Below are 109,968 nucleotides of genomic sequence, written 5' to 3'. Positions count from 1 at the left end.
TGCAGCGTTCTCAGATAAGTGAATGGCACCACCATCCACCTGACCGCTGCAGGAGCCATACCCCAGGGCACTGAGTCCTGCTACTTTGACCTGAAATCTCTGAGTCCCTCCACTCTGCTCCCTCTCACCACCATCTATCTATCTTTCATCCCTACCACTGACTTCTGCCTGAAGTCACCCATCCACCTCACTTTTCTCTCCATCCTGCAGATCTTTTACAAACACACACCTGAAATGAAAATCTTCCACTGTCTTCAATGGTGTCCCTCTGCATTTAGGACCAAGACCCAAATCCTCCCCTGGCCTACCAGGCCCCATAGTGGCTAGCCCTCCAGGAGCCCTCCCTAAATGCACCAAGCTGCCTCCTGGCCCAGGAACATAAGTAACAATCAGACTGGAACAAAGATGTTCCTCACAGCATTAGTTAGAGTAGCAAAAACTGATAACCTATATGTCCAACACCAGGAGGCTGTTTGAGTTTGGGGTATTATACAGTGAATTAAAATGAAGTGGAATGCTTAAAATTTTCTGAAAATTCTGGAGAAATGTTCATGCTGTGTTAAAAAGTTGTTCAAAAGCAATAGCTACGTAACTTCATTTTTAAGGAAACATAATATTTGTGGGTATTTCTCAAAGTTGGGATAATGGGTATTTCTCATTTTGGGTGCTTTTCTATATTTTCCACAGAGAACATTTTTGAAATGAGGGAAAATGTTATTAAAAAAACAAAGAAAAAGGCAGATACTAGATAATTAACAAAACTACAAGATAAACCAAAACTAAATAACCCAGCCTCTATTCCTTAAGGAGGTATTTCCTACCCTCTGGCAGGAAAAAATTAAGGACCCATTTCCAAATATGGGTGTGGAAGCTTTCTGGTCAGGACACAGTCCTACAGTAGTTTCTGGGCCCCCTCCCCATGACCTCAGTCTCTGAACAACTTGGATGGGTATTACGCCGAGTGAAAAAGCCAGTCTCAAAAGGTCACATGCTATATGGTTCCACATATATAACATTTTTGAAAGGAGACAATGAGGGAGAACAGATTCATGGTTGCCAGGAGATGGGTATGACTCAAGGGGCAGCAGGAGGGAGGTGTCTGGTGATGCAGCAGGTCTGTTTCTTCATGTGGTGACAGGAACCTACTTGCGTGGTAAAATGGCAAGAACTACACACACACAAATGTGTCTAAAATCTATGACATCTGAATGAGGTCTGTGATTGCACCAAAAGCAGTGTCCTGATTTTGATATTGTACTATAGTTATGTAAGATGTCACCACTGGGGGAAGCTGAGTGAAGGGCACGGGGGACAGTTTTTGCAATTATTTTGTGGGTCTACGATTATATCAAAGTAAAACGTAATAGTAATCTAGTGTAGGGGAGGTTTCTTAAGACCCAAGGAACACTAACCATAAGGAAAGGATTGATAAATCTGACTACATTAAAAAAGCTTCAAAAGACACCTGAGAGGGAGGCATGCCCACAGAATGGGCAAGGATGTTTGCAACACAGATAGCAACAAAATGGTCAGAACATTAAAAAAAAAAAAAAAAAAAAAAACCCTCCTATGAATAATTAAAAAAGAAAAAAAACAGCACCTAATGAAAAATAGGTAAACACTCAAACAGGCACTTCACCAAACAGGAAATCTAAATGGCTATGATAAACATGGAAAAGCACTCAGCTGAATTATAGATCAGGAAATGCGAATTAAAACTACTAGATACAAGCCCACTGGATTGGCAACATTAAAACTGCTTATTACACCACTGCTGATGAAGATGTAGAACAAGGGGAAATCTCATCTTCTGCTGGTACAACCCTTTGGAAGACAGCATGGAAACAGTGTTACAGTTCGGAGATGCACATCTTTATGACCCAGGAGTCCCACACCTAGGTATACATATACCCTACAGAAACATACAACACATGACCAGAAGATATATTTTTCAAAGCAGTTTTTTTCATAAGAGCCAAAAACTAAACTCAAACGTCCATCCATAAAATACTAGATAGATAAATCATGGTGTATACGTTCAGTGAAGACTGCACAACATGGGGAATGTACTAAATAGAGCTACACAAGCACGTTGAATCTCAATGTGAAGGAAGAAAAGCATACATCAGTGGCTCCGGTTACAAGTTTGAAAACAGGCAAAAGAAAGCTCTTACTTAAAAAGGGGTACACACAGGTGTTCAACCAAAAGCAAGGAAGCAATTAGCACTAAAGTCTGGGGAAGGAAGGACCCATGGTGCCTTCTAATGCAAAGGCAATGCTCTGTTTCTTGACCTGGTGGCAGAGACACAGGGGGCCACTTTATAATTCTGCATGGATGCGTTAGACACGTTTCTGTACGTAAGAGTCCAAGTTGGGGGAGGTGGGGTGAACAGAATGGAGGGGGAAGGGCAGAGGCTGTGGCCCAGGCTGGCCTGGGTTCCTGTCCTGATGCCCCACCACTTAGGGGCCAGGTGACCCCTCTTTGGGCCAGTTCTTCATCCATGAAAAGTGGAGAATGGGGATGTGAGGATGGGTAAGATAGATACCGAAACCACCAAGCTCAAATGGACCTATTTTTCCTGTCAAGAGGATCCCCGCCTCCTCCCCTGCCCAGTAAACAACCTGCCAGTGGTGGAAGCACCCTCATCTCTGCTGCTGGACTCCGGCAGGATTTCCACCTTGCTTGAATAGGAAGCAGCAGGCCGATAGGCTGCGCTCCTCCACTGAGCCAGCTTCCTCCCTCCCTCCCTGAGTGCGGGGAGTCCCATCCAGTCCCCTGGAGGGAGCCCCCCTGGCTTCCAGCAGCAGGCACAGGGCTGCTCCTTCCAGAATGGCCGACCTGGGTGCCTCTACGTGCCCTGTGGGATCTGTGAGGCCCTGAACTGTTGAAACAGCTGAATTGGGCAATATCCTCCACTCATAGATCCGAGTCTGACTTTGAGTAGCGGTTACCAAATGTCTCAATTTGAAACAGACAGAAAAGACAAGAAATACTGTGGCAAACACGGAATTGGAAGACAAAACAAAAACTCAGTGTTCAACATTCCTTTAAACTCCCCCGGCACCCAGGGTGGGCAGAAGACCACACAGAGACCAGCATCCCGGCCTTCCTCTCTGATGCTCCCAGGCACGAGGATTGCCTCTGAGTCTGCCCCACACCTCCCTCCCACCTTACCTCTATGCAGGTCATGGCCATTCCTCACCCTCTTCTGCTTCCAGAAGGTCTGCTGTCTGCCACATTCCTGCAGCCCTCATCCTGGAGGGTCCACTGTGCCAGGAAGTGCCCCATGGTTGAGCACAGGTCCCATGCTCTGACTTGCTCCACCACCACTAACTGGGCCTCAGTTTCCTCATCTGCAAAATGGGGGGGGGGTTGTTTCAGTTGCTACCGTAGAAAATTGCACTTAGCCCAGTGACTGCACACAATGAGTGCCAGTATGAACTCAGCCCCTCTGGTCTGAAAGGAATGGGGTGGGGTAGGGTGGGGAAGTATTGAAAGAGGGAGAGGTCCTGAGAGGGGAGGGCTGGGAGAGGGAAGCAGATAGCAAGGTGTGGGGCGAGGGGGGCTAAGAGCCACTCTTAGGCCATCGTGTGGGCGGGGATGTGTGTGCAAATTGTAAGACCAGACTTCCTGTCTGTAATGTGTCCTGGGCTCCTGAGGAAAGTAGGACCTGGGAGAAAGACGGAGCTTACAGGACTAAGGCAAGAGAAGAGGCCAAGGCTGGGTGAGAGGTAATTACCTGGGGATCTGAAAGGGAAAGGAGGTGAAGAGAAGGCTGAGGGCAGGGGCAGGACACAGAGGGTGGTGCTACAAGGGCTGGAGAGGAAGGGAGAGGAGTGAGGGGCCTGAGGGGGAAGAGAGGGGAAGGTGTTGGGAAGGGGTGAGGGGTGAAAAGGGATTTGGGGGAGAAGAGGCACTGGGGCGAGAAATGGGCTGGGAAGTTTGGGGAGCGTGGCCAGGGAAGCTGTGCTTGTGAACAAGGACCTGGGTGTGGGGGAGGGAGGATGGTATGTTTGGGGGGGCAGGATGAAGCAGGGCTTCACTGTGCCTTTCCTTGTCCCCAGAGGCCCCTCCCCGGGGACCTACTCTGTGGTGAGCTGCCACATGCCCCCGTAAAGCTATGAAGGAATCCGTCCCACCTTGTGTGGCTCTGGCTTCTGGTTTGGTGGTCACCTCTGCCCGGTGTCCGTGGGCCACGGGGACCGGCTCCTGGACAGCCTCGCAGAGTGTCAACCTCAGATGGCCCCCGAGCTGTCCCTGTGGTGAGGCCGCCTCTGCGCAGCCCCACGGTTGGGAAAGCAATGCCCATGCTTGGGAGCCAGTGGACAGTCCTGCCAGTCGGTCACTCAACAAACGCTGGAGGGGTCCTGGTGCCTGGGGCTCAAGGGTGAGACACGTCTTATGGGCACAAGAAGACTGTGCCCCGGTTACTTACTAATGCCCTTTATTCACATCATCTCACATCACCTCTTACGCAGACCTTCAGGGATGCAGCCTCCCCAGGCTTCACCTCTGCACAGAGGCCACGTTCTCTGAGCTCCTTAGTCACAGACCCCTCTAGGGTCATGAAAACCCACCTTGGCTGATTACGAGGAAGACACACCGGACTGACAATAACTCACACGCTCTCCCTCATCCCTGGATGCGGGACGTAACCTCCTCAAGTGTAACTTCCACATCTGTAAAATGGGAACAACTCCTCCTGCTTCACAGGGCTGCAGATAGGATTCAACAAGTTAATATACATAAGGAACCCACCACGGTGCCTGGCACAGAGTAAATAGTTGATAAATGTGAGCTTTAATTATAATTATTATAAAAACACGGCTAAAAGTGATACCGACCAGGGTTCTTGGCCTTCCCCAATCAAGAGAAATTGACTAGAGGCCAGACATGAAATTCAGGCAAGGCTTTATTGGGGCCCCTGCTGCAGCAGCGGGGAGCAAGAACAAACAACAGTTTCCCTGGCTTGCTCGCTAGCTGACGGGTGGGGCAAGCCTGTTCCTTATATGGGGTGAGGGTAGGGTTGTGTCCAGAGGTCTGGCTGGAGGGGTGGCTTAGGTATTCTACCTCCCCCTTAAGTGGTGTTGAGTGCAGGGGGCATGCTCAGTACCCTACTTTTGCTCCCAACACGCTGTTTTTGCTCCTGGCTCTTCAGAAATGGCAGTTGGTTTTCTTTTTTTTTTTTTTTTTTTTTGTCTTTCTTTTTGTATCTTTTGGGTCCAGAATTTGCCCCAACTGCCCATGCACACAGTTATTTTTAGTCGAATACAGTTTCTCTGTATTTTGTAGCTTGAGGTGAGGTGGGTCCAGGTGCAAGCTTTGCAACACTGCAGTAAAGGGTCCCGGGTCCCAGGCGTGTCTCGAAAGCAGAAGGCAAGGAGCTGTGCGGTGTTGGTGGCGGGGCCTGAAAATGGTCTACAGTGGTGCTTCTCAGAGTGCGGTCCCTGGACCAGCAGCAGCAGCAGCCCTGGGACCCCGTGAGAAGCGCAGATCCTTGGGCCCCTGCCCCAGAGCTGCTGAAGCAGAGGTGAACAGGAGACTCTTTCCCAAGCCCTCCAGGGGCTCTGATGCTGGCTCACTGGAGAACCCCTGCCCTAGGAGCTGTCTCTGGGAGTGAGCTGATGATGGGTCTGAACTGCGAGGTCCTCGGACGAGCTGGATCACACAGAGAGGATGCCCCGTCTTCCCCGGGCTTCTCGCTTAGAAAGGCACCCGTGCTGCCCCACCCCTTCTTCCGTTGGGAGAAGTGCCCCAAGTCACCCGTCGGGAGGACAGTTGTCGGGGTCTGTGGGTATCCTTGTCGAACCCGGTGTAAATCTATCCCACAGCTCCCCCATGTGAACCCGCACAACAGCCTGGCTCTGAAAGTAGAAGACTGGGGGCCTCGAGAGACCGAACTGACTTCGCCACCCGATCACCTGCCCAGGAGAAGTGAGGGCGCCTGCGCTCGGCTGGCTTTCGCTGAATTTACAAAATTTAACGTGAAGAGTAAATGCATCATGATAAGATACATGGAACTGATTCCCTGATGCAGGACTTCTTGTAAGAAAGCTATCTGCTGAGCACAGAGGAGGAAAAGGTCATCCTTTCTGAAAACAGACAGAGCCCCCCCCAGGGTGGAGGCACATTTGATACCGTCTCTCATCAAAGATGGGGTTCTGTGGGAAGAACTTTCTAGGAACTTTGACCTAGTATCTGGAAACATCAACTTATTGATGGGAAGCATAGAATTACCACAAGGACACTTACAGAGCCTGTTTATTGCATAAGTAGCAGGCACAAATTCCAAAATGATTTTACAACGCTTAAAGGGTTGAACAATAATTACAGGAATAGAATGTACAACAAACAGGAAAAATAAGTACAGAATAATGGGTGACATGGATAAAACACATTGGAATAAAAGGCATTTCATTTTTCCTATGCAGCATTTTCTTTTGTAAAATCAAGGTGACCTTCAACCGGGACAAGGAAAGAAGGAAAACTCCCTGCTTGGGGAGCTCAGGGTGGCTGCGGAGGACACTCATGCCGGTCTCACTCTGGTTCTGCAGCTTAAACTGCTGGAGGGATCGGAGGACAGCTCCTGAGTTGTGCGTTTGTAGTTCCAATTGATGAGATGCTGTATTTGGTCTTTGGGCCCGATTCATTGTTCTTTGGCAAGTACGAACTATTTGCATTCCGAGGCAGAAGATGACTTCAGCTGAAGGAGCCCAGGGGTGGAGCTGTCTCCCCCCAGCAAGTGGCAAATGCCGGTTTCCTACCTCCGACCTCTCAGCTCCGAGGGGCATTTGAGGGGGCAGGGATTTGAGAATCAAGGGTAAGAGAATGACATTACAGAACTCAGACACTAGTGCAAGGCTGTGGAACCCATGTGCAAAAGACGGTGAACGACCGTTCAGACAAGGTGCGAGTTGTCTGCAGGCCCCGGGGACCTCTAACCCCGGCCTCTCAGGGCCGAGGAAACGGGCAGGGCACTTTGATGAGAAGGACGAGCTGTGGCCCTCCTGTCACTCCACCTGGGAACTTCCTTCCCGGGTTTTGGCACTGTGGGTTAACAGAGCAACCTCCTGCGGTGTTCTCACAACTGGAAATGCTTTGGTGGTCCCCATGTTCCTTGACTTTCTCCAGCGGCATGAAACAGCATCCATCACTGCAGGTCCTGAGTGTTGGAGTGAAGACACCACTTCACCCACCGCAGGCGACTCATTATCCAGAAGCCCGTCCTCCCCGGGAGGCCAAGGGCACTGACTCTGGACTGCCGCTGGGTCTTTCCCGAGGAGCCCATGTAGGCCTGGCAGGAGGGCACGTGTTTGCAAGGAAGAGGAGGGACAGCCCGGTACATGCAGCATGCAGAAAAGGTTCTCAGACACTGCTTGAACTTAAGGTAGAAGACATCCTTTGAGAAGGCGTCCCCTCAGCATCCAATAAGAGCATGGCACTTAGGTTTGTGCAGACAAGTCTTGGAGATGTGGACCCTTTCCCCACACTACTCAGTGCAGCAAAAGCCGGCGAAAGCACCCACTCACAGTGACTTAGTAAACCAAACACCATTGCGGTGCTCCTCTCCGACAGCATTCGGTCACACTACAAAGGTGTTTGTGAATCAAACAGTTCTGCGAAAATACAGGCTTATTGACGATGTTTTTAGGCAACTTTGATTAGTTTGACTTTTTCACGTGTGTGAACGAGCGCTATGGGACAGAAAAGATGGGTGAAACAAGGACTAACAGCAACTGATCACAGGGCACGGTGGCCACGCTCCAGGTAAGGCCCAGAGGCTAAACCGGGGGAGACCAGGGAAGCCAGGCCCTCACACTACACAGCAGAGCTGTGAGCTGGCAGCCTACAGGCCGAAGCTCACCCACACGTGAGCCGTGAACACTTTTAGATGAGTCGCGAACATTTACAAATGGGGAGACGGCACAAAATATATCTGGTGTCTCCTGACAAATCAAAGCTCCAGCAACCCCAGGCCCACTTTTCCACGTGGCAGCCTGAGTGGAGCCAGGGAGCTGCTGTGCCCACTGATGTGCCACGGGCTCCCCCACTGTCCCCTGCCCTGGGCACCTGGCTCGCTTCACTCACCAATGTCAGTACCCCCTGGTCCCCCTGGTCTAGGTCAGGGTCTGAGCCACACCCACACAAAACTGCGGCAACAAGCAGGAAGAAATATGCTTTAGCTTTTAGAACAACAAAGCTCTTCTTAGTAACTTAAAAGGCTCAGTTGAGATTAACTTAATCTCAGTACGTTCCAGAATTTACACCTGCATGCTTTCGTAGTTTTGGAATAGTGGGTAGTCAGCGAGAGCACTCCAGGGAATTCTTGAAAGGTGATGTCTAAAGAATTTTTTTTTTTTTGATGTGGACCATTTTTTTTCAAGTCTTTACTGAATTTGTTACAATATCACTTCTGTTTTATGTTTTGTTTTTTTTGGCCATGAGGCATATAGAATCTCAGCTCCCCAACCAGGGATCGAACCCACACCCCCTGCATTGGAAGTCCCTTGAAAGGTGATGTCTAACTGTGAAGTACCAGTGAGATAATGGAAGAGAAGCGAACTCAGGTGATTGTACACATCTTACCTCATAAGAAGTCCTTAAAGGTGGCGAGATACGCGAAGCAGGTCGTGTGGGAAGGCTTTAGGCGGCTAGAGGAGTAAGGGGAGCAGATCATTGCTCTTGTCACCGTTTATGGCAGTGCTATCTGAATGGGGAGGGACGAAATTAGTTACGGCTTGTGGGACTGAGGCTCCTCAGAGTGTGCGTGATAACACGGCCAAGGGACACACTACAGGGAGCATGAGTGCTTATCGGATGCCATGGAGACTTCAGGATGATAGTAAAATAGAAATAGACAGAGATAGGATTGAAGAATTAGATGAGAGAACATCTAATATGATAGAACAGTTAAAAGAAACTGAACACTTCCTTGTTGCCTTCCAAGAGAGATCGTTACACTATTTTTAGAAAGTGGCAAAGTCCTTTCTCTAACATGCCTGCTTGGAGATACCCCAAACTTAGAGATTCTGCAGTAGAGGCTGGAAAATCTGCTTATTGCACAATGCTTGATAGGGAACAGACAATGTTGATTTTTTTTTTTTTTTAACCCAACTCTCTCCGGAGAATGTTTCAGTAAAACTCTCACTTATAGTTTTAGCCATACGCAAGGAGTCTGAAGGGATGGAAAAGTTCTAAAATACTTTAAACAATGAAGATCTGCTTTTGGATATCTATGATCATTAACTCGACGGTCACGGACAGCACAACAGCACGTCAGAAGGTAAACTGGCAAACAGGCACAAATAAGGCAAGTGGGTTAAATTAACAGTTGAAAATTTGTTAGAAAACATGCAAAAATAATACTGAGTTTTCTTTTAAAAAGTTTTAAATTTTCATTAAACGTTTGTTTCTGTAAAAATCGGAAGAGTTCCATGTCTAAATTGGAAACCAGACTTAGAAAAGCCTCGAAAACAGAAGGGCCGGGCCAGCCCTGCCATTCAGTTGTTGTTCTCTTTGGTGGTGATGGTGACCAGCTGTTTGGCGGCCTTGGCGATGTCGTACGCACACTGGATGACCTGCTGCGTGACCAGCTGGATGTCCGTGGGCGGGCCCGGGTCGCCTGGGAGGGTCTTCTTGCACTCCGACTGGAGTCGGTAGGCACTGGATGTCAGTAAGCGGAGGGAAGTCCTCACCATGTCGGACCTGGGTTTCTAAACAGAAAAACACAGGCATTCGCCATGAATTGCAGGGTGGATGTATCCAAGAGCAGGGACAAGCATTCCTCAGAAAACAACTCAAGCTATTCCACAGTGAACAGCAGTTCTGTCCAGCACTTTTTCACTGAGGGTGCTCAGAACATTGCAAGCTTGGCAACCCACAGCGTGGCGGATGCTGAAGGGCTCTGTCTCAAAGGTCAAAGTGCATGCAGTGTATTTAGTAGTATGCATTTAGTAGTGCTATACTGAAGTGGTTTTTGAAAAACATTAATCCACTTGGGTGAAATATTCCAGGTAAAATTTCATTCTATTAATGCTTTACCTTTCAGCATTTGGCTTGTACATTCTTGTCTTATTAAACCCAAATCAATACTCATGTAGCACAAAAAATATTTCAAAGCCCTATATGGCTATTTGCATATTTAAAACTTTCTGTGCTACAAAAAGATTAATATAATGTAAAGGTCATAAAGAAATTTCTTACGGTTCATTAAAGGGATCTGAACCAAGTTAGTAGGGAGTGACTTACTTTGGGGAATAATGCTGCCATTTCTGTAACAGCTACGTGTATCCTCTCTGAGCAGGGAATATAACTGCAAGAATATTGAAGACGTTATTCAAAGACAGTGAAAATAATTCAGAGACAGAGAATACTCAGCTAAGAATAGGTCCCATTTACATTCCCGTAACAAAGGGGTTGAGGCCATGGCCAACCTGCTGTGGATCCCACATCAACAGGAGGTGCTCTGTGATAAAGCAGGGGCCCCATCCTTTCTTGAAAGTTCATTCAGTCAGACAAAAACAGTCTCCAGGTATGAATGTAGGCAACGTCCACTACCAGCCAGGTGGAGCCACAGAACAGTTAGTCTGTAAAGATATCTATACCTCCTCAAGGTGGTCATTCAAATTAAGACTGCCTACATTTTAATTAAATCATTGCATCTCAAGAAACTGGTTTGAATTATACCAAAATGCCTTCCAATTGGGAATTCCCAACTTTTACCTTTATGAGCAGTTAGAACCATACACCATGAAATAACAAAAACACCAATGCATAGGAGTTATTTAACTTGCAAATGTGAAGGGGCAACAACCCATCTGGTGACAAAGACCCTCAAAAAAAGGCAATGTCCACAGCAACCACTGTATCAGCCATAAATGTTTCTTGAGCATTAACTGAGAGCCACACCTAAGAGTTTTATGTTTTGCTGGTTATGGTTTTCATTTTGACCCAGAAATATAATTCACCCTTTCCTCCTGCTACACAGAGGAGACATTTTTCCTAAGGACATCTCTCAAAAACTCACTCATTACGACATATTTTAGGAAGTCCTCAATAAGCCACGAAAGAAAGCACATGCAGATTAATGACAAAGTCCTCCTCCTTCTCTACCAGAGGGGGTCCACGTTCACAACTTGTTATCTTGAAAAGGCTTTTGCGCATAATATGTAGTAATCCCTGGACTATGTAATTGTGTGTAAGAGAGAGAGACAGAAACAGAGACAGGCAGGGAGTGAGGCTGGAGGCTGAGGGGATGGGACCAGGCTGAGGGAAAGTCAGGGGCTGTGGGGAGCTTGCTCAGCCCAGGGGACCAGGACTAAGCCTGACCGTGCCTGCATGGGCTACTGGTCCACTTAGGACGAGCACAAGCAATGGATCATCGAGAGGAGAAAACAAGAGAAAAAGGCATGGGTTTAATTCGTATAACATAAGGTTATAAATGAAAGTGTCGGGACTTCCCTCGTGGCACAGTGGTTAAGAATCCGTCTGCCAATGCAGGGGACACAGGTTCGAGCCCTGGTCCGGGAAGATCCCACATGCCGTAGACCAACTAAGCCCGTGTGCCACAACTACTGAGCCTGTGCTCTAGAGCCCGTGCGCCACAACTACTGAAGCCCGTGTACTCTAGGACCTGCGTGCTGCAACTACTGAGCCCACGTGCTACAACTACAGAAGCCCACGCACCTAGAGCCCGTGCTCTGCAACAGGAGAAACCACTACAATGAGAGGCCCGCGCACCTCAACGAAGAGTAGCCCCCGCTCACCGCAACTAGAGAAAGCCCACGCGCAGCAACAAAGACCCAATGCAGCCAAAAAAAAGAGAAAGTGTCTCAGATATGCAAGGAACCAGAAATTTTAAGAGAACACTGAACAATTTATAAAATATAAATTCTCTAGGCCAATTCTAGTTTAAACCAAAAGAGTGAGTTGATGATTAAAAATCTCTGCATCATTCTCTCATGGTTCTTACAGAAAACAGATCATGACATATATTGAATGGATTTGTACATCTTAAAAAAAAAAAGAAACTTCCCAAATTGTACCACATCACATATTGTGATCTTTGAAGCCAGAAACAGCTCCAGGGCAGATATTTATATTTTTGACAACCATCAAAGAGAGAAACTTAATGTAAGCATAGTTCTTGGTTGCTGTTTGAAATACGAGCAAGGCACTTCTGAGCCAGGGGAAATGAGAAGTGAAGCATGTTGTTCAATGGTGGGAGAGCCCCAGGGAAGGAGTTCACCCTGTTATCACGGTGCCTTGATACGTTTGAGGTGTGAAACGTTTTGCTTTATGTAATGTGGTAATGAAGTTGTCTGTTGCCAAGGCTGTGGTGCTGAGCAGAGGAACTCCACACCTGTAGCGTGTGAGGCAGGAAGGGCGTGTGATAAAGAGGAAGTCCGGGGCAGGGGGGGAGATAAACAGCTATATAATTTTCGTGGAAGGAGGCTGAGAAATTATGCAGGTTCCTCCTTTTCTCTGAGGAGCCTCCAGCAGTCCAGCCATGAAGACTAGCTCTGCTCCTTCAATAAACACTGACCATTCCTCTCCTACTGAGTGGGAAATAATGACACCGGGAGAAGTCTGAGCTGTACAGCAAAACGGAAAAGGGTAGAAAATGGGGAGGTGAGCATGGCAGTGCGAGGGACACGGAGAATGCAAAAGACACTGGTGCATCTTTTCATGGAAGAGAACAGGAAAAAGAAGAAGCAGTACTGTGTTCCTTGAACAACTTTTGTTCGTGCAAAGGCATGGAGAGAAGTTCTTCACTGAAGCCCTAAACTTTGCTGACCTAATGAAAAAAATGAGATTGTTCTTGGGTTTTGATCAAATTCAGCCGCTTTCATAAACTCAGTGGGATGATGTTAAACGTGTCATGATTGTGTCTGGAGCAGGCCGGCCGCGTGTGACTAGGATACCACCTGCAACAGCTAACAACTTACCAGAGAACAGAGGGGTGAGTTAGAACGAGAGCCGGGCCCTTCTCTGCAGTAAGAAATAACTCTGCAAGATATGGTTCTGCCCAGAGCGAGCAGACTCTTCATTCAGGAGCACAGAATGATTTGGGTGACAATTAGATAAACTTTTCTAAAAACCACTTGCTTCTTAGACGTGCACATGCATGAGGGAAAAAAGTAAGAAATCAAGTTCATTTCAGGATACCTTCTATGGCAGCAGATTTCTCCCCAGCTAAGGAGACCACAGACAGCAGTGTGGCCGGGAGAATGTGTTGCCAGTTTTGAGGTAGCTTCTTTCACCTCGAGAACTAGGAATGTCACTACCCCAAATACGCTGCAATTCTATCTCTAGAGGCAGCTATATTCAGAGCACTTCATAAGAAGATGAAAGATTAAAAATACTACATTAAAAAAAAAAGACAAATTTACAAATTTGTTTTTAAGCCTGTTACATAAACCTGAAATTTTCAACAACTTTTGAAGTGAGCGTATTAAAAAAAAAATCCCCGCCTGTAAGGGAGCAGCAGCATCTCTTCCAGAGCACGTGCACACGTCCTGCCAGGCCGGACAGTCAAGCCCCCTTACCTGTCGTGTTTATTTTCTTGGGCTGCTCTTAAGAGCTCCTGTATGTTTTTAGTGATCTGTTCAGTCTTCCGGATGACGTCTTCGGTGCTGGGGAAGACGGGGCTCGGGGCCGCGTGGGGCTCTGCTGCATCTGGGCCTGAGCCATCACCTTGCCACACTGTACTTCTTTGCCTTCCCTTCCTGCTTGGCCTGTGAGCATTGAAGAAGTGGTTAAATGTGACAGGTACCGATCAGCTGCCTCTCTGCTTCTAGGAGCCACAGCATGTGCATGTGCCGAAGGCTGCTTTTGTGGTTTCCTTTATCCTGTCTGGCAGGAGACTCAGGGTAAGGCTGGTTCATTAGCAGGCAGCCACAGCTCATAGGGAGGCTGCTTCGTTCTACCACGGGGGTGGACGTGATGACCCTCGTAGGAAGGCTGAAGACGGGGAAAGGGAGGGAACAACCGGAACAGGGAGGGTGTGTGGTTATGAAGCCACCCTAATCGAGCCAATTCCTTGGGATGCAAATGCAGGATGTAACCTAACGTTGACTCGAAAATGAAATGGAGAACTGACTTTAAGCGCATTACACAGACTCAGAGATGAGTCTAATCTGCTGGTAAAAGGAAAAAAGGCCCCTGTGGCAATAATGTGAGATGGGAAGAGGTGTGAACTATGAACTTATGCCTTAATATCTGAGGACCTTATGGGTCTGAAAACAGAGAAGCGGGTGCAGGTGGTGAAGTGTGCCTCCTGACCACGCTGCTCGGTCTCTGGTTGAAGAGCCCAGCCCCAGGGCATTCTTCCTGCACATGTACCCCAAGTCATCCGGGTCCCTGTCATTGGGAGTGTTGTCATAGTCACTTTCAGGTGTGCTGTTCTGCTTCTCCAGCCTGGATGCCTACAAGAGAAAAGGCGACCCCATTAGTTGAGAGCACCAGACACTTCCTGGGTGCCTTCTCGGGAATTGTTACCTGTCAGGCTACGTGGCCTTCATGCCCCAGATCTCATCTGGGACGGGGGCCGATGCTTTATTAAAAATTTAGGAACAGGGAATTCCCTGGTGGTCCAGTGGTTAGGACACGGTGCTTTCACTGTCCCGGGGCCCGGGTTTGATCTCTGGTCAGGGAACTATGATCCTGCAAGCCGCGTGGCGCGGCCAGAAAATAAAACAAAAATTTTTTTTTAAATTTAGTAACAGATGAATAGTGGATCCAGAAACGGTTTCTTTCCTTCTCTGCCCCATTTTCTTCTTTGCTTCTTAGCTGCTCCATACACAGATCCCCGGTACAAACTAACAAACATGCAAGGCAACGCTCACGTTTAGCTGAGGAGTATGAAGTTTAACTATAATATAATGGGGCCCATTTAAGAAGCAAATGGGTCCGCACATATATCCACAGATCGTCAGCACTGGGAGTCGCCTGCAGGTTAGCTAGTCTAATACCAGATGGGAAAAGGAAGGGCCAAAAGAGCTGGGGGTCACCCCCAAGGTCAAAGAGTCAGCAGAAAACCTGGACTAAGAACCTGGGCTTCCTGTCTCCTGCCACCTCCAACACCCCACACCTGGGGCCCTGAGGACCTCCACTGCTCACAACACAGCTCTCCAAGAACTATCCTCAGAGACGGCTTGTGTGAGCCACACAAGGAAACCAGAAACCATTCATTCATTGCCACACGTTGTTTGTGAACCAAAATGGATTAACCCGGTGTGACACTTGGTTTCCAACCCCTTTCATCTGTCTCCCAAAACATCTATCCCTTAAAACATAAAGATATGGTGCAACAAAAATGGGACACAGGAACCCTACAACTGTTTTGAGCAAATGGCAGCACTGCTAAGTACAGGGCATTCTGGGGTGACAACATTTGAAGGGGACCACATTCCTTTGAAAGGGACTATGTTAGTTCTGGAGTATTTAATACAAAGGATTTCCCCTCAGTATTTATTTTACCCATAGTGCTTGGGAATTTCTTCATTTGAACAGAAATCAGTGGAAGCTGATTTAAAACCTAAATTGATTACCAATTGCAAAAGACAAATATGAGCTATTTCTAGCTCTGTAACTTGAATTTAATCCAAGTTAATCAAAACATGTGCCTAAGGAATTTTATTGTTGCTGCAATAAAATGTGGCTAAAGATATAGAGCCTGTAAATTCAGAGCCCTGTTTAAACATACGGAGACCCTGTAGCTTCACTCAAATGAATGGCTCCCTTAGAGTGAGTCAGTTAAGTAAGTCTCCATAAAGTTTAATTGCTTGCTCCTTACTGATAATGCTGCTCGGCCCTCTGAAGGCCCTATGCGGGCGGGCGGGCAGGCGGGCAGACAGGCAGACAGGCAGCCCTGAGATGGGGAAAGGCTCCTTGGTCACACCACGTGCTGCTTACTATCCCCGTGACCCCTCTCTGTCCTCTCCCAGGGAGAACACTCTTTCTCTGTCTGCTGAGGTCTTTCATGTTTCCCCCAAATGCTCTATTTGGTCCCAGTCACTTAACGTAAGACACTTGCACTGGGCTCCTAAAGTTCAATACGAGTTTGTACTGAAACCACTCAAATACATCTGGCAAATGACTGAAAATGTTGGCCTGCAGCTATAAAGAGTCTGTAAAGCTCAGTTCTGTAAAAACTACTACAACATTTAAGATCCCTTTGTTTATATCTCCTACCAGCAAGCAGTTCTGCTTCACTTGCTGCTTTTGGTTTGGCTTCATGGATCAATCAGTGAGTTACTGGCTACTGGCTATCTACATGGAAGACCAAAGGCAGGCACGGAACAGTGAAACCAGGCTCTTGCAGAGATGATCTCAAAAAACAAAACAAAAAACAAAAAACAAAACAAAACAAAAAAATCTCTTCTTACCTTTCACAGTGAATGTCTAATAAATTTCTTTTCCTTTAGTTTTTATATATACGTACACACACACAGATGAGTGTATGTTTGTGTGTGTACATGCACATACACAGCATAAAATGGAATATTAAAAACCTGCATTTAAATAATTATCCTGGGACATTTGTCCAGAGCTGCTCCGGTGGAAAAAGCTAGAAAACGGAATTAAACCCAGAAAAATCCCACCTTTTTATAATGGATCTTTTTGCCTTCCTTGATGTAAATTTGATAATTACAAATCAAATGCATTACCTCCACAATGATCAAAAGTACCAAGTTTCATTGAAACATTTTAGAAGAGTAATGACTCATATATCTAATAAAAGTACTCAGGAAATGTTTCTCAAATACAGAAAACAATGTACAACAATAACCACCCAGGAAATCCATTACTTACATTAAATCCTTCATCGTTATCAACAAAAGCATATTTCAGGATTTCAAATTAGTCAGCATTAATTTTATGAAAATTATTGTAAACATGCAGAACTAAGGTCTACTAGTTAAAAGTGCTGCTCTCTCAAAGCTGTTAATAGAAAAGTTACCTTATAGCTGGTGCTGGTTCAGTTTATTTAATAGATTTGTAGTTTTCTCTGCATACAGACATGCCATAAAAACCTAAACTCACGATGAAGCTGTCAGGAGCAATCAGGATCATCAGTTTAAATGACCGGCACAAAACACTGTCTCAGTAAGCAGTCTCTGCAATAATTCTCAAAACTACCAACAAATTTTTAAAAACTTTCACAGTGGACAAAAAGAGGTTTACTGGACTCTTAGCAACAACATTTCAAATAAGATATTCATTTCTATTTAACTGCCCCTTACTTTAACTGAAATACTGTAATATAAACAGTGCAGTTCAATTTCAGAACTGCTCAGAAGATAGTAGCATATGTCAAGAGGTTTTTTTTAATAGATTACCTCAAAAGTGCAGAAAGGAACCCCCAAAGGGCCTCCACGAGCCATAAGGCACTGGCAGTGGGCAAGACTCTCCATCGTTCCTGCCAACGTGGAGGGAACGGACAAAGGGCAGTGCAAATCCCCCTGGTCTGTAAAGGTGGTCCCTCACCCACACCCACCCTCCCTCCTCTCACTTTAGCCACACTGCCCTTCCAGTAAAAAACAAAAGAGCCAGGACCTGAACGCAGGCCTGAAAAGCTTGTGCTCTGTCACGACTTTCCCAGCTTGCTGCCATGTACTCTTCATGCATGAAACCGTTTTTTAAACTGACAGTGCCTTTGGGAGCAGGGAGGTCACCTAAGTCCCCAGGACCCTTTAACTGACTTTCCAAAAGGCTGGGTGTGGACAAGGTGCTTGATAAATACTTGCTGCCTGGCTACTCTAAAAGGAGCTTACCTGTATCAAGTGCTGTTACTGGGAATGTAAATTATACGTCGGCAAGCTGGACTTGACCAAAGAACAAAGTGAACAGCTTCGTACTAACAGGTGCCTACACCTCCAGTGCTGCCATGTGTTGCAATCCGGATGCAGAACGCAGGGACTGCAAAACCTTGGTTTGTCAAGTAAGGTGCTGAGGTAAAATATGTCAAGAGGTAAAAAAAAATAAAAAATAAAGAGCACGATGTCTTAGTGTTTCCGTTAGTCCAAATACACTAGTTCCCTGAACAAATTTGGACAGATTTGCCCTATTATAATATTTAACCAGCAGCCAGCTAATTTTCTGATTGTTTAAAAAGACAGAATGCTCAGAATCAGTGTTACAGGGTGAACTGCAGACTTTGTTAAATGTCACGTGAGACTGAGCAATGTGGAGTTCGAGGAGACGGAGGCCGCCTCCTGCAGACATGCATGCGTGTGTGAGTGCTGAGAGCTGAGACACCAGGAGGGAAGCGCTGCCTCATGCAGGACAGAGAGCACTTAGCGGAGGGAGGGAGGGCTGGGAGAAGCACAGAGCGCCAGGAGCGCTGCCCCTCCTCCAGAGAGCAGAGCATTCAGAGTGTACTTAACCCTTCGGGCGCTCTCGTCCCTCGACCAGGAAAGTGTGGAGGGGAAGGAAGGCAGAGACGAAGAGGAGGTCACAAGCGCACTCCTCCCAATCTGGAAGGGGAAAAAGAAACACACTCGGGAAAACACAAAACAAACAAAAAACCCCACCACCTACCCTGGCTTCGGCCCAGGTTTCCCAGTAAAAGAATCCTAAAAAGCAACTCACTACACACGTGAGATCAGTGCTGAAACTTCCACGCTAGCCAATGACAGATCCCCAGAGATGTTTAATCCCTTAGTGAAATGCCTCTCGGAAATTACTCGGAATTTATAAGGTTACTTTTCTATGAGGGAAAGACAATACCTAGCATAATTTGTCAAATTTGCCAATGTTTTTTTTTTTTTTTAATAGACAGCCTTAAACAAATATTTGTTTTTTAACCAGGACAGATGATATGAAATGAAAAACTATACAAATGATTTAAAGTTGGTATATGCTATCAATCTGCTCCTTAGTACAGATATAGAACTTTTACAATAATAAGACGTTCTTACATTTTAAATGTTTCTAAAATAAAAAAGTACACTGTGAAAACTAACAAAGTGGCTTTTCCTAAATTTTGCTTTCAGTTATACAAAAATAAGATTCTTAACTTAGTTCAATGGCATTCCCATTACACCAAATGTATCAAATCAATTGCTTTAGAATGTTCAGCCCAAACAACTTAAAAAGTTGAAGTAGTAGACTCCCAATTACAATATAACAACACTGTAATTTTATCACATTAAAGCTTGACAAAATTAAACTAGGGCTTAATTTCCTAGACCATATCCTTTACTTTCTATTTACTCTGAGAATTTTTTTGGAAACTCCTATAAGAGTGGACTGAAGAATAACTCTGACATTCAAAAAGATAAATATTACTCTTTGAGAAAACATCACATAGGTTCAAAATGCCTGCAACATTTTGTCAAAACATAGGTTTTTTAAAACAAATTAATCCCCAAGAAATATAATATTTGAAACCCTCACAACACAATAGTTATTCCACTGTAAAATAGAAGCATTAGTAGCCTGTTACACAATACGATCTTTGGAATGTAACGCTTGTAAGGTCGATATAGAATTCTTACATCTCATTCTTATGAAGTGAAAAAGCAACACTTTCTCCACGCAGGGAAGAGGATGCAGCTAAGCAGGCACACTGACCACAGGTGCAGGGGCTGCGGAGGCCCAGAGGCTTCCAGACCTGGCCTGCATGCCCAGGCCACAGACGCCACTCGCTCCACTGGGAGGAGCAGAGGGGGCGCCTGGAATTCTCAGGGCTCCTGTGTGTAAGGGGGCACATGCCCGTCTACCTCGAAGAAGACGGTACTTACTTCCGCCGGTAAACTTTATAATTTGCTTTTGTTTTTGGAAATAGGGAAGGAAGTGTGTTACCAAAAAAGTTCCAATAGTGGCTGGCCGGGAAAGATATTATGGATACGGGGGAGAAAAAGGGGAGAGGGGCTGAGCAAGAGCCAGAATCCCCAGGGTAGGTGGAAAACTTTCGGCCAGTGGCCCTGAGTGCTTGTGCGAACACCGCAAGCACCTGTCGACATGTTAATACAGCAAACACAAGGACGACTCTTGTAGCCCAATTTGGCAAAGCAGAGACTGGGGACCTGCAGGTTCAGAAGAGGGAAGGCAGGAGTCAGGCTGGACACAGAGTGAAAAGCAGAAGCGCCAGTGGTGTTACTTACGTGCGCAGGGAAAGGCTGGAGTCTTGTCCTGCTCTCTTCGGGGTGGTTCACTTCTCCCATTGGGAGATAGGGTTTCTGACCTGATCCCGTCTCGTACATGGACATGGGCCTACTGCCCCGGGCAGATGGACGTCTCTTTAAGGAAGAGTGGTTGGAAGTGTCTGTGTACTCAGAATCAGTTTGCACCTGATATATATTGGTTGTGGCCTGTTTCCTGAGGTTCGAATTTTCACTCTGGAGTGTTTGAAGCTGAAAGACATGTTTGGCAGTGGGACTGTGTTTTTCTACAGCAAGCAGAAAAAGCAAACACCAAGTAAACGCATACAACTACCAGCTCTAACAATAAGAACAGTAACAGCGCGCTGGGTTGAAAGTCAAAGGCAACTACAAACCAAAACTCTTTCTTCTAGAATGAGTGAAACGCAATCAACTCACTTTGTCACTTAAGCAAATTAAATAGCTAATTTCTGAATGTGAAACCGTTGCAGTTTGGACTTTTTAAAAGCGAACTGTCTAACCACGTAAAAATTGGTCATGGTGGGCCTGGGAAATGTTTGCAGGCAAGCTGCACTCTGGATTATTCTAAGGCTGTTTCAAGCAAGAGCTTGAGATCATTAAGACATCACTTAGGTAACTTGCTTTTCAAATGAGCCCTGAGCAATTTGCAAATGCCAAAAATGTCAGCAGACACCATGGAAGCAGCACAAAGATAACTAGAGTTGCTTTGCAAAGCAAGAAAGACAGTGAAATTCAGCTTACGAAAAATCAGATGAGCTACTGCTTCCCAAAAAGCCAACAAGAAAAAATAAGATCAACAAGTTTTTATTACATAATACTCTTTAAAATTCCAAACAATTTAGCACTTTTTTAAAAAGAGAGGGAACCAGATCTTGGTTAAGTTTGCTATATTAACATATCACGAAGAAAACCGGAGACCTATTGAACTATCAACATCTTCATCTGAACGCTCCACGTAGCACGCGCTGCCCTCTGGTGATCCGCCATCTTTCAGCCAGGGCCGGAATACCTGGCCTCTCTCTCCTTTGGCTCTGCCGCCCAAAAATGCGACCGTGGTGGTGTCAGCTTTAAACACTCTAATCTGCCTGGCACCACCCCGTTTTAGTTAGAGGCTGTCACTTGGAGACCCTGAACGCTCTTTCCATTCCTTACATGCAGGCTGCTTCATGGTGCTGGATGAATTAGAGTTAAGGGATCAGCAAGGAACCGAGTTACTCTTTAGCATCTGGCATTTTAAACACAATTAACCGAGTCCAGGCTGCACAACGTCCTTCCCCTGTGGTGCTCCTCCATCTTCCAGGACATTTTATAAGCTGGGTGTGGTGTGAGTTCAGCTGTCTACTCTTTGACACAGATTGTAAAATGTGACCAAATTCCCCACCAGGGCCAAGGCTTAAGTCCACAAGCAACTGTGTCTGCACCAGGAGATCATTACTTTTTCAATAGCAAGCCCATTCAGTGTTAGGAGTTACTTTCAATTTCTATTTTAGAAAGCACCGATCTGTGAAAAATACACCAATAGTGGCTGCTCCTCTTCATTAATTAGCATCTTTTCCAAGCAACTGTTAAATGTGAAAGATCAGACACAAATCATGCTACTTTGTCAACTATATATATTAAAAAACTTTACCTAACTTTGAAATAAAATCAATGCATCTTCGCTAAATAAACAAATTCCACATACTTTATATTAGTAGTGCCAAACTTTTGTGAAAGTCTGATTTACTGTCTTTGCAACAGAAATACTCTCATTCTCAGTTTTCTCAAAGCGTGATCCCTAAGAAAGGGTAGATTGCTTCTACACCAGAAAGGCTTTCAGGGCATAACTTATATCTGCAACTCCCTTTCCAAAGAAAGAACAGCTGCAAAGTGACAAGCAGCTACTGAAAATTCCTACATTCCAGGAAACAGACAGGCATAAAGTGCCTGTCAAAACTACTTATTAGGGAACTCACATTCTACGATGAAATGGTCAAGGTCCAACCAGTGAGGAGCATAACTGACACACGGTCCTCAGTGTAGGGCTGGGGGACCTGGTCACATGCTTGTGTGTCTATGTGAAAACCTCTTAGAGTATTTTAGACAAGGTCTTGAAATCTTAAACTTTATCTTCACACTTTTCACGCTAAAACATCCAGCCTGGATTTTGCTTGAATGTGCTTTGATGACCACTAGTTCCTGGTCTCAATTTTTTTAAATTTTAGTACTCTGTACTTAGCGAGATGTCCTCAGATAAATCTGGATGGTGCTTATCTTAATAAGAACCAGACTACACTTTTTTTGTCCGGAAGGAGTATAACAGGACATGAAAAGTTACAGATAATAGGTTCAGAAATCAAAAAGCATTTCTAAGAATTCAGGAGATAATCCATGAACAATGGCAAATAATTCCACTCTGCATTTCTTAAAGAAGCTCGAGACATTTGCTTTCAGAGATTCGAGGTTATCTCTGGTGATTTCTACAAATACTAACAGGAGAATAATAAGAACAAAAATGGTGATGCTTAGCAGACTGATTTGCAGTGGCAAAGTCAGCATGTTTCAGAAAAAGTCGCCTCAAAAAAATGCATTAGTTCAATTAATGAGACAAACTGTAATTCATTAAACAAAAGACATTTCAGAAAAGACAGAAGAAGTGCAAGCCCTGTATGCTATGGCAAAAGGGCACTTTGTCTGTCTTGTTCATGGCTGCACACCAGCCGGTGATAGGGCCAGGGCGGCACAGAACCAGTGTTTGATTAAAATCTGATTGATCTTCAGGCATTCCTGTCCCCTTCTATTACAGGTATTGAGGCCATCTATCTCAAAACGTCTCCAAAAATGATCTAGAACTCAAAAGAATTCTGGACCAAGCCGCAGGCGCGGGTGCACTGCGGTGTTCTTCCCTGACAAGCAGAGGGGCACGGACCTCTTCTTAGATCTTCAGCCTTCCTTTAGGAAGCACCACTGAAAAGGGCCCAGCCACAAATGAGGTGCACCATGTCCTCTGTTCTTGATAAAGATTCTGAAGCATCACTGTTCAAATGATAGTAGGAAGACACAGATATATACTTTGTTTTGTTTCTGTTTAAGGAAGTGTACAGAATCTCATTTTGTAGAGCACTGAATGATGGGAGCAGTACCCACAAAGTCTTGGGCAGAATTTAGAATCTTTCCACTTCTTTTTCTTAGCATTCTTATAAAAAGTTATATACGTAATCCCCTCTGAAGCATATTCCTTGCTACTATTAGCCATACTTTTTTTAGAGATAGAGATTAATATGTATATTTCTAACTCTCTCAAAAGGAGGCAAACAAGGAAATGCCGATCAAATGGGATTGTTTCTTACCAGCGTACAGTTCTCACTGGTGCAAACGCAATGTTTTCTTACATTTATTAAGTACCTATTCTGTGGCTCTGAGGACATCATAAATTAGTGGTAATTACTGGTGAAAAAAAAGCGGGGCTGTGGGACTGGGCTGCCAGGGCAGGGGTGGGTAATATCTTAGACTAGAGTGAACAGGGACAGTACCCCTTGTGTGGTGTGGGGTTTGGAATGTGGATAAACACATACACCTGTCCTGGGCTTCCGTCTGCCCTGTCTTCATGGTGTGATTATTCTTTAGAACAAGCAATAAATAGGAAGAATCACATCCATGGAGTGGTGTCTAGCTTCCCAGGAAGCACAGGATAGTGCAAGGGTTTCTACAACTGACACAAACATTTAATAGGCTGTAATGTTTTCCTACCTGGGAAACTTACACTGGATTTATTTCTAATCTAAGTTACTTCATTTAAAATATCCAAAATACATACTGCTTCCAAAAAGACAGCTTGGCCCAAAGATTTTTAGATCTGTGTTTCTTCCCTCTGACCACAAGCTGATATCATGCCTGGGATTCTTCCTTATACTATGGGGTTAAAGAGCAACCATCCTGGCATTTATTGACATGTTACCTTTTTCTGCATAATTCTCAGCTCGTCACTCAAGTTGTTATTCACCTTCATTAGCTGTTGTATCTTGGCCTCAGAAGCCACTAGAGCGTTTTTGACCTCCATAAATTCCTGCACAGTGACTGGTCCATCTGATAAATCTGAATCTAGGCTCTAAAAATAAATTGGGGAAAATGTTCACAATCTGAGACGATGATAACATTCAAAACTAACTGCTAAAGAATTTCAAATTCTGACCACGCCAGCTGGATCGCAAAGTTAATCAAACCAAATCAAGGCTTCTAAACGTAATGCAAAAATAAAACATAAAGGTAGGGCTACTGAAGTATTTGAAAAATTTTTAAGTCAGTATTTTCTAATAGATCAGACAGTGGGGCTACAAATCTATTCTGACAATGACTATGCACATCTGTCTTGTCTGCCTTTCTCTTGCTCATTCATTTTTCTTTTTTCATTCATTATTTCATTAATTCACTCATTCCAACTTTTCTGATGCTTTTTTACTAAGCATCAGGCAGTGTTCTAGGGGCTTGGGATACATAAGAAAAGAAAATAGACAAAGATTCCTGCTTCCATGGTGTTTACAGCCCAACAGAGTGAGAGAAGGAAAAAATAAAAATAAATAACTATATAGTACAGTGAAAGGTGATAAGTGCTATGGAAAATAAATAGAATGGATCAGAGTGAGGGGCTGGGGAGCTGAAGTTGGGGTGAAGGTGGGTGCATTTTAACCTGACAGGTGGGTAGGTGGGACATGAGCAACAGCCTGCAGGAGGGGAGGTCATTAGTCAGATGGCTGTCTGGAGGAAGGGTGTTACAGCCAGCGGCAGGGCTCAGCTGGAGGGAATGGGTGTGCAAGGCGGAGAGGAGGAGGAGGCCGGCCAGTCTAGGGACCCCGTCGTGTAGGGTCCTGTCATGACCCGGCTTTCACTCGAGTGAACCCAGCGCTTCTGTGGAGACCGGGCAGAGATGTTTCAGATGCAAGAGGTGACTCCTGCCATCCCCTCCACATTCCCTGCACCTGCCAGTGGCACCACTGATTCTCACAGCTGTGTAAGCTGGAAAACTCTGGACACAACTCCAGTAAGTCTACCTTCCCACTTCAAACATCCAACTTATTGCCAAGCCCTGCCTTTTTTATCTTCCTCCTGTTCATCCGTTCTCAAATGTTTGCTGGGCTCCTCTGTGGGCCAGGTCTGGGAGACTCAGCAGTGGGTGGACCAGCCAGGCCCCTGCTGCCCTGTCCTCGGGCTCACACTTTGCTACAGTAACTGTTCTTCCATCCAGACCCTCCCAGCCGAGGCCCTGAGGTGAACCTGTGTCACCTCTTGTTTGGACCTCGTCAGCACCTCCTACTTGGGGTCCCTTCCTCCACTCCCTGGTCCACCGGAACAGTCCTCCCAAAACAGAGGACCCAACATGGCTGACATCGCCCTCCTGCCCTGCCTAAAAGCTGCCTGGGCTCTGCACTGTTGGCCAAGGTCCAGGCTCTTTGGTCTGGTGTCATGCTCCTGCATATGGTGTGACCCCTGCCCTCTGCTGCAGCTCTGACTCCCACTCCTTTCAGGCTGACTCTACACGTGACCAGATTTCCCCCCCGACGCCGCTGTCTCACTTCTTCTCTGTCTAGCCCACCCTCCCCAGCCTCTCCACACGCCCACATCCCAGGCATTCTTCAAGACACACATTAAAGCCTCCCCTGATACTCCTCCTCAGTGACAAATTGTGTCTCCGTTGACCACCCCACCCCCCGCTTGTGTCCGTGTTTATGACCCTTGTACTGCAGTCCTCTCTCCTCCTGGGTGGTGACGGCCTCGTAGAGGAAAGGGACTAGGCCTCACTCAGGAGAATATTATCCAGGGAAGTCTGGATAACTATCCAACAAAAGTAAACATTTGTTGAAAGAATAAAACCCACCAGTCCTTCCTCACAGGTTTTATAAAGTCAAAACTGCAGAAGGGCTGTGAGTCAACAACTGACTCAGGGACCACAGACCCCCTATTTTAAAACTATTTACCTCATTGACCTTTGCTTGGCCCAAGCTAGCAGAAAACCCGACTCTACTTCCAGAGCACTTTTCACAAGCCTAGCCCTCAAGTGATTTACAAAGCAGGCAAATTTTCAGGGGGAAAGATCTGAAAAGAAAACACAGTCTCTTTCTGTGTGCAGTGTGCCACCTCACCTTCTGCCTGTGCGCCTTGCTCACAGTGGCTTCCAGATCCGTGTCTTCATCTGACGCCACACTGTCATAGTCCGGCTGGTCATTGTCCTGACTCTCACCACTGTGCTGGTTATTGATTGTTTTCAGTATGAGCTCCACATTGTCTATCAATAGAAGCAAAAAACTTTACTTCAGGCTTGCAAAAACTTTTTTTCCTAAAAAACTAGCCACTTAAAAGACTGGAAGAAAATGACAGAAATAGCAAGGTTATATTCACACCAAAAAGCAACAGAGCAAGTTATCAACTGGACAGAGAGTCTACTAAAAACTGCAGAGACAGATGTAAGCATCCCTCTGAGCGACCTGCCAAATGTGGGCAAATTAATTAGACGGTTTAGGAAAAAGCTGCTCAGATAAGGGGACAGGTTCCCAAATTTGTAATCATTCAAGGAAACAGGGTGTAGCTCGAAATCATGAAAATAAAGCTGTAACTAATGTAAGATTAACTGCAATTCAGTTATAACTGTACCTTGTTTACAAGGTAATGTCAAGTCAAAACAGAAAGGAAATTGTTAAAGTGGAGCCTAGAAACTAGGTGATCAAAGAGTAGGCACATCGGCCTTTCATTAGCTGAATGCCAGTGAGAGAGAGAGAAAGAGGAGAATGACCCATTGGACACACACGTGCACACCAGGAAGGTATGGTCTATCGGGAAGCAGGGATGACTCCATGGGCTCCAACACATTTTGAATGAAAGATTTCACAAATTATCCAAGTCTCTCCACTTTCTTTCAGGCAACTCAAGCAAACCTCTAATTTCCAATATTGTTTCTGGATATTTTGATGGATAATATCTTGGTGATAAATTATGTTTACTTAAAAGGAATTTTAATTTTTTAAATTAATATTTAAAATATACATGCCGGGGCTTCCCTGGTGGCACAGTGGTTAAGAAACCGCCTGCCAATGCAGGGGACACGGGTTTGAGCCCTGGTCCAGGAAGATCCCCCAAGCCTCGGAGCAACTAAGCCCGTGCACCACGACTACTGAGCCTGTGCTCTAGATCCCGTGAGCCACAACTACTGAAGCCCACGTGCCACAACTACTGAGCCCGCGCGCCTAGAGCCCGTGCTCCACAACAAGAGAAGCCACCGCAATGAGAAGACGCGCACTGCAACGAAGAGCGGCCCCCGCTTGCTGCAACCAGAGAAAGACTGTGCGCAGCAACGAAGACCCAGCACAGCCAAAAATAAATAAATAAAATAAATAAATTTTAAAAAATATATACATATACATGCCATCAGATTATAGAAGTGATAAAGATTCAATATAGAAAAATTGAAACTAATGATAGAGTAATCATTCATAGCTATTGATACGTGTTGTTCTATTTCCTTCCAGTCTTTTTCCTAAGCATATACACATATATACAGTCAATTTCATTATTTGTAGCAGTTACAGTCTATAAAGTTGCTGTGAAGACAAATTAGCAAATATTAAACCATTGTTCTGACTGGAAACAGGGTTAGGTTCCTGCAAACCTCTGATCACATTTTTGTCAACTGATAAATATATAACCTCGTTTTACATGCGATTCTGTTTAAAGACATCGTTAATATATGTTGTTGATCCATTAACACTGAACTCATGGTCAACAGCACTATAACTCACGCCTGAACGAAGCTAGTCTAACACATGTATTTTCTCCACACGGCACAACACGACCTTCTTGCGTTTAGGAATCCTACACAGCTCTTCAGCACTCTACTTGGGGACCACTTCAAATAGTGAAATCACCAACAAAAAGCATAAAAATGTGAAAACTGTGGCACTAAATAAATCTCAAAAAGGACACCTGTTTCGAGTACAAGAGTTGAAATAAGGCAGAGCATGGCCTTGTTCAATCTCAGCTGGGAACGTGCATTTTGGGTGACTCAAATTTTTCAGCATGTTGCATACATCCACAAATTACCATCAATGTGCTGTCAGTATGATTTTGAGGTAACAAATTTTAATGAATAGGTGAATTGGCAAATATGAGATCCGTGATTAACGGGGATTAATGGTATGTTTATATTTACATGTGATATATTCACTTGTACATATGTATATATATAAATGTTTTCCTTACAAAATTTGGATTACACTAAAGCTTTAAAAAAAATTAATTTATTACTTTATGTCATTACATAGTCTCTGAAAAAAAGTGTGCACTATTCAAATATGTAAGTAATAATTGCTCTATTATTGCTTGTTTCTAATGTTTCCAGTGCTATATATAACATACATGTAACATCTCTATTTCCTCTCAATTAACACCTAGAAATGGAACCACCAAATCAAAGAATTTGTACATTTTGAGACTTTAAAGGACCCTTATCACTGCACCTTCACCAAAATTTAATAACGTTTCTTAGAACTTGTTTATGTCTGGTTGAATAAGTAAAATCAAGAAGACCAAATCGCTGTCAGTTAACGATTACTATCTCTGGGGAAGGCGATGGTGACTGAAAACTGGATCTTTATGGTATGTATTTTTCCTGTTTACATGTTTTGCAATTTAAAAATGTATTATTTCTACAATTAGAAAAAAAACAACAAAAATACAGCATCAGGGCTGGGGAGGAAGTATGTTCCCAAGCATGGAGACAGGACCCTGAGCTACTGAACAAGACTCAAAGGGCACCTCGGAAATAGGTGCTTGGTGCTCTCTTCACAATTTTAAACCACAATAATTCTTGCTGTAGACATCTAAAGTTTATAGCGACAAATTCTAATTATGGAGAACTCGGTCTTGTAGGTAAACCACAGCAGTTGAGCTGGAATTTCAATCAAGAGGGTTTAGTTTCTCATGTCCTTTAACAAGATCTAAGTCAGACTTTTGAGTTAATTTCAGAATGCAATTTTTTAGGGAAGACAGGTCCCAAGAGGTAAAAAATCATATATAAGATAAATCTGAATCACAGTTAATAACGCTGAAATATTTATAATTCACCAGGACTCAAAGAGAGAAACTTGTCGTCACAACATAGTACCAATAAAACTTACAGGGCTTTAACTAAGCTGTGGTGTCAATGATTGCTTTAATTATTTTTATAACTTTAACACTTGTGTGAAGTTTTAAGGCCAAAGAAGCAAACATTTAGAGGTCTGAAACACTTACCTTTTGAACTAGAGAGAGGACTGCCCTGCTGTCTCCTCTTGGCGTCACTGAGAATGTCGATAACCAGAGTGGCAAACTCATGGGCGTTAAACCGAGCTAGTTTCTGTCTGCCCTGAGGGTGAGAAAATAATTTGAAATATTCCCAGATGTAAAAATACACACATATTCACACAAAACTAGTCAGACTACTGTTAGACTTCGGCAAAGACCTTCCAGCATGCTCAAAGTATCATCAATCACAGCCATAACTGAATCAAATTTAACATTTTCCTTGTGAACAGTTTAAAACCATTTACATAATAGAACAATATAACATTTAAGTTCTCACAATGCATATCTATTTTTGTGAACCGAAACAAAATGGTTCTCTTAATGCTTTCTTTCTAATATCAATTCAGTTTTGAAGTAGGCCTACTAATCAAAAATTAATTTGAAGGGACAAATTTTAAAATTTCAACATAAAGTTATAGTCTAGAGGCTGGGACTCTATCATTATATATAACCAATAATCAATAAAAATGAAAAGAGCTTCATAATTTACTCAGCTTCACTGCTCTTGATGGATGGTTAGGCTTTTTTCAGTGCTCTATTATTACATACAGTGCTTCGATGAAAATGTGCATAAAGCTTTGTATTTTTATTTTATTAGAACATATTCCCAAATGAGGAATTCCTGTGTGGAAGGATGCAATTAATTTTGAGGCCTCTGAAAGCGGTTAACAGATTGCTTTTCTGAGGTCTGCAGCAATTTAAACTCTTATCTGTAGCATGAGAAAGCCCATCTTACCACATCCTTACCAGTCTGGAGTATCCTTTATTATGTATTGATACTTTATTAATTTGATTGATAAAACTTTCATTAATGCCTTCAGGTTGCTTTCTTTGATTACTAATGAGATTAAACATTTCTTCACATTTGAAAGCCATTTATTCTTTCTTTTTTTTTTTTGCCCTTGCACTTGTGGGATCTTAGTTCCCCAACCAGGGATTGAACCCGTGCCATCAGCAGTGAAAGTGCGGAGTCCTAACCACTGGACTGCGAGGGAATTCCAGCCATTTGTATTTCTTTTGTGAATTGTTTTATATTCTTTCCCAGTCATCTATTAACTTCTATTGCTTTTCTTATCAACTTGTGAGGGTATGTGTGTGTAAAGGATATTAACATTTTAATCAATCAAAAAATCTTACATACCTGTCCTGGGAAAATAAAATACCATGATATCAGCCATTCCCCAAATATCACTACTAGTGAGTTTTTGGACTCGGCCACTTGCCTGGTTCCGTGTCGATGAGTACTCGGGATTGACCGGAAGGAAGGGGACGACGGTTGTCTCGGTCACCAGGGTGCTGTGATTTTGCGTGGCAAGCCAGACTAGCCAGAGGAAAGAGCCAGAGATAGAATCTCATCACCACGGGCGCCACTGCTCCTCTAAGAGCCGCGGCTCTCGCGTTACTAGGTAGACTAGGGGCAGCACACTCTGAAGCCAGCATACACAAGAGTCAATGTTGACACACGTGTTATCAGGACAGTAGAAATTGGGCAAGTAAAAACACTGAGGCTGGCAGCTTGTTGCTGCCTACTGATAACAGAAGCTTAGCAGATAAAGCCACATGTTAAGTCACCTGCATCAGTCTCTCGCCTGTCAACTTCATCGTACACATCCATGGCAAGTTCTTCAAACAAATGATTACTTAGCTGAAAGTAAAAAAATATCAGGAACACAAGGGACAAGGATTAACACTAGCAGAATGAGTGGGGACTGCGACTTATTCACCCTTCAACCTCCAACGTCTTATCCAAAGCCAGTGCTTACTTAGTAAATGCCCACCATTATTAAACAGACAGTAACATTTCCAAAATAGTACAGATCCTCTAGAAACACCTGCCACCCACAGCAGCCTCCCTCCTGATATGCAGATAGGGCTGTGCCATAAGGGAAGCAAGAGGCATCTAAAGCGCGTATCTCAAAGGCAGGGTCCAGTTCTCCGCTCTTCGTGTGACATCACCTTTTTAAAGTCTCTTCTGCTCTTTTGAGAATGTTTGCCAGTACCCGCTCTGCCCCCAGTATAGGGAATCTGAAACCCTTGGTAGGATAAAGAAGCCAAAACACACCATTTCGAGAGGATAAAACGTGCCACTGAAGGAAAATACCACCCAGACCTCGGTTAAGTCTCTCTGCTGTCTTCCTCAGTAGGGGTCCCCCAAACCCCCAAAAAACTACCTGAGCATCCCCTACCAAGGACAGCCCGTCTAATCAGTACACTGTGCAGTGTCCCAACAAAACAGTCCCCACAGACTGGGGTGCCCTCCCGGCAACAACCGGCTCTTCCTCAACCCAGAGGAGGCTAAGCCCCTAGCAGGCTGGCTCCAGCTCTTTCTGCACTTTTTGCCTCATGAAACCCTGCTGCTCGGTGGCTGTTACTTCTGAGTTGACTGCTTCCCCACTCTGTGAGGGAAGATGCTGACTTTGTTCCATTCTCTCCTGTTCCCTACATCCCCACACAATACCTGGCACCAAGATCGGACCCAGTAAATATCCATTCACACACTGACCAGAAGGTACTTCATGCAGAATTTAAAGCTGGCTGCACACACCTCATTCAACTCGTTAAAATGGGTACAATACATTGTTAGGTGACAAAAGCAGGATATAAACTTCTATAATTACGCCTCAGTTAAAAAAAAAAAAAGGTAGGCATCTGAAACAAGAATTAGAAAAAATATACCAAAATATGGAGCGTGAACCCATTAAGAATATAGTAAACGAGGATGATTCCCCTTCTCTATTTTCCAAATTTTATCTAGTGTGGTTACACTACATTTATATTTAAAAATAAACTCTGAGAGCCTTTTGCTGGATAAGGTGATGAAGGACTGGGAAACTGAAATTGTACCATAAACACCCAATCTGTTTCCTCTAAGGGGCTACAAGCTAATGTCATTATTACTAACAATAACTACAGTAGCAACACTGTTGCGGGCTTACATCCCAGGCACCTTGCTAATACCATCATCATTGTAAATACAACACCTCTCTGAAGACAGGAACTACTATTATACCACTTTACAGAGAAGGATACCAAGGCACAGAAGTAGCTTACCTAAAGTCACAAAGCCAAGAAGTGATGGACCTGGGATGCAAGTTTCTCTTAAAACGTTAATATTTACTAATTCAAGGAATACATTAGTGGTCTTATATTTCTCCTAGCTTTTCACTAGGGAGGGGGGAAGGAAAGAGGGAGGGAGGGAGAGAGGGAGATATTGTAGGATAAACACTGAATTGGCACTGATAGGAGGCGGAGACCACAGGGTGGGGGCAGCTCACACTCACTGGGCAGCTCTGACTTGCTGCCTCTGCTGGATCACGACCTCCCTTTCTAGGAGAGGACACCGAGGTACAGAGAGGTGAGGGAGCTCGTCAGAGCCGAGATCCACACCTGACCAGTCTGACCCAGAGCCCAAGTTCTTGAGAGCTATACTCAACTTTGTCCCAGATGTTTATCTAGCGCCTGCCACACGCTAGAGATATTACAGACATAACCCCAGCTTTCAGCCTAGCAAACGTAGAATAGGATAGTCAACGGGAGCTTGGATTTTATCCATGTTTGAATTATTTACAATAAAAATTGGCTTACATACTGTTAAGTAATTAAAAGGAAATCACAGAATATTCAATGCTGACTCCAAAGCTTATCATCCTAATCATCTTACTATATGACCTCCTTAATTTAAGAAAGTCAATAAAAACACATACACACAAAACTGCAGATAGAGAACACAGAGACACCAAATTGCATAAAATACATTTATTTCATATTACAGTTAAATGCTAGTAATGAGAAATTCATTTTATGTAATATTTAGTACTTAATATTATATTAAATTCTAGTAAAGAGTCTTCTATGAAAAGGGGAATGAAGAGTAAGACATAAATTAGGGGAGTTGCAAGTTCAGAGTTAGGCTTTGGGAAAACTCCTACCTACACTGTGAAGGGGGTCAGATTTCAGCTACTCGAATGATGAAAGGGAGGGGTAGCTGGGAAAGCACAGCAGGCAAAAGAGGATTCCTGACAGAGGACTTGAAGGTGGCCTCCGACGGTGCTAACCCTTAAAGAAATATTTAAACGCACGCACCTACCCACACCCACACCCACACCCACACAGTGGGAACCAGATGGGAAGCAGGGCAAGAACTGACGGGTGAGAGTGGGATGACTCCCATAAAGGCTACGAAAAGAAGTTAAGAACCTTGGTTCTGATCTTGAGAGCAATGAGAACAGCTGAGGCGGGTAATCTGGTGGTTAGAATGGCTGGGGAAGCACCGGGCGAGGCTTCATTTGTGGGGACTAAACAGAGAGAAATTGTTCCCAGAGGAGTAGATTTCTCGGGGTCCTGACTAAGGCTGAAATGGCCAGGCTGAAGAGAAACACAGATACTAAAGTGAGCTTGTGACCTGCAGAACCGGGCAAACTCTGAGCACACAGCTGAGGCAGAACCAGCAGTTAAAAGCCTACATTTACAAAACTCTGATGAATGGCGTGGGACACGCATGACAGTTAGGGGTGGCTGGATCCCAAATAGCAGCGAGTCAATCTGCAGTACTCACCATTCCAGCTTCAGCTCTTATCATTCTCCAGCATCCTATGAGGCTACAGGAAGTAATCCCAAGAAGGGTGTCCCACTTATTCACGTACATTGAGAGAAACTAGGGAACTCTTACGGGGAGAAACAACTTCCTAATGTCAAAGGCACAGTCTTCGCTTTTAAAATGACAGAGAAAAATGCCATTATTTGAAGCCAAGCCAATAAACTGGATATACTAAACTTACTAGTACTTTCATTCTTCCTTGCTACATACTCGATGGTGCTTCTGATTTAACATCTGAGAGCACGAAACAAAGTCATTTGATGTACTAGGTAATGGGCTAAGAACAGGTATTAGCAGGACACATGGTTTTCCATACTGGAGTTCACTAGGAAAGAGAGATACTCACAGACTGAAGTTTCTTCTTAGCAGCTTTTGCCAATTCAGACAAATCCAGGCTGCTAAGAAAGTGTACAAAACTAATAAGCAAATAAATAAAACCATTTTCATGAGCTCTGTAGAAGATTAAGATAGCCAAGGGATTAAGATATTAATTACAGTTCATGGACAAGGTCAGAGGCCAAAATTCTACAGCCCAATCGTCAGTGAGGAAACTGAACAGAACTTAGTGAAAGTATCTCCTAGAAATACCATAATCATGCAAAGTGGTAAACAGAAAAATAATCACCTACTAACCAAAAGGCAAAATTATTGCCAGGTTAGTCCCCAGGCCCTTTATGTGAGAAGTCATAATTTTTAAAGTATTAAAAAAAGCATGCAGAGGAAAATACAAAAAGGGCAGAATGTTAAAAAACAGAATGGCAAGATTACATATGGAATAGCAATTAACCATTTCATAAACTCTTGACAGTATTTATGCAAAGTTTATTGGCTAAATAAGGGTTTAAAGTTCATTTCTGCAGCCATGAACTCATCTGACCTTATAGACCAGGGGCAACAGATTATAACCCACTTTTTGTTCGGCCTATGAGCTAAGCATAGTTTTTACATTTTTAAGTGGATGGAAAAAAACCCCCAACAAATGATACTTCATAATATGTGAAAATTATATGAAATTCTAATTTTAGTATCCAGAAATAAAATTTTATTGGAACAGACATGCCCTTCATTTACATACTGTCCATGGATGCTTTCATTTACAACTGGTAGAGTTGAGTAGTTGTGGCAAAGGCTGTATGGCCCAAAAAGCCTAAAATATTTACTATCTAGCCCTTAACAACAACAAAATTTGCTGATCCCTGTCACAGACAAAGGCTACACTCTCTTATAACACAGAAATATTCTGTGATATATCCAGAGACACAATATACTGTCACAACTAGCTAAAACTGTGACAGTATCTCTAACTCCAATTTTATTAGCAAATTTCTTACTTGTGCTTTTTCAAACTTAAGTTTTATATGGTGGTTTACTTACAGCCATCTTATTTCCAAATTGCATAGCCATAAAAGAGAAAAATGTATGGGCTTTGTTAAACACAAAATATAATACACTTAAACACTATAAAACCAAGGAAATACTAGTAACAGATAATATTGATTGTTATTTCAATGGCCTTACCTGTCTGCCATTTGAGGTATTATAAAGTGCTGTCCATTTTTGTGATCTGAAACAGAAACCAAGTCAAAGTTTTGTTCATATAAATATTGATAAGATCTGTAAAGGAATACCATCATTATTTTCTCAATTTATGTTTTGCAATTAGTATCTTCCCATAATTACGAACTATGTGGGAGAAACAGAAGTTGCCAGATTGACTACAACTTCCCAAAATCTGGCCAGTAGCAAGGATCATTTCCTCATTTTCTTCTGGTACAAAGGGCCCAACGTCATTAAGCAGAAAGCCTATGCTCACCCTAATCCTTACGCTGTTTGTCCCCAGTATAACCAATGATCTTCAGCCATGGAAAGGACATTTAGGGAGCTGAGGCAGCTTGGAGCAGGCTTCCATCTGCTCTCCCATGTGGGATGGTGGGGCTTCCTTGAGCTTCAGTGGCTTACCTTCAAATTAATCAATTAGCATAAAACAGTCAGGGCTGGCCCAGGTGGTCTGGGCAGGTCCAGGCACGGGCTCTGTCTCCTACAATGCTGACTGAGTCCTAATCAAGCTTGTGGAGGGCACTGATCATGTGCCAGTGAGTAAAGCCACTATGAGCATTCACATACAGGTTTTTGTATAAACGTAAGTCTTTACTTCTCTTGCGTAAATACCTAGGACTTCTGGGTTATAGGTAAATGCATGTTTAACTTGGTAAGAAACTGCTAGACTTTTTTCCAGGGTAGCTCTATCATTTTGTTTTCTAACTGCAACATATGAGAGTTACCATTGTTCCACACCTTCCCCAGCACTTGTGTTGGTTTTTTGTGTTTTGTTTTATTTCAGTCATTCTAATAGGTACTTAGTGGTATCTCACTGGGTTTTAATTTGTATTTCCCTAATGGCTAGAGAACTTCTCTCTTCATGTGCCTGCCATTTGTATATTATATTTGCCCAGATTTTATTGGGTTGTTTCTTTTCTTACTGTAAAGTTTTAAGTATTTAAGTATAAATATTCTGGATCCAAGTCCTTTGTTGGATATGTGATTTCCAAATATTTTCTCCCAGTCTGTGGCTTGTCTTTTCATTTTCTTAACTATAGTTTTTGCAGAGCAAAAGCTTGAAATTTTGACAAAGGCCAGCTTATCAATATTTTCTTCTACGGATTGTGCTTTTGGTGTTACATTTAAGTACTTTATATAATCCAAGATCACTAAGATTTTCTCCTATATTTTCTTCTAGAAGTTTTAAGTTTTACATTTAGATCTATGATCCATTTTCAGTTAGTTTTTTAAAAAATATTTTATTTATTTATTTATTTATTTATTTATTGGCTGCATCGAGTCTTAGTTGCGGCACGCAGGATCTTTGTTAAGGCATGCAGGATCTTTTGTTGCAGCACGCGGGCTTCTCTCTAGTTGTGGCGTGCGGGTTTTCTCTTCTCTAGTTGTGGCGCACAGGCTCCAGGGCACGTGGGCTCTGTAGTTCTGGCGTGCGGGTTCCAGAGCATGTGGGCTCTGTAGTTTGAGGCACGCGAGCTCTCTAGTTGAGGCGTGCGAGCTCAGTAGTTGTGGCATGCGGGCTTAGCTGCCCGTGGCATGTAGGCACCTAGTTCCCTGACCAGGGATTGAACCCACGTCCCCTGCATTGGAAGGCGGATTCTTTACCACTGGACCATCAAGGAAGTCCCCTCAGTTAGTTTTAGTTTTTGTTTTTTGTTTTTTTTTAAATTTATTTATTTATTTATGGCTGCGTTGGGTCTTCGTTTCTGTGCCAGGGCTTTCTTTAGTTGTGGCAAGCGGGGGCCACTCTTCATCGCGGTGCGCGGGCCTCTCACCATCGCGGCCTCTCTTGTTGCGAAGCACAAGCTCCAGATGCGCAGGCTCAGTAATCGTGGCTCACGGGCCCAGTTGCTGCGCGGCATGTGGGATCCTCCCAGACCAGGGCTTGAACCCGTGTCCCCTGCATTGGCAGGCAGACTCTCAACCACTGCGCCAACAGGGAAGCCCTCAGTTAGTTTTTATACAAGGTGTGAGGTTTAGGTTGAAGTTCATTTTTCTGCACATGGATATTCAGTTGTTCCAACACCATATATTGTACTGTCCTTCCTCCACTGAATTGCCTTTGCAATTTTTGTCAAAAGTCAATTGAATGTATTTGTGTGGGTCTATTTCTGGATTCTCTATACAGTTTCAATGATCTGTATGTCCACCTCTTCACCATAACCACTGTCTTGAGTACGGAAGAGCTTTACAGCAAGTCTTAAAATTGGGTGGTGTGATTCCTCCCATGTTACTACTGTTCTTTTGCAAAACTGTCTTGGCTATTCTAGTTCTTTTGTTTTTCCATGTAAAATTTAGAACCAGGATGTCCATGTCAATAAGCAAATCCTTTAATTGCATTAAATTTACAAATTAATTTGTGGAGAATTGACATGTTAACTATATTGAGTATTTCAATCCATAAACATAGTAGAAACCCTTTTTCAGGCTTTCCTTGATTTCCTTCATCACCATTTTGTAATTTTTAGCATATAGAGTCCACATATATTTTGTTAGATTTATACCTAAGTATTTACTTTGGAGCTATTATAAATGTTATTATTTTTCTAGTTTCAGGTTCTAATTGTCCACTGTTAGTCTACAGAAATATGATTGATTTTTGGTTGTTCATCTTGCATTCTGCAACCTTGCTAAACTCATTCATTAGTTCTAGAAACTTTATTATAGATTCCTTGGGATTTTCTATATGGAAATCATTTCATTATGAATACAGGCAGTTGTATTTCTTCCTTTTTAATCAGTGTGCCTTTTGTTTGTTTTTCTTGCCTTATGGCACTGGTTAGGATTTCCAGTGCAATGTTGAATAGAAGTGGTGACGGTGGACATCCTAGCCTTGTTTCTGATTTTCAGGCAAAAGCATTCAATCTCTCATCATTATGGATGATGTTAGCTGTGGCTTTTCAATAGATACTCTTTATCAGATTAAGGAAGTCCCTTCTATTCCTAGTTTGCTAAGGTTTTTCTTTTTCTTTAATCGTGAAGGGATGCTGAATTTTATTAAATGCTTTTTCTGCATCAACAGGTAAGATTATAGTTTTCTTTTTTTAGTCTGTTAATGTGATGAATCACATTAACGGATTTTCAAATATTTTCAAATATCAGTCATATATCTGGAAACCCCCCTTGGTATGTTACGTTCTCCTTTTTACATATTGTTGGATTCAATCTGCTTATACTTTGTTGAGAATTTTGGTGTCCCTGTTAGTGAGGGCTATTTTTTTGTGCCATCTTTGCTGGGTTTGGTATCGGGGTAATGCTGGCCTCATAAAATGACTTAAGAAGCATTTCCGCCCCCCCCTTTTTTTTTACTGTTTTTTTTTTTTAACATCTTTATTGGAGTATAATTGCTTTACAATAGTGTGTTAGTTTCTGCTTTATAACAAAGTGAATCAGTTATACATATACATATATCCCCATATCTCCCTCTTGCGTCTCCCTCCCACCCTCCCTATCCCACCCCTCTAGGTGGTCACAAAGCACCAAGCTGATCTCCCTGTGCTATGTGGCTGCTTCTCAGTAGCTATCTATTTTACATTTGGTAGTGTATATATGTCCATGCCTCTCTCTCTCTCACTTCGTCCCAGCTTACCCTTCCCCCTCCCCATGTCCTCAAGTTCCCCGTACCTATTTTCTAAAAAATATCACGTAAAACGGATGTTATTTCTTCTTTGAATGTTTGGTAGGATAGTCTCATTTTATGTGCAAAACTTGAAATGTGAATTCCAAACGCTTAAAAATATCTGTTAAGAATTATAACTGCAAAGCTAGCAAGCCATGTGAGTCATAAGCCACACTGATTGTATTGCTGTATGGCAATACCACTTCAGCTGGTTCACAGTATTTACCAGTGCCTGGTAAATTTTAAGTACAAATTCAAGTTCTTTAAAATGTAGGATTATATATTTACATTATCTCTTTCTTCTTGGATAGGTGTTGGTAGTTTGTGGCTTTCAAAGAATTGGTTCATTTTATCTAAGTTGTCCAATTTATATGTACATTTATTTACAATATTTTGCATTACCCTTTAATGTCTGTGGGGTTTTTAGTGATATCTTCCTATGTGTATTCTTTCCTTTTTTCTTTGTCAGTATGTCTAGACATTTACCAATTTCATTAATCTCTACAAAGAATAAGCTTTTGGTTTCATTGATTTCTCTCTACTGTTTTCCTTTCTCAATTTCATTGATTTCTACTCTTTATTATTTCTTAACTTCTGCTTGCTTTGGGTTTATTTTGCTCATCTTTTTCTAGTTTCTTGAGGGTTGGGAAGCTTAGATTAGGATTTGAGACCCTTCTTCTTTTCTAACATAATAATTTAATGCTATAAAATTTCCTGTAAGCCTTGCTTTAGCTGCATCCCACACATTTTGATTTGCTGTATTTTCATTTTTGTTCATCTGAAAATATTTTCTAATTTCCCTTAAGACTTCTTCTTAGACCCATGGATTATTTAGAAGTATGCTGTTTAATTTCCAAGCATTTGGGTATTTTCCAGTTATATTTTGATTATTTATTTCTAGCTTAATTCCATTATGGTCAGAGAATATACTCTGTAGGATTTTAATTCTTTTAGATTTGCTAAGGTTTGTTTTATGACCCAGAATATGGTCTATCTTGGAATGTCTGACTGCGTACTTGAAAGGAACATACGTTCTGATGTTGTTAGGTAGAGGATGCTATAAATGTCAACCAGATGCAGCTGGTTGATGGTTTCAGTTCAATATCCTTGCTGATTTTCTACCTCTAGTTCTATCTATTAACTAAATGAAGACTGTTGAGTCTCCAACAATAATTGTGGATTTGACCTTTTCTCCTTTCAGTTCTATCAAAGTTTGCTTCCTATATTTTGCAGCTCTGTTGCTGGGTGTGTACCCATTTAGAATTGTTATGTTTTTTTAGTGAGTTGACCCTTTTATCATGTTGTGTCCCTCTCTATCCCTGCTAATTTTCTTTGCTCTGAAGTCTACTTTGTTTGATATTAATATAGCCACTCTAGCTTTCTTTTACTTAGTGTTGGCATGGTATATCTTTTTACCCCTTTTTGCTTTTTAACTTACCTATACCATTATATTTAAAGTGGGTTTCTTGGACACAGCATACAGTTAGGGCTTGTTTTGTTTTTTTTTTAATCCATTCTGACAATCTCTGCTTTTAATTGGTGTGTTTAGATCATTAACATTTAATGTAATTATTGTTACATTTGGATTTAAGTCTATGATTTATTATTTAGTTTCTATTTGGACCTCAGTTTTTTGTTCCTCTCTCTCCCCTTTCCTCTCTTTTTTTGAATATTTTGAATCAAAACACCTTTTGATTATTTGGGTAATTTTTAACATTCCATTTTAATTTATCTCTAGAGTTTCTGACCATGTATCACTGTATAGTCTTTTTTCAGTGCTAGGGATTAAAATATACATAACTTTTTACAATCTACTTAGAAACAGTATTTTACCATTTTAAGAAGAATGCAAATATTTACCTCCATATTTCTTTTACCCTCTTCCTTTTATAATTGTCAAATGCATTACACTGACATATGCTGAAAACCCCACCATACAATACTATAACTTTTGCATTAAACTGTCATACATATTTTAGAAAACTTAAGAAGAAAACACAGCCTATTGTATTTATCCAGATACTTATCATTTCTGTTGTTCTTCTTTCATTTCTGAAGTTCCAAGATTCCCTCTGGTATCAATTCCCTTCCACCCAAAGAACTTTCTTTAGTATTTCTGTTAGAGCAACTAATTCTCATATTTTCTTTCATCTTAAAATGACTTTATTTTTTCGGGACTTTCCTGGTGGCACAGTGGTTAAGAATCTGCCTGCCAATGCAGGGGACACAGGTTCGAGCTCTGGTCTGGGAAGATCCCACATGCCGTGGAGCAACTAAGCCCGTGTGCCACAACTACTGAGCCTATGCTCTAGAGCCCACAAGCCACAACAACTGACCCACGTGCCACAACTACTGAAGCCCGTGCACCCAGAGCCTGTGCTCTGCAACAAGAGGAGCCACTGCAACGAGAAGTCCGCACACCACAACAAAGAGTAGCCCCTGCTCGCCGCAACTACAGAAAAGCCCGCGTGCAGCAACAAAGACCCAATGCAGCCAAAAATAAAAAATATAAATAAAATAAATTTATAAAATAAAAGTCTTTATTTTTCCTTCATTCTTGAAGGTTATTTTCACTGGAAATGGAGCTCTAGGTTGACAGTTCTTTTCTTTCAGCACTTAAAAAATATTGTTCTACTGGGGCTTCCCTGGTGGTCCAGTGCTTAAGACACCCGCTTCCACTGCAGGGGGTGCAGGTTTGATCCCTGGTCAGGGAAGTTCCGCATGCCCCTTGGTGCGGCCAAAAAAAAAAAAAAATTGTTCTACTTCCTTTTCATCTCCATGGTTTCTGATGAGAAATCCACAATCATAGAAATAATTGTTCCTTTGTATGGTATGTCATTTTTTTCCTCGGCTGCTTTCAAGACATTTTCTTTCTTCGGTTTTTTAGCAGTTTGATTTTGATGTGCCTGAGTGATGATTTCTTTTGAGTTTATCCTGTTTGGAGTTCTCTGAGACTCTTGAATTGTAAGCTTACGTCTTTTGCCAAATTTAGAGTTTTTAGCCAATATTTCTTCAAGTATTTTTTTCTGCGTCACATTCTTTATGATCTCTTTCTGGGAGTGTGATGATACAAATGTTTTGATTTTGTCCCATAGGTCCCTAAGGCTCTGCTCAGTTTCTTTTCCTCCCACTCTTTTTTCTCTCTGTTGCTCGAACTGGATTATTTCTAGTGATCTATTTTCAATGCACTCTTTTCTTTGCCATCTCCATCTGCTATTAAGCCCAACCAGTGAGTTTTAAAATTTTAGTTATTGGATTTTTTAATTCTAACATTTCTGTTCTGTTTTTTTCTATATCTTCTACTTCTCTGCGGAGACTTTCTATATTAGATTTGTTTCGAGAATGTTCACACTTACTTCTCAGAGCATGATGTTACTATCTGTTTTAAAATCTTTATCTGATAATTCCAACATCTGAGTCATCTAGGGTTGGCATCTGTTAACTACCTTTTCCCATGCAAGTCTTTGGGATTTTCCTGGTTCTTCATATGTGGAGTAATTATGGGTGGTATCCCTGACATTTTGCATATTACGTTGTGGAGACTCTGAATCTTCCTTAAACTCTATGGAGAATGTTAATATTTTGTTCTAGCAGGCACCTGACCAGGTGAGGTTCTGTCTCTGGGGCCAAGTGGTGAGAGAATAAAGAGAAAAACAAAAGCAATCAGGATTCCCTTCAGGCTCTTGGTCAGAGATTTAGGCACCTGTGCTGTCACTGCTGTTGCCACTACTGAAGCCATAGGATTGCCTAGGGACTAGGGTGGGGAAAAAAGGAAGAGAAAAAATACCCAGGGGAATTCCCCTATTCTCTGTCCCGTAGGAATCCCATTTCCTGCTCCTCAGACCATACAGAGAAGGCTTCTTTGCACCTGCTATGCAGTTCCAGGTTTTAGGCTGTCCTGGATGTCATATCAGAAGCAAAATAAAGGGGACACTCACCACCAGCTTGATGGTACTCTGAGTTCCCTAATCCACCTGCTACAGTCCTCAGATAGCTACTCCATGCACTTGGTCCAGAGTTTATAATTGTGTTCAGCAGGAGAGACGGGGTGGGGTGTGCTTATTCCATCTCACTGTGAACTGGAACCACACCAAGGGCTCTTAACTCTGTTGTACAACCAGGGTGGAGAACCACTGTATACATGTATGTGGATATTCTATATCAAGGGTTGGCAAACTTTTTCTGCAAAGGGCCAGACTGTAAATATTTTGGGCTTTGTGGCCGTATGGTCTCTGTTGCAACTACTCAACCTACTCAACTCTGCTGCTGTAGTGTGAAAGCAGCTGTAGATAATATGTAAATGAATGGGCATGGCTATCTTGCAATAAAACTTTATTTAAAAAAAAACAGTTGATAGGCTTATCTGGCCCATGGACCATGGTTTGCTGACCCCAGTTCTAGCTCATGAGCAAAGCTGGTTAATGGTAAAGTTCACTTTTTTACTTTTTCCCATTCCTTAGATAGCAGAATTCTGCAAATAACTACAAAAGTTAATCCTTTGCTCTTCCATTCCTACTCCCATTAATCACAAGAACTGTGGTGCACGTTCAGTTTGGGTTCAGTTATGCTCTTTGATTCCTGAAACAGTCACTACTGTAGAGCTAAAATTTTAAAAACTAAAATTCAAGATTTGACCGATGTTACATATTGCACATATAACAAAAAATGCTGTAGCTATCATTGCAAATACAAATCCTTATTTGCAATTTTCTCAAGGATACGTTAAAGCAGAGATCGTAAATAATAGTGTCCCAATTTGTTTTTCCAGAGACTGACTGGCTGGAGGTGTGGAGAGGCTGCTGTCCTTTCAACTCACCTGGTTTCCTGCCACACAGATAGAAGGCTAGTCTGTCAGTCAGCTCATACTGTATTTCTACGAGGCGTTCTGCCAGCTCATGGTGCCCTCCTTGCCTACCAAGAGAAAACAAAGTACCATTTATATTGCTTGCTGGCCACTGGAGCTAGAATAGAAAAGTACAGAGACGTCCCCTGAGATACCTGAGTGATTTATCAAACGTGACTTTTTAGAATAATCAACCTTTTTGTGTGAGGTAAACTGTCAAGGTCTACTTCGATTCCCACCTTTATAAAAACTGTTTTCACAATCTCAACTATCGCCTTTCCTTTATTAATTTATAAGACAGAGTACTTAATAAGGAATTCAAGGACTTATGAGAGGGACAAAGAATAACTTCATCTAATGAGGTAGAAAATAAAATTAATAAATGGTCAAGGGTAGAGGTTCTCAAAAATTAACTAGCATGCTTAAAAAAATATACAGATGTCCAGGACCCACCCTTGGAAATTCTGAATCAATAAAAACGGGAGCAGTGTGGACATTAATATTTTGAAAAAGGTCCTTCCCCTAGATGCTTCTCATGCAGCCAGCCTGACTTCTGGATTAGAGTTCAGTAACTACTTCAAGGTCTTTGATTCAGGGAGAGACAGACCAACCTAATGCATAGCTCACACCTCCTTGTCTTTAATTTCCATCACAGAAAATATTAATTTTGCCTTTGAAACAAATATTTAAGCTACCTGAAATCCTTTTAGTAACAAGGCATATAAATAAATCATTACCCTGAGAGACTATTATGTGCAAGGTACATGAGGAAATTCCAAGGTAAGTGATAAGTATCATTTATTGAGGGCTCTGTTCCCCTTAAAAGATGAAGTCTAGTTTCTGCCAGTTTCTCTTCCCACATACAAGGCACTACAAAAATATTCTCCAACCTACCCACACATCTTTGATTTCTGTGATGCGCATCTTTTTTTCTCATTTTTTAACATCTGTGAAATCAGGAAGTATCCTACAGTTGATAGTACATCATCATTTAATTGGTTGAGTCTTTTCCTTTTTAATGGTATATGAAATAATGATGACCCATATAAACAGTGGAGTGTTAGACCTGATGAAATACTGTATTCCTCAGTACCTTAGCTCTTATTCCCAGACACACTCTGCTCTAGCCAATTAGGTCTCCTGCTGTGCCGAACATGCCCCATCCATCCCTCCCTCCTGAACTTGACCCACGCCCTTCTTCTCACCTGGAACACCTTAGCTCCTCTTCACACGCCCAAATCCAATCCACTCTTCAAAGACCAACTAAAGACATTTCTTAATGATTTGGGCCACAGTGAGGAAATCCTATATACGTATCCATTTTGGTAATGAGTTCTACATTATTGTGCCTCATTTAACTCTTACCTGCATTTAGGAACCCTCTCCTCCCTGAGAGAGTAAATTCTAGGAGGGCAGAGTTCTGTCATTTCACTTGCCATTTTCAAGTTGTCATTTGTCATTTTATCCTCCGCAGAGTATAATTCTTTGCAGTTAATAAAGTTAATTTGGAAAAAGAAGGAAAGATGATCCATCTTCTATCATTTAAATGATATTCAAGACTAATCTATGGATGTATTTATTTATTTTCCAGCACTTCACAGCCAAAATTTTGAAACAAAGAAAAAGTTAAAGAATTTTATAGCAAGCACCCAGATGTCCACTACCTAAATCCTGCAATTAACATTTTACTATACTTGTTTAACCACATATCTATCCATATAGATTTGTTTCTAAGTTCAAGCAATGACTAAAACTATTAAAAAACTGAGGAGTGGGTTCTGCAATTCTTCATACTTGATTTGTACTCCAACTATGGCTCAAATACCACTGCGTTTAAAGGATAAAAAGAAATGAAAGACTGGAAGCTAAGCACAACGGTTAATGGTTCTACCCTCCCTGACTTTAGCTGGCTCTAAGATCATATGCGTTTTAAACACCTTCATCTGCAAAATAATAGCATGCAAACCTCTGAAGGGGTTAAATGTTAATCATACACAATTTAGCCACTTAACAATGAATCATACACAACAGAAATAATCCCAAACAGAGAGAGGTGACAAGAATCTAGTCTCTTACCTTGCATAATCAACAGGAGTTTTCCCACTCGCATCTTGTGTGCCTGGGTCTGCTCCATATACTGCCAATAATTCCGCCTGTAAAATCTGCCCTGCTTTGGAGGCAACATGGAGTGGGGTGTTTCCTTTCTCCTAAGAATCATTAATAAAAAGTATACAAAAAGAAGCAAATTAAATAAACTAAAGGCTACATGAATGCAACCCATTTAGTTTCAATTTAATATCTGAATCAATTCATGCTTTCTTACAGGGTGAAAAAAGTTGGCTTGTGCTCCTAAAGATAATAGCCTCAAACAGGTTTCAAGATTCCCTGTTCTCACGCTTGAATGGAGTTGCTGAAAAATACACACACAAGAAAGAATATTTGTTAAAAATGTAAAGAATGACGTAGCAGAGCAGCTGGCAGACTATTTTAATACACATTATAGTAGTACTACATCATCTTTATTTAGCTCAGTAAGGTGGATGAAGCAGTCTCTCCCTTGCTGGTCACAACCATCCCTGGGCTCTAAGGCAGGGTCAGGCCCATTTTCCTGACAGGAAACTAGGGCTGGGAAGGCTGACCTGCCCAAATGCATCATCTAAGTGGCACAACCAGACCTTGAGTGAGAGGGAGTGTGAAGAGGTGGCTGAGCATGGCTCTGAAGTCTGAATTTCAAACCATACACCCCTCAAGCTGTGTGACCTTGAGGAAGTTCTTTAAGCAATCTGAACCTCAGTTTCCTTATCTCTAAAATGGTGATAATAATGCCACCTATTCACAAGGTTACTATAAGGACTCAATGATATAACAAAGCATGGAGCCTGGTACACAGGAAATGCTCAAAGAATATAGCTGCTATTATTATTGTTGATGTTTTATTTGTTGTTATTATTGAACCTAGGGCTTTAGAGCTTCATATCCTATACCGTGTAAATCACAGGATTCTGCCTTATATCACACCCTCTCCACAACAGTATTCTTGGGCTTGTATACAATGATTTAATGAAGTCTTTCAGGGTGGGAAATAGGCCTGTGCTATACCAAATTCTGTACCACTACAGAAATGCCCTTATACATTCAGAAGATGAGCTGCCTTCCTTCAAGTCTAACCTAGAATTGTCCAAAATGCAATAACTCTTATCATAGCAATGGAGAAATCTACACTAACATCTGTATCCAAGTCTTATTTTTTAATTAATTTTATTTTTTAAAATTGTGGTAAAAAACACATACCAAGTCTTATTAATAAATGGAAGTAACAATCATATACATTTCCATGTAAAGTTTAAAATTCTGAATTATGAGTGCCTATGATCTGTGTGAGCATTTGCCAAAAGCAGTGCTTTGAAAAGAAGGATATGTATTTTCATGGCATCTCTCAAAAACATGTAAAGGCCCACATAAAGAAAACCATCTAATCATTTTGCAAGTTTAATAAACCATCCCGTGTACTACAGCTTTGAGTCACACCCTGCTTCCTGAAGATCCCACTCAGCAGGCAACCTAGAAGCCCGCAGAAGCCCCACAAACCTTCTAGTCCCTCCTAGAAACAAACTCTGAGATGGCTCCTATTTCAAAGCTAAACAAACAAAAACTTACAGAAATACAATTTTAGAACCATATCTGAAAAACGCAAATAGTTTTCTGGATACTTATTTGTTCCTCTGCTCCTTATACCTCCACTAACATGAATGGTTGCCATTTGAAGTAAGATGAAAGAAGAAACCAACTGCAAAAAAAGCTGTTACTAATTATTTAGTGTACAGAAAGGAGTTTTTGTTTTTCTTTTCTTCTAAGTTTTTTTCAAATGAGACGATATGCTGCTTCATCCAGCAATTTTAGGGATTTTAAAAGGTGTGACTCACCTTACTAAGATCTTTGGCAGTCACACTATCGTCATCCCGGCAGGGCAAGCGGTGGACAAATGCTAACATCTGATACTTTGCTCTGATGAATTCTGCTTTATTAGGGCTGGTTCGAAAACAAAAAAGAAAACAGTTCACTTGCAGTTCAGATACGACAGTCCCCATTCTTCAGACTGTAAAAAGAAGAGGAAGTGACCCACATCCCCCACTCAAGAATAGAATGAACAATACTGAAGTAAGTTTCAGCAGTGTGTTGTCAGGCCTGAAGTCTGAAAACATATATTAGTCATTATAATGGCCAGGACTGCAGAATACCTGCTTTTCATAGCATCTTTCTGCTCTGTGTAATTTTCTTAATTGACCTAGCAACCTTGCGAGGAAGCAGCTCTTCATCCCATCTTATAAGTGAGGCATCAGGCAGACTGGAGGCCAGAACCGAGATTTCTGGTCTGACTGCCTACTGTTTGAGTGCCAAAGCTCAAGTCTGATTACATCAAAAGCCACCAAGCCGTAGTCTTAAACCGGAGAAACCACTGAATTGTGCTGGGTAACCATGCAAAAGAGCTGGTCCCATGCTTGGCTTTGTTCTGCATTCCTAATAGCAAAGAGGTCAATGCAAAACTGGGTGACACCCTCCCGTGCTGCCCCTGTAGGGGCTGGTCAAAAACAGCTGCACTCCTTTCAGCGGGCCCCAGGGGTTACGAAGAAATAAGAGTATTTATAAACATTTCACTCACTGTACTTTATCCTGTGGATTAGCTTTGCGTCTTCCACTGATAAGAGAGGCAGGGTCCAGCAAAGAATGCTCCCATATAGAATTAGCACCATTATTATACAAGGTTTCAACCATCTAAAACCAAGCAGTATAAAATCATATTTAAATTTCTTTCTGCAAACATCCAGTGGGAACCAGTGACTGAACTGGGAAAACAAAGCCCTATTACAAACACTAGCATGGCTGGGAAATCACACACGTCACTATCTTCTGTTTTAGAATGAGAAAGATGAACCTGTACACAGGATTCAGGTTTGACCAGCAGGACAGCTAAGTACTTAAATGGGTTTGATTACATTTTCTTATAGATGATGAAGAAAGAGTACTTTGACACTTTAGGACAGTATTTCCCAAGCCTGAGCATCCAAATACTATTTTCAAGATTCTTAATATTTTTCTTTAACTCCACTTACTTTCTAAAACTTTCACTAGCAATTATAATTTGATGTGCTAGTTACATTTTAGGCAACCATTTAAATAAATATTTGAGTATTACCTACATCTACCTTGAGTACCACTGGTGATTCACGTGCCATACTCCGGGAATTGTTGTTTTAGGGTCAAATCTGGCATTTTAAACTACTCATCTCTGAACTTTATTCAGATCCTATAATATAATGAGTACTCTGTATAATCTGACAGCAGTAAACATCCATTTTCACACTGAGAATGAGCTGTTAGAAACTTCTCAGCAAAAGTTATTAATAAACCATGTCTCCCAATTTCATTTCAAAGCATGACTCCTGACATGGCCCCATCTGTTTTTTACGTTAGTGAAGATATTGTCACATCAGAGATCCACACTCACTTGTTCTGATCCTTTGGTACACATAGGCAAGTTTTAAGGACATGTTGTGCAGCTGGCACAGATTTAGTAAAATATGTACTCAAAACAAATGAAGGCGAAACATTTGTGTAAGTCTGAGTTCCAACAGAACTCGAAGAATGTGTACCCCAAAATAGAAGTACCGGTGACATGACAGTGGACCCCCAAATAAAACAAAGGGCCCCCTGAACACTTAGTAGGGTGTTAGGCATTCAATCAAAACAGAACTTAATTGTCTCTAACAGGTTACAAGAACTTTAAGAGAACTTAAATCAGATGTTTCAGAAATTTCTGAGGAATCCCAGTCCACGCTTCTATCAAAGTGGACAACTTAATGAAAAGTTTCTAAGGCAGTCACTTTCAGAAACATTCATCACGGTTATGTGGAAAAGACAGACGGTTTAAAAACAATTTCTGGTGACATTCTAGAAAGTCAGCAGTGAAATATTAGCAAGAAATTCTAATGACTGTCTACCTATAGTTCAGATTTTAGGACAAGATTTACATTAGGAGGGAAAAAAATCTTAAATGATGAATTCAATAATTATATATAGCATCAATAAGCATGGCACCTCTGCTCAATTATGAGTCAAACATTTTTGTAAGATTTAAGAAGTATAATTTTAGTGCTAAAACAGTGAACCCTAAAAACTTAAATTACAAACCATGAGCAGAATTCTTATTCTTTACCTGAAGCAATGTTGGAGGCCATGGTGTGTGTTTAAGATGCCTTACTTGAGAGATATGGCGCCCTAGACTCCGATGGACACTGCAGCACTCGTCACATATAAAAGTTCCCCTATTTACTGATGCCCAGGAAGGATCTGGAAAGAAGAATGAAATCAGTGGCAAGGATACCAGGTGGTTGCTATTCCGCCAGATGGCAAAAGATGACTGAGGTTTGGTTTTTCAGAAAAACAAGACATTTCTGTTGTTTTAGTATGCTAGTCAACATATCAAGCTGGTGAGTTTGTCTGATGCCCTAATGAGATCTACCATCTCAGATGGGTGCTCCTTCAATCAACGTAAGAGAAGCAAATTGAGAGGATTCACCTGAATCATTTCGAATCCAACTCCACAAGTAGCAAGATAACATAACTGTGTCAATGAACAATCCACACAGCATTATGTGAAGTGAATGGTGAAAAGACAGCCACCCTACAACTGCTACACATCTACATGCCACTGGGCTTAGCAGAAAGCTGCAAGTGACACAACTATACAACTGCTCAGCTGCTATGGTTCTGAACACAGACTGGGAAACCTGACCTCCTGCACTAGGAAATGTGCTACCATATCCATTAGGTATTTTAAATAAACTGTTGAGTCCGATCTCGCCACTGATCTGAAAGGACAGAGCTGTAAAAACAGCGGCTTCACAGAAGCAAAGATGTAAAATACAAGTGAGTAATATTTTTGGTGTGTGCACAATACTTTTTTTCCTATGAAGTCCCACAGAGCTTCATTAGACATCCTTTGAAACAAGGAATAATTCACACTTGGTAAGCAGTAAGAATAACTCACACTGTGAAAGTAAACTGAATATTTAGAAACTCAAAATAAAGACAGACCTTCTACATTTCATCAGACTCATGATGGGGTGACAATAGGTGCCGCTCAAGCTGCCTGGCTTAAGGGGTATATTTAAAAATTCTTCAATGTCCACAAAAATCTCTAAAATGCATGTACACCATCTTTACCATTTCTAACAGTTTATTCAAACCCCTTCCAACCATATAATGAAAAGTTATGGGATTTCAATCAAAGACAAACTGGGAGTCAAAGAGTGTAGTGGTTAAGAGGGTTGGCTCTGGAGACAAGCAGTCCAGGGTTTGAACCCCAACTCTGCCACTTCTTGCACAATGATCTCAGGCAAGTTATTTCTCTGAGGGTCCTCATCATGGATCAAATGGGAAGAACAACACATCTCAGGGTGGTGAGGATATAAAGAGTAAGTGAAGTTCCTTGCATATAGTAATATTTCCAAATTATTTTGTTAAGTACCATTCAAATATTTTCAAGAGTCCACTGAAATCATGGCCACTAGAGAAAGTTTTTGATTCCTAATACATGAAACACTGAATGTTTCACATGAACCTTTCTTACTACAGTGAAAAATCTCAGTGGAGTTTTCAGGTAGTTGAACTCAGAGTAGGATATGAACTAGATTCACTTAAAAAAAAAAAAGGTAAACTATTTATTGAATACTAAGATTTGATCACAGTTAGTCAAATGTTTGCCATGAAATAAAACAGAAAATTATTCAATGAAGTACAACTATGTCAGTACTACTAAGCCATTCTAAAAAACAAAGATTGGAAACACCAAGATGAAGGATCCCTGCAAAGATACATAACAACTTTGCTTTTTGCAGTATGGTACTACGACTAATGACACACATACAAAAAGACTGTTCGTTTTGAAGATTACCTTTGCTTTTCACGTATCATTCAGAGGATTCACAATCTTCTTGGAGGAAATTAAACAGGAACAAGACAACAAGGATTTAACACACACTAAGCAAGGCTCTATGTTAATCACCTTAACATCATGAATCAGAATCCCATGGAGAGAATATCAGAATGTTAACAACACAGTAAAATCCAAATCGAGTTTGTATGACTGAGGGTGGGTGAAGCCCTTCCAGTTTATCTGAACGTTTTATTCCAGGGCTTCTTAACCTGGGTTCTAGGAACACAACCAATGGGCTTCAGAAATGTCTATAACCCCTCTGAGAAATCTTAACATAAATTCTGTGTGAAAGAGTTAAGCATGTGTGCATTTTCTGGGAAAAAGGCCTGAGCATTCATCAGAATCTCAAAAGGGTCACTTCCCTGGTGGCACAGTGGTTAAGAATCCACCTGCCAATGCAGGGGACACAGGTTCGATCTCTGGTCTGGGAAGATCCCACATGCCACGGAGCAACTAAGCCTGTGCACCACAACTACTGAGCCTGCGCTCGAGAGCCCACGAACCACAACTACTGAGCCCACGTGCCGCAACTACTGAAGCCCGCGCCCCTAGGGCCCGTGCTCCACACAAGAGAAGCCACCGCAATGAGAAGCCACTGCAACGAGAAGCCCGAGCACCGCAATGAAGAGTAGCCCCCGCTCGCCTCAACTAGAGAAAGCCTGCGCACAGCAACGAAGACCCAACACAGCCAAAAATAAATAAATAAATTAAAAAAAAAAAAAAAAAGAATCTCAAAGGGATCCCCAACCCTAAAGGTAACTCTTTTACTAGGGCTTTGCAGAAAAGGCAGCACAAATTCCCAGCTGCTCAAGTTCAGAACATTGCAAGGTAGCCTAATTATATTCACAACAGGAAGGAAGTGACTCAAGTCTCTGTAGATTAGGCATATGAGACAACAACTAAAAAGATACAATGGAAGAGAAAATGTTCTGAAATGCACAAAACGCCGGAGAAGTGCAAGACAGTATTTATTATTTAGTTGAGTATTTAGTGTGGCAATGGAGATGCAGTTTTCCTTTGCCCCATACCATCCACTGAGAAGCAAAGAAAATGCATTTCAACAGGAAGTTTGAATCTAAATTCATGTGAATCAAACATCACAGAAAGTTCAGCTGAAAACAGGCAAGAAAATAAGGAAGTGGAACAAATAACATTTTTAGAGAATACAATGGAGTTCGTATAACACACTAACTTGGCTTCTGAAACACTTCTTTTTAAACTCCTCCACCCGTCTCCCTATCTTCAAAGGAAACTGGTAACCCCACTTACAGTATACAGGCCGTGAAATAACCACATAAGGTTTGAGTTATCATAATACTATTTAAAATCAGTCTCCACTTCCATAGGACAAGATGAAGTTCTGAACAGTTGCAAAAACACTGGTGCTCCTTTCGTTAAGATCGTTTATTGGACGCTATTGCGCCAAAGAAGCCATCTTACCTTTTGAATTACTTCAAATTCAAAGCAGATAAATCCAAACACTGAAAACAGCATAGAGACCTGTCAACCCAGTTCCAACCGCTAAGATGGATCTGAACTCTAAATCTGAAAACTATGCATGGGAGGAATGGTTTTGGCCTTTCAATGCTCCCATATGCCTCTACTGCCTGAATGCACAAATGGGTATACTTGCCCGTGATTTGGTGTGTGTTTGCTTTGTAAGCTGTGATTAATGTATGATTTAGAAATTCAACTATAGCTTTAAGGGACTGTAAAGGTTCTGTACACAGTACAAAAAAGAAAAAAAACCGCCTTAAATGAGATGATCCTCATTGAGTCTCCCTACCTCTGAGCACTGTACTCCCAATTATCCTCATCGGAAAAATGAGGAAATCAAGACTCGGCCAAATGAAGTCACTAGCCCAAGGTCACCCAGAGGCAAAATTTAGTTTGAACTCAGCTCGTTCAGATCTCAGAACTTGAAACCAGCATTGCCTCCTAAGTGCTGGGATCATTTGCAAGACCCCGACATCCTGGAGATTCTCCGCGGTGGAGTGGGAGTAGGGATGTCAGGAGCGGGGAACTCATCCATGGGGGTTCTCTGGCGAGTCCCACTGGAGGGAAGCGGCGAGTGTCGCCCACTCCAGGCAGGGCCCCAGGGCCCCCTCCTGGGGCGGGAGTCTGGGTAGCTGTGGGGAGGGGGCTGACACCTGCAGCCTCTGGGGGCCGCAGCCGGGAGGACGCTCGCATTTCACTTCTGTAACTGGCCTTCCTGCGGATTGCCCAAGCCCCTTCCTGTTGGGAAAGCGGCCCCGACCCCGCCGTTTCCCCGCCCGGCCTGGGACAGAGGGGACGAGAGGGAAGGAAGGGACGGGAGGGCGGCGACCCCCTGCCCGCTCCGGCTCTGACAGGCCCGGGACGGTCCCGCCCCAAGGCCGCCGAGGTTCCTCCTCGTCCCGACCCCAGGCATAGGGTGCAGAGCTCGACAGCCGGGACCCGCCCGGCCCGAGGGGGCGGCCCCGGGACAGGGGTCCCGGCCAGGAGAGCTGAAGGGAGCGGGCCCGGCTGGTGCGACTCACCCGGCCCGCTGCAGTCAGCGCACACCTCGCTGCTCCGGAGCCGCTTCGACATGGCTCCCGCCTCCCACCTGCCGGGAACCTGGTGGCCCGGGACAGCGAAGGCGGCGGCGGCGGCAGCGGCGGCGCTTCCGCTCTAACGGGTCCCCACGGTGGTGCTGGCTGCGGCGCCTCTCCCCTCAGCGCCTCACAGCCGCGGCGCAGCACGCACGCGCGGGGAGGCGCCCTTCGGCGACGGGCAGGTCATGTGACCGGAAAGGGCACGCTGCCTTGTCGCCATCTTGAGTGAGGGCAGGTGTCTTGTGTCCTACTTCCAAATTTCCTTGATTTGGTGTCTCCCTCTCTGGAAGAGACCTTCCTGAGGCAATCAATAGTCAAGTCATTTAGCATAACTTTGGCCAAGTTCACTTATTTATGCATTCCTTTATTCAGCAAATATTTATTCAGCATCTACTATGTTCCACACACTGCTCCAGGCACTGAAGAAGGAGCAGTGAGCCAAGAAGACGAAATTTCCTGTCTTTATGGAGCTTACATTCAACTGCACTAGATCTACAATAAGTAAAACAGGAATATGTTAGATGTTTCCTTATGCTGCAGTTTTAATCTCATCTGCAAAATGGAGATAATGTGTATCTACCCGTAGCCCATGATTTGCTTTTGTATAGCCTGTTACTTAAAAATGATTTTTACATTTTTAAAGGGTTGTAAAGAAGAAAAAGGAGAGGAGGGATAGGATGAAGAATATTCAACAAAACATATATGACGTGCAAAGCTAAATATTTACTGTCTGGCTAAGGACAAATGGGATAATTTACAGAAGAGTGTGGTGTGCCTGCCCCATAGTAAGCCCTCAATAATAGTAGCTCCTATTATTATAGGAATTTTTTTTTTTTTTTTGGCTGACTTGGGTCTTTGTTGCTGCGCACGGGCTTTGTCCAGTTGCGGTGAGCGGGGGCTACTCTTCCTTGCGGTGCGCGGGCTTCTCATTGCGGTGGCTTCTCTTATTGTGTAGCATGGGCTCTAGGCATGCGGGCTTCAGTAGTTGTGGCTTGCAGACTCAGTAGTTGTGGCTAGCGGGCTCCAGAGCGCAGGCTCAGCAGTGTTGGCGCACGGGCTTAGTTGCTCCGCGGCATGTGGGATCTTCCCAGACCAGGGCTCAAACCCGTGTCCCCTGCATTGGCAGGCGGATTCTTAACCACTGCGCCACCAGGGAAGCCCTAGAATTTGATATCACTATTATTTTCTAATCACAACTATTTTTTTTTTGTCTTGAGGATAAGAATAGATAATCTAACTCACAGGATGGTGTGAGATAAACACAATGATATGAGTTTAAGCAGCGTGAAGAAGAGCAGAGATGTGACCCTAATGCTAATGAATATTGTATGTATTATATGTAAACACAACCATGATCTCCCTTCAGCAAATATTCCATGCCTATTGTGGGCCAGGTACTGTTTTAACTTTAGGTACTCTGGTGAGCAGTCATCGTGGAGTTTTCCGACTAATGAATTAAGAGAAATGTTCAGTAAACATAGGATGATGAAGAGAAAGAAAATTAAATTGCACAAGGCTTCTGAAAAGATAGAAGTCCTGGAAGAGGTCTCAGAAGCACTGGTCTTTGGTTCATCTCTCCATTTTTATAAATGTGTGGTATGGGCATAACCACATAATTCCCACACATTCCACAGTTAGAGCCTCTGGGTTCCATCCTGATGCTCCTGCATCCTGTTTTGGTTTGCAGACTAACAAATCTTCTGGACTCAACACATGTGGAGAATGGATTAGGCCAGGATTCTTGAACAGCTGTTGTTTCAGGCATCTGAAAAGCTGGATGTGCACGAGCAGGGAAGGCAGAGGGTATGCTTTCAGGATGCATTAAATAACTTTGCCCAGTTATGTGGTCTAGTTGTAGACAGCTGTGCAGAAAGCTCAGGCTGGTGAGTAGCTGTAAGTTGACTTGGTTCTTCATTGAATCAAGGAGTTATAGTGTCTTAGGTTGAAACCCAAAGAATGAACTTAATAGTGGCTGACTGTGGTCAAGTCTAAGTATTATCTATTAGTCCTTTTGGCCATAACCCCAAATTCAAATGGTTAGCTTCAAAAATAGATGACATTCATATGTGGAATAAACCACCACCTTAGGTAACTTTGAATCATAACCCAGTTTGGAGTTCAGGTAGAACAGTGCTTCTCAGTGAGGGGTGGGGGGTGGATTTTCATCCTCCAGGGGACATTTGGCAATGTCTGGAGACATTTTGGGGGTAGTGTTACTGGCATCCAGTGGATAGAATGGCCAGGGATGCTGCTCAACATCCTACAAGGCACAGGACAAGTCCCACAGAAAGAATTATGTGGTTCACATCTTCCTTTCCAATTTGGGTTCCTTTTATTTCTTTTTCTTCTCTGATTGCTGTGGCTAGGACTTCCAAAACTATGTTGAATAAAAGTGGTGAGAGTGGGCATCCTTGTCTTGTTCCTGATTTCAGAGGGAATGCTTTCAGCTTTTCACCATTAAGTATGATGTTAGCTGTGGGTTTGTCATATATGGCCTTTATTATGTTGAGGTATGTTCCCTTTATGTAGTATTCAACAATGGAATACTACTCAGCCATTAAAAAAAAAATGAAATTTTGCCATTTGCAGCAACATGGATGGACCTGGAGGTCATTATGCTAAGTGAAATAAGTCAGAGAAAGATAAATACTGTATGATATCACTTACACATGGAATCTAAAAAATACAACAAACTTGTAAATATAACAAAAAAGAAGCAGATTCACAGATATAGAGAGCAAACTACTGGTTACCACTGGGGAGAGGGGGAGAGGGGTAATATAAGGGTAGGGGAGGAGGCACAAACTATTGGGTGTTAGACTCAAGGATGTATTGTACAACACTGGGAATATAGCCAGTATTCAGTAAAAAATGTAAATGGAAAGCAACTTTTTAAAAAAATTTTTATTTATTTATTTTTGGCTGTGTTGGGTCTTCGCTGCTGCGCGCGGGCTTTCTCTAGTTGCAGCGAGTGGGGGCTACTCTTCGTTGCAGTGCATGGGCTTCTCATTGTGGTGGCTTCTCATTGCGGAGCACGGGCTCTAGGCGTGCGGGCCTCAGTAGTTGTGGCACGCGGGCTCAGTAGTTGTGGCTCGCGGGCTCTAGAGCACAGGCTCAGTAGTTGCAGCACACGGGCTTAGTTGCTCCGTGGCATGTGGGATCTTCCCAGACCAGGGATAGAACCGGTGTCCCCTCCATTGGCAGGCGGATTCTTAACGACTGCGCCACCAGAGAAGCCCCGGAGGGCAACTTTTTAAAATTGTATAAAAAATAAAAATAAATAAAAGTAAAAAATAAATAAATTAAATTAAAAAGAATCAGAGCTACCAGAATAGCAAAAAAAAAAAAAAAAAAAAAAAAATTATGTGCTTCAAAATGTGCTGAAGTTGAGAAATCCTGAGATAGAACCATCCTCTTATTGTGCAACTATTTAATGCCACTTCTCCAGAGTTTATAATTCCCCCCTGAAAATTGTTTGGTGTTGCCCACTTCCAAAATGGCTCCTGACCAATCGTGGAAGCATCTGCCCAGGTCCAAAAAGGCTAGGGAGTCAGTTACTAGAATGGTTTGGTCCAGGCGCCTGTTGTCACCCGGTGACCACAGAGCCGGTGGAAGAGGCCCAGTTGTGGACCGAACCATATGAGAAAGCTGGAGCAGGGGGAAAGGGGGTGATGAAGGGTAGACCGAATTTTCCATGTAGAGATTCTGGGCTAAAGAAGAGAGTTTTAGCTCTGTTTTGGGCATTACTGTGTTTCCCGATGTGGACTTGCAGGTGTGTGGGGTTGGGCGGACCCCGGACCAGGTGGTTGTCCTCTCCTCCCCCCCGCCACGGCGCGCGGTGGTTCGCTCCCCGCACTTCCCTGTTTGGGGCAGTTCTGCTCGCAGAAGTCGGTTCGGGAGCTGTCACCGCGGGCGGGAGCGCGGCGGGGCGGGGTGGGCGCGGCCGACCCCGTCCCCGACCCGGCCCGCGATCGCCGACCTCCCGCGCGTGCCCCTCACCTGGCCAGCTAGTCCCCCTTGCCTAGTACCGCGCCCCTCGCTCGCTCACCTGGTTCTCTCGCTCGCCGGCCGCCGGGCGGGCGGGCGCCGGAGACCCTGCCGGTGCTGAGGCTTGGCAACCGGGCTGTGAGGGCCCGGCTGCGGCCTCCTCGCCATGTCCTCTGCCCGCGACGCTAGCGGCCACTTCCCTTTGCACGTCCTGGTCTGGAACAACGACTACCGGCAGCTGGAGAAGGAGCTGCAGGGCCAGGTGAGGGGCGAGGCGGGGGTCCGCCCCCGGCGAGAGGAGGGGGGAGTCGGGGGTCGCATCGCCTCCCTGAGCCCATCTCCAGCCCTCTGCCCTCGGGGCCCCGCAGACCCCTTCCACTCTGCAATCGTGGGATAATAATAATAATAATAATAATAATAATAATAATAACAACAACAACAGAACATGTATTGAGTGTTTAATGTGTTCCAGGCCCTGTGTCGAGGTTTTATATATATTATCTCTCTTAGCCTTTCCAACAACCCTAGGAGGTAGGTACTATCGTTAAATTTGACAGAGTAGGAAACTGAGGCTCTCAGAGGTTATGTGCCTTACACAAGGTTCCTCACCTAGTAAATACCAAATCAGGATTTTTAACTCTGGCCAGCTGGCTCCAGCGTGCACCGTCTTAACCAATTAGGCCTGACTCTCCCCAAAATGTATGAGCGACACACACCTGTCACCCCACCCATCCTTTTTGTAAGGAAGGGCTTGGTTGGGTTTGGAGTCCAGGTTCTAACTTGCCCTGTGACCTTGGGCAAGGCATTTTCCTTCTCTGGCCCACGTCCACTTATTTGTAGAATGAAGGTGTTGATACCCATGTGGGCAAATCTTGTACTTGACTATTATCAATAGGTCAAGTTTGAGAATCACTGGTGCACAGCATCCTTAAAATCACTTTCTGTTCTAAAGTGCTTTGATTCCTTACCTTTTATTTATTCCCATCTTTATAAGCAGTGGTTCTCAGTTGGGAGTGATTTCATCCCTCATCCCACACATCTAGTAATTAATGGAGACTTTTTTGGTAGTTACAAGTGGGGAGTGGGTGTTACTGGAATCTAATGGGTAGAGGCCAGGGAAGCTGCTCAATATCCTATAATGCACAAATGCGTAAGACACCCCCCTCCCCACCTAAGATTTATTTGTCCCAAAATGTCAGTAGCATTTCGCTTGAGAAACCCTGCCTTAAAGGCATCCCAGCAATTCTGGGAGGTATTGGTATCCTCAAATTACAAACTAACAGACTTAGCAGTTAGGAAGGGGATTTGTAATTATTTGGTATAATTGTTCTGGTTGACTTCATTTTATCCAGTGTGCTAAAGTTCTGGTTTTTGAATGGCTCCAATTTGATGCTGTAATTGTCAAATTTTAGAGGAAAAGGGGCATTGGTTTTCTTATGGTTGGCAAAAATTGAGCAAGGTCAGCATCCCCCCATTTGATGAACGGTTACTGCTAAGTGTGTTCTTGTACCTTGACGTCTCCCTTTTAAGTCTGTTGAGCACCCACTGGAAGTCAAAAGTTGCTCTTTTTTCATTTAAATTCTCTATCCCGACAGAATAAACTTTCGTTGTAAGAGTCATTGCTCTTAATTAGATCATGCCCCCAGAGTAAATGATTCACCATTAGGCATTGCAGTATACCTGATGATTTAATTCCCTTTCTCTTACTAAACGTGGCTCAGAGAGAATCCTCCATGATTTTGCTCTCAGCTTTCAGTCTCACCTTGGACACTTCAAAAATGACCGGACAGTCTTGTTTTTAGGTCTGCTATGTTTTGCTTCTGCACTTCCTCGGTATCGGGGCCACCCAACTTCTTACGAAATATTGAGATAAAGTACAAGGAAAGTCACAAAACTAAAATCCTATTTGATAGAGAGGTTCATCATTGTCCTTAAACCACACACACGTTCAATACTGATTTCTGAAAGCAGCAGGCTTTCTGTTCATTGGAGTGAGGAAAAGAGTTTAAATGAAGCGCAGTCTTTCTTTATAGAAAAACTTGTTCGATAAGACCAAGTCTTGGTTTATAATCTACAGTGTGGCATGGTTGAATTATTTCTTTTTCCTGCAAGCTGTGATAGACATGTTCATCGAAAGTTCGCTGTGCCTCTTACCTTGAAAAACATTAAGGACATTTGCGATTAGAGAATTATAACTTTGCAGCAGGTTGTCCTGGAGTAAATTGATCTTTAATGCCTTTGACTGGCAAGGAGGTCAGGAAAGAATATTCATCTGTGCTAATTATTTGGTTTTGACTTTGTTATTGGTTATCACTGTAGGTCATTCCACAGGATCCTGTTTTCTCTGGGGAAGGGATAGTTGAAGTGTATTCAGGAAGAACATCTTGACCGTGGAAGCTTGACTGTCATGACCACGCAATCCAATTTTGATCCTGAAACTTGGCCATTGAAGGGGTGGACATGGGGCTGGCTTCAAGGGTGTGTGACCTGGCAGTTGCACAGGGCCTTGTGCTCAGAAGTGGCTGGTGCTTGGTGTTTTGCTTTGTTTTGTTTTGGCTGCGCTGTGTGGCATGCGGGATCTTAGTTCTCCGACCGGGGATCGAACCCGTGCCCCCTGCAGTGGAAGCGTGGAGTCTTAACCAGAGGACCACCAGGCAGGGAAGTCCCTCATGCTTGGTTTAATGCTCTGCAGTTATCGTCTTGAAATTCTTAATTTTTTTTTTTTTTTTTGAATAAGGGGCCTTGCATTTTGATTTTTCTCTGGGTCCTACAAATTATGTAACTGCTTCAGGGTCAAGAAGTTGATAATTGATGTCATTAAAGTACAAGGCAGGGAATATTTTGCTGCTTTCATATTTATCGAGATCCTCTGTTAATTACGAAACAGCTGCCTACACCTGTGCCTTGGAGGCAGTTAGGTTAATGGCCAGTGCTATCGCAGGTTAGGTTGTGAGCTTGGGTGCTTAATTTACCCTTGCCGAATTGGTTCATCACCTGTCAAAACGCGGTATTTTGCTATTTTGCCAGGCACCGTGCTGAAATGTTTTATGTGAAGTTTTAGATTTAATTCTCACATCAGGGGTGAGTGCTATTGTGATTCCCATTTCACAGATGAGGAAACAGAGGTGGAGAGGTTCAGTCACCTGCTGACCCAGTAGTCGAACCAGGATGTCAACCCAGAAAGTCACAGTCTGCTTTAATCCTGTATTCTTAACCCTTCCCCTTTACTTCTTTCAGTGAAAGTGCCTCCATTTCAGGATTCTGGAGAACGAAGCAGAGAACAGATCAGAAAGCAAAGGCACTTAGTAAATGGGAGCAGTACATTTACCATACTTGCTGCTGCTGTTATTATAATCATCCTGGGAATGTAGCTTCTTTTATGTATGTTCCAATTTTTCTACAAAGAACACGTATTGGTTGCATAATTAAAAACAAAAAAATTCTTATCACCCCAGCAATAAAACCAGCTGTTTCACTTGAGGCTTTGTTTGCCAGTAACTTTCTGCTGTCCGTTCCTTCATTCCTTCCATCCCACGAGTGAGACGTGAAGCAGGCACACTGGTAGCTGTAAGAATTTTATTTTGTTCTAGGAACAGTGACCCAGAAAGAATCAAGTTTATCCAGATGAAGAGGATAAGCACGTGTTTCTGAGTGTGAGTGAGTCAGCCCCAGTGCCACCGTCTTGCTAATAGCTGGGGTTCACTGCTTGTGTAACTTTGCCAGTGATGAGATTGTTTCACGCTTTCAGCGTTTACTCAGCAGAGGCACTTTATTAAGTGCCTCTTTAACCCATCAGCTCTACTGCCTTTAATATTCAGCGGGGCCTTGAAGTTGGTTGGTGCAGTTGAAATGATTTGTGTTATGGTTATGTCATTTGTCACTTAGCCAGAGAGGTCTGTTCAACATCTTTTGGCCTTCCTGCTGATGCTGGGAGAATGAATGAAAATTTAAGGGGACAAATGCAAAGGTCAGTCAGTGCACCTTAGCAGGGGAGAGAAAGCCCTGGGATCGGGTTGGGTGGAGGGTGGCAGATGATGCCTGACTCCAGGGCCAGCCCCCGGTTAGGGTGCCAGCAGTGAAAGCACAAAATCTGGGCAAGAGGAAGAGGATGTTCTAGGCAGCAGCAGTGCCCGGAGCCTGACAGGGAACCACCCTGGGGTTCTCACCCCAGCCCGGGGCAAGGCTGGGTGAGGCCACCGGGCACACGTTCAAGCCAGTGCCTGTCGGCTAGAGGCCCGCTGTGAACCAGAGCCTTGCATCCAAGGGGAAGAGCCTGGAGCCTCCTCTCAGCTGCTCCTCCTCAGCCCTCAGGGGCTCAGGCTCACCTTAGGAACCAGGCCTGTATGGCTACCTCCCCCCGACCCCCGACTCGGAGTGGGAGAACCAGCTCAGGCCACAGCCGCAGAGGACCAGGGCGGTCTGAGGGTGCACAGGAATGAGGGCGGTTGACTCTCTCAAGCGAATGGAGGGCTGCTTAGCAGCCTCTTGCCCGAGGCCTCCCCAGGAGGCCCCTGTGAGAGTTTCTGAAGCTCTGGCTGTGCGCTAGGGACCAAGGCTCAGAGGGGTTGAGTAATCCGCCCAAGGCTAGTGAGGGGTCCGGAAGTGGGCCCGCTTGTCTGGCTCTGCAGCCCGCACTCAGCTGCGCCTTGACTGCGGCTGGAGGACAGTGGACTGGCAAAGAGGGCTTGGACAAGAAAAGTCGGTGGGCTTACATTATCACACAAGGAGACGTGTAGAAATCTCATTCCTTTTCTTCTTTTGGGGCATGATGATAGTTAAGAGGGTGGGGATTTTTAATTTGGTACGGCTCATGACTGAAGAAACTTAAAGGAAAAACGTACATAGTCAGCTTCGACAGTGAATTCCAGTTAAATTCTGAAAGCTCTTGCTCACTAAACTAACGTCATTAGTTGAAGACCCTAAGCTCCACTATTAACTGTAAGGAAATTTGAACAAATCCCTTTTAGGGAGAAAGTGACGGCTTATATGAAACTATGTAATGTAGGTGTATGATAATAAGTGCTGGCTCTTCCAAGTGCTTTCTATGGGGGTTAGGCTTGTGCCTTTGCCCTTGTAAGAACTTTGTAAGGTAGGTGGGTTTTTTGTTTTTTTTTTTAATCCCGTTTTACAAGGGAGCAAACTGAAGCTCAAGAGAAATTAAGCAACTCGTCAAACAGCATATAGACGGTAGATTCGTTTTATGTCTTACATAAAACACATACATATGTTGATTTTCAAACATCTTTATTGAGATATAATTCACTTATGCAATTCACTCATTAAAGTATATTATTCACTGTTTTTTAGTATATTCAGAGTTGTGTGACTGTCACCACTATCACATTCCAGAACATTTTCATCACCCCAGAAAGAAACCCCACACCCATTAGCTGTCATTCCCTATTTCCCCCCAACCCCTTCAGCCCCAGGCAACCATTAAGCTGTTTGCTATCTGTACAGATTTGCTTATTCTGGACAATTTCATGTAAATGCAATCATACAATATGTGGCCTTTTGTGTTTGGCTTCTTTAACCTAACATGATATTTTCAAGGTTCATCCATGTTGTGGAGGTATTAGTACTTCATTCCTTTTAATGGCTGAGTAATATTCCATTGTATGTATAGAGCACATTTTGTTTATTCATTTGCCAGTTGATGGACATTTGTTTTTTCCCACCTTTGGGCCATTATGAATAATGCTGCTGTGCATATCTGTGTGCAAGTTTTTGTGTGGTTGTATATTTTTATTTTTCTTGGGTAAACACCTGCAAGTGGAATTGCTGGGTCTTATAGTAATTCTATGTTTAACTTTTGGAGGAACTGCCAACTCTTTTTCAAATTGACTGCACCATTTTACATTCCCACCAGCAGTGTATGAGGGTTCTAGTTTCTCCACATCCTTGTCAACACTTGTTATTGTCTGTCTTTTTGATTGTAGCCATCCTAATGGGGGTGAGGTATTATCACTTTGTGGTCTTGTGTTGCATTGCCCTAATGATTAGTTATGTTGAGCATCTTTCATGTGCTTATTGGGCATTGGCATATCTTCTTTGAAGAAATGTCTATTTAAATCCTTTGCCCATTTTAAAACTGGATTATTTGTCTTTTTATTCTTGAGTAGTTAGAGTTCTTCATATATTCTGGATACTAGCCCCTTATTAAGCATATGACTTGCAAATATTTTCTTCCATTCTTTAGGTTGTCTTTTTACTTTCTTTATGTCATTTGAAGTACAGCAGTTTTCAGTTTAGATGGAGTGTAATTTATCTTTATTTTCTTTTGTCTCTTATGCTTTTGGTGTTGTATCTGAGAAGGTTTTGCTTAACGCAAGTTCACAAAGATATAATCCTATGTTTTCTCCTAAGAGGTTTAGTGTTTTAGCTCTTACATTAGGTTTTTGATCAACTTTGAGCTAATTTTTGCATATGGTATATACAGTACTTAATTCTTTTGCATGTGGATATCTATCTAGTTGTTCAAGCACCATTTGTTGAAAAGATTATTCTTTCCTCATCGAGTTATTTTGGTGCCCTTGTTGAAAATCAGTTGACCATAGATGTATAAGTTTATTTCTGGACTCTAGATTGTATTCCATTGATTTATATGTCTGTCCTTTTGCCAGTACCACACTGTCTTGATTGCTGTAGCTTTGTGTAGTAAGTTTTGAAATTGGGAAGTGTGAATCCTCAAATTTTACTCTTTGTTTCAAGATGGTTTTGGCTATTCTGGGTTCCTTGCATTTCCTATGAATCTTAGTATAAACTTGTTCGTTTCTGCAGAAAGTCAGCTGGAATTTTGATAGAGATTGCATTGACTCTGTAGCTCAGTTTAGGGAGTTTTGACATGTTAAAATATTAAGTCTTCTGAACCATGAACGTGGGATGCTTTTCCATTTATTTAGATCTTAATTTCTTTCAACAATGCTTTATGGTTTTCAGAGTATGAGGTTTATACTTCTTTTGTTGCTTATTCCCAAATGTTTTATTCTTTTCAGTGCTGTTGTAAAAGGAATTTTTAAAAAACGAATTCATTCATTCATTCATTTTTGGCTGCATTGGGTCTTTGTTGCTGCATGCAGGCTTTCTCTAGTTGCAGCGAGCGGGGGCTACTCTTTGTTGCGGTGCACGGGCTTCTCATTGCGGTGGCTTCTCCTGTTGCAGAGCATGGGCTCTAAGCGCGCGGGCTCAGTAGTTGTGGCCCACAGTGTTAGTTGCTCTGCGGCATGTGGGATCTTCCCGGACGAGGGCTTGAACCCGTGTCTCCTGCATTGGCAGGTGGATTCTTAACCACTGTGCCACCAGGGAAGCCCCGTAAAAGGAATTTTTAAAGTTTCATTTTTGAGTTGTTACACGTGTATAGATATACAATTGATTTTTCTGTATTGCTCTCGTATCCTGCAGCCTTGCAGAACTCATTAGTTCTAATAGTTTTTAAGTCGATTTCTTAGGATTTTCTATATATGAGATCATGTTGTCTGTGAGTAGAGATAGTTTTATGTCTTCCTTTCCAATCTGGATGCCTTTTATTTATTTTTCTTGCCTTATTGCCTTGGTTAGAACCTCTAGTACAATGCTGAATAGAAGTGATGAAAGAGAACATTCTTGTCTTGTTCCTATCTTAGGAGGAAAGCATCCAGTCTTTCACCATTAAATATGATGTTAGCTATGGGGTTTTCACAGGCAGATGCTGTTTGAGGAAGTTCCCTTCCATTCCTAGTTTGTTGAGTGTTTTTTTATCATGAAGGGGTGTGGGATTTTGTGAAATGCTTTTTCTGCATTGTTTTAGTCCATTTGAGCTGCAGTAACAAATATGATAGAGTGGATAGTTTATAAACAATAGAAATTTATTTCTTATAGTTCTGGAGCCTTGAAGTCCAAGATCATGGTGCCAGCAGGTTTGGTGTGGTGGCTGCTGAGGGCTCTCCTCCTGGTTCATAGCAGGTGCCTTCTCACTGTGTCCTAACATGGTAGAAGGGGGTTAGCAAGCTCTCTGGAGCCTCTTTTATAAAGGCACTAATTCCATTCATGAGGGCTTCACTCTCATGATCTAAGCACTTCCCAAAGGCCCCACTTCCTAATACCATCATCTTTAGAGGTTAGGATTTCAACATACAAAGTTTGGGTGGACACTTCACCTTCAGACCACAGCATGCATTTATCGAGATGGTCATGTGTTTTTTATTTTATTTTATTCTATTGATACGCTGTGTTACATGAATTGATTGTCAGATGTTAAGCCACCCTTGGCATTTGTGGGATAAACTCATTTGGTCATGGTGTACAATAGCCCTTTTTATATGTTGCTGAATTTACTTTGCTAGAATATTGTTGAGGATTTTTGTACCTATATTCATAAGAGATACTGGTCTCTGGTTTTCTTTTTTTGTGACGTGTTCACCATCAGGATAATACTGGGCTTATAAAATGAATTGGGAAGTTTTCCTTCCTCTTCTGTTTTTTTGGGTTTGTGAAGAATTGGTATTAATTCATTGAACGTTTGGTAGAATTCACCAGTGAAGCCATCTAGGCCTGAGGTTTTTTTCCTGGGAAGTTTTAAAATTACTGATTCAACCTCTTTTCTTGTTATAAATTTTTTTCAGGTTTTCTGTTTTTCCTAAGTCAGTTTTGCTAGTTTGTGGCTGTCTAGGAGTATGTGCATTTCATCTAAATTCTAATTTGTTGGCATACGGTTGTTCATAGCATTCATTTATAATACTTCTTATTTCTGTAGTGTTGTTAGTAATATCCCCTTTTTCATTCCTGATTTTGGTAACTTTAGTCTTCTCTCTTTTTTTTTCCTTGGTCAGTCTAGCTGAAATTTTGTCAATTTTGTTGATATTTTCCAAGAGCCAACTTTTGGTTTTGTTGATTTTTCTCTATTGATTTTCTATCCTTTTTTTCCACTAATTTCCACTCTAATTGTTATTCATCCATTGTTTTAAATCACACTGTCACCATAATATATTATATTATTCTTCCTTCCTTCTCTCCTTTCAAATGAGGAGAGGCACAGGAGGCTCTGAACAGTTAGGCAAAGTGTGCAGCTATGTGGCTCCGACATACAGTTTTCCCTGTGGTCCAAAACAGAAAAAAGTCAACAAAATATATTTGGCTTTGATTTTATACATCGTATCTTAATGGTTGCCCAGGAGCTTAGTCCGAGATGTTAGTTTTGTTCTGGGGTATGAATTAAAGTAAGTAGAGTTTCCCCTTTTGTGTGGTAAATATTGTTAAGCATCTCCTGTGTTGGGCAGTATGCTAACCCTAGCACCTTTCATGTAGTACATTGAACTTGCTGAGTAAGAAAACAGTATCTGTAAGAGACATGAAAGAAAATAATGAATTTGCTAATTATTTCTTTCCTAATAAACTTCAGCTTAGTTAATAGTTTAAAGCCATATTACTTTTTTTAAAGAACAATGATTTAATGCAAATCAGAGTCTACGGTGGCAGAAGCTAAGAAATATGAGACTCGGATCCTGCCCTTTGGACGCTTTGGTGAGATAGGCAGGCTGTCCCCTTGGGAAAAGTCAGGGAATCCCAGGAGGTGGTGTGGGCCCCGTTCCAGGAGACTTGTTGGCATTTCAGCACCTGAGAGAACGCTGAGGCCTGGGGTTGGTCCAGGAGGACGTGTGTTCACTTAGCAGAATGTCTTCGACCACTTCTATTTTTCCTCCGTAGCAGTTCCTGTCTTCACTCCACAATAGCCATAATACAATTAGCAAAACAGGGAAGCTCAGTAGCTGTTGGATAGTAGCTGCTTACCCACAGTCCCGCTTACCTTCCTTTCCTGTGGCCGATAGTGGCTTGTTCTGGATATCTCTGGAGGCTGCACAACAACTAGCATCTCAAATCAACATAAAGCACATTTTCTAAGCAGTATCATGGCACGTAAAAGTTTTTATATTCCAAAAGCCCCATGGCCGTTTCTTGTGTCCTTGGAAGAACATCCAGAGCCGTCTTTGGAAGGCAGCACCCAGTTGTTCAGACTGAGCTCTGGAGACCCAGCACAGGTGCCGGGAGGAGGGCCAAAATAGGAATGAAGAGTCAAAGCCAAATGGACATTTATCTGCAAATATGTCCACACACATGCCTGGTGGATCATGCTGGTTGTCTGTGGGACCCGTGGGTGCTGCTGCTTCGGGGCACTTGGAACTCAACACACAATAATGAGAGTGGTGTTTTGGTGGGAATCCAGCTAGAGAATGTAATTTTATTCTAACTCAAATTATCTTCTGTACTTTCGGTTTTGATTAAAGTCCTGCACTTCCTGTTCTTGACTTGAATGCTGAGATGTGCTGGAGAAGTCCCCCATGTTCCGCATCATAGGGTGGTTGCATTTCCATGAAAGCCCTTAGCCTTATTTAGTCTTAATTTTAAGTGCTGTTGTGTTGAGTGCCATTCGTGCTTAAGGTTGTGTTCAATGATCTGAGGCCTATAGCCAGTGTTTATGAGGCACTTAACTTTATAGAAAAAGGAACTGAGTAACTGTCATCTTTATGTATAGCTCCCAGAGTCATGTTTCAGTCTTGCCCACTTGCAAGCATTCATTTTCCCATATAGTGCTGTCATGATGTGCCAATACTATTTTTAATGTTTTTTTGAATTTTTTTATATTTTCATATAGCAGGTTCTTATTAGTTATCTATTTTATACATATTAGTGTATATATGTCAATCCCAATCTCCCAATTCATCCCACCACCACCACCATCCCCCTGCCATTTTCCCTCCCTGGTGTCCATACGTTTGTTCTCTACATCTGTGTCACTATTTCTGCCCTGCAAACCGGTTCATCTGTACCATTCTTCTAGGTTCCACATATATGCGTTAATATACGATATTTTTTCTCTTTCTGACTTACTTCACTCTCTCTGACAGTCTCTAGGTCCATCCACGTCTCTACAAATGACCCAATTTTGTTCCTTTTTATGGCTGAGTAATATTCCATTGCATATATGTACCACATCTTCTTTATCCATTCCTTTGTCGATGGGCATTTAGGTTGCTGCCATGACCTGGTTATTGTAAATAGTGCTGCAATGAACATTGGGGTGCATGTGTCTTTTTGAATTATGGTTTTCTCTGGGTATATGCCCTGTAGTGGGATTGCTGGGTCATATGGTAATTCTATTTTTAGTTTTTTAAGGAACCTCCATACTGTTCTCCATAGTGGCTGTATCAATTTACATTTCCACCAACACTGCAAGAGGGTTCCCTTTTCTCCACACCCTCTCCAGCATTTGTTGTTTATAGATGTTCTGATGAAGCCCATTCTAACTGGTGTGAGGTGATACCTCATTGTAGTTTTGATTTGCATTTCTCTAATCATTAGTGATGTTGAGCAGCTTTTCATGTGCTTCTCGGCCATCTGTATGTCTTCTTTGGAGAAATGTCTGTTTAGGTCTTCTGCCCATTTTTTTTTCTAATTTTATTATTATTTATTTTATTTATTTATTTTTGGCTGTGTTGGGTCTTTGTTGCCGTGCGCACTTTCTCTAGTTGCGGTGAACGGGGGCTACTCTTCGTTGTGGTGCGCAGGCTTCTCATTACAGTGGCTTCTCTTGTTGCAGAGCACGGGCTCCGGGTGCCCGGGCTTCAGGAGTCGTGGCTCACGGGCTTTGGAGCACAGGCTCAGTAGTTGTGGCGCATGGGCTTAGTTGCTCCGTGGCATGTGGGATCTTCCTGGACCAGGGCTCGAACCTGTGTCACCTGCATTGGCAGGCGGACTCTTAACCACTGCACCACCAAGGAAGCTTCCCCTGCCCATTTTTTGATTGGGTTGTTTGTTTTTTTAATATTGAGCTGCATGAGCTGTTTATATATTTTGGAGATTAATCCTTTGTCTGTTGATTCATTGGCAAATATTTTCTCCCGTTCTGAGAGTTGTCTTTTTGTCTTGTTTGTAGTTTCCTTTGCTTTGCAAAAGCTTTTAAATTTCATTAGGTCCCATTTGTTTATTTTTGTTTTTATTTCCATTACTCTAGGAGGTGGATCAAAAAAGATCCTGCTGTGATTTATGTCAAAGAGTGTTCTTCCTATGTTTTCCTCTAAGAGTTTTATAGTGTCCGGTCTTACATTTAGGTCTCTAATCCATTTTGAGTTTATTTTTGTGTATGGTGTTAGGGAGTGTTCTAATTTCATTCTTTTACGTGTAGCTGTCCAGTTTTCCCAGCACCACTTACTGAAGAGACTGTCTTTTCTCCATGGTATATCCTTGTCTCCTTTGTCATAGATTAGTTGACCATAGGTGCGTGGGTTTATCTCGGCTTTCTATCCTGTTCCATTGATCTATATTTCTGTTTTTGTGCCAGTACCATATTGTCTTGATTATTGTAGCTTTGTAGTATAGTCTGAGGTCAGGGAGTCTGATTCCTCCAGCTCCATTTTTTTCCATCAAGACTGCTTTGGCTATTTGGGGTCTTTTGTGTCTTCATACAAATTTTAAGATTTTTTGTTCTAGTTCTGTAGAAAATGCCATTGGTAATTTGATAAGGATTGCATTGAATCTGTAGATTGCTTTGGGTAGTATAGTCATTTTCACAATATTGATTCTTGCAATCCAAGAACATGGTATATCTCTCCATCTGTTTGTGTCATCTTTGATTTCTTTCATCAGTGTTTTATAGTTTTCTGAGTAAAGGTTTTCTTATTTATTTATTTATTTATGGCTGCGTTGGGTCTTCATTGCTGCGTGTGGGCTTTCTTTAGTTGCGTCGAGCAGGGGCTACTCTTCGTTGTGGTGTGCGGGCTTCTCATTGTGGCGGCTTCTCGTTGCGGAGCATGGGCTCTAGGCGTGCGGGCTTCAGTAGTTGTGACACGCGGGCTCAGTAGTTGTGGCGCATGGGCTTAGTTGCTCCGCAGCATGTGGGATCTTCCCGGACCAGGGTTCGAACCCGTGTCCCCTGCATTGGCAGGTGGATTCTTAACCACTGTGCCACCAGGGAAGCCCTGAGTACAGGTCTTTTACCTCCTTAGGTAGGTTTATTCCTAAGTATTTTATTCTTTTTGTTGCAATGGTGAATGGGATTGTTTCCTTAATTTCTCTTTCTGATCTTTCATTGTTAGTATATAGGAATGAAAGAGATTTCTGTGCATTAATTTTGTATCCTGCAACTTTACCAAATTCATTAATTAGCTCTAGCAGTTTTCTGGTGGCAGTTTTAGGATTCTCTATGTATAATATCATGTCATCTGCAAACAGTGACAGTTTTACTTCTTCTTTTCCAATTTGTATTCCTTTTATTTCCTTTTCTTCTCTGATGGCCATGGCTAGGACTTCCCAAACTATGTTGAATAATAGTGGTGAGAGTGGACATCCTTGTCTTGTTCCTGATCTTAGAGGGAATGTTTTCAGTTTTTCACCATTGAGAATGATGTTTGCTGTGGGTTTGTTGTATATGGCCTTTATTATGTTGAGGTAGTTTCCCTCTATGCCCACTTTCTGGAGAGTTTTTATCATAAATGGGTGTTGAGTTTTGTCAAAAGCTTTTTCTGCATCTATTGAGATGATCATATGGTTTTTCTTCTTCAATTTGTTAATATAGTGTATCACATTGATTGATTTGCATATATTGAAGAATCCTTGCATCCCTGGGATAAATCCCACTTGATCATGGTGTATGATCCTTTTAATGTGCTGTTGGATTCTGTTTGCTAGTATTTTGTTGAGGATTTTTGCATCTATATTCATCAGTGATATTGGTCTGTAATTTTCTTTTTTTTGTAGTATCTTTGGTTTTGGTATCAGGCTGATGGTGGCCTCATAGAATGAGCTTGGGAGTGTTCCTTCCTTTGCAATTTTTTGGAAGAGTTTGAGAAGGATGGGTGTTAGCTCTTCTCTAAATGTTTGATAGAATTCACCTGTGAAGCCATCTGGTCCTGGACTTTTGTTTGTTGGAAGATTTTTAATCACAGTTTCAATTTCATTACTTGTGATTGGTCTGTTCATATTTTCTGTTTCTTCCTGGTTCAGTCTTGGAAGGTTATACCTTTCTAAGAATTTGTCCATTTCTTCCAGGTTGTCCATCTTATTGGCATAGTGTTGCTTGTAGTAGTCCCTTATGATGCTTTGTATTTCTGCAGTGTCTGTTGTAACTTCTCCTTTTTCATTTCTTCTTTTATTGATATGAGTTCTCTCCCTCTTTTTCTTGATAAGTCTGGCTAAAGGTTTATCAGTTTTGTTTATCTTCTCAAAGAACCAGCTTTTAGTTTTATTGATATTTGCTATTGTTTTCTTTGTTTGTATTTCATTTATTTCTGCTCTGATCTTTATGATTTCATTCCTTCTGCTAACTTTGGGTTTTGTTTGTTCTTCTTTCTCTAGTTCCTTTAGGTATAAGTTTAGATTGTTTATTTGAGATGTTTCTTGTTTCTTGAGGTAGGCTTGTATTGCTATAAACTTCCCTCTTAGAACTGCTTTTGTTGCATCCCACAGGTTTTGGATCATCGTGTTTTCGTTGTAATTTGTCTCTAGGTATTTTTTTATTTCCTCTTTGATTTCTTCAGTGATCTCTGGGTTATTTAGTAACGGATTGTTTAGCCTCCATGTGTTTGTGTTTTTTTACATTTTTTTCCCTGTAATGGATTTTAATCTCATAGCATTGTGGTCGGAAAAGATGCTTGATATGATTTCGATTTTCTTAAATTTACTGAGGCTTGATTTGTGACCCAAGATGTGATCTATCCTGGAGAATGTTCTGTGTGCACTTGAGAAGAAAGTGTAATCTGCTGTTTTTGGGTGGAATGTCCTAGAAATATCAATTAAATTTATCTGGTCTGTTGTGTCATTTAAAGCTTGTGTTTCTTTATTAATTTTCTGTCTGTATGATCTGTCCATTGGTGTAAGTGAGGTGTTAAAGTTCCCCACTATTATTGTGTTACTGTCAGTTTCCTCTTTTATAGCTGTTAGCATTTGCCTCATGTATTGAGGTGCTCCTGTGTTGGGTGCATATATATTTATAATTGTTATATCTTCTTCTTGGATTGATCCCTGATCATTATGTAGTGTCCTTCCTTGTCTCTTGTAACATTCTTTATTTTAAAGTCTATTTTATCTGATACGAGTATTGCTACTCCAGCTTTCTTTTAATTTCCATTTGCATGGAATATGTTTTTCCATCCCCTCACTTTCAGTCTGTATGTGTCCCTAGGTCTGAAGCGGGTCTCTTGTAGACAGCATATATATGGGTCTTGTTTTTGTATCCATTCAGTAAGCCTGTGTCTTTTGGTTGGAGCATTTAATCCATTCACGTTTAAGGTAATTATCGATATGTATATTCCTATTACCATTTTCTTAATTGTTATGGGTTTGTTTTTGTAGGTCCTTTGCCTTTCTTGTGTTTCCCACTTAGAGAAGTTCCTTTAGCATTTGTTGTAGAGCTGGTTTGGTGGTGCTGAATTCTCTTAGCTTTTGCTTGTCTGTAAGGCTTTTGATTTCTCTGTCGAATCTGAATGAGATCCTTGCCGGGTAGAGTAATCTTGGTTGTAGGTTCTTCCCTTTCATCACTTTAAGTATATCATGCCACTCCCTTCTGGCTTGTAGCGTTTCTGCTGAGAAATCAGCTGTTAACCTTATGGGAGTTCCCTTGTATGTTATTTGTCATTTTTCCCTTGTTGCTTTCAATAATTTTCTTTGCCTTTAATTTTTGTCAGTTTGATTACTATGTGTCTCGGCGTGTTTCTCCTTGGGTTTATCCTGTATGGGACTCTCTGCGCTTCCTGGACTTGGGTGGCTATTTCCTCTCCCGTGTTAGGGAAGTTTTCGACTATAATCTTTTCAAATATTTTCTCTGGTCCTTTCTCTCTCACTTCTCCTTCTGGGACCCCTATAATGCGAATGTTGTTGCGTTTAATGTTGTCCCAGAGGTCTCTTAGGCTGTCTTCACTTCTTTTCAATCTTTTTTCTTTATTCTGTTCTGTGGCAGTGAATTCCACCATTCTGTCTTCCAGGTCACTTATCCGTTCTTCTGCCTCATTTATTCTGCTATTGATTCCTTCTAGTGTATTTTTCATTTCAGTTATTGGACTGTTCATCTCTGTTTGTTTGTTCTTTAGTGTTTGTTCTTTAATTCTTCTAGGTCTTTGTTAAACACTTCTTGCATCTTCTTCATCTTTGCCTCCATTCTTTTTCTGAGGTCCTGGATCATCTTCACTATCATTATTCTGAATTCTTTCTCTGGAAGGTTGCCTATCTCCACTTCATTTAGTTGTTTTTCTGGGGTTTTATCTTGTTCCTTCATCTGGTACAAAGTCCTCTGCCTTTTCACTTTGTCTATCTTTCTGTGAATGTGGTTTTCCTTCCACAGGCTGCAGAATTGTAGTTCTTCTTGCTTCTGCTGTCTGCCTCTGGTGGATAAGGCTATCTAAGAGGCTTGTGCAAGCTTCTTGATCAGAGGGACTAGTGGTGGGTGGAGGTGGGTGTTGCTCTGGTGGGCAGAGTTCAGTAAAACTTTAATCTGCTTGTTTGCTGATGGGCGGGGCTGGGTTCCCTCCCTGGTGGTTGTTTGGCCTGAGGCGACCCAGCACTGGAGCCTACAGCGCTGGAGCCTACCCGGCTCTTTGCTGGGGCTAATGGTGGACTCTCGGAGGGCTCACGCCAAGGAGTACTTCCCAGAACTTCTGCTGCCAGTGTCCTTGTCCCCATGGTGAGCCACAGCCACCTCTGTCCCGCCTCTGCAGGAGACCCTCCAACACTAGCAGGTAGGTCTGATTCAGTCTCCCCTGGGGTCACTGCTCCTTCCCCTGGGTCCCGATGCGCACACTACTTTGTGTGTGCCCTCCAAGAGTGGAGTCTCTGTTTCCCCCAGTCCTGTTGAAGTCCTGCAGTCAAATCCCGCTAGCCTTCAAAGTCTGATTCTCTAGGAATTCCTCCTCCCGTTGCCGGACCCCCAGGTTGGGAAGCCTGACATGGGGCTCAGAACCTTCACTCCAGTGGGTGGATTTCTGTGGTATAAGTGTTCTCCAGTTTGTGAGTCACCCATCCAGCAGTTATGGGATTTGATTTTATTGTGATTGTGCCCCTCCTACCGTCTCATTGTGGCTTCTCCTTTGTCTTTGGATGTGGGGCATCTTTTTTTGTGAGTTCCAGTGTCTTCCTGTCGATGATTGTTCAGCAGTTAGTTGTGATTCCGGTGCTCTCGCAAAAGGGAGTGAGCACACGTCCTTCTACTCCGCTATCTTGAACCAATCCTCCTCTCTTTCAGTATTATTTGCACACTGGTAAAAATCTCTAATATGAGTCCAAAATCAATTATTCAATGGTATATCTTACATTAGAATCACAGGCTAATTTGTCAGATTCTCTAATACATTATCTAAATCTTACAAACATTGAAAATGCCATATTACACAGAATACTACTAAAGTTAACACAAAAATGAATACTGTGGATTTTGGTGTATTTCATCTTTCTCATATTTAATTCTGAACTGTCTTAGGATTAAATGACATTTACCATCCATTGCACATTGAGGGTACTGCCTCAAGCCTCCTGGGCTTACCTTTGCAGGAGAATGGGGAGTCCTGTCTCAGTAGCCTGAGGTTGCTTTTTGGCCCAGATGTGTCAGAGAGATTCTTCTGCCACCACTGTGAACATGCCAAATCCCTTCTGTGTGATGCTATGTCAACAGGGTTCTCCCAGACCCTCCTATTTTTAATTTTTATACTGAATATTATCTCTCAAACTCCTTTCCACGTTTTTATGTAATATATCCAATTATATAAATGCCAGTGTTTACTTTACAGAATGCGGAGGCTCTGGATCCGCGAGGTCGAACCTTATTGCATCTTGCTGTTTCTTTGGGACATTTGGAATCTGCTAGAGTCTTGCTCCGACATAAAGCAGACGTTACAAAAGAAAATCGCGAGGGATGGACAGGCAAGTATACTTGTAAAATAATTTAAAGCCTTTCATTTCGTTTTCTCTTTCTGAATAAAGGCCAGTTTCAATCCTCATTGTCCCAAGTCATCTTTATCTTAAGACTGTTTCTCTCTTGGAACTTGGGGCTGGGCGAGAAGTTGAGAGCCTCGGATGCTGCTGGCTTGTCTGCAGCACAGTGGTCCGAACTATGTCCTGGGCCAAGAGCCCTGGGTAGAGGGTGACTCCTCATCCGGAAAGCGGCTCTACGTGAATCAGACATGAGTGTGAAGGCTGGATTTCCCCTGAGGAATGTGGTGGTAACTCCAGCGAATCCATCAGGATAGACAAAATCAAAAAGAAATTATAGCTGAAAGTAGTATTTTCCAGTGAAATCCTGGCACTTCACTTGTTTTGCACACTCTTGTACTACTGGTCAGAGTAATTTTGAGTTGACTGAGCAAGGATATACGCAACACAAACCCTACCTGCCCACCTCCACAGATATGTGATCACACAATGAAAGCCAGCTCTGAAGACACTGTCAGTATTTCAGAGCCAGTGGTAAGAAAGGGGGGAAAGGGAACGATGGCAGGGTTTGCTCAAGAGGCTAAGAGTGCTGTGTTCTCTTCTCTTCTCAGTCAGGTAAGGGCTAGAGATAAGTAGTCATGGTCATAAAGATCAGGGGGTGCTGCAGCCTGTGTCCCACTTTGAAGAGAATATTGGCCTTTGATCCAGATAGATACTTTTCATAGTGGCTTTGGAATTTGTCAGAAAGTGTGAGAATACAGGGGGATCCAATTTCACTTTTTTGCCTTCCAGTTTTGCACGAGGCTGTGAGCACCGGTGATCCCGAGATGGTGTACACAGTCCTTCAGCATCGGGACTTCCACAACACATCCATGGCCCTCGAGGGAGTTCCCGAGCTGCTCCAGAAAATTCTCGAGGTAGCCATAAAAATTGACAATGCCATCATTGGAGTTAAATGCTGACACAGCAGCTGCAGACACAGTTTGACATCCTTGTGTGCCTTCCTAAAGAGTTTTATGAGTCGTGAATACGATGTATTGAATACCAAATAGCATTATTCCTTGCTTTTCCAACTTGTTAAATGTATGAAGTCTTTCACAAATTACGTTTCCGGGTCATTAAGACTTACTCTTTTAAGTGTTACTTAAAAATTAGAACTAAAGACAAATGGACATCAAGCAATTAATTTGTCTAGCTGCCTGTTTTCTTACAAGTAGCATCCCGAGCTCAGGTCATCTTGGGGGAAATTGTAATGAACATCGTGACTATATGGGGATTTTCAGGGCCTGTTGAGGCTCAGAAGCCTGTGTGCAGCTCTCCTTGACACCCCTGTCACTTCTAGCCATTCGTATTATGTGACTTCTAATCCATTCCCTTAATTTATTTATAGTTATTGGCTTTGGGGCAGTTTCTCTCTCTTGTGAATGATGTATGGGATCTGTGACACTTAGAGAATTTTCTTAAAAGACTTTACTTCTAGGCTCTTGGATTGTTTTGGATGATGGTTACCATTCTTCAGATAACCTTTGTCACTTGCAATAACCGTCTTATTGGTCAACCATGTGCAATATTCCTGAGGCAGCAGGAGACAAGAAAGTACCAGCGGTTCTATTTTCATGTTGTTTATTCTCAGTTTAAACACAGAAGTGAGCTCCCCAAGTATTTCCAAAGATATTTGCTAGATAAATCGGCTTTCTACATTTCTTGAGAAAAATTAACAATTCTGTTGAGAAAAGGAATAACTTTGCAGTGAGACAATCACTGCTTGTTATCTGAGCACTCTTCTTAAAACAAATTTCTGTGACACAAGCTAAATCCTGCCTAAGACATTCATTTTACACATACTACAAAAAAACCGTCCATGAAGTATGAAATTGTTGTATCCATTGTTTTTAAAATAGATGTGTGTTTGAGTGCACAAAAATCACATAGATTTGTTTTCTTATCTAACTCACTGTAGGGGGAACTAAAAACATCATTTGTCCATTTGACAAAGCAGAAAGTGACTTCTTTAACAGGGAGTCACCCACACTTAAAAAATTCAGTGTAAAAGACTTTCTTTTTTTTACCTGTATTGATCCATAGCAGTGAACTGCACTGAGTTGTATTCTTTGCTGGAGGTTATAGACAGCCCACAAATAACATGGTGCTTGGTGGCACCAGAGGCCGTGCATGACGGCTTGTCTTTCAACAGCATCTCCTTGTTACGTGTCCACATTTCTTATCCATTGCCCCTCGGAGTGTCTTCACCCATCATTGGAATCTGTTTTTTCTTGAGCAGAAAAACACCTGGAATTTCTAGCATTTTTCTTCCTTCATGCTAACTGTTGGATTTCTTAAGTAGCTCTCCAAGAACCTTCTGTAGGAAATCATGGTAGGTCAGAAAATCATCCTAAACAGGCCTGCTGTGGTGGTGTGAAACCTCAAAAAGCCAAATCCTAAAACTTTAAGAGGAAAGCGGGGCAAAAGTCTTCTGTTAACCGGAGGGAAAACTCAACTTTCTGGGGGCAGTGATGTCTCGCAGCCTCTTGGTTTCAGAGTGGTCCGATAAACACCAAGCACTTCCCAGCACACAAAGCCTTTCACAGTCAAGTTCGCCGTAGAACAGATGGGGTCCATGCTCCCTTTTCTCTGCTTAGACCAGCCTGTAGCCCATATCGTGTGGTGGTGCTTGAGCCCATCCTCCTGGCTCTTGGGCCATTACTGTTAGGAACACGGTTGAACCCCTAAATCAACGTTGACTTTATCTCCCTCCAACCTTGTCACTTGCAGTTAACTTTATTAACTGTCTAGACATATTTTATATTGAGGTAAAATAACAGCCTGAACATAAAATAAGGATTTAGTTTGATGGGTTTGCGATTTATGTTTCTTCTTATCTTCTCTGTTCTTTCTCCCTCTCCCTTTTAAACAACCCTAATAAACCTTACTGTGTTTGTGTTTAGTTAATGGTACCAAGGGTAATTTATTTTATTTTATTTTTTAAAAATTAATTTTAATTGGAGTATAGTTGATTTATAATGTTGTGTTAGTTTCCGCTGTAAGGGGTAATTTATTTTAAACCTTTGTCTTTCAGGCTCCGGATTTCTACGTGCAGATGAAGTGGGAATTCACCAGCTGGGGTGAGTGGCTGTGGGCTTGAAATTTATTTAGCTTGAATATAGGCTTATATAACTTTTTATAAAAGTTATATGTATTTTTTTTTAATCTAGAAAATGAATGGATGAGAATAAGGGAAGACAGTCACCCACAGTCCCACATAAGCACAACTGTTGTTAATGCTTTAGGTGTGTTCCTTCCAGTCTTTTCCTGCGTGCATAAGACTTTTTCTCCCAAGCATTCATCAGTACAATATATAGACAATTTTGTCTCTTCCTTTTATCAGTTATCGCTGATATTTACCCATATTATTCGTTTTTTAATATCTCACTTTAAATGGCTAAAATCTTAGTAAGATTTATCATAAATCAGTTACTCATTTCCTTGTGGAGTTCAACGCGATCCTTTTAAACTTGTTTTTCTCTTCTTTTTTTGAAAAATTAATTATTTATTTATTTTTGGCTGCGTTGGGTCTTCGTTGCTGTGCACGGGCTTTCTCTAGTTGCGGTGAACAGGGGCTACTCTTCGTTGCAGTGCACAGGCTTCTCATTGCAGTGGCTTCTCTTGTTGTGGAGCACGGGCTCTAGGCACGCGGGCTTCAGTAGTTGTGGCTCGTGGGCTCTAGAGCACAGGCTCAGTAGTTGTGGTGCACAGGCTTAGTTGCTCCGCGGCACGTGGGATCTTCCCGGACCAGGGCTCGAACCTGTGTCCTCTGCATTGGCAGGCGGATTCTTAACCACTGCGCCACCAGGGAAGTCCTAAACTTGTTTTTCTAAGGAAGAAGATGAGATGAATATTGGAATAGCTTGTTTTTAACAAAATGGATGTATTTCTCCAAAATCTTATGTAAGGCAAATTGACTGACAGTAATTTTCCTAGATGTTCTACTTCTGTTTCTTGTAGATCAGTTAATGACAGTTTCTAACTCCCAGATTTTCAGCTATTTTCACTTCCAGACTTCCCTTTCAGGCAAGAAGTCATATTTGTAATAAAACATTTAAATGAAGTAAAAAGTATATGAAAGAACAGAACTTCAGGTTCTTCTATGAAACTGAGTTCTTTTTAATGCAAATAACCACTCTGATCTCAGTTTTTGTTTAAAAAGCAGCATATTTTAGACATTTGATATCTTGAATGGTGGGCCTGACAGTATAGGGGGGCCTCAGCCAGATGGCGAGAGTAGCATATGTGGATGAGGACAGCCAGATGGATGCACTCTAGCCCTGATGGTAGTCAATGAGAGGGGTTCATTCGGGATTGAGGATACTCTTGGGAAATTGATTTAGCGTTTTCTCTGGACAAGACAGAGATCTGCAGTTTTATAAACAGCTGTAGAACAGAAGGTCCATTTTTATTTTTTAAGAATGACTCCTTATATTGTAAGTGTGGGAGCCAAGCCCAGTTCTGTATGACCGACGCCATCTTGCCACTCCTGTCCTTTCATTGAAGTCAGAACCCTGATTTCTGGGGCCTGGCTGTTCTGCTTGGCCCTCGGGCTTTTCTCAGTAGTACACTTCTCTTCTCCAGTGCCCTTGGTTTCCAGAATATGCCCGAATGATGTCTGTCGCATTTGGAAAAGTGGTGCCAAACTGCGTGTGGATATCACATTGCTGGGATTTGAGAACATGAGCTGGATAAGAGGGAGGCGGAGTTTCATCTTTAAGGGAGAAGGTGAGTGGTTCTGTTTTAGTAATCACTGCTCTTCCTAAGTTCTGAGTGATTTTTTAACCATCAAAATGTACTCACATTTATGTGCCTTTTCCGTGCCTGTCTCTGGGGCATGTTTTGTTGTTGTTGCTGGTATTCTTATTAGTTATTCAGCTCTCAATTCCTATATCTTATTTCTTATCTGGATAGTTCTCTTGCACATATCATTTACCACCCAACACTGTTACCCTCTTGACATATGACGTTCCTAAACCTCTGAGTGCAAGACTCTGTCTTGTATCTCTTTATATTGCCTCCATAATCAGGCATGGTCCCCTAATGGAGGGTGAGAAATGGTGTGGCTAACCCAGTGTTGTGCATAAATAATTTATATTAATTAAGTAATCATATACTTAAAGAAGTACACAGATGAAATGCGTTGCTAACAAAAAATACAAATTATTTAAAAAGTCTGCATCTTTGGGGAAGATGGCCCAGAGCCTCCTCTGAGTTACGGAAAGTTGGCCAGATCATTCCTGGGCAAGTAGGTAATCGATAATCAATAGTCTTTAGGTTTTATCAGATAGCACCAGGGGGTGGGGGGGATGGGGTGTGTGTGAAAGATGATGCAGTTTAACATACAAAGCTTCTTTGGTTTTGCATCTTCCTTGCACTGTGCTTAGTTACGCCCTTGTTTCCATGAGCAGACAACTGGGCAGAGTTGATGGAAGTCAACCACGATGACAAAGTGGTCACCACTGAACACTTTGACCTTTCCCAGGAAATGGAGCGCCTCACTCTGGACCTGATGAAGCCAAAAGGCAGGGAGGTTGAGAGGCGGCTCACAAGCCCAGTCATTAACACCAGCCTTGATACTAAAAACATTGCTTTTGAAAGGTATGGATTTAGGTTCTGCATTTTCATGTCTAATCCCTTTACTGCCATCTTTAGTGCCATGTATATATTAACTGGAAAGTATGGGTGGATTGGGATTTTTCTAATATGGTGTAAGAAACACTAGTGTGTTTTAAAGTTGATCTCTGCTCTAACCAAACAAACCACAGCTGACATCCTCCACCATGTATCATTTTTATGGCACATTGGTTAAGTCTTGGAGAAATGTCTTCATATTCTTTTATGGGCCCTTTTCTAATGGATTTTGCTTGCATTTTATTTCTGTGTTTGGCAATCCACAAGACTCCCTAGTCCCAAATCATGGAGCTTGGAGTTTCCGAGGTAGAATCGGTCCAGTATTGAGTGTGGTTATACTGATATTAGTCAGTCAGATACACACTTAGCATACAATTAAATGTGGTCCTCCCCCTCATCCACCTCCTGCTTCCCCATGAGGCCTCATAGTTTAGAGCAAGAGTCTGGAGGGGTTTCAGTTTTATTCCAGACTTTATCTGGAGAAACCTCTGGGGAGGTCTGTGCCTCGGTTAACCCAGGTGAGAACACCATCTCTGGGCCTCTGCCTGTGGGCGGAGCCGAGGCGGGGAGGGCCTTTGTAAGGGGGGGGAAGGCTGTCATAGCTGTTGGCCTGAGTGCTTCTACCACAGAACACACTGAACTGAGGGAGTCTGTAAGAGCCCTGAGTGTTTGCCTAGGATGTCACATCCAGCTCTCTGTAAACCAAAGCAGCATAGCCTGAGCTGACATGGACACTATTCTTCTGGATTTAGGCTTTCTTTTCTCTTAATGAATATACTGACTGTTCTCTCTTTTCCTTTTCTTCTTTGTTTCCAGTATAAAATTTATTAATAAAACTGAGAGTCTTCGGTTTAATCAAACATAAGGTTTAAGTGCCCCTTTCCCCTAATTTAGATCAAGCTGTGGAATTAGGGTATTTGTTGGTAGCAGAAGAGAAAATGCCAGGTATGCTGCTGCTTTGGGAGTGACACCCCCTGAGGCAGGGTCAGCCCCCTGTCGCCAGCCTCCTCGCACCGGCCTCACCAGGTGACAGCCGCTGTCTTCCAGGGACAGCAAGGTTTAGGGACTGACCGTGGCTTTACCTGAAAGGGTCTTGGGAAGACATCTCCAGGCTTCAGCATTCGCCTCTGCAGGCCGGGAGGGCACGCCAGCTTAGGGCTCTGCTCGTAAAGCTGGAAGACAGGGGAGCCGAGGGCCGGAGGAAGCTGGCGCCATCGGCAGGGCTGCTAACTGCAGCTTCGAGCAAGCGGCATCATCTTCAGGTTCCAGTTTTCCTCAGCTGAAAAGAAAAAAGGAGTGAATCTCGAGATGAAATCTCAGATGTCATGAGAGGAGCCACTGTTCCCCCTAGTTCAGCAGCAGAGCGTCATTGTAGCGTCATTGTTTGCTCTGAAGTGTAATTTACACAGAATGTGATGGTTACTGGCTGTTACCCAGCGGAGGGTAGACAGCCCCCCTTCCATTTGTACTGAGTTGCATTTTGTATTCCTGTGGTCCCGGGGTTTTCAGATGGTTCAGGCTAACCCTCATTTTGCGAGCATCAGAGTTGCTGAGAGAGAATTTCTAGAAGGCACCTGCTGTTTTTGGTGCTTGGAATGAAATAGGTGCTCAGTGAGCTTCTCGTGGTTCAAGCAAGGGCTTGGGCCCCTCTTGAGGGTGAGGTTTGCTGCTAGAAAAAGTGTGCTTGCCTGGTTCTTACCCGAGGTGTGAGCTAGTGTTCAGCTGATTAAATTTGGAAGATGTGGGCCTGTTATATTAGATAGCCTTCTTTATCCCGTTCTTTCTCCTAATCTTACTCTGAGCTTGATGCTTGCAAAGTAATACTTTTGCCCGAGTGAATTTTGGGCCTGTGGATATATACCCTCTGGTTGCAGTTTGGATTTGTCTCTCCTCTGAAAGGTTCTGCTCTGCCCACCTTAAACAGAGCGTTCCCTGCCACCCTCAGAGCCTTTCTCCACATTGTGTGGCAGCCTCCGAGTCCCAGCGTGTGCTAAGTGGCCTTTGGCACGGTGGTCTCAGTGGAGATGGGCAGAGGTGAAAATGGCAAAAGAGGAAGCTGGGTTTTCTCCTATCATTATCAGATGCCTCTGCATGTACAGTTAATCAAGGAGCCAAGGATTTATTAGAATCTTGGTTTTAAAATAGGATGTAGATGTTGAGTTTAATAACTAAGCTGTCAGAGAGTGGATGTGGGGAAGGAAATGGAGCAGCCAGGATTGCAGGTAGAGCAGATGTGGGTGAGTGAGGAGCGTGGCAGTTCCCAGGGAGAAAGTGCGGCTCTGATTTCTCAGCATCCACGAAGGATGAAGTGGAGCAGACCTAGTCATCCTTCAGTCCGAGTGCCAGAAAGCGATGATTTCCCGTGCCTAGATACCAAGTTCTTAGTGAAAGACAGGAACTGAGGATTGAATGTTCACCCAAAGGAATATCTTGATTTTCACTGATCGCTGACTAAAAGGGGACTCAGGTTTGTTAATGAGGCAGGTGCGGTCCCTAAGTTTGTTTCTGGAATGTAAATTGGAGTTAGCTAGCATGTGGTATCATCCCTTTAGGAGTCCTCTCTTTCCCTCCATCGGTCACGTTGTGCTAACTGTGGGTAACGAATAGGAAAGTTAAAGCTCTGGTCCCTCCTTTCTCTGATGGACTGTAATACACACATAAAACTCCGCATACCCTGTCTGGACTAATTGCATTTACCAAATCTCGTTAGAAGAAAAGCAAACTGTTTGGAAACACAACACGTAGATAACCGCCTCCCGGCCACCGATCTGGAGCTTCCTGCGCGGTGTCCTGCTTCACCCCGGGGTCGGAGCAGGAGGCAGGCAGTTGCCTGACACCGGCCCGAGTGCAGCAGTCACAGCGGAGCTGGGATGTGATGTCCTAGACAAAGGGGCAGTCTGGGCAGGGCTCCCCTGGGAGTGGGAGCATTTCCCAGGGTGAGCTGCTTTGAAAAAGAATCAGAGCCTCTTGGCCGCATTTGGCTCCTAAATGCATTTTTTTTTCCAGGAGTATATTGAGTTGAGTAACTGGGTGTTTGGGCACTTCACCAATGCTACAGCTGCTGCTGAAGTGCTGGGCTGCTTTACAAGCAGCTCCACAGAGCTGGACTCAACGGCTGGGCTGAAAAACTGCTTTTGATATTCTTTTCCCCCGCTGCACCAAACCTGATAACGCGCGCGACTCCCAAGCCTTTTCGCAGGCACTAATGGTTTCTGCAAGCAGCTCTCCACAGTGATGAGTTCCTGCCCCACCCATGTTCTCCCAGGAGCATGATGGTCTGTGCCTCACTGTTCTAAGAATTCCTCGATTGAGATACTGCTGCTTATGGGGATAGAGCCACTGACTCTATCGGTGCCCACGGCTGGGATGACCCAGATGAATGCTCTGGCCGAGATACCACCTTAGTGGCGAGCCCTTGGACGCTGGTCATCTGCACTCACTTCTTGGGGACAGCTGTCCAATAAATGTCACCACCTTTGTTGCCTCTGCCGGCAGCTTTCGTAAAGAAGCCAAGAATGGAGGCTTTCTCTTGCCGGGGGTGAGGCAAATTGATTAATAACTGTGGGAGGGGGTGGGGGATGCTTGAGCCATCTGTCATTAATAACATCCTTTTGTGGACAGTAGGACCCTAATTTCCAAGTGTCCTTCACTAACTTAAGCTGGGGGAAAAAACCTATAAAGGCTGCAGGGATAAATCTGAATGGCATATTGTACATGTGGAAATTTGTGGTGTTCACTTTTTATCAGAACTAAATCCGGATTCTGGGGCTGGAGGACAGATAAAGCAGAAGTTGTTAATGGTTACGAAGCAAAGGTAAAAGGAAACTCTTAAAATAAGATTTAATATAGCTATTTAGCTTCTATGCAAATGAGGATTCTGTTCAGATTTTGTCATGCATCTGTGCCGTGGAGGTGCTCTGGGGAATAAGTTCTGTCTAGTGTGTCTCTTCCTTGGATTTGTATCTTATTTGACTTTCAGAAAATGGAATAGCATGTCCCAAGGAGGTCTCTCGTTATGGCAAAGAGAAACTATGTTGTAGAGAAATGAGTCCAGGTACCAGTTGTCCTGGTGGGAGTGACAATTCCTTTAATTCTTTAAAAAAAAAAAAAAGAAAGAAAAGAAAAAGAAAGGACTAGATTTAACGTGCTTGTTCAGCTTTTTTTATCACCTGAGTGGGTTTAAACAATATATATTGGAAAGTAGCTTTTATGAGTCTCCCAATATTTTTAGTCAGCCTAATTGTAACCAGTAGGCTTCCAGCCCACTTACATGATGTCAGTGAGTTTAGAAGATAGTTGTCATAGTGGAGACGAGAGTTGCTCGAGTCATCTGGCACCGTGTCAGCGGGAAAGCTGTTTCCTGGCCTGTCGTTAGCCTTGCAGTGCAGCGGGGATTGATGGCTCACAACGGTGCTGCCAGCAGCTGCAGGGTCCTCTGGTGACCTCTGAGTGAGCAAAGAAAGCTTACGTCACGCTCAGTGAGATGCACTTAGAAATAGCCCTTCCAGTGCTGGGTGTGTTTCCTGAATCTTTAAACGTTGGGAATCCACGTTTTGGCATATACAGTTAATTCTCTGTGAACTGTGATGTGTGATTTTCCAGACCCCAGTATTCTTCAGTCAACCTTGAAAACAGAGCATTGACCCTGGCAGTTAAAATAATTTGAGGTCAATATACGGAATACCTTTCAAATAGTGGCTTGCTGGTTTTCTCTAAATCTTACCAGTGTAGAGAACCTTGTGTTCCTTCCTTTTTCCTTCTGTCCAGCAGATGGCTGTCTAAGTCGGTCTGAGTATAAGATTACCACAAATCAGTCCAAGTACACGATGCAGGTTTGGGCCCCTTAGTAGAAATCCAGCTGGGAGGCCTAAATTGCAGGACCTTCTTTGAGAGTGTTTAGCAACAAGAAGGGCAAGTTGGAAGGTGCAGCCTGTCACCGTTAACTACTCAGGGGTAATTTAAAATGTCAGAGATGCAAAGTAACTGCTGATGCATTTCTAAGTTGGTAGCTGTGTATTTTCTCTGAAGGGTTCTAATGAATGTTAACCATTTCTCATTTTTATTTTGCTGGGTTTTGTTTTGTTTTGGCTTCAGCATTCTTGCTCTTGCTATGCTTATTTGTTGAGTTTTGATTCCCCGTGTCACTGTTTCCTTTCGCACACATCTCTCAAGGTTTATACAGTGAACAATGTGAGTGTGATAACCAAAATACGGACAGAACATCTGACTGAGGAAGAAAAAAAGAGATATAAAGGTAATCTCTTCCCTTCTCCCTTTTTTGTTAAAAATAAAATTTTTAATTTTACTTATTTATTTGGTTGCGTTGGGTCTTCGTTGCTTTGCGCAGGCTTTCTCTAGTTGCGGCGAGCGGGGGCTACTCTTCATTGCTGCGCGCGGGCTTCTCATTGCGGTGGCTTCTCTTGTTGCGGAGCACGGGCTCTAGGCGCGCGGGCTTCAGTAGTTGTGGCACGTGGGCTCAGTGGCTGCGGCTCGCGGGCTCTAGAGCACAGGCTCAGTAGTTGTGGTGCGAGGGCTTAGTTGCTCCGCAGCATGTGAGATCTTCCCGGACCAGGGCTCGAACCCGTGTCCCCTGCATTGGCAGGCAGATTCTTAACCACTGCGCCACCAGGGAAGTCCCCCTTCTCCCCCCTTTTTTTTTTTTTTTTTTTTTAGCCTAGAGGAAGTCTTTGTTGCCTCTGTTAAATTTGGGGGTTAATGTGATCAGGTCATGCCAATCCAAATTTCCTTTTTATAACATTTTCCTTAGTCTGACTCGTTCTTGGAGGTCCTCCCCTGTGGTTGGCTCCAGTTGTAATTAAAGCCATTCACAGGGCTTGTTTATGTGTTATGCAGAACAATTGTTGGATTCGGTTGAAAAAATCTGTAGATAAGGATATTGGAGAATATTTATCACTGGAATGAGTGATTTAGTCCAAACTATCACGATGAGAGATTTGGACAGAACTTGGGCTCTGAGCCAAAACATGGCCAATACATGGCTGCCATATCCCAGCTGGCGCGAGGCCAGTTCAGGGCCTTGTGAAGTTACCTACCTGCTGTGCCTTGGTCTCCTCAGCAGTGAAATGAGTGCTACCAGACCTGCCTTGGAGTCATCGGGAGGATTAGATGAGTTATTACACATAAACCTTGAGACTGGGGCTTGCAGTGTGCGGTGAGCATGTGGCCATTGTTAACTCACACCTCCACTACCGTTCCCATTAGTCCAGTTTGACAGGTGAGGAAGCTGAGGCCTCCGACCAGCCAAGGTGCAGTTAGAATCCAGATCTGGCTCGTTCCTAAATCCAAACTTTTTCTACTATGCTGATTGAATTCTTTTTTTTTTTTTTTAAATTTTATTTATTTATTTATTTATTTATTTATTTATTTATTTTTGGCTGTGTTGGGTCTTCGTTTCTGTGCGAGGGCTTTCTCTAGTTGCGGCAAGTGGGGGCCACTCTTCATCGCGGTGCGCGGGCCTCTCACTATCGCGGCCTCTCTTGTTGCGGAGCACAGGCTCTAGGTGCGCAGGCTCAGCAATTGTGGCTCACGGGCCTAGTCGCTCCGCGGCATGTGGGATCTTCCCAGACCAGAGCTCGAACCCGTGTCCCCTGCATTGGCAGGCAGATTCTCAACCACTGCGCCACCAGGGAAGCCCTTGAATTCTTATAACTATTGTTCATCTAGCTTAGAGATCCTAATAAAAAGTGTGCTAGAAAGAGTAAGTTAGGGGCTTCCCTGGTGGCGCAGTGGTTAAGAATCTGCCTGCCAATGCAGGGGACACGGGTTCGATCCCTGGTCCAGGAAGATCCCACATGCCGTGGAGGAACTAATCCCGTGCGCCACAACTACTGAGCCTGTGCTCTAAAGCCTGCGAGCCACAACTACTGAGCCAGCGTGCCACAACTACTAAAGCTCGTGTACCTAGAGCCCGTGCTCCACAACAAGAGAAGCCACCGCAATGAGAAGCCCGTGCACTGCAATGAAGAGGAGCCCCCACTCACAACTAGAGAAAGCCCGCATGCAGCAACAAAGACTCAACGCAGCCATAAATAAATAAATAAATAAATAAATATTTTTTTAAAAAACCAAAACAAGAAAAGGATAAGTTAGCTGATGGCTATTGGGGATGATTTTATTGGCCTGTCCATAGATGGATTTCCTAATGCATGATGGAGAAACATGAAGGTAGGATGAGAATCTTTTTCTATAATCATAATTAAGGTATAATATTCGACATTCAACTTTTCCCTCCTCTGTAGCGGACAGGAACCCACTGGAGTCTTTGCTGGGGACTGTGGAACACCAATTTGGTGCTCAAGGGGTAAGTCGAAGCGTGAGCTTCCAGCATGGTTTAACAGGAGATGACTTTTCTCTGCTTGTGGGGGCATTTACTGAATCCTGAGCCGACCACTCGATTTGAAAAGGCTAAAGAGTACTCCCCGGCTGAAATCTGAGATATTCTTTTGGAAGAGAATAAGATGAGTGAGTCTTTGAAAATAAAGATTTTAGAGGCAGGTAGTGATTATAGAAATCAGGTGCTTTCTCTCCTGTTTTAAACTAGGCCCTCACTATAAAAATGGAACTGAAAAAAGGATTCAGGACTTTATATTTTAATAGAGCACCTGAACAAACATTTTCTTTCTCAGTCCTCACAATAACCATATGAAATTGCCGCCGTGGAGGTCACTGTGGGTCAGAAAAATGAAATTACCTTTCCAACGTCACAGGCTAGAGAAGGACAGAGCTGGAACTTGAACTCCAAATCTTCCAGATCCCATGTGCTTTCAGATATTTCTGTCTGTCTCTCTTTTTCCTTTCTATAATCAGGAGATAAAAGGAGAGTGGAGAAATGATTTGAAATGGAGAAATCCATTAGACTTGGTCATGTAGTTTGGCAATCTGTTTGTCAATTTTCTTGTTCTGTGCAGTTAACTTAATAAAAAAAAGCTAATGACTAGAACTTCCTGCTCTGTAGCTGGTTAACGTGTCCACCTCAGAGGCTGGGTGCCCTAGGCCTCCACTTGTCAGCATCATTTGGCATTTCTGACTCCCCTGAGTTCTGGCTCGGCAGGACCTCACCACGGAGTGTGCCACCGCCAACAACCCCACAGCCATCACGCCTGACGAGTACTTCAACGAAGAGTTTGATCTGAAGGACAGAGACATCGGAAGGCCAAAAGAGCTGACGATTAGAACACAAAAGTAAGAGAGACTCAGCAGCCGTTGTCAACTTAACGGATTCTCGTTTGTTTCAGAAGTCGTGCTGTTTTCCAGTGTCATGTTCTGTCCTTCCTCTAAAAATAATTCGGTCCTTCCTTTAAAAATAATTTCAAATTACTGGAACTTCCCTGGCGGTCCAGTGGTTAAGACCCTTCCACTGCAGGGGGCACAGGCTTGATCCCTGGTCTGGGAACTAAGGTCCTACATGCTGCAAAAAAAAAAAAAAAAAAAAAAAACCCCAAAAAACAAAAATTACTTTATCTGATGAAAGGTAACAGTAGATTGCCCATCTTATTATTCGACCTTCTCCAATAGAATATAGATTGGATATAAGAATTCCTTATTTATTTTTTTTAACTGCCAACAAGCTTCAGCTGATCAAATGAAATGGTTTCCACCAGCTACCAATTCTTCCTGCTTGCTATCGATAAAGGCTTGTAGCGCAAGTCATTTCCCCTGCTTGCCCGATTTCAGGGTGATGCGAGCTCTTTGTGGCTCTAATCCCTTCCCAGCTCAGACTTAGAGGAGGTAAGATGACTGGGAAGGCTGGGGCGTGGGGCGTAAGGAAGCTGGCGTTGTCTAGCCTACTGCGTAGAAGTAACGCAGTCTCCCTGTCTGAGGGAGATGGCCTCAGTCTTTTCTCATCCAATCCGGCAGGTTTAAAGCAACGCTGTGGATGTGTGAGGAGTTTCCTCTCTCTCTCGTGGAGCAGGTCATCCCCATCATTGACCTGATGGCCCGAACTAGCGCTCATTTTGCCCGACTGAGAGACTTCATCAAACTGGAATTCCCACCTGGATTTCCTGTCAAAATAGGTACCGTTCAATAAACCACAGACAGGAGTGCCCATAGGTTCTGCCCGTTTTTGCGGGAGACAGAGTGTGCTTCAGGGAATTGGAGCACCTGAGGCAAAAGAAGCAGACAGTAGACTTAACGGAGGAGGGCAGAGTTATCCTCTAGTTTAATTTGGTTTAAAGAAGTGTCATGATTCTTAGTTCATTTTGCATCTTAAGATTAGGAGATCCCCCCAGCCATCAGTTCTATTTACAGATGGTGCTGACAGATGAAAAAGGCATAAAAATGTGACACATTCATTGTTTTAATATGAAACCTTACTTAAGTGAAACTTCAAATTAAACTTATTATTTGAGGAAGACAATTGACACTAAGATCCTTTGATACGTTAATATGTTTCTGGGCTTGAATTAGTGTGCATGATACCACATATAATACATATTACTTGTGAGGAATTTACATTTTGGATAGTTGTATCCTGGCTCCTGTATCCTGTATCCACTTGAATCCTGGCTCGATCACTTACTGTGATCTAGGAGAAGTCGCTTAACCTCTCTGAATCTCAGTTTTCCCATCTGTATATTGGGAAGGGTTGTTATGATGATTAAATGAAATCATACTTATAAAAAGTACTTGGCATGGTACCAGCATAGTCAGCGCTCAGTAAATGGTGGCTGTTATTCTTCTCAGTAAAGTTTATTTATAAAAGCTTTTATTTTATTAGAAATTCCCTTGTTTCATGTCTTAAATGCACGGATTACATTTGGAAATGTTAATGGCTGTAGCACTGCTGAAGAAACTATATCTCAAAATGTGGAAGGGACCCCGTCTGATTCAGGTAAAAAAAAAAAAAAAGTTGGATTATGTGATTAAAAAAAACCTCATACATTTAGTCATTATAGTAATTATTCAGTTTGAAATTAGAGTATCTTATGAGTAGATCTCTGTCTTGAATGAAATAAAATTTTAGATTTAGTTTCGATTAAGTGAAAAAAACAATTTGCAGAATATGTATGACCCCACTTGAATTAAAAAGACAGCCTATTCTTAAAAAACAACTTTATTGAGGTGTAACGTGTATGCAATAAAATACTCCCATTTTAAATGTGACGGTTCAATGCCTTTTGGCAAATGTATACACCCACGTAACCCCTACCACAGGCAAGATACAGAACATTTCCATCACCCCCCAAAATTTCCTCAGGCTCCTTTGCCATCAATCCAATTCAGATTTTGGATGCTACTGTAAATGGACTTATTTCTTAATTTTATCTTCCAGTTACTCATTGCTAGTATATCGAAACGTAATTGAATTTTTTTTTTTTAATTGTGGTAAAATAGTGTTCTGTGTCTTAGGCCAGTTGAGGGATATACAGGCCTTTGTTTTATTATTATCATTTTTATTTTAAGTTTACAGATATCTTATATCTTCTTTCATATATTTACTATATTTCATAATAAAAAAGGAAAAAAAACACATTGGTGTGATTGTGTGATATATACACATACACATCACATTCCTCAAAGGACCCACAGGTAAACACTGGTTACCTCTGGAATTTGGAAATAGGAGAGACAGGGTGTAGGGAGAGAGATCTTCACTTTTCATTTTACAGTCTTCTGTATATTTTTTGTGTGACTATGCATTTTATTACTAAAAAAAAAAGTGAAGGCAAAAAGAAAAAAACAGTATTCTGGTACTTTTCTCTGTCAAGATTATTCTTCCTTGAAATCTCTCTTACATAGTAGCCAACCTTGATTTTAATTTGTTCATTTTTTTTAATTTAAAAAAATTTTTATAAAAAGTTGAAGTGGAAATTTATTTTACAAACTCAGGCACTGTACTGTCACCTTTTGTGTTTCAGCTTCCACTCTCACAAACTTTGAGGTTGATCAATCTGTGTTTGAAATTCCTGAATCTTACCACGTTCAAGACAACGGCAGAAACGTGTATTTGCAGGATGAAGATTACGAGATAATGCAGTTTGCCATCCAGCAGAGCTTACTGGAGTCCAGAAGAAGCCAGGTGCACTTATCAGAATAAATGGCGGGGCTTGGAAACTTTTACAGTCCAGTTTGGCCTCAGTCTTTGGCTAACCTGACAGACTTACTCTAAATGACAACTTTGGCATATTCATGGTATTTACATGGGTTATTTTATATTTTATGCACCTGGTCTTTTATAAAAGCTTATTATATGAGACCATCTGCATAGCCCCAGTCAGCATCATTCACAGGATAGAGCCTGACAGACTTGTCTTTTCCTTATACTCACCGATGTAGCTAATAATCTTGTATCTTTCGGAGCGTGCTGTATAACTTCCCAGTGGTGAAACAGTAAATTCTTGCTAGTTTATGCCATCGTATTTTTCCCTAGAATGTTATCTATGTGTCAGTAGTCTCATACAAAGGTATGTGGATCTTAATCCCAACTTCCTCCCCAATGAAGACCAGTCTTTGCGTTGTGGTTGCTCAATAAGTGTGTGATGAAAAGGATGGTTGATTCATTGTTAAAATTGTTTTTTACTCAGATGTTTCATTCTGTGGTAAGGGGCATAATCCCAAACTCTTGAGTACTAGGGATAGAACAGACCAGCCTGAGAACAGTTGCCTCTTGTCTTCCTATGTGGTTCTTCCTCAAGGCCTCACCTTCCTGGGACCGTCCAGGGCTTGAGGACAGTAACTCCTCCGTCCCCTCCCTCTGTGGCTTCCTGCTCTACTAGAGTGGGATCTGCTTCTCCCTCCACTGCCCTTTGGTGTGGTCCTGGGCTCCTGTTGTCCATTTGTTTGTTCATTGGTTTCTTCTGTCCTTCCATTGTTCATTCGGCAGATGTTTGCACAGTGCCTGCTTTGTGCCAGACTCTGTACCAGGTGCTGGGAGTTCTTTGACGAAGCAGCCCCAGCGCCTGCCGTCATGGGGCCGCTAAGCTTTGAGAATGGTACCCACACTCCAGTGTCCCCCCAGCTGAGGTTTTTGGCATCCTGGTTTTTTCTGGAGTCTCAGCTTGGGTAACATGAGCCCCGCCTCCCATGGACCCATTCTTAGAGCCATTCTGTTTTCTGAGGCTGCTGGGCCAAGGGCCAGACCCCAGTGCTGGCATGTTCCCCTTAAGAGGCTTCCCTTTCCTAGCCATCACTGTCAGTCCAGTATGTGTTTCCTTTCCCTGTTATAAGTGAGCTTATTTTTTCCCCCAATAGCTACATAAACCTTGTCAGCCATACATTTTGAGAAGAGGAGTAGCCAAAATCAAAGACGACAAATAATGAGTTATGTATTCCAATCTTGCTCTAGAAGAATTATCTGCTTTGTTCATTGAGACTTTGCCTGAGGTTGAGTTGTTTTTAATAGATTGACAGCTACCACCTTCTCATACTTGATATCAAATCAAGCAGGGTAGTGGACCATATACTATCTGACATTTGGGTGTCATTTTAGAGATAACCCCAGTCTATTAATTTTTCACACAGCTTTGTGGATAACGGACTTGTAAATATTTTTAATCTTGTTCTTGCTGCTTTCCTTTTGTTATCAGTACAACAGTTTATTTCTTCTAAGGGGTATTCGTGTCTGTCACATGTCTTTCCTAGGAGCTTTCAGGACCAGCTTCTAGTGGAGGGACTGGCCAGGCACATACCTGTGACGCCCAGGACGAGAGGTGACTGATGTGACTCTTGATGATTGACCCGAGGTTGGCACAGGCGCTTAGGACATGCGGCAGCGGGCCTGGCAAGAGAGACTTGATACAGTGTCAGCTCTCCTGCTTCCTCTTGGGGCAATTCCTCATAAAAGGAGCTCTGAACTCTTGGGGGCTGAGCTTCCAGGAACTGGTGATAGAATTGCTGACCAGTTCACTAACCATTGCCGTGGGCAGAAAGGCACTCAGTAAATGTTTTCTGATCGGTCTGATCTTCTGCGAAGAACGTATGATCACAGAGGGTCTAGGTGCCGTCAGTGGGAAGTTTATACAGTGTTAAGGATGGTGCCACTTTGGGGAAGGGCTACAGAGATGATTAGATGATGATGATGATTATTTTTTGGCTGGACCACGTGGCTTGTGGGATCTTACTTCCCAGACCAAGGATCGAACCTGCGCCCTCAGCAATGAAAGCTTGGAGTCCTAACCACTGGACTGCCAGGGAATTCCCAGATTATCCGTTTTAAAAGGGGTTAAACTGGAAAGATTCATTTTACAAAGCATTTTCCTATAGCCTGGGCACATACGGAAACCTGTTGAAGAAGTTGGGTTTTGCTTTAAAATAGATCCAGGTTCAATTCCTAGCCCCATCACTTAGTGGCTGGGTGATCTCGGGCAGGTATGTACCTGCACCCAGCACCTACACCCCCCGAGTTACGTGGGATTGATGGCATCGTGTACAAGAGGGTATAGGAAGCGCCGGGCTCGGCGCACACTGGGTCCGCGGTTAAGAAATATGGCTGCTGCTGCCACGATGACGATGTTAAAACACTGTTTCTCTGCCCCGTGTCGTTCTCACGCAGGGCTGTCCAGGAGAGCCTCCCCACCGGCTCTGAAGGCCTGTGCCCCGGCGCCTCCCGTGAGACCAGCAGTTTTGACAGCGACCTGCAGCTGGCCATGGAGCTCTCCGCCAAAGAGCTGGAGGAGCACGAGCTGCGGCTGCGGGAGGAGGAGGCGGAGCTGCAGCAGGTCTTACAGCTGTCGCTCACCGAGAAGTAGGCCTTCCTGCCTCCCGCCCGGAGGCTCTGTCTGCACGCGGGCCCAGGGGCTGCGCCTCACACGATGCAGCAGCGGACCGGCAGCCGTCCCCTGCTTTCCACAGAGGTGCGGGGCCAGGGCTCCCCGGTGAAGGGGCTGGGCGCCAGCGGCCCCATCTCCAGGCTTGAGGGGAGGAGAGCGTCGTCACTTTCCATAGCTGTACTGGCTTGCAGGTCACATTTTTACTACCAGCTTTAGATAAAAACCCAATCCCCAACCCCACCCCGCAGGTTTGTAGATGAATTTTTATCAAGGAGTGATAACAAAACAAGTTCTTGCGGAGTCAGGGTGTTTTATATACGAGAGCAGCAGCCTTTGCAGAGTGTGGTGTAAGAGAACTTGGGAGACACTTCTGTACAGTTCACCAAAGAAACGGATCATTTGTGCCGTTCTGCTCTTCTGTTTTTACCTTTCTACGGGGTTTCTAGGGCACTGTCACTGTTCTACTCCATCCCCTCCTTATTCCATTCCTTCCACACCCAGCTAAAGAGGAGATAAGTACAGGATCCATTTTATATTAGGGTTAACTATTTGCATCAAATTAAGATACACAGATGACAACAGATGTTGCCTTAGCCTTAAAAATTACTAATGGTTTCAAACCACCTCACTCCACGTTGAGGGATGTGATTTGAACTTGTAAAGGCAGTTCCTTTGAGAGCAGGATCCTCCAGGCTAAATGCAAGGCAGCTAATCCCGGCCCGAAGGAGCAGCTAGGAGAGCCCGAGGCTCGAGGCTCGTTACTGCAGTGGGCAGGCTGACCAAAGGGTCACCAGAGCAGGGGTGTGTTCCAGGCCTTCTCTGGTGAAGGTCCCCACGCAGAGGCCTAGGAAGACCTCACTACATGCCCTGGGCGCACCTGAGAGGAAGGGGTGGGCTTGAAACTAGAAAGGGAGCTACAAACGGAACTCAGTGGCTCTGTATTCAAAAGGGAAAATGCTTCTACGTTACTTTTTAAGAGTTCAAATCAACATCTTTCTGGATGAATATATTTTTTAACAGAATCTTTTTATTATTTTTAAAAGATATAGAAACGACTACTCCTATCAGTAGCAATACAAGGTTACACATCTTAACCAGATTTTCTCAGGCCTTTTTTTGGATACCCTCAGTAGTTAACTATTTTGTCTAACCCTTCTGTAAATGACCACCGCACAACCCAGAGAACCTGGGGAATGCGGCCAAGGGCACCCTCACTCCAGCCCGGCCCATGGATTCATCCCCACAGGCTGCACTGAAGTCACCTAGTAACAACATCCTCCTCCTCTGTCCTGCGTCCATTTCCTGTCTGTTGCGCTGCTTTGGGGACAGGAAGGGAAACAGGAACTACCGTTCCATTTAACAGCTGTATATACAGTTAGCGTTGCCAGTGAAACGTTCCCAAAGAACTGCGCTTTTGATTCCATGAGGCCGGCTGCCTTTCTTCTCACGGTCTGACCAAATTTCCTTCCCTGCACACGAGGCCAGTATATGCAGCATCATGTTTGTTCCAGCTGTTCCACAGCTGGCACTTTGTTTACTTGGCGTTTACCTTGAGCGAAGAAACGAAGATACGTCTTGGGAACGGCTGCAGTTAGGCCGCGGTAATCTCTCTGTTGGCATTCCGTTGTTCTGCTTCCCCATGTCTTTGACTTTCTCCCCAGGAGGTCAGTTAACAAGGGACTGAATTTTGTGTCACCGTCACAGCAGTTTTCGATATGTGTCCACTCTTAAAATACAAATAAAGACTGCTTCCTTAGAGGGTGCTCGTACAATATTCTAGACAGCCTTTGAGTCTTTTTTTCTCTTCACATTTTTCTAGTCCCTTCCTGTTATGCACGTTACTGGAACATTAGAATTCCTCCCAGTCCTCGCTCGTGCGTGACAAAGGTGGCACACTCCTCTCGGCGTCCTGCCCAAGTCACACAGTCCACACGCCCCGCAGGCTACTCCTTTCAAATGGAAACTCCACAGCCAGCATCCGCTACTCCTTTCAAATGGAAACTCCACAGCCAGCATCCAGCCGCTCTGAGCACCTCTGCAGCCCTGGAGAGGGACTGTCTCTTGTGGAGTGCTGGAAGCCAAGCCAACATTAGATGTAATCTCAGTAAATCTGCTCTCTCCTTTGAAGCCGAAGTGCTTTGTGAGGCTGTTCTTGGAAGCTCAGGTGATGATTCAGCCTCCTGGACTTGCCGTACACCTAAATATGTTGGTATTAAAACAAAAAAGGCAGTGACCAGTAAAAAATGTTTGGGTTCTGGAAATGAGGCCTTGGTATTTCCAGAAGTTGTGAAGGATCTGCTTTGCTTTTGTGGGGGGTGGGGTGGGCGGGAAGTAAGCAATATTTTGAACATTGTGAAAACTGTTACTCTTCTTAGGTCAAGACAAGCCATACCTATGGCTTATTTCATTAAACTAATAGTTTCTAACTTTATCTTCAGGGTTTATTAAAGCTTGGGTGGACCATTACCAGCAGTAAACTTTCATCGAGCAACTTCTGCACATAAGACAGTGCTGGGAATTAAGTACAGTCCTCCCTCACTATCTATCTGCAGGGGCGTGTTTCCGGGATGCCCCATGGATACCAAAAACCTGTGGATGCTCAAGTCCCTTATAAAGTGGCAGGGTATTTGCATGTAACTTACTGTATCCTCCTGAATACTTTAAATCATCTCTAGATCACATATAACACCTGATACAATGTAAATTATATAAATAGTTATAAATACAATGTAAATGCTAATGTAAATAGTTGCTGGTGTGAGGCAAATTCAAGTCTTGCTTTTTGGAACCTTCTGGAATGTTTTTTCCCCCAAATATTTTTAATCTGTGGTTGGGTGAATCCACGGATGTGGTATACAGAGGGCTGACTGGGTAACAAAGTTCCTAAGATACTTGCTCCACAAACAAGCCCATCACACCGTACTTGATGAGAGGTGTCAGGGCAAAGTCTGCTCTAAATAATGACAGGAAAGAGAAAGACCATAACCACCAGCTTGGTCCCAGTTTCCTCCTGCACGCAGATGACATCAAAGATGATGAGTTGGACTACAGCAACTTCAAATGGCTGCAGTGCCGTGAATGATGGAGTTCAAAGTCCAAGCTAGGCCCATGTCTAGAAATGAGTGTGGCTATAAGATTGAGATCCTGTGGGAAAAACTGTAATCCACTAATAAGACTCCAAGCCCCTAATCGTAAGCAGCACCTGCAGACTTCTTAATCTCAACTTTAAAGAAAGTTAAGATAGTGTTTGCTAAAATAACTTGTTTTTATGATTGGTGTAAATTAGTCGAATGTGTTTGTTAGGGGACATGGTATCTGGAATACAGTTCAGTTTAGGAAAACTAGGGTTCAGCCACTGCCCCTCTGCACTCCTGAAGATGAAGGTCAGGAGAATAATTCCACTGGAAAATTGCAGTTGGTCAACCTCTGGTGCATACAAGTTTTCAGTTTACTGCTCTCTCGCTCCTGGAATTGATGTTTTCATCTTTACTCATTGCTCTGAAATAAGCCTTTTTCTACAAAGGTTATTCTTTGTCCTACTTTCGACTGAAATCTCATACTTAACAGACGGTAACACTGGGATGAAGATGCAGGCTGGGTTTTGGATCTGTATGTGGAATAACTATTGCAAGGTTGTTTCAGAAAACTGAACATGATCCAATTACCTGGCTGGTGATTACTGGGCAAACGGCAGGTCACAAGGTTTATGGGCCTGACAAGTTTTTACCGTTTCCTTTTAAAATTCTACAAATGGCAGTAAGTTTTTAGGCAGATATCAAAACATGGCATCCCAGATGAGGCGGGGATGTGGGCTCCTGGGACTTAACTCTGTCTGTGCCAAAGTCTCAGAATCCCCGCCAGTCCTCCCTCCGGTCAATAACCACGGGCTTCCAAGGCACAGGCCGACTGTGGTGACCCCACCTCCATCTGTGTTAGTTTTCACATCATTTGATCCTCACTATAATAAAGATAAAGTGTGTATATCACTGTTTCACAGATGAGAAAACTGAGGCTCTAGAGAAGTTAAGCCTGTTTATAACTGGAGCTGGGACAAGAATCCAGGTCTTCTGGGCCCTGGCCCAGCCTGAGAGATTACTTACAGTCAGTTTTCTGAAATAATCAATAGCTTGCCTTGGGGCAGTAGTGTTATTTCACATATTAATTTAAAATTCCACTTCACAGTGCCTCAAGAGATTAAATCAGATTCAAGTGTGCACACGTGCGCACACACACCCCTCCCTACCTGCATTTTAAACGCTTGGAAAATAATTACTAGGAATAAAACAGCACATAAGATTTTACTTTCGTTTTAATGGACATTTTGCTCAAAAGCACGTTTCAGTGGCTCAATGTTAGGGTTACCAACAAAATCCTTAAGTCAGTTACCGTATCCCACATCAGTTATTTCACATTAAGTGCCGGTTGTTAAAAAAAAAAATCAGTGCTGTGCTTGAATGGAGCACAAACAAGATAAGCATTTTAATTTAACAACAAAGTTAAACCTAGCACCCTTAAAATAAAATAAATACTGTATGTACGAAGTATCATTTCCATGGGGGAAAATTCCAGTTCACCAACAGTGCAAATGAATAGCAGCATTTTCAAAGTTGAAATTAAATTGTGTAAACACACACCCACCCGCCACAGTGAACACGCACTTCTGTAGCCCCACCCCACCCAGGGCGGAAAAGAGGTCCTGCTGAGTCTCTTCAATTCTGAATCAGAAAAGCTGCCCTGACTTCTAGGCCAAGGGCTGGGAAGACTTAAGTGCAGGACAAGGAGATCAACATGTTTGAATGGGACCAGTTCCTTTTCAGATGGGCCAAGTGCTAACACTTCCAGCCACCCCCACTGCCTCCCAGCCCAAGGGTGCCCGTGGTCACAGGCCTAGCTGGTGTGACCCCGACTTCAGTGGGGGCATCTGAGTGCAGAGCTCCGTGCAGAGTGAGGAGTGGCGGCCTATGTTCCCCACAGCTGACACTGCTTTGCAAACGGGGCATCTAGGCCAACTCGGGATAATTAAAAACATTTGGGATTCTTAACCCGTTGTGACCAAATGGTTCTTAAGCAGGGAATGTCTACATGTTAAGTCTTCTTAATATTTTCAAGCATTAATGATTATTCCTTTCCAGTGTGGCTTTTACATCACTCACAAAGTCATGTTTTCTTTCTCGTGAACACTCCATCTTTACACTGAACCTTGGAGCTTCAGGTCTTACTTTCAACAGGTACAGCCGGATATAAAAAGAAACGCTGAGAAGCAGGCTCAAGTGGCCAAATACTTGCATTACAGTGTTAGGATAAGATAATGGCTAGATGTTTTTTCTAAATCATTCAGCATTTACCAACTGTCCAGACCGATGATCGTTTCCAAGCAGTTAAGTTCTGATTCCACCTTCTCCACTGACCCATGTGCAACATGACTTATTCTGCTCCCAAATGCTCGTGGGAGGGCTGGCTTGGCCATCACCGGCGCCGAATGGGCTTGTAGACGCAAAATGCCATAAGGATCACGGTCACCAGCAGGATGCTGAAAATAGTTCCCATCAACACTGCAAAAGGAAAACAGGTTACCTCCTAACGGCAGCTTCAGGTTCTGTAAGTCCTCCACTGACAATGATTTGCCAAACGCCCCTTGGTGCCAGGCACTGTGTCAGGTGTGGGGGAAGCAGCCATGACAGACCCTCTCTGGGGATGTCTCCATGCACGTGAGGAGAGAACGTAAATGAGAGCATTTCACACAGCTTTTAAGTGCCATGAGGAAGACGGTAATGTGAGAGTGCTGGGAGTGGTGATGGAGGAAGCAAGTGAGGAGGGGACACACAAACTGGGGCCTTAATGGGAGGAAGGAGCCGGCCATGTGGAGATCTGCATGCCCAAGGATCAGCTAATGAAAGCCCCTGAGGCCAGAACAAGCCAGAAAGCCAATGAACAGGAAGGAGGCGAGTGTGGCTGGGAGGAAGGAGTGAAGGAAGAAAGGTGGGGAATGAAGCCAGAGAGGAAGGCTGGAGACAGTTCATGCAGGGCCTTGTAGACCATGAAGGAAACATGGATTTTATTCTAATAAATCCTGTTCTAATCCTGTTTAAAGACAGGGCTGTAGGCAAAGAGTGACATGATCTGATTTAGTCGGAGAAAAAGATCCCTCTGGGACTTCCCTGGTGGTCCAGTGGTTAAGAATCCGCCTTCCGATGCAGGGGACGCGACTTCGATCCCTGGTCAGGGAACTACTAAGATCTCACGTGCCGCGAGGCAACTAAGCCAGTGCACCACAACTACTGAAGCCCGTGCGCTCTAGGGCCTGCATGCCACAACTACTGAGCCTATGTGCTGCAACTACTGAAGCCCACGTGCCTAGAGCCTGTGCTCTACAACGAGAAGCCACCACAATGAGAAGCCCATGCACCGAAATGAAGAGTAGCCCCTGCTCGCCACAACTAGAGAAAGCCTGCGCACAGCAACGAAGACCCGATGGAGCCAAAAAAAAAAAGGTCTCTGTTAAACAAAATCTATGACTTATATGAGCTGGATGTCGTATCTCAAAATAGCCCTTGTTACCTAAATACCTGCCCTAATTTTTTTTTTTAACAAACTTATTTATTTATTTTAATAAATAAGTTGCTTAGTTGCTCTGCGGCATGTGGGATCTTCCCAGACCAGGGATCGAACCCGTGTCCCCTGCATTGGCAGGTGGATTCTTAACCACTGTGCCACCAGGGAAGTCCCTGCCCTAATTTTTAAAGTTCAGAATTCCATGAGTTTCTAAGGCTCTGACTACAATTGGACCTAAAGCTGTCTTATTCCATTTAAACCCATTTTTTTTTTGCGTTTTGGAAAGGCTCTAAAAAACCAAAACAAAACAAAAACAAAAAACTCCCAAAGCAGGAATGCAGGGGACTAGAATTGGAGAATGGAAGTCTTCTTAAAAAATACAAAAAATGGGGCTTCCCTGGTGGTGCAGTGGTTGAGAATCCGCCTGCCAATGCAGGGGACACGGGTTCGAGCCCTGGTCTGGGAAGATCCCACATGCCGCGGGACAACTGGGCCCGTAAGCCACAATTACTGAGCCTGGGCGTCTGGAGCCTATGCTCCGCAACAAGAGAGGCTGCGATAGTGAGAGGCCCGCGCACCGCGATGAAGAGTGGCCCCCGCTCGCCGCAACTAGAGAAAGCCCTGGCACAGAAACGAAGACCCAACACAGCCAAAAATAAATAAATTAATTAATTAAAAAAAAAAGTTTAAAAAAAATACAAAAAATGAGCTTAAAACCAAGAGTTGTTAGGTACACGGTATCCACTGGAATAGCTATACTTTTGGGCCTTGATCTTCCACTCTTCATCATTATCTTTTCTCCCTCCCCTTAGTTGCCTGAATGGCAGGCCCTGGCAGAACCATTAAGACTACTTAGGTCCTTCCTTATGGTCACTTCCCCTTTTCGAGCCTCATTCTCTACCCTATAACATGGGGCAAATGAAACCCATCTCCCAAGGCCTAAATATCAATGTCATTAAAATAGTGAATTTCAAGTGAAATGTTTTGGTTTTTTAAAATTTATTTATTTTATTTATTTATTTTTGGCTGTGTTGGGTCTTCATTGCTGTGCGGGGGCTTTCTCCAGTTGCGGCGAGCGGGGGCTACTCTTCGTTGCGGTGCGCAGGCTTCTCATTGTGGTGGCTTCTCTTGTTGCGGAGCACAGGCTCTAGGTGCATGGGTTTCAGTAGTCGTGGCACGTGGGCTCTAGAGCGCAGGCTCAGTAGTTGTGGCGCACGGGCTTAGTTGCTCCGCGGCATGTGGGATCTTCCTGGACCAGGGCTCGAACCCGTGTCCCCTGCATTGCCAGGCGGATTCTTAACCACTGCGCCACCAGGGAAGTCCCAAGTGAAATGTTTTTGTAGTGTTTTGGAACTATTCTAATACTGCATTTTTTTTTTTTTAATATTGAGTTAACACTGTCACATGGAATCTATTGTTTTAAATATAATAATTAAAGTGGCCGGCATATTCTAAAAGAATCCTAAAATCTTAGCCTTGGAAGGGTCCCAAAAGACATTTGATCCAGCTTTTCACTGCATGTGAACATTTTTTCTACAATATTCCTGGCAGTTCCAACTCTTATTTGGAATACTTCTGTGACATTTGTTTGTCAACCAATCAAAATATTGGAAAATTAGAAAAGCATATCCACATCATTACTGTTTTATCTGTCAACTGTATCTTATTCAAATAAATCTCATTTTAGAGCTCAAAAATTTTTTCATATTTCATATGAAAAGCGCTCAACACAGTGCCGGACAGATAATAAGCCCATGATAAATGAAAGCCATTATTATCACCAAGACAGGCAGTGCAGCACAATGGTCAAGAACGCAGGGTTTGGGGTTAGACTGTCTGGGTTCCTGTCTACACTTACAGGCTACGTGACCTTACAGAATTTACACAGTCTCTCTGTGTCTGTTTCCTCTTCTTTAAAAATGGAGATAAAAATACCCACTGCACAGAATGGTCTAGGGCAGTGTTTCTCAAACAAAGCTGTGGTAAAGGACTAGTTTTTGTAACTTTTAGTCTGTCCCAGGCCGCTACCTAGCCCTACTGTGTATGACTAATTAGCAGCTCCCTCTACCTAGAAAGCATTCCGGTTTAGGGACCTAGAAGTGGTTTCTAGTTGCTTGGATGTTGCAACAATGTCAAACCGTTAAATTTCTAAACAATCTCAAGTGCTGTAAGACATCTCTTTGCAGATAACAAATAGTTTGCAGACTTCACTGCTCTGCCACCACACTTTGAATAGTACTGTTCTCAACCAGCGGGATTTTGCCCCAGTGGCAAAATCCATTTGGCAAATGTCGAGAGACATTTTGATTATCTGGACCGGAAGTGGGGTGTGCTACTGGCATCTAGTGAGTAAAGGCTGGGGACGCTGCTAAACATCTTACAGTGCTCAGAACAGTGTGTGCTCAGAATAGTATGTTCCCCACCCCCTAACAAAGAATCATCTGGTTCAATATGTCAGTAGTACCTAGGTTGAGAAATCCTGTTCTGAAGGATTAAGCAGGATAATGTATGGAAACCACTTAGCAGAGTGCTACGGACACAGTAAGTGGCCAATACATGACAGACAAAGAGTTCATGGAGAGTCAAGGTAATCCAGAAACAATACTATGTAGCAGCTTTGCAGATATACAGACATACCAATGACGTTCAGCGCAAAGAAAGGACTATGGCAGAACAAGATGTAGAGTTACTGTGAAGTTTGCCAAGCTTTAAGCTCCAGGGCCCCTTCCAAAGCCATGTACGCCCATACACGTACGTATGTATGTGTGTATATATATGTGCATGCTGATGACATCCTCCCAAAAGGTATGTTTCAAGCCCCAAAAAACTTAGGTTCTCCTACTGGCCTCCACCACTTCCTAGCTGTGTAACCTTGGACAAAGAACTTCACCTCTCTGAGTTTCATTCCCCTTATCTGTAAACAGGGCTGAAAACCGTACCTTTCTGATTAACTTACTGTGAGGCTGAAATAAACTCATGTACACAAAGCGCTTAGTACAACACGGTATACAGGAAATGCTCAACAAATGCCAATTATCATTATGACTATGACTATTAATTCCATTAGAAAATAAGAGGGGATGGGGTATATATCATGCGCCGTATTGCCTAGCTTGGGCCCACACAGCCACAGAGGAGGGGACCCAGATTGTGACCCGGGTCATTCATGCAACCAGCATGTACCAAGCCCACCGAGGACCAGGCCTTTCGCTGAACCGCAGCTCAGGCCTCTGTCCCAGGTCTTTGGAGAGAGGGTCGCACCTGCAACCGCCTGCCCCCACACGGCCCCCGCCGTCCGCCCCGCGCGTGCGAAGCTCCGGCTGCCTGGAGCGGCAAAAGCACAGAACCGAACCCGCCACCCGCCCGCCCGCGGCCGCTCACCCAGGTTCTGCCCACGCAGCACCGCATACGGCCGGCTCCGCTCCGGCGGCTCCACGGGGCTCGGGGCCTCCGCCTGTCCCAGCAGGAGGCTGCACAGTCCGAGGCAAAGCCACCGCCAACCTGGACGCAGCATCTTCCCTCCCCAGCAGTGGAGAGCTACCCACTTCCGCCGGAAGCCCCGCCCCTGTTACCTCTCGCGCACCGCCTTCCGTCGCACCGGGCGCGCGTCGTTGCCAGGGTAACTGTACGCCCCGGCCAGAGTTCGGCCCTCACCAAGCTTCCTCCCGGATCCACGTTCCTCCAGGACCAACGTTTCCGCCCGGGCCAATTTTCAGGGGGATCACCGTTCCGTCGCGGCAACGTCCACCTCGATCCCAGTTCCGTCCTGACCAAAGTTTCTCTGTTTCTTTGAGTTCTAAGGCGGGCCTCTTTCCAGAGAGGATTCTTAGGTCCATTTTGGACCTATTGAAGGTATTTTACAAATCCGTGTATTTTCTTACTAAATCTCCACCACAGGCCTGAGAAATAGACACTGTATTCCTATTTTACAAATGCCACCTTCTCAGGGAGTCTTTACCTGGACATCTTTTTCTGAAATTGCAGCCCTTCCACTCCCTCTATATATACACTCCCTACTCTTTTGTCTCTTTCATCCCCTCTTAACTTCTCCCCATTTACCCTATACATTTAACCTGAATTTTGTTATTTTGTGTTGTTGACTGGAGAAAAAAAAAATCACAATGTGAGAGTTGTGAGTTAAGTTTTATTTGGGGCAAAATGAGGACCATAGCCCAGGAGACAGCCTCTCAGATAGCTCTGAGGAACTGCTCTGAAGAGGTGGGGGGGGGGGGCAGGTTGCTATATATATGATTTTAGTGAAGGGGGATAGGTGCAATCAAGCACACGTTTTGGCAGAAGGTTGCTGCTAGTCACGAGGAGCAGATGTCTCTGTCAATGATTTTAGTGCTTTCCTAGATTTAAGATGCAAGAAATTGGGCTTATAAAGTCTTCTGAAAAAGATCTAACTACCTGAAGGCCTGTTCTGCCAGTTTTTCCCAGAGCACAGAGTGCCACATTCCTGATCTCTTCCCGGAACTCCTTTCAGGGTGTGTTGAAGGTCAGTGACTGCAGTGGCTAGTGACGTCATCCTCATAGAGGCAGATGGCGAGAGACAATTTTTAGTTGGCACTGGGTACCTGCTATCATCCTAGAATGTAAGGTCCATGAGGGCAGAGATTTGTTCTTGCTCACTGTTGTTTCATAGCCTAGAAGAGTAGCATATTATGTTCCATGAATGTTGGCTGAATAAATGAGGAAACAGCTTAGTTAAGTGTTTGGCCCAGTGCTGCACAGAATAATACCTGGGTCAAGGTATTGTTGACCTAGGTATTGTTCTGCATATTTTACCATTCGCTGAGACGATGAAACCAACACAGAAGAAAGGAACTCTGAGATGATTGCAGAGATGGAAATGAAGTCTGATGACATTGAGCATCTAGCCCCAGACACCTGGGCTAGACTTTGCAGTCACTTGACCCAGTAAGTTTCTTTCTTCTTTCTTCCTTCTTCCTTTCATTCCTTCCTTCCCTCCTTCCTTTCTTTTTTTGCTTTAGTTTCTTTGTTGAGTCAGGTGGCTGTGATTTTCACCCCAAAGGATCCTGACATGGTAGACCTGCAGAAACCTGAGTTGAACAAGAAGTATCCCAACTATTTTAGCAAAGGGAGTGACTGTCTCAGTTGTTGACCTGTCCTTTCAGCTGAAGTAGGACCCAGCCATCTTTGCTCTCACCTCCTCCCTCTCATGTCCTTAATTCATTTCAGTGCATGTTGACATGAAACAGGAATTCCACATATGACCTTCATGTCCTTTTAGACCATTTTTCTTACTTGGGCACTTGAGATTGCATTTTCAAAATGTTAAAACCCCAGCAGAAGTAGAGTGTCAAATAATGACAAGAGACTGGCTTCCAAGAAAGTTATATATTTAAAATACAGCTGCACTGCAAAATGTATATTTTCACCTACATTTAGAGCAGGGAAGCAGCTGTCCTCTCCTGTACCATTTGTCCTTTTTATTGTTAATCAAGGTTGCCTTTTTCATTTTCCTCAAACAGAATCATGTTTATGCTCCTGTGTCCTGAGACAGGCTGAAATTTAGCTTCATCAACATTCTAATTTTAAAGCCATCAACTTGGCAACTTTTGCCCTCCATCATTTTGAGTACATCTACTTCAAGCACTTTGAAAGTTGCATCTTTTTTTGTTTGTTTGATGACACTGAGTCACAATTCTATTCCAGAGAACTATGTCCCTGGCCAGGGGGATTTCTGTGTAAAGGAACATAAATGACCTTCCAAAGTTTGTGTTAAGACTCAGGAACTGGGCTTCCCTGGTGGCGCAGTGGTTGAGAGTCTGCCTGCCAATGCAGGGGACACGGGTTCGAGCCGTGGTCTGGGAGGATCCCACATGCCGCGGAGCGACTAGGCCCATGAGCCACAATTGCTGAGCCTGCGCGTCTGGAGCCTGTGCTCCGCAACAAGAGAGGCCGCGATAGTGAGAGGCCCCCGCACCGCGATGAAGAGTGGCCCCCGCTTGCCGCAACTAGAGAAAGCCCTTGCACAGAAACGAAGACCCAACACAGCCAAAAATAAATAAATAAATAAATAAAATTAAAAAAAAAAAAAGACTCAGGAACTAACTCCTACAACTAGTAAACCATTTGGAATCTGTGACTAAACACTTTTTTTAAATATAAATTTATTTTAATTTTTCTTTTTTTTTTGGCTGCGTTGGGTCTTTGTTGCTGTGCGCGGGCTTTCTCTAGTTGCAGAGAGCAGGGGCTGCTCTTTGTTGTGTTGCCGGGCTTCTCGTTGCTGTGGCTTCTCTTGTCGCAGAGCATGGGCTCTAGGCACGTGGGCTTCAGTAGTTGCGGGGCGCGGGCTTAATTGCTCCGCAGCATGTAGGATCTTCCCGGACCAGGGCTTGAACCCGTGTCCCCTGCATTGGCAGGTGGATTCTTAACCACTGCGCCACCAGGGAAGCCCATGTCACTAAACACTTTCAATCAACAGGAAACATTCTCCTTTCCCCCTAGCTCCAGGCAACCACTAATCTATGTTCTGTGTCTATGGATTTGCCTAATCTGGACATTTCATATAAATGGAATCATATGATATGTTATATATATTTTTTGACTGGCTTCTCTCCCTCAGACACATGAAGGAGACATGCTTATGTCCACCTGGAGGGCTGTACAGAATCATTCATCGCTGCATCATTCTGAGTAACCACCATGGGAAATGACGCAGGGTATGTAAGACGTAGAGGAAGTAAACTTATTGTGCTTATACGTACAATGTTATATACTGAGACAGCAATTCAGAATAAATTCTTGCTTCTCATAACAACATCGATGAATTCCAGTACTATTCAGACATAATATTCAGCCAGATACAAAGGTGTTCATACTTGTGTTTCCATTTATTTGATGTTGAAAGCAGAGAAATATAAAATATAGTGGTCATAGTCAGAACATTGGGTTCCTTTTGGGGGTTGCTGACTGGGAAATAGCAAAAACAATGCTGTGTAGGTGTTTCAGAAATTCTTTATATTGATTTGGATTTTGGCAGTACACACATTTATATTTATAAGAAGTCATCAAGCTGTATACTTAATATCTGTGCACCATATAGTATGTAAAGCAGCCATCAAATAAAAAAAAAATACCGAGGATATTTTTCTCACAAAGCAAACTTCTGGCCCTGGTGTCTTCCTCTGAATTCTTCCATATATTTAAGATAGGAATAATGCCAGTCTTGAACACAGTCTTCCAGAGAAGAGATTTAGAGGAACCACACCCACACGGTTTTTATCAGATCAGGAGAATTTTGATACCACCTTAGCAATAGACATTACACGAAAGGGGAATTACAGGCCAAACTCTTCTGAATGGTGATGCCAAAATCCAATACCAATTATTAGCAGTCTAGATTCAGAGATTTTTAGAAAGGAAAGAAACTGGGATTTCATGGCAGGATTTCCATAAGGATCACTGGGTGTTTGGATGCTTCCTGGGTGAGTCGAGAGAAGAGACAATCAGGTTAGTGGAATGAACATTTGGTGACCGAGGT

The 109,968-nt window shown here is 43.2% G+C and overlaps 3 protein-coding genes across 10 annotated transcripts; 1 reads left to right on the top strand and 2 right to left on the bottom strand.

The window, feature by feature from the left end:
* Positions 1–9,371: 9,371 nt before the first annotated feature.
* Positions 9,372–54,755, bottom strand: GIT2 (GIT ArfGAP 2). Of its 7 annotated transcripts, none has more exons than XM_059895556.1 (20): positions 54,571–54,755; positions 50,270–50,403; positions 48,716–48,828; positions 47,979–48,084; positions 46,379–46,465; positions 46,132–46,262; positions 44,029–44,123; positions 35,555–35,600; positions 34,383–34,434; positions 31,012–31,084; positions 30,663–30,760; positions 29,389–29,500; positions 26,247–26,389; positions 24,068–24,217; positions 20,113–20,361; positions 18,391–18,480; positions 14,345–14,427; positions 13,549–13,737; positions 10,250–10,313; positions 9,372–9,714 (listed from the first exon to the last, which is right to left on the bottom strand). In XM_059895556.1, exons 1-20 carry the CDS (start codon positions 54,620–54,622, stop codon positions 9,502–9,504), a joined length of 2,280 nt encoding a protein of 759 aa, XP_059751539.1. In that variant the 5' UTR covers positions 54,623–54,755; the 3' UTR covers positions 9,372–9,501. The 7 variants fall into 7 exon arrangements, with proteins under 7 accessions (XP_059751539.1, XP_059751541.1, XP_059751540.1 ...); XM_059895558.1 differs by having other exon boundaries at positions 24,113–24,217; XM_059895557.1 differs by having other exon boundaries at positions 34,383–34,431.
* A 3,772-nt stretch (positions 54,756–58,527) lies between these two features.
* On the top strand, positions 58,528–97,680 carry ANKRD13A (ankyrin repeat domain 13A). Its single transcript, XM_059895477.1, has 15 exons — positions 58,528–58,876; positions 76,359–76,491; positions 77,293–77,417; positions 79,577–79,622; positions 81,127–81,270; positions 81,954–82,143; positions 85,924–85,990; positions 87,349–87,430; positions 89,436–89,497; positions 90,248–90,378; positions 91,054–91,211; positions 91,916–92,029; positions 93,057–93,217; positions 94,780–94,847; positions 95,690–97,680. Exons 1-15 carry the CDS (start codon positions 58,781–58,783, stop codon positions 95,883–95,885), a joined length of 1,773 nt encoding a protein of 590 aa, XP_059751460.1. The 5' UTR covers positions 58,528–58,780; the 3' UTR covers positions 95,886–97,680.
* On the bottom strand, positions 89,904–106,012 carry C14H12orf76 (chromosome 14 C12orf76 homolog). 2 transcript variants are annotated; one of them, XR_009497369.1, is made up of 3 exons: positions 105,840–106,012; positions 101,252–101,458; positions 89,904–89,993 (listed from the first exon to the last, which is right to left on the bottom strand). XR_009497369.1 is itself a non-coding variant. In XM_059895478.1 (2 exons), exons 1-2 carry the CDS (start codon positions 105,970–105,972, stop codon positions 101,373–101,375), a joined length of 219 nt encoding a protein of 72 aa, XP_059751461.1. In that variant the 5' UTR covers positions 105,973–106,012; the 3' UTR covers positions 100,198–101,372. The 2 variants fall into 2 exon arrangements, 1 of the variants encoding a protein (XP_059751461.1); XM_059895478.1 differs by lacking the exon at positions 89,904–89,993 and having other exon boundaries at positions 100,198–101,458.
* Between the last annotated feature and the right edge of the window lie 3,956 nt (positions 106,013–109,968).

Source organism: Balaenoptera ricei, chromosome 14, assembly GCF_028023285.1.
Source record: "Balaenoptera ricei isolate mBalRic1 chromosome 14, mBalRic1.hap2, whole genome shotgun sequence".
Classification (NCBI taxonomy): Eukaryota; Metazoa; Chordata; class Mammalia; order Artiodactyla; family Balaenopteridae; genus Balaenoptera; species Balaenoptera ricei.
The sequence above is the reverse complement of the archived record's forward strand: the minus strand, read 5'-3'. Positions and strand labels throughout refer to the sequence as shown.

Excerpts from the sequence above, each read along its gene's own strand:
- ANKRD13A (XM_059895477.1), top strand. The coding sequence starts at position 58,781 with ATGTCCTCTGCCCGCGACGCTAGCGGCCACTTCCCTTTGCACGTCCTG. Across the intron at positions 77,418-79,576 it reads TGCTCCAGAAAATTCTCGAG|GCTCCGGATTTCTACGTGCA; the intron begins GTAGCCATAAAA and ends TTTGTCTTTCAG. Across the intron at positions 94,848-95,689 it reads TGTGACGCCCAGGACGAGAG|GGCTGTCCAGGAGAGCCTCC; the intron begins GTGACTGATGTG and ends GTTCTCACGCAG.
- GIT2 (XM_059895556.1), bottom strand. The coding sequence starts at position 54,622 with ATGTCGAAGCGGCTCCGGAGCAGCGAGGTGTGCGCTGACTGCAGCGGG. Across the intron at positions 29,501-30,662 it reads ACTCATCGACACGGAACCAG|GGCAGACAGAAACTAGCTCG; the intron begins GCAAGTGGCCGA and ends TCTCACCCTCAG. Across the intron at positions 10,314-13,548 it reads CAAGAAAATAAACACGACAG|TTATATTCCCTGCTCAGAGA; the intron begins GTAAGGGGGCTT and ends ATATTCTTGCAG.
- C14H12orf76 (XM_059895478.1), bottom strand. The coding sequence starts at position 105,972 with ATGCTGCGTCCAGGTTGGCGGTGGCTTTGCCTCGGACTGTGCAGCCTC. Across the intron at positions 101,459-105,839 it reads GCTGCGTGGGCAGAACCTGG|TGTTGATGGGAACTATTTTC; the intron begins GTGAGCGGCCGC and ends TTCCTTTTGCAG.